We start from the raw sequence: 144,179 nt of genomic DNA, 5'->3' as shown, positions 1-144,179 counted from the left end.
TCTGGGATAAAAAACCAAAGTCTGATCTCTATACCTTCTCTCCCCCAGTTCTGATTCTTCTCTAATCTTAATCTCAGCACCTTTGTAAATCAAGTAGCTCAAATTAGAATCTCAGGAGTCATTGTTGACACCAACCTCTCCTTTATCCTGTGTAAAGACTGCTATGTGTTTCTCAAACTCCACATACCATTTCTCCTAGACCCACAAATGGACTACATTTCCCAAAATTCCTGGCAATTAAAGACCATAAGACTGAATCTTGGCCAATAGAATGTGGGTGGAGGTGATGTGTCTCCCATGGTCCTACACACTCCCAATCTGTCTCCATATCAGTGGAGAGGGCTTGAGGAGCGAGGGCAAGGTCCCGAGGCTGGACTGTGCTGCAAGATGGCATGGTTCCCTAGATGACAGCCTAAGGCAAACCCACATTGCTAATGTACATTGGAAATACATTTCTATTTTATTTTTCTATTATTAAGCAGGAAATACATTTCTGTTACAAGAAGCTACTGAGATTTTAAGGTTCATATGTAGAGATGTTAGTCTATCATGATTAATATATCCACCCTGAAACCCACTATTAAAAATCTATCCTGAATATATCCATTCTTCTGATTTCCATGCCTCTATCCTAGTCTAAGTTACCACCCACCATTCCTTGTCAAGATTGTAGCAGTAACCATTCAAGGTGTTTCTTCTTTTCTTTGTATTGGTGATGGCGCCATCTTGGCTGACTGCAACCTCTGTCTCCCGGGTTCAAGCAATTCTCATGCTTCTGCCTCCACAGTAGCTGGGACTATACAGATGGGCGACACCACGATTGGCTAATTATTTGTATTTTAGTAGAGACAGGGTTTCACCATGTTTCCCAGGCTGGTCTCGGACTCCTGAGCTCAGATAAATTACCCACCTCGGCTTCCCAAAGTGCTGGGATTATAGGTGTGAGCCGCCACACCCGACCTTCAGGTGTTTCTTATCACCACCCTTACCCCAGCTACATTTTCCATATACTTTTCTTTTTTTTTTTTTTTTTTTTTGAGACGGAGTCTCGCTCTGTCGCCCAGGCTGGAGTGCAGTGGCGCGATCTCGGCTCACTGCAAGCTCCGCCTCCCGGGTTCCCGCCATTCTCCTGCCTCAGCCTCCCGAGTAGCTGGGACTACAGGCGCCCACAACCGCGCCCGGCTAATTTTTTGTATTTTTAGTAGAGACGGGGTTTCACCGTGGTCTCGATCTCCTGACCTTGTGATCCGCCCGCCTCGGCCTCCCAAAGTGCTGGGATTACAGGCGTGAGCCACCGCGCCCGGCTTCCATATACTTTTCAAAGGTAGACTTTTTTTTTTCCTTTTTAAGTAAAAATTGTATTCAGTGAAGGAATGATTCTCTATGATATTATAATGGCAGATACATGAAATTATGTATTTGCCAAAACCCATGGAACTGTACAACACAGAAATGAACCCTAACATAAACTAAAGACCTCAGTTGATAATATTGTAACAGTAGTGGTTTATCAGCTATAACAAACATACCACACTAAAGCAAGATGTTATAATAGGGGATGTACAGGTCAAAGGAAAAGAGGTATACGGAAATTCTCTGTACTTTTCTATGCAATTTTCCTGTAAACCAAAACTGCTCAAAAATAGAGTCTGTTAATTTTTAAAAATCTGGTCATAGCCCTCTTCTGCATAAAATCCTTTAATAGCTTCTCATTGTTCTTAAACAAAACATGGTCTATGTGTCCCTAATGGCCTGGCCCCTCCCTGTGACTCCAGCCTCATCTCCCACACTTCTACAAGCTCACTGTGTCTCTGACACATGAACCTTCCATCAATTCTTCAAAAGGGGCAAACGCTGTTTAACCAGGGCCCTGCATGTGCTGTTTCCTCTGATTGGGCATTTTGTCTCTCTTCTTTATCCCCTCAAACTTCAGTTTTCAGATCCAGCAACACGTCTTCCAGAGAGGTATTTTCTCACCATTCAATAAATCAAATTCCCTCACAGCCCCATTATTTTCTCTCACAACTCTCTATTCCACTATAGTATTTATGGTGGTTTACAAAATGAGATATATTGTTTGTTTTGTTCCCTGTGCAAAATTTAGTAGCCAGTGTGGGAACTGGAATACAGCAGATGCACCAGGAAACAAAACAAAACAACAAAACAAAATAAGAAAAGCAAAACTTATATTGGACTCATGATGTGCCAAGCAGGATTTTCATTATCTTATCTATGTTGACTCATTAAAGTTTCCTAGCAACCTCATGAAATAGATACCATTAGCACATCCATTTTACAGATGAGTAAACTGAAGCCAGAGATGTTAAGTCACTTGCTGAAGACTTCACGGCTTGTCAGTGGTGGAGCTGGGATTTGGTTCCAGTACATGTGGCTGTGGTGTCGGTCCTTTTAACTAGTGTGACTCTCTTATCACTGACTAATAAATGAACAAACCAATGAAGGTAGCCTGTGCTCTTAACTTCTTAAACTGCTTGCCCTGTTCCCTGAAATTCACAGGAATGTTCATGACCATTTTTACTTATGTTTTTTGCTCTTGCTCGTCAGTTTATTTTCCAAGTCCAAAGCTAAAAACTTCTCGTTATCATTATTTCAAATCTCCCCTTATGTTCCTTTTTTTTTTTTTTCCCAAAGGGCAACTTCTTTTTAAAGTCTTTTGGTTAAGTGATAATAAATATATTGCCTTTCTCTCAGTAGAGTTTTGGGTGAATGGTGTTCTGACTTTAGAGATGATCAATTAACTTTAGGGAGTAAAGAAAGATAAATCATTGTGGTCCATATTCAGCTACATTCTTCAGTGGATTATTACTTAAAGATCAAAGCTGGATTAATGAGGGAAAAAAAAAACCTCCAGAAAACACTAGAGCATTATTGCATTTTGAGCCCATGGAAAGCATTTTTCATTTATTAGCTTTGGAACTTTCTGCTCATATTCTGTACCTGAACATGTAGGAACATAAAGACAAAGGCAAAAAGAAAGAGCAGAAATAATCAAGAAAAAAATGAGAATCTGTATAGTACAACTGAAAAGGCTGATCTTTAAATTTAGTTGTAGAAACATAGGCAATAGCGTTCAAAGAGGTATCAACTGACTTGGAATAATATGATCCATGGGCTTAACTAAGAACTTTGCCACAGGGAAACCATACATGTAAGCGGTTGCTGTATAGCTGGGATTTGAATTGTCAGTCCCCTCTGGGGGCCCAGAAGATTTTAAAGAGAAACTACAGTTGCTTTCCATCAGCTTACAGCATAGAAGCAATTGCTTCTTTAAAAGATATATCTAAATAAAATGTCAAGATGATACATGCTTTTAAAGGAATGTTTGTAGAATGTTCAACACAGCTACGATTCTTTCTGGCACAATTCAATAGCAGTTCTCAATTTTCTTTGAAGGGAAATATGCAGGATATAAAGAAACATGCACTCTGCAGAGATGATAAGTGCAGTTGCCAGATTGAAGTAATATTTTTAGTTATGGTTTTAGTATATTAAATTATATTTTTATGGCGAATTATTTTTCTGGTTAGTTCATTGAGCTTATATTAATGTTAGCATATGGACTTACTCTCTGAGCATTTATATAAATTATCAGAATGGAGGTCATTAGGGGAGGACAAAGAGAAAGTCACACAACATTAAGAGTTTTAAAAGAAAGTAGACATAGAACTAGGAATGTTGAGCTGTAGTTTTGGTACTAATCAACGAGCTGTTGGATCTTAGATAAAAATTAATAACTTAATTTTTCTGCCCTCATTTATATAACTTACAAAATAATTAAAAGTAACTCGGTTGTTGTAGGGTTTTGATGATATAGTGTACATATAGATGAACTAGCTGTGTAATCTTGAGGAAATGGCCTTTTTCTTCTATTTGATAAATATTTATGGGATGTTTACCATGTGCCAGGTCTATGCTTGGCCCCCACGGTATGGTAGTATGTGTAAACTATAGTACATGCTGATGTCTACAAAGAAATACATGGTAGGTCGTCCTACAGTGTTTATGATTTACTAAGTATGAAAAACTGTAAACGATTAATCCTGCTAATCAAGATGTAATTATATCCTGAGCTCAGGGCTTGTCAGGAAAGGGACATGGTCCTTTAAACCATGAACAAGCGAACTGACTGGTATTGCGAAGGCAGGGAAAGCTTCCCTGAGGAGTGTCCTTGAGCTGAGATCTAAAGGAGAAACAGGAGATAATAAATGGAAAGAGAGACTAGCAGTTCAGACTGATGAAACAGCATGTACAAAAGTCCTGGGGTCAGCAGAATGGTGACTTTGGTCAACTGAAAGAAGGCTGGGAGGCAGAGTGTAAACTACAGCAAGTTTTCAGAGGAAAGCAAAGATAGAATAAAAAAAGTCTTTCAGGCAGCATTTGAATTTTGTCATTCTTTCCTGTTACAACAGGAATCTCAATCTCCTCACTTAAAAGTGGGGGAAATGGACTTAAAGAGCTTATTATGCATGTGAATCACACAACACTAAGGCTTAAGTTGTATTAATCCATCTTGCATTACTGTAAAGGAACACCTGAGACTGGGTGATTTATAAAGAAGAGGTTTATTTTGGCTCATGGTTCTGCAGGCTGTACAGAAAGCATACTGCTGGTGTCTACTTCTGGTGAGGTCTCAGGAAGCTCACAGTCATGGCAGAAGGTGAAGAGGGAGCAGCACATCACATGTCCAGAGACAGAGAGAGAAAGAGAGAGATGGGGGATATCCCACTGTTTTTAACAACCAGATCTTGCATAAACTTATCACCACTCATTACCTTGGAGAGGGCTCCAAGTCATTCATGAGGCCAAATGCCTCCCACCAGTCCTTAGCTCCAACACATTTTAACACAAGATTTGGAGGGGACACACATCCAAACCATATCACCAATACACAGTAGGCACGTAATAAACAATTCTCTCACACCATGTTCTGAACTATAAAAGTCTTTCACTATTAGACCCACTCTTCACCAAGAGGTTCTTATTTTATGCATTTTTACAGTCTGATGCATTCTCATAAAACGTTTTTCTTCTCTACAGCTGCAAAAAATAGTAAATAGCAGGTTAATATTACCACCTTAATATCTAAAATTAGTAGTCTGTGGACTATGTGCCCCCCCAAAACTTTTCTCTATGTCTCCAAGAAAATATTTATAATTGAAATGTAATACATATAGAGATGTGCACAAATCATAAGTGGGCAGCTTGATGAATCTTCACAAAGTGAATACATACATGCAACCATCACCCGGATCAAAGAATAGTATATAAGCAGCACCCTGGGACCCTCCTCATGCCCCCTTCCAGTCACAACCCTCCTTCCTTCCCAGTGGTAACCATTGTGCTGTTTCCTGCTATCATTGATTCATTTTACCTTGTTTGGAACTTTAAAAGAGTAGACTCATACAGTATGTATTATTTTTGATAAAACTTTTTTTTTACTCATAACATTTGCAAGATTTTTCTATATTATTGCATGTAGCAGTAATTTATTCATTTTCATTATTTCATAGTATTCTGCCATGAATATATATAATTTATTTATCAGTTCTAGTGAGGATAACCACCTAGAAACATTTAATAAATATTTTTGAATGAGAAAATGAATACATTTCTCAAAGACTTACTCTCCTTAACTGTAAAACAAGCTCAATAATAAAATCAAAACTTACTCTGTAAGATTGTTGTGAGGATTAAATGGAACAAAGCATACAAAATGCCCATTCGGTGACACAGAGTAAGTATTCATAAGTAGTATCTACTTATAATTATTTCAGGAATTCTTTTATAAAAGACTTAGAAAACGGGGAAATGACCACAAGTGAAAAATGCTACCTTAACTCGAAGTGGTTAGAATAAGGTTCTAGAATTGTGAAGAAATCAAACTAAAATAAATAAGCAAAATGCTGTCTGTCACACTTTGTACTTTTTAAGCTAATTTGGCCCATCCAAGCACTATGTACGTGATAAACGATGAAGTCAAGCTGTAGAGGCTTAAGCACTTTAATTGCCTTGGGCTGATCCTGTCCTCCTGATTTTGCACTTGTTCTATCCTGTTTGACCAGGCTCTCGACCTTCGCATTGTCTCTTGGTTTCTGTACCACCCTTGCTATTTGGTACCAAACCATCTTGAATTTAAAAAATTTATACTTGCTGCTTCTTTATGTCTAGGACTGTAATTTATTCTGCAAATTCCTCCTACTTCTGGTCCCCATATCCAGAAGTCTGAAGAGGGTTCAGATAGTTGTGCTGAACATATATGGGGCATTCGATATATAGACATTGATTGGCATACTGCCTGCAGATTTGAATCATGGTAAACCAGAATTAGTGGAAGCCTAATTACAGATTAATGCCACAAAGTCACTGAAATGACCCTTCGGACACTGTTTGCTTAGCGTATCATTGATTGTGGAGATAAATTATAACAGCCCCAGGATTGCTGTGAAGGGCTAATTCACACAATGCTATCACATTTCCCTGACTCGTCTGTTCATGGGCCATATCCAGTCAAAATTGTTACTGCAGAGTATGCTGGTGCCAACAAAATCTCCAAGTCTGGCACAGAACTCTCCTGTGAATATAGTGAATCCAACTACCTGGTAGCAATCTTTACTTAAATAATCTGTAGATAGTTGAAACTTAACATGTCCAAAGTACAACTTATTATCATGTCTTTTGCCATTTCTAACCATTTCTCTCATATTCACAAACTTCAGGGCACCGTCATGCATTTTGTGTCTTCAGTCAGAAACCTGGGCATTGTCTTTGACATCTCTTGCGACTTACCCATCACTTCCAATCAATCATCAAGACCTGTCCATTCTGTCAACTAAATAAACTTAAAAATCTGTCTACTCCTATCCATTCATACTCAGTTTTCTTTGAATGCATAATTTCCAGTCCAGAAAAACACAAACAACTTCAATTAATTTTCCTGGTCTTTTTCACTTGGTCTCTCCACTCCTACTCAGGAAAACCCCTGTAGTCAAAGGAGTCTTTCTAAATGTCATACTTGATCATGTGAATCCCCAGCCTAAAATTCTTTCATAACTCCTTCTTGCCATTTAGATGAATCAAGCCAACAATTTAGCATGGACTACAGATTCCTTTGTAACATTGTGCCTGGGGGTTCACCACTTGTAAAGTTCTCCATTCCAGCCATTCTAAGATATTTGGAACATGCCATTTTAACATTCGTCTCTGGACATTTGCACATATTCTGACCTCCACATGGAATATTTTTCCCCCTGATTCACCATTTCCATACTAGTCCTAGTTATCCTCAGGTTTGTACTTCTGTATTAGCTCCTCCTGCAGTACCTTATACTTACTCCTTCAAACCAATTGTTGACTTCTTTGAAATTGCTTGTTTACTCGTTTGAATCCTCTATAGACTATAAACTGATTGAGCATAGTAGTCTATCTTGTTTTCATTTTATGACCAGCACTGAGTGCAACACATGGCATAGAGTACTAGCTCAAACATTTGTTGAATATATAAGCAAATTCATTAAAAGTTAATGAAAGATGTGCTTATAGGAAAGCGTTCAGCAGTGAACTAGATGTCAAACCAAGAGTATCTCAGTATAGTTTTAAAACATACACTTATTCGAAGTTTTCCGGAAAGAGACAGATAACCTGGTAAATGCTAAATGCTAATGGAGTACATGAAAGTAAATATCACACTCCAGGCAAGTCATGCTTTTCTTTATATACAGAGATGGATGTAATTAACCCTATATCATCCATTCATTCTTTCCATAGACATTTACTATTCTCAGCAAAAATCCAAAGACCATAAAATTTGAGTTCTTTTACTGATTTTTTGGATGTGACACTAACTTATACATGTAGATATTCTCGTTCTGTCAGTGTTTGGTGGCTTATAGCTATCTAGGTTAGAAGAGAAGGCAGCTATGAACTAGGGTAAAAAGTAATACCTGTATTTTGCCACTTGCTTAGCTGAAGGACTTCAGATATGGTTTGGCTCTGTGTCTCCACCCACATCTCATGTGAAATTGTAATTCTTAATGTTGGGGGAGGGATCTGGTGGGAGGCAATTGGATCATGGGGATGGATATCCCCCTTGCTGTTCTCATGAGATCTGGTTGTTTAAAAGTGTATAGTACTTCACCCTTCTCTCTCTCTCCTACTCTGCCATGTGAAGAAGGTACTTGCTTGCCTTTTGCCCTTCTGCAATGATTGTAAGTTTCCTAAGGCCTCCCCAACCATGCTTCCTGTACAACCTGCAGAATTATGAGTCAATTAAACCTCCTGTCTTCATAAATTGCCCAATCTCAGGTAGCTATTTATAGCAGCGTGAAAACAGGCAAATACAACTTTCTATCAATTCTAGCAACAGAAGCATCTTTTGCTTCCATCTACTTCAAATGCCATCTACTTGTTTCTACTTCCTATTACCAGCAAAGCCTAGGCCACTATTATTTGTCACTTAGCTTTTCCATTGACCTTGCTGCTTCTAGGCTTGTCATAATCCAATTTATTCTCCATCCTTCAAATAGCTAGGGTGATCTTTTCAGAGGGTAAATTTGATTTTGACACTGCTCTGTTGAAAATCCTTGCATAGCATCCCATTGACCTCAAGATAAAATTCAAGTTCTTATTGTCACCTAGGAAAGTTTGCCAGATTTGGTTCCTGCTACCTTTTCCCCTTCAGATGAGGAATTCCACATTTCCATTCTTTCTTTTGTTGAATCCAGCTGCATTGGCTTTTTCTTGGGTCTTAGGTGAGCAATGCTCCAAATCTCGAAGTAGCTGCTGTTGCTGGTGAATAGTGCAAGTTCCTCATTATATAGCCCACTGTCTTTCACCGGGGAGGTCACGGAGCTCCCACGGCATTCCAACAGGGACCTCCACACTCTAGGAAGATAGCAAATCATAGAGGGAACAGCTCAAAGGCAGACAGGCCTGGGTTTAAATGCCCACATAAATGAAAAACAATAATATAAATAAGGAGAATAAAACATATTCACTATTATTTATTATTTGTATAGGGTCTATACTAATTGGTTTTCATTTATTGTCTCTTTTTGGCCTGAAAACAGCTGTATCTTATATTTATTCCCATTTGATACACAGAAAATGAATATGTAAAGAGGATGAGTATCTTGGCCATCCTGTGAAATAGGCAAAGGGAGGATTTAAATCCTTCAAGTAGCCAAGGTCTGTGACAGATTCTAGTGACAAGATTCTAGTGACAGAACTTAACTTCTGCCATATATAGAAGATTTCCAGGATATAACAAAGTATTTAGTGTGCTGCTTAGCGAACACAATTTTTACTATAAATAATTGTTCTTTCTGGGAGGAGCCAACGCTGTTTCTTCTCTGCCCGACCACATTCTTTTCACGCTTCAGTGTTTACACAGCTTTTCTCAATCCCTGGTGTCACACCAGTCATCCTCTGACTGACTCTACCATTAATTTGGCCTTTTGTTTTGTTTTGTTTTTCATTCACCATGTAGGATCACAAACTCCTGGAGAGCGCTGGCTGCTTTTTTTATGTTTTTCTGGCATTTCTCTCTGGACCTTGCATGGTGCAAAGTAATTGCACACCACTCAATTCAATGCCGGTTGAATGAATGTGTTAAGCCTCATAAGGATCAATCTTCTGACCTTGAACTCATTAGTACTATACTCTAAACAGCTGAGCTAATGAGTTAGACTAAACATAGTTTTATTTTTTTTAAATAAAGAAGTGCTTTGTGAGCCCCATTTATTGAATAGCCCCATGGTTCTTAACTAGGGAATATTTTTCCCCCAGGAGACATTTAGTCATGTCTGGAGAAATTTTCGGTTGTCACAAAGGGGGTGGAGTTGGTACTAGCAATTTGTGTGTATAGGACAGGGATGCTGCTAAACATCCTACAATGCACAGGACAGCCCCACTAACGTAAAAGATTATCCAGACCATCATGTCAATAGCACCAAGATTGAGAAGCCCTGGGTTAGACTAGATTGTATCAATAGATTGTAAAGCTTACATAGATTTTATCAGTTTATAAATATGTAGTATGAATCTATGTTGTAGCTTACTTGGATTGCATATAAACGTATGAACAATAGCATAAAACCTCTATCTGCTAAATATTTTTTGAATCGAAATTTCAAAACTACTAGAAAATCTCATGTGTAAACTTCATTAATTCAGAACTTGAGGGAAAGCTACTTCTTTTTTTTATCTTTATTTTTTGAGACAGAGTCTCGCTCTGTCCCCCAGGCTGGAGTGCAGTGGCGCAATCTCGGCTCACTGCAAGCTCCGCCTCCCGGGTTCACGCCATTCTCCTGCCTCAGCCTCCCAAGTAGCTGGAACTACAGGTGCCTGCCACTGCGCCTGGCTAATTTTTTGTATTTTTAGTAGAGACGGGGTTTCACCATGGTCTCGATCTCCTGACCTTGTGATCCGCCCGCCTTGGCCTGGGAAAGCTACTTCTTACAGTGTGATTTGTATTACATAGGCACCCAGTTTTATGGTTTGGCATAATATAACAATAATTCAGTGTGTCAACTTACAGAATAATGCTCATAAGGAGATTTTGAAAATAGCTTTCATAAATTAATAAGAATCATCTGTTACATGTTTTTAGTGTCAAAGGATTGATGATAAAGTTTTTTAAAAATATTTTGAAACTTATAATTTTAACACCTCACTCTCTTTTACGTTTATAATTTCAACTAAGAATTGCAACTCATGTATCAAAGAGCATAAATTCCAAGTTAGTGGCATCTAAATTAATATATTGTTTCATGATAACATTATGATCACATAATTCTTTTATTGAAGTATAATGCTTCAATAAAGCATTGTAAATGAAACACACACACCCACACACAGAACAACTGATGTTTGGCTAGAGGCTAGAAACAGGGTCATGAAGATGGAACACTGGCTGTAAGAAAAGAATAGGATTACAAACAGGGATTCTTTTTTTGAGAGGTTGAACTTGTGTACCTGCAATGAAATAATTTTTATATGTTATTCTAATATCTAAATTTTAAAATAAAAGTCCAAACAAAGTTTATTAAAACCAGAAATATCATTTTTCATGTTAAAGAAAAGCATGTCTTTCCTGGGTCATTTGCACAAAGATTCCAAGAGGGAATTGGAAACTCTAAGTGAGACATCAGAAACATTTTCACATTCAGCCTTTCTCTTAAGCCATGTAGCTCCCAAGAGTTTGTAGGAAATTTGGCTAATTTCCATCCCGAAGGTTGGAGAAAGCTGTGGAACCTCTGCCAAAGATGAAAAGACTGCTATAAAAGAGACATCTGTAGAATGATGAGTTGTAACCAAGAATTGCTCCAATTCTGAATCCCTGAAGACCAGGGATACCTTGGTGAAATTAAAATGATAACACTTTAGGGCAAGCAAGACAAAAAGGGATTTTACATTCTTCTTAGAATTATACCTGTCTTAGAACCTACTATAGACAGATATAATTGTAGCAGTTTGGATCAAAAATGGAATTAAACACATACATGCATATTACCAGCAAAGTTAACTCGAATGAAGCCAATATTTCCATGGTTAAGTAGGTCATCCCTCTGATTATGGCACGAAGGCTGTGATTAAAAAAGAACAACTGATTTGTCAGGCTTGATCACTGATGACTAATTGCTAAAAGAATTCAACCACTTCAATTACCATGAGATTTCTTTATAACATTACCTGAAATAACTGTGCCTTTTGAAAGTGAGACTAATTCTAATGGTATCAATAGCACTTTTGCAATGTAAAAAAAAAAAATAACAGATTATTATAAGAGGCATGGTTGTGCAGTGTGATAAGTACTGGAGTAAGAGTAGGGCTCAGACAACCTGTGTGCAGTTCAGCTCTGCCACTCACAAACTGTGTGGCCTTGGATGAGTCACATGACTTTTGTGAACATCAGTTTTCACGTTAGGGTGGGAATGATGATGCTTACTCCACTTTGAGTTTTGTTGGCAGAGAAAATATTCAAATTCTAGGATCAGGAAAATAAAGAACAATGTTGATATGGTTTGGATCTGTGTCCCTGCCCAAATCTTATGTTGAATTGTAATCGCCATTGTTGGAGGTGTGGCCTAGTGGGCGGTGTGGATCATGGGGCCAGTTTCTCGTGGTTTAATACCATCCCCCTTGGTGGTGTTGTGGCAACAGTGAGTGAGTTTTCTCAAGATCTCATTGTGTAAACCCTGCCCCCAACCTTCCTCCTGCTCAGACCATGAGAGGTACTGCTCCTCCTTTCCCTTCTGCCATGATTGAAGGTTTCCTGAGGCCTCCCCATGCTTCCGGTACAGCCTGTGGAACATGAGCCAATTAAACCTCTTTTCTTTATAAATTACCCAGTCTCAGGTGGTTCTTTATAGTAGTGCAAGAATGGACTAATACAGTTGGTGATGAGGCATTGACAAGAAGACTAAGACAAGCTTGATTCTGAAAATGACATGTATTTTCTTTGGAGGAGAGTGAATCCAAGCCGAGTCTCACATCTGTGTTCAACACAATTTCGAAACTTGATTAGATACACTGACATTATTGAGGATATGGGGGCAAGATGTCCACCCTGTGGAAGAGAATGCATGCTAGATTTCAGTAGAGTACCTGATGGAGGAACTAAACTGTGAACCACACGGGTAGTATATACCTACACTCTAGCTGCAGGCAGATCTTGAGTACAAGTTGCTACTAGTCACACATGTATGTTACATGGTTGGGTGGAGGAGAGAAATGGAATGGGATCTTTACTTTGGAAGACCTTATCTTTTAATTATTTAATGACTATCCACCATTTACAATGATGTCCCATTATAGATCCCCTCCCATCAAAAAAATAATATTACCAATTATTATTGCCATTACATGTTGGTCACTATCCGTATATAAACTTCCTTTAATATTCACAACAATTTTGAGGTATGTAGTATTACTTGTGTTTTATACATGAGCAAACCTTTGTTAGAAAGATAAACTGATTTGACCAGGTCCCCACAGCTGCTAAGTAAAGGAAGCAGACATCAGCCCTAGGTTTGCCTGAATCCAAATCTGAATTTTCCTGGCATTCTTTTCATTCCTTGTATAAAACAGGAGAAGCACTCCATGCCTGGGATGGACTCCAAGGTTGGCATTGTTTCTGAAGATGAATGATGGACAGGGTTGCCTTGTAACCCAGCTTCTCAGAACACTAGCATGGTGACCACCTGGCTGGAGTGATGTATTGAAATGTATCAGTTCTTGTTTCGATGCACTTAAGTGCGTCGCCAGTGTACCTTGGGGTAAATAGAATGTGGATGAAGAACTGCCATGGCAACCACCCATGGAGTTATTTATGTCTTGAAGCTGCAGTGCATGGCCCCCAGAGGGCTCTTCATCCTGTTAAGGTTTGCTGTGGGTGGTAAAGCCTGAGAAGGGAGGTGGAGGGATGAGCACTTACCTATCACCATGGAGACAGGGATGCTGATAAAGAGCAGGCATCCTGAGGAAGGAGCATCTGGAATAGCAGTATTGCATTTCCCAGAGGGCCCTGGTAAAGCCGACCTTTTTCAAAGGTTCCATAAATAATTTACAATCCATCTCCAAAATTAGTCCCCATGCTTTTTTCTTAGAAGGTGCAATTCTTTTGGCAGTAACCAAATTCCAGCTCAAAACCTATTCTAATTCTTAAAACATTTTCACCTTAATAAGCCCTTCGGTTGAAATCAGATAATGATGTGGCTCATCTACCTTTAATAGCAGGAGTGGACATTTGGTGGATTTATGTTTGCATTTGAATTTCCTTTGAATAGCAGTTTATGGTTCTTCGAATGAAAGCTTCTCCCAAAGAGCCTCTATTTTCAGCTGTATTTAATTAAACTTTTAAGAATAAACCTTCCCATCCACGTTGAAACCCAACGAAATTTTTCAGATAAGAAGTGAAGGAGAAAGTTAACTAGCATTAGTTGAAAAACTTCTTTTAAAAATAGATTTTATTTGTATGTTCTAACAAAAGATAATACTTACCTTATAGGGCCTTTTCAAGAATTAAGTTGTGATGCAGCTGTGGCAAATTCAAAAGTCTATAGGGGACAAGAAGATAGTATCATTGGTGACATGAGCTATGTGCCATATAACAGGGCAGAATGGGACCTGGAGGATACTGCAGAGCATGTGTGTCACCTAACATAGGCATTTGTTACTCAGCTTTGCCGTTTAAAAAAGAGGAAGCAATCAGAAAGGCAGAAATGACAAAAATACATGGTAAAATTTCCCCATTTTTAATTGATGACAACTAATTTTAAAATAATGGAACAGTTAGTGGTTAAAAAACATGCCAACATCCCAAAAAAAACAAAAAAAAACATGTCATGCGCTTTCAGTTTGAAACCTCAGTTGATGTACATACCTTAAAACCTTAGCACAGTGCTGGCACGTAGTAAGCTGTCAATAAAAATTAGCTATTCATATATCTATATGAATATATATAAAATATATAATAAAGTAAAAAAATATAAAGTAAAAATGTATATAATAAAAAGCAATAAAAATTATATATAATTATATATTAGACTCATATATATTAATATATGTATAAGTATTCATATATATTTTTGTACTTGAGGAGATACTGAGAGTTTTGTACTTTTTTCCTCATTTATGGAGGGGAAACTAAGGCTCAAAGAGCTAAGATGGTATGTGACCTACATGTTTCTGATCTTGAGTCTCAGCTACCCAGCAGTGACTGATAAGAGTGTCATTAACAGCTTATGCTTTTTAATGCTAAGCTGAATTCCATAATTTTTTTAAACAAAATATTACTTCGGCTGCTTTTACCATTCTTGTATTGCATATCTATCTTAAATTCAGAGAATTAATAGGCAGAAGCTAATAAGACACAGAAGTCTTATTTATTATTAAAGGAAAAAGGCTCATATATGGAAATCTCAATTTAAAAAAAAGAAAGATTCAGAGGGGTATTCTGGATTTACTGTTTTTAGGCTGAACTGCTTGCACTATGACAGTTGCAGGATCTGAATTCACAGTTGTAACACTTTTTTCTTATCTTCAGAGAAAATAATTCTCAAAAGACTCTTTGTGGCCTCCGTCTAAATGCCGGGTTCCCTAATGCTTTGTTACTTTCAGGATAAAAAGATTTCAAACAGACAAAAGCTTCCTCCATTCTTGGTATTGCTTACAAAGCAACAACCATGAAGGTAATATTTCATGTTTTTCCATCTTTATTTTTGAGGTCCAAATATGTCCATATTCTAGTAAGGAGAACCAAGGAGCAAAATCAAGGTCAGTGAGGAGATGTGAGTTAATGACCCAGGAAGCAGAACAAGGTCAGTGAATGCAGATAAGCTCTTGATCTAGGAAGCTGAAGTGGGTCAGTAAAATAAAGTTAGAACTATGACCCAGGAAGTAGAAGGTGGTCAGTGAGTGAAACATGAGCTTGTGACCTAGAAAATAGAATCGGCTCAACAAAAGCAAGACAGCGTATTAGTTAGAAAGTAGCCATTGGAAGTCAAGAATAATGTTTTCTTTATTTCTGTGTCTTTATGGCAAACAAAGGCTGATAACATCAGGAGATTATTTGAAGAAAAATGATTAGTTTCTTTTCTTAAGGCAGGGTCTCACTCTACTGTTTAGGCTGGAGTATAGTGATGAGTGATATGATCATTGCTCACTGCAACCTCGAACTCCTGGGCTCAAGGGATCCTTCTGCCTCAGCCTCCTGAGTAGCTGGAACTTCAGGTGCTTGTCACCACACCCAGCTAATTTATTTTATTTTTTGTAGAGATGGGGTCTAACTATGTTACCTGCTACCAAGGCTGGTCTTGAGGGTCTCGAATGACCCTCCTGCCTTGGCTTCCCCAAATTTTGGGATTACAGGTATGAGCCACCATGCCCAGCCATATGATTCCTTTTAAATTAAACTTTGTAGGTTATCTTCCTCTTTGCAGTTGTCAAGCTTTGGGGATTTCCTTAACCTCTTTCTGCCTCAGTTTCTTCATTTGTACAATCAAAATAATAATATGGCGTACCTCACAGGTTGTTGTGAGAATTAAATGATGTATGCGAATGCTTAGGATGGTACCCAATAAGTATTCAATAAGTACTTATTTTTATTATCATTATTAGTATAATCATTATTACCATTATTATTGCCTTTTAAATATTTCAGATTGCCTTTCTCTTTCTTAATGAGCATATTCTGTCACCTACTGGTGTGTTTCTCAATTATCTACTGGCTTCTTTATTGCACAGAACCATCCACTAGTTATTAATTAATAGACAGCAAGGGGGTTCTTCGTGAGGCACGCTCTCTCCTGCTATGAAATACTATCAAAATCACATCTGCTAACTCAGTAGCACCGAGCCCCAAAGTCCCAGGCATTCTCCCAGAGTAAATCTATGATAAATAAATTGATAACAAATGAGTTGTTTATTTCCTGGTAAAAGGAACATGGGAGAGTAAGAGATACTGGTTTTGTTTTATAAAACAGATTGTCGTACAAAGGATAGCTTTAAATCAGAGATTGTGGGTTTGATACACATAATGCCTGAGGGAAAGAGAAATCTCAGCCTGCTTTCCTTAGCTTCACTTGACAGTTGAGTGGAAATTTCCTCTCTATTGTATGGACAAAAGTATGATGAAAATCATGTCTACTTGGCTTGAGGTTGTTATAAAGATGAGTTTGGGTAGGAGCTATGTATTAATAAAAAGCACACTGGATTTGTTCCCTCCATCTCCATAGAGGTCTGCTTTTGTGACCAATATCTTTTTTTGCTGTTTCCTTCTTGCTTTTTATTGCTCATTGACTTGTATTTTAACAAAATCTGTATTGCTTTATTACAAGGTGAGTCTAGAAGTCCCTGTCAAAGCAAAAATCTATGTAATATAATGTATATGTCTAGCTTTGATAGCCTGGTTTCCACTGATTTGCTGACTGCTTAAACCACTATACTGTTATCAAAGCAGGGCTACTACACACAGTGCATCCCCAGCCCCTGCCCCAAATTTCTACTTTCATAAAAAATGATTTGGGGAATGCCATTTCAGCAGAATAATAACCATTCTTTCTGTGTGTATGGTGCTCTACAGTTTCAAAAGCTCTTTCCCACATAGTTTGTCATTTGATTTTCATAATAAACCTATGAGTCCAGCAGAGCATTATCATTTCTATTTCATATATAAGGCAAATAAACCTGAAAGAATATAGTCAATTCATAGAAGGTCACAAAGTGACAGTGTGGGGATTTGAACTCAAGAATACATGACTCCAGGGTCCTTGCTTTATCCTCTATTCTCAGGCAGAGAGAAGTGATTTCTCAAAAACCAGTCAATTCATTAGAGTGCCTCTTTTTCTAAAAGGTTCTGTATACCAAAAGCATGCTTAGAGGCACAATCCGAGCCATGAAATGCAGTATTTTTTATCCAGAGTGCCTCTGATCTTGTTCTGGTCCTTTACCTTTTTAAAACTGTTATGGGGAAAACCGCAAAAAAGTGTGGATTCTTTCTGGGTTCAAGTTTGTTAGGACAGAAACTCATCATCCAGAGGTCACTGCTGTTGCTGGTCACTGGTGAGGTGGCATAAAGAGGAGAGGGGTTAGACGGGTTTGGGTACTGGAACCACCAGTTTTTAGTTGTAGTATCATAAGAAATCTCTGTAAGCCTCAAAGTGTTTATCTGGTAAATGGGAACAATAACAATATGTGCCTTATATAGATGGCATGAATGTTAAAAACTTATTTTCTATAAACTGCTTAGTAAAGAACATTGTTTCACAACCACTTAAATAAATTATAGTTACGGTTACTATTATGCCAATTTTGTCATTGCTATTTGAATGGTATAATACAGGGAAATAATCCTACCGGAAGTGCCTCAAGCATATTTTGCCTTTGGGGGTCTTACAAATCTTTAGTTCTTCAGGCATAAAAAAGATGAGTAAAGAGAAGGATGCATATTAAGTGTTTGCTTTCATGCCCTCTATGCCCCATCTGTCCTTGTGCAAAAACCGATCATAACAGTTACCACATTCCTTTCAATAAATTCAGTTTATTTCAACACATGTTATCTGAGGGCCAACTGTGTGTCAGTCACTGAGGGGAGAGATGGAGAGGAAATGGGTTTCAGTGTCAAGAAGTTAATGGTTGAAGGGGGGTGATGAAAAACAGATGTCTTAAAACTGTGCTTCATGTACAATGATGTCTGTATGCCCCAAATAATGTGAAAATTATTTAGGATCACTATGACAAACTGGAGGCTTAGAAGACAGTGAGGGGATTCTTTAAAGCCCTTTGATATTAACAGAGTATAAACAAAAAGTCAACAAGAGGTGAAAGATAACTCTGAAGCGGATTTCTGGAGGTAGGTTGCCTTAGTCAGTTCCTGCTGCTATAACAAAATTCCTGAGACTGGGTGATTTATTAGAACAGAAGCATATTCCTTACAGTTCTAGAGGTTGGACACTCAAAGTACCAGCAGAACTGACGTCTGGTGAGGGCTGCTCCCTGCTTCCAAGATAGTGCCATGTTACTGTATCCTCACATGGCAGAAGGGCACAAAGGCCTAGGTAGTTTCCTCTAGCCCTTTTATAAGGACACTCATCCTATCCACAAGAGCTTTGCCCTCATGAATTTATCACCACCTAAAGGCTCCACCTCTTAATACTATCACATTGGAGTTTAAGTTTTAACATGAATTTTGAAGGACAAATGCATTTAAACCATAGCACAGGTCATGGGCTGCTATTGATAAGATGTGGGCTTTATCTTATAGGTTAGAGGTCATACAGGCACAGAACATGGGCCACATACAGCTCATACAGATTTTGATTGATCTCCAAAATATTTTAGAAAATGCATTCACATAAATATGAAAGCCTATTTCGCTTAAAAATCTCAATGACCATCATCTGGAGAAATCACTCAACCCACATTTCAACACAATATCAATTAACTGGAACTAAAGTACAGCTACCTGCAAAATACCGGGCACGCTAAGATTTGCCACAGTTTCTATCAGTTCTTTTAATTACACTTGGCCTACTGCACTCATTTTTACTATGTATTTGATACCCACAGGTATATGAGGCTGCCTAGTACTTCCTCCATTGTCCAGTGCTTAACACACATATAAAGCTACACCTATCAGAAAATTTATGTTGATCTCTTTACTGCAATGAATACTGGTTTACAAAGAGCCAACAAACTGTTCCACTCCCCAAACACCAACATTCTCATCAAATCATCTCTATCTGAATTCAGCAGATTGGAATAAGGCTGATAGGCAGGTTGCAGCAAATTAATAGCAGTAACGTTGGTACTACTTCTTACTGCTGCTGCTAACATTTATTTAAGTCGATGCTATGCTAATGAATTTACATTGATTATCTCAATTAATTGTCCTACAAAAGCAGTTATATTATTATCCCCATTTTACTGATAAGAAATATGGGGCTTTGAAGTTAATAAAATTGTCGGCAAGGTGCAGGGGCTCATGCCTGTAATCTAGCACTTTGGGAGGCCAAGGCAGGCAGATAAACTGAGGTCAGGAACTCGAGTCCAGCCTGGTCAACATGGTGAAACCCTGTCTTTTTGAAAAAATATTTAAACAATTAGCTGGGCTTGGTGGCATGTGCCTGTAATCCCAGCTACTCAGGAGGCTGAGGAAGGAGGATCTCTTGAACCTGGGCGGTGGAGGTTGCAGTGAGCCGAGATGGCACCGCTGCAGTCCAGCCTGGGCGACAGAGCAAGATTCTGTCTCAAAACAACAACAACAACAACAAAAATTGTCAAGTTTGGAGTATCTTAAACATACACACAAACACTCTGTAGTGCTGCATACTAGAGGGAAAATCCTCTAGGTGGTATTATGAGTAGGAGGGGAAAGGCAGAAACAGGAAGAACTGTGATAGAGTACATATACTGGGGCTTACGATGTTTGCTGTTTTATACCTTCAAAGAAAATATAATTTTATCCAATTCAAACGTATTCAGTGACAGCTGCTTGATAATTGGTCTAAGAGTTGTATAAATAAACCTGCCACTCAGCTATAGACCTGTCTATAGCTGACCACTGTAGCTGACAGAGAGCAATTAATAGTGATCTATAAACTCTGTCAATGAGTCTGAAAGAACTTCTAAAACAACAACAACAACAACAAAACCAGAAAGACCAATTTGAATAAATTGGGGGACAAATTTTTAGATAAAAGGAAGGGAACATTGTCCTGAAAACTCAGAAGAATAAAAACCTTATGGATATTTGAGAAAACAGCCTGGTATTTTCAGCAGGATGTGAGAAAACCTTGCCTCTCTGAAACAAAGGCAGAGTCCCTTAAGGAAGAACTGGCTAGGAGAAAAGATACTAGGATGAGATGAAAATATGCAGATTAGTGAAGTAAAAGATGGCTAAGAAACTGAAAACACTGCAATAGCACAATTAAAATAATTGCCCAAAATAGAAAAAATAGGAGGAAAAGTCAGAAATTCTGCTTCCTGAATGGCAGACTATGAAATTCAGACTAACCTTGTGTTGAAAAAAATCTTTCAAAGAATGGGCAAAATGTTTAAAACCAAAAGTATTTGCACATTTATTTGAATGAATTTTAGGGCCAGTAAGGAGATAAAGAATTAAAAGGCCAACATTAAAGAATATAACAAAATCTTGAGAGATAGGTTTGGCCTTTAGAGCCATTTTTCTTTCTGAAATCCTCCCAGTTTGTCAAAAGGTAGATTAGGGGTAGGGAAGCCGAGATGAGATTTCAACAGCCTCATGGTTTGTACAGGAAACAAAAAAAAAATATGACTTCAATACTTGTTAATGATGTGTAGTACTCCATTCAGGTCTCAGAATATGACTATAAGGGCTACATCCTACGAATAAAGGTCAATAGATCAACCTGCATAGGAATTGAAGCTGAGTTTTGAGTTTTTAAATAACTGATACTAGATTACATTGTTTCTGAGTTGATCCTCCAGGTTTCCATCTTCTTTAGAAGAAAGTAAATCACCTAAGGCTTAATTTTTGAATATACTTTTACTTAGACCATTCAGTGCTCAATAGAAAAGAAACAGGATTTTATGAAGTAAAATAACATGATACAAAATCAAGAGAAACAATGAACAACAAAAATGGATGCAGAGGTGATAAATATAATAAAGCTGTCAGACACAGTTAAAACAAATAAACAACTCTGTTAAATATGTTTAAGAACATAAATATAGGATTGATAATTTTGACAGGGATTTGAAAACTATAAAAAGAAACCAAATTAAAATTGTAGACATGAAAAATACATAGTAACTATAAATAACTTAACTTATTATGTGTTAAAGAGTTAAAGAGCAGATTAGACTAAGCCAAAAGTAGAATTAGTTAACTAGTGGATAAACCCCCAAGTTTTATTATATTTTATTATATCCAAAATAAAGCATGTAAAGACAAAAGAATGAAAAATCCAGAAAAATGTGTAGCATACATAGAGAATCTAGCAAAAAAGCCTTATGCACATGTAATTGGAGACCCAGAAGGAAAGGAGAAGAAGGGGAAGGGCCAAAAAACAAGAAGAATTGTCTTGAAATGACAAAATAAATTAAAGTACAGATTCAGGAAATGTCTAAATCTCATGCAAGATTAATATAAAGCAAACCACACCTAGGACCATGATAACATGACTGCTGAAAACTAAGGGCAAAAATTAAAATATTAAAAACAAAGTGAAGTGAGGGAAGACATAATTAGCTTCAGATAACCAGCAATAAAACAGCCTATTTATCAGTAGAAACAAATAAAGCAGAATATGAAGGAATAATATCTTCAAAGTACTGAAAGAAAAGGATAGCCAATCTGAAATACCATACGTAGTACTGGGGTTGGTGACTCACACCTGTAATCCTAGCACTTTGGGAGGCCAAGGAGGGCAGATCACCTTAAGTCAGCGGTTCAAGACCAGCCTGGCCAACATAGTGAAACCCCGTCTCTACTAAAAATACAAAAATTATATGGGCATGGTGGTGTATGCCTGTAATCCCAGCTACTCAGGAGACTGAGGCAGGAGAATTGCTTGAACCCAGGAGGCGGAGGTTGTAGTGAGATGAGCTGAGATTGCACCACTGCACTCCAGCCTGGGTAAGAGTGAGACTCCATCTCAAAAAAAAAAAAAAAGAAAAAAATATACTTAGGAAAAAAGTCCCTCCAAGAATTAAGGTAAATTTAAGATCTTTTCAAAGAAGCAAAAATGAAGGAAATATATCACCAGCAGAATTTGCACCAATACAAACACTAAGAACAGTTCCTCAGTGCAGAAAGAAGATATGTTATATGGCAGTTCTGAAATGCAAGAATGAATAATAACATCAAAAAGAATAAATGTACAGGTAAATGTAATTGTAACATATAACCATAATCTATAAAACACTCTATCAAATAATGAGAACACAGAGCTTTAGGAATATGGACAAAATTTTTTTAACTAGTCCCATGTGAAAGAAAACTTCTGCAGCCAATAAACACGTAAAAGTGTTAATCCTCATCAATAATCAAGTAATGGAAATTGAAACCAAAATGACATGTCACTAAACACTCATTAGAATATTAAAATTAAAAGGGTGACAGTAGCCAATTGTTGGTGAGATTGTGGAACAACAGGATGTCTCATACACAGATTTGGAAGTTAAAGCATAGAATGATTTTGGAAAACAGTATTGACAGAGCAGAAGCACTGTCATCTTGGACAAACACTGCCACTTTACATTCCAGCTCCCTTTCCAGTTTCATGCATTTTAAGAAAATCCTTTCTCTTCTAACTACAAGCAGCCAGAAAGAGCAGACATTAAAACTCAGATAAAACAGCTCGGGCACAGAGGGAGTTTGGGAGAAAGTCTACTGGGTAACTGCCAAACTTCACCCTCATACAATGCACCCCAGTAAAACAGTGGACCTTAGTAAGCACATTCCTTTTTCTTTAGGTGAGCTAAGATAGGGAAGCTAAAAGCAGATTCAGGTGTACTCCTGCAACTGCAGAAAAATGTATGGGAACAAACACACAACTCTCCCTGCTAGATAAGCACAACAAAAAGACACAGAAGCAATCCAAGCCTCTGATAAACTCTCCCACCCTGAATCCTTAAAAACTCTTAAGTGTATAAGAGAGTGGGCCTCTGATCTAATTCAGCCAGAAGCTCCTCTCAAGTTTGCTTTCTCTAAAATAAAACTGTCTTGACTAGCGAGCCACCCTTCATGTTTCTTTCCTCTTTCTTTAGTTTTTACGAGTATAACATTATCAAAACTGAAGAGTGTCATGCTTTATGACCCCAGCAATTCCATTTCTTTACAAACACCTAATAGATATGTGAGCAAATGCACAACAGAAGACATATTCAAGAAGGTTCTTAGAAGCAATATTTGTAATACCCTAAACTGAAACAACCCAAATGCCCATCAACAATGAAATGATGTGGGTGCAATGGCTCATGCCTGTAATCCCAGAGCTTTGGGAGGCTGAGGTAGGAGGATGGCTTGAGGCCAGAAGTTTGAGACCAGCCTGTGCAACATAGAGAGACCCTATCTAAGAAAATGAAAGGAAAGAAGAGGAGAGGGGAGAGGAGGGGAGGGGAGAGGAGGGGAGGGGGAGAGGAAGAGGAAGGCAGCCGGAGGGGAAGGCATGAGTAGGGGGACGGGAAGGGGAGGGAAGGGGGTGGGAGGGAAGGGAAGGGGGTGGGAGGGGAGGGGAGGGGGGAGAGGATGGAAGGGGATGGGAGGAGATGGGAGGGGACGGGAGGGGAAGGGAAGAAGCCAGGTGTGGTGGTGCTCACCTGTAGTCCTAGCTACTAAGAAGGCTGAGGCCGGAGGATGACTTGAGCCCAGGAGTTGGAGGTTACAGTGAGCTATGATTGCACCACTACATTCCAGCCTAGGTGACAGAGCGAGACCTGAGACCCTGTCTCTAAAAACAAACAAACAAAGATATGACAACAAACCATGACCTAGTTGCACAACAGAACAGTATAGATCAGGGATCAAGAGATTACAGCCTGTGGGTCAAATGTGGCCTACTATTTTTGTATACACATTTTGTTGAAATAGAGCCATGCTTATTCTTTTACATATTGCCTATGGCTAATGGCCCTCAGGTCTGCAAAATCCAAAAATTTTTAGTGTCTTCTTTACAGGAAAAGTTTTCTGAACTTTTTGGAAAACTTTCCCTGCCACAGATCAGTGAAAATAAACAAACTATGGCTACATTTGTTAACAAGTATGAATGTCACAAATAAATGCTTGAGCAAAAGAAGCCAGACCAAAAAAATTACATAAATATTATGCTTTAAACGGTATTTCTGGTCTCCTTTCCCTACTTCTCCCAGAGTTTTTACCATGTTAAAATGTAACCCTGTTCTTCCAGTTTCCCACTACAGACATGTATGTTTCCACATCCAATTCATCAGAAATCTCATTGTGAACAACAGTAAATATCCAGCCCCATGGCTCTACCATTCTGGTTGAAGTCATCATCATCTCTCATGAGGATGATGGAATAGCCTTCTCACTGATGTGTCTCTTTTTGCCCTTGGCCCTATGCACAGAAGGCAGAGTAATTCTATAAAAAATCAAATTCACTCATGTTATTCATCTACTCAAAACTCTTCACTGCCTTTCATTCTTATTCAGCACAAAAGCCAAAAGTTTCACTCTTACTAATGTGGCCTTTCCTTATCTGGCTTTTGATTCCTTGCTGGCCTCATTTCCTACTGCTCTCTCTCGCTCACTCTGGCCAGGGTCTTCCTGGAACACACAAGTATTCTCCTGTCTCAGGACCATTGCACTTGCTGCTTATTCTGTCTGGGATACTCTTTGACGTATCCGTTTGCCTCACTCTCTCAGCTACCTGAGGTTTTTACTCAAATATTTCCTTCTTAGTAAGATCTTCTTTTTTCACCCTATATAAAAGTTCAGTTTCCCTCTTCTGACCCTCACTTTCACTCTATTTATCTACAAAGTATTTGGCACTTTCTAAAATATTATCCATAGCTCTATTTTCTTTTGTAAGCTCCACAAAGACAGATATTTTTGTTTGTTTGTTTCTCTTGTTCTCTGTTGTATCCCCAACACTTAGAACAATCAATGGCATAGAGTAACACTCAATAAATATTCATTAAATACATAGAGAATTAACTGAGAAGGTATTCTGGAATGCTAAAGAAAAAACAAGTGAGAAAACCACAACAGAAATAAATATGAAGGACAAGGAGGGGAAGTCTGCTCTAAAGGTGCAAAAGTTCACAAAGGAAAAAAAAAAAAAAACTGAAGCAACTGCAACATGGGCAAAGGAGACATAATTTTAAAAGATCCTCATAGGAAATTAGATTAGAAAGTAATGACAGAAGTGCTCTTGCTTCTTTGATGAAATCAGTGAAAAAAGACGTATTCCAGCAGTATTGATGTACCAGGATAAAGGAAATTTTGACAAGCACTCTCAGTTAAGGAAAAAAGGAGAGAAACAAACAAAACAGGCTACTAACAAAAAGCACAAATAAGTCTGACGCAGACTTCTTCACTATCAAAAGCCAGAATGAAGAGGAGTGACAGCTCATGAGTTTGAAGAGAAGAAGGTTGTGACCCAAAAATCTTTACACATATCCCAGTTATTTTTCATGCATGTGACAATAGAAATATATTCACAGCTCTCCAACAGCTTAGAGACGTGCTGCCCATGGATCCTTGTTGGAAAAAATAATTATATGAAGAGATGACTATAAAGTAAATTCGAATTTTAAAATATGAAGACTCGACACATAACAACATAAACCTACCAATATCTTTTGTCTTTATCATCAAGGTAACAATGCCGAAGAATGAATACAGTCAAGCAGAAAGAGCAAAAGATAGAACATCTGGGTGCGAATCCCAGCTCATTCACTAATTAATGTTGTGACTTTGGACCAACCACTCAAGCTCTCTGAGTCTTAATTTTTTAATTTATTAAGTTAAGAAAGCAATCCTTAACTCTCACAAGTTGAACAGATAAAATTAGATAATGCATATAAGAGGGATTTGTAAATTACAGTAAAAATGTCAGTACTTACTATTATTCCCTAATGGCTTATGCATTTTTCAATTAAATCCTCACAGTGGCTTCCACTTTTCAAGAGATGGGCATGTCTATGAACAGGAGAATTGTCGTGGAGCAGTGAAGATAACTCAGTGTATGCAGAAAACATACATCTTTTTATTGTAGGTCTCAATGACCACATTCCAGATCTCTCTGCAACACAATGACTAGCATCACTTATTTCTACAGAGTGCTTAAGAATTGGATCTTACCCTTAAGCCTTTGTGAACTCCTGCATTAACCAGTCAGGTTCGTCTTTACTGGAATCTATACCTCCTACCTGGAGCATGCTTATTTATTGTTTAGGTTATATGTGCTCGCTCTCATCCTGGCTAGGGCTGCCTTGATCTTGTGTTCTAGTCTTTCCACCCTTTGCTCAAATCCCTTCTCTGCACAATGTCTTTCCTCTTATCTCCAGACATCCATCATTTTTGGTCAGCCCTTTTAAAACCTTTAGTGTGAACCAGACAAGCACACTATTTGCAGCTTAATCATATTCTTTATTATCTTGCATTACCAATTTAGGATTGTGTTGGTTATATTTTCCACAAACATTTATACCGGAATTGCAAGTAAATTATCACTGATGTCCATAAAAATATGTACACTGATCAGAACAATGTTCATGATATAACATTAAGAAGAAAAAGGAAGTAAAATTATTTGTACCATATGATCTACACAAAGTAAAGATGCTGGCAAAAAGATTAGAAAGAACTGTACTTCAGGTCGAGAGCAGTTATGTCATGGATGTAGGATTAGGACTTTATTTCAGAAAATTAGTTTTATGGTGCTGTAGTTCTTGAGATATTCCAAGTGATCAAATGTTTAAGAAATTCTACAAGTGAAATCCTCCTCTTAAAAATTCATATCACAAGTAAAATTATTAAGTAATGTAGCATCATTTAGCTAAGATAATTATTTAAATGTATCCTCAAATACAATGATCTGGAACACATTTTGGAAACTAAACATTCCAAAATTTCCCTAAAGGAGATAAACTGTTTGAATAAATATTTTCGTTTGAAGTTTTTTATATTACCAAAGTAACATATCCTCTTCTAAACCAATAGAACAATGCAAAGTTGTATTTAGAAAGAACTCATCTCTTCCCATTCCTTTTTTATTTCCATTCCTAAGGTAAGAAATATTAGCAAGTTGATGTGCATTAATTCATTTCTTTCCCCACAACAAAACAAGTATATATGTACTAATGCACAAATGCTTAGAACTTGAGTTATTTATTTTACAAATAAATTATGTACAAAAGCAAGATCATATTTACACGTTTTGCAATTTTTTATTCTCATCTAACAAAATTAAATAACTATCTCTCAAAGTCTAACTCATCCTTTCGATTAGCTGGATACTTTTGCAGAGTAATATGCCACCATTGATTTATTTACTTTTCTATTGATGGGTATTTCATTTGCTTCCATTTTGTTTTTAACACAATTAATGATGCATCTTGCACAAACACATTTACTTAGAAGCAATTTTATTTTTATGGGATCAATTCCAGTACATAAAATTCCTGAGTTCAAGCACGTATATTTATTTTGACTTGAGTAGATAGCATCACTAAAATCATTACTTTTTATTTTAGTATATATCATCATGAAAATCATTACTTTTCAATATTGTGGCAACCACATACTCTCTTGGTAAATGTGCCCATTTCTCTACATCTTTACTAGCACTTGATGCTATTATCATTTTTATTTTAGTAGTGTAATAAGTAAAAATTAAATTCTTGTGTTTTCTTAATAATATTGCCACATACATACATCCATAAATTAATAATTCTTTGTTTTCCTTGGTTTTGAACTTGGAAAAACTGTATCCCATTATAGGTGTTCTTTTACAACTTGATTTTTTTCATATTGTTTTTAAAATCCATGTTGAAAATCATAGCTATGATTCTCGTTTTCACAGCTAAACAGTATTTCACCGTGTGGATATATTTAATTAATTTATCCATCTTCTTTCAATGGACATTTATGCTGCTTCTATTTTTCTTTCTCTTTATTTCTACTAGCATCAAGACTACCATAAAGATTCCTCCGAATATCAATTGATATACATGCTCCATGTCTCTACAACTCCATAATTAGGGGTAAGGTTACTGGTTTATAGGATATACACAATTTTCACTTCATAATTTTATTTAGCAAATTCTTTTCTACTGAATGTTTTCATCCGTTTATATATTAGAGGCTTTTTAAAAAAATTTGTTTTGTTTTTTTGAGGTGGAGTCTCACTCTGTCACCCAGGTTAGGGCCCAGTGGCACAATCTCAGCTCACTGCAACCTCCGTGTCCTGGGTTCAAGCGGTTCTTCTGCCTCAGTCTCTCGAGTAGCTGGGACTACAGGCACCTGCCACCACGCCCAGCTAATTTTTTGTATTTTTTAGTAGAGACAGGGTTTCAACATATTGGCCAGACTGGTCTCGAACTCCTGACCTTGTGATCCACCTGCCTCAGCCTCCCAAAGTGCTGGGATTACAGGCGTGAGCCACCGCACCCGGCCTGTATTAGAGTTTTTTTATACAAGTGTTTATTTCCCCAAATTCTTTCCTATACTTGGTGCCCTCAGGTTCTAAACATTTCTGGAAAAACATGTTGGTTTCTAATGGTCTATCACTACAGTATCTCACTTTTAATTTTCATTTTCCAGATTTTTAAAAAAGAGAGACTGGAAAGAACATCCTTTTATGATTCTTCGCCTTTCATGTACCCTCTTCTTGGAAGTGTCCGTTTAAGGCTTCTGTGAATTTATCAATAAGATATTTGCCATCTTTTACCTACTAATATTCTAGAGAATTATTTGTCTTTTACGCCTGTGGAAAATACTGGTTAACAGTTGGGGGTTGTCTTCACTTTGTTTAATGACTTTTGATAGAGTTACTCACTGTTCCAGTTTGTTCGAGACTGAGGGGTTTCTTGGAACACAGGATTATAAACTGCTAAAACGTGGAAAGCCCCAGGCAAACCAGGGCAAGTTGTTTACTTTGTTTTCAATGACTATGCATTTTTAATTTTGACAAAACTGAATGTACTAATCTTTGCATTTATGGCTAGTGCTTTTTGTGTTCCAAAAATAATGCTTCATTTCCCGGATCAGAAAAGAACATATTATATCTTACTGTCAAAGTGTATCTTTCATATTAAAGTCTACAAACATCTAAAATAGAATTTTTTGTATATTGTGATATAAGAATGCAATTTAACACATTTTAAAAGTATATTTTATTAAGGTATTATCTACATAAAGTCCATCCATCTTAAGAGAACAGTTTTGTCAATTTGGGGAATTATATACAGCACTGTAACCTCCACCGTAATCAAGATACAGAATAATTCTCTCACCTTAAAGAAGTTTCATTGCGAGACTTCACTCCCAGCCCTGTGGCAAACACTGATCTGATTTTCATTCCTTTAGTTTTGCCTTTTTAAGGATTTAATTCTAATGGAAGATAGAGTATATAGTCTTAGATTTGACTTTGTTCGCTTAGCACTGTTTTGAGATTGATCATGGTATTTCATTACTTTTTATTAGTAAGTGGTATTTCATAATATAATATATCAAATTTGTTCATCTTTACCATTTGATTAGTTGGTACCATTTGGATTTGCTGTTTTCAGTCTGGGGCTATTATGAATAATGCTGCTATGAATATTCACATAAAAGAGTTTGTGTGTGCATACATTTCCATTTCTCTTAGGTAAATACCTAGGATATATGGTAAGTGCAGGGCTGACCTTTTAACATACTGCTGTACTGTTTACAAAATGGCTGTGCCACTTTTTTTCATACCAGCAATGTCTATACACTCTTTGTGTTCGTCCAAGAAATATTTTCTTAAGCTAGTGTTAAAATGACTTCTTCCATGTTTTCCTCTCTAAGTGTTATAGTTTTAGCTTATACGTTTAGGTCCCTGATTCATTTAAAATTTGTGTGTATAGTGTGAAGGAATTGTATGATTTTTCTTTTTATTTTGGGACATATACACAGCAGTTTCATCACCGTTTTTGGAAACGCGCACTTTCCACTCTTTAAATAACTTGGCACTTACGTTGAAAATCAATTTTCCATATAAGTGCAGGTCTATTTCTGAACTTTCCATTGATTTATGGATCTATCTTTACTTCAGTATCTCTCTGTCCTGATTAATGTAGCTTTATATTGCCTTGAAATCAGGTTGTATGAGTTTTAAATTTTTTTCCAAAATTATTTTGGTAAGTGCTGTGGTCTGAATGTTTGTATCCTCCTAAAATTCCTGTGTTGAAAGCCTAATCACGAATGTGATGGTATGGAGAGGTGGAGCCTTGGGGAGGTGATCTCATTTTGAAAGGGAACCTTCATGAATGGAATTGACACCCTTATAGAAGAGACCCCACAGAGCTGATTATCCCATCCACCACAGGAGGACACAGGGAGAAGGCGCCATTTCTATGAACCAGAAGGCAGCCCTCACCAGACACTGAATTTGCCTATTGTCTCCAGAAGTGTGAGAAATAAATTTGTTGTTTACAAGCTTCCAGGTTGACAGCATTTTGTTATGGCAGCCCAAACAGACAAAGACAGCTAGTCTAGATCTCTTCCTTTTCATGTAAATTTTTAAATAAGCTTACCAGTTAAAAACAATCTTGTTAGAATTTTGGTTGGAATTACCTTGAATCTCTAAATCAGTATGTAAAGGACTGCCATCTAGACACGGCTGACTATTACAATGGTTATCTCTGCATCTGTTTAGGTCCTTATTACTTCTGATTTGCAATGTTTTGAAGCTTTTTTTGTTTTGTTTTGTTTTGTTTTGTTTTGTTTTTGAGACGGAGTCTCGCTCTGTCGCCCAGGCTGGAGTGCAGTGGCCGGATCTCAGCTCACTGCAAGCTCTGCCTCCCAGGTTCACACCATTCTCCTGCCTCAGCCTCCCAAGTAGCTGGGACTACAGGCGCCCGCCACCTCGCCCGGCTAGTTTTTTGTATTTTTTAGTAGAGACGGGGTTTCACCGTGTTAGCCAGGATGGTCTTGATCTCCTGACCTCGTGATCCACCCGCCTCGGCCTCCCAAAGTGCTGGGATTACAGGCTTGAACCACCGCGCCCGGCCTTGAAGCTTTTTTTGTATAAGTGTTAGGCATTTTTATTAAATTTTCCACTAAGGATTTTTAATACTATTATAAATGAAGTTTAAAATATTTATTTTCTAATCACACATTAATAGAATATAGAGATGTAGTTGATTTTTGTATATTGGTATTGAATCCTGCAATCCTGCTAACATTTATTATTCTAGTGTATGTAGATTTTCAAGGCTTTTTTGCATACATAGTTATAGAGCTGGAAAATGAGGACTGTTTTGCTTCTATTCTTCTAATCTATGTGGGTTTTCTCTCTTTGTGTTGGTGGTGGCATTGGACTTCCAATATAATTTTAAACAGAAGTGATGAGAGTGGATTGTCTTGCCTTGTTTTGTGATCAAACATTGGGCTTAACGTATGATGTTAAATATTATGGTAGTTCTAGGTTTTAAACAGATGTTCTTAAATTGAGTAAGTTTCCTTCTATTTTTAGTTTGCTGAGTGTTTCTGTCATAAAATGGTGTTGAATATTTTTAAATGCATTTTCCACACCATTGATATAATGATGTGGTTGTTTACCTTTATTCTATTATTATGATGAAGTACGTTGATTTGTTTTCAGATTTTTAACAAATTTTGAATTTCTTGTCAAAAAAATCTTGATCATAGTATATTATCTCTTTTTCTATGTGGTTGGATTTGATTTATTACCTTTTAAAAAGGATTTTTATATTATGTTCTTGAGGAATATTGGTCTACATTTCTCTTTTAATGGCCTTGGGTTTTGAATTCAGAATGATATGGGCCTCAGAAAATGAGCTGGGAAATGTTTCCTTTTTCATTATCTGGAAGAGTTTGTCTAAGATTGGTGTTATTCTCTGAATCTTTGACAGAATTCATCAGTGAAGCCATTTAGTCCTAGAGGTTTTTATGTAGAAGATTTTCAATTTCAGACTCATTTCATTGAGGTTTCTTCATATTTTGATTTCTTTGTCATTTATTCTTAGTAAAGATTTTTTCGTGGCAACTTAGTTTGTGTTTTTCTCAATGTCTTTATTTTATCCTTATCTTTCAAGTAGAGTTTACATGGGTAAATAGTTTTAAGATATTGTCTTCTCTTCTGATTTCTATTGTTTTTATTGAAAATATGCTCATAGTCAAATTTTTATTTCTCTTCATTTATGATTTGTCAAGCTTTTCAAATCCTAGTTTTTATTGTTATAGCCAAGTATGAAAAACTTACGATTAGATTCATATTCTGCGTCTTTGGCAGGAATATCACAGGAGAAATGCCCTATTCTTTCTTTTCTTGACTTCTGTTAAATAATGTCCAATTTCTATTTGTTATTTTACTCTTGATTCACATTTTGCTTATTTCATTAATATGGTATTATCTTCCTCTCCAGAGTAAAGTTTCCTTTATAATTAATATGTATTTTGTGGGGAGTAATTTAGAACTACATAAATATCTCATTCCTCACCAAACTTTCCATATGTTCACTTGCTTATTAATATCTATGTGGATTCATAGCTTCCTATTTTATTCAATGTATAACAATGCACTACTACCATTATTTATTTTAATGCTCCAGTTGTCTTTAATTTAGCCAGTGGGCATCCCTTCAAGTTGGCTTCTCTGTCTTTTTGGTACATCCTTCTTTGTGTCTTTCCTTGCTTTCTGGCATCAAAAGATGTTTCAGGCCCATCGTATTTTTTCATGCTTTAGCTCTAATTTCATTTAGAATGAAATTAGAATTCATTCTAAATTAATTCATTTAGAAATGAATCAGCCATTTCTCCAATGAACCCTCATTCTTTTTAAAAAAAATTTTATTTTTAAGTTCTGGGGTACATGTGCAGGATGTGCAGGTATGTTACGTATGGAGACGTGTGCCATGGTGATTTGCTGCACCTATCAACCCATCACCTAGGTATTAAGCCCAGCTTGCATTAGCTATTTTTCCTAATGCTCTCCCTCCCCTGCCCCTTCCCTGACAGGCCCCAGTGTGTGTTGTTCCCCTCCCTGTGTCCATGTGTTCTCATTCTTTACAGTGAAGAATGTTATTTAGAAGTCATGCTCTGGGCCCTTTCATGTGTTCTCATTACTACTGGAGTGTCATTAGCCCCAGGATTTCCCAGTAGACAGAACAAGGGAATAATATGTGTGTATTCACATGCACACATATATGTACAAATACACACATTTAAATATATATTTACTTTTCTATCTATACATAGTGAAAATCATAAATATATATCTGTGGTAGGCAGAATAATGGCTCTCCAAAGATGCCCATATTCTAATTCCTAAAACCTGTAAACATGTTAGTTACCTTATGTGGCAAAAGAGACTTAAGGTAGTAGATGGAATTAAGCTTGCTAATCAGCTGCTCTTAAAAAGAGGAAGTTTTTCCAGAATTATGCAGGTACATTTAATAGAATTACAAGGGGCCTTAAAAGTGAAAAAGGAAGGTAGTGATGCAATGTGAGCATGCCTCACCTGTCATTGCTGGCTTTGAAGATGGAGGAAGAGGGCACAATCTAAGGCACCCACGCAGCCTCTAGAAGCTGAAAAGGCCATGGAAAAAAATGACATCTTGGCGTTTTCATAAAGAAATGCACCCCTGCCGACACCTTGATTTTAGCTCAGTAAGACCTATGTTAGATTTCTAACTTTCAGAAGTGTAAAATAATAAATTTGTGTTGTTGTAAATCATAAAGTATGTGATAATTTGTTAAGGCAGCAAAAGAAAAATAACACACCATTGATGTTTTAATTCCAATTCCATAGCCCATGTTCTACTCCAATTTTCTCCCGTTTTGTATTTATAACTACCGCTTCCAACAGTAAGATTCTTTTTCTTATTGTTTTTAATAAACTTATTTCATCAATCTCTGGGTATGTAAACAATCTCCCATCCCCACCTCCACCTACCCGTAAGCGTAAATTCTAACATTGAGTCACATTTATGCAAAGATAGCTGAATCCTGCTCAGGCTCTGACACCACATGCTGAACTGCCCCTTAATGGGCATATCTTCCTCACTCTGCCTGGGCTTTCCTTATCAATATCGAGTTCCCTTTCCCCCTGCATGAATGCCTTCTCACCCTGCTTAGTTCTAACATTATGTGCAATTTCTCACTCCCGCAATCTACTGTCTACCTTGGTTTGTCCCAACTGATGGCTTTTCAGCTACATTATTCAGAAAAGGTAAGTTAAGGAAAAGGAAAGCAGGAGGGAAAGAAAAAGGAAAGCATAAGGGAGAGAAAGAGAGGCTCTTTTCTATATTTTCTAGACAGCAGATGTTTTACTTATTTTATATTTTCTTCACTCTATGCTGCATTTTCTATAATTTCTTTGACTTTATGTTCCAGTTTTCTAACACTTTCTTTAACCATGTCTCTCATTTTTTAAATTCTTTTTTGTTTTGTTTTCTTTTAGTTTGCATTTCCCCAACAACCAGTGGAGTTGAGGATAGTTTATTATTTTTTAACACTTATTGGAATTTTCTCTTTTTTAATTGCTTAGTGAATATTTGCTGCTCAAATTTCTATTGCATATAAAACATTCTAACAATGGTTATCTCTGAATGATTGCACTGTGGTTGGTTTTATTCTCTTATTTATAACAATCCGTATTTTCTAAACATTATTTTATACTTGCATTCACCATCAGAAAATTACAAAATTTCAAAATAAAATAATTAAAAGTAGTTCTGTGACTTATTTCATACTTTCTTTTATGACAAAAACACAATGACAAATGTTGAAAAATGAGAAAGGATGGGATTTATTCTCTATCTCCTAAATAACTGGATCACCCCTATAGGCTTCCATTTTTCTTCTTCAAAGCCAGTAATATATTTTTATTACTGACTTTTGAATAATAATTAAAGCTGTTAAAATGTTCTATATCCAGAGATGCATGATGTTTTTTTGTTTTTTTTTTCTTTTTTAATTAATTTATTATTATTATACTTTAACATGTAGGGTACATGTGCATAACGTGCAGGTTTGTTACATATGTATACTTGTGCCATGTTGGTGTGCTGCACACATCAACTCGTCATTTACATCAGGTATAACTCCCAATGCAATCCCTCCCCCCGCCCCCCTCCCCATGATAGGCCCTGGTATGTGATGTTCCCCTTCCTGAGTCCAAGTGATCTCATTGTTCAGTTCCCACCTATGAGTGAGAACATGCGGTGTTTCGTTTTCTGTTCTTGTGATAGTTTGCTAAGAATGATGGTTTCCAGCTGCATCCATGTCCCTACAAAGGACACAAACTCATCCTTTTTTATGGCTGCATAGTATTCCATGGTGTATATGTGCCACATTTTCTTAATCCAGTCTGTCACTGATGGACATTTGGGTTGATTCCAAGTCTTTGCTATTGTGAATAGTGCTGCAATAAACATACGTGTGCATGTGTCTTTATAGCAGCATAATTTATAATCCTTTGGGTATATACCCAGTAATGGGATGGCTGGGTCATATGGTACATCTAGTTCTAGATCCTTGAGGAATCGCCATACTGTTTTCCATAATGGTTGAACTAGTTTACAATCCCACCAACAGTGTAAAAGTGTTCCTATTTCTCCACATCCTCTCCAGCACCTATTGTTTCCTGACTTTTTAATGATCGCCATTCTAACTGGTGTGAGATGGTATCTCATTGTGGTTTTGATTTGCATTTCTCTGATGGCCAGTGATGATGAGCATTTTTTCATGTGCCTGTTGGCTGTATGAATGTCTTCTTTTGAGAAATGTCTGTTCATATCCTTTGCCCACTTTTTGATGGGATTGTTTGTTTTTTTCTTGTAAATTTGTTTGAGTTCTTTGTAGGTTCTGGATATTAGCCCTTTGTCAGATGAGTAGATTGCAAAAATTTTCTCCCATTCTGTAGGTTGCCTGTTCACTCTGATGGTAGTTTCTTTTGCTGTGCAGAAGCTCTTTAGTTTAATGAGATCCCATTTGTCAATTTTGGCTTTTGCTGCCGTTGCTTTTGGTGTTTTAGACATGAAGTCTTTGCCCATGCCTATGTCCTGAATGGTACTACCTAGGTTTTCCTCTAGGATTTTTATGGTATTAGGTCTAACATTTAAGTCTCTAATCCATCTTGAATTAATTTTCGTATAAGGAGTAAGGAAAGGATCCAGTTTCAGCTTTCTACTTATGGCTAGCCAATTTTCCCAGCACCATTTATTAAATAGGGAATCCTTTCCCCATTTCTTGTTTCTCTCAGGTTTGTCAAAAATCAGATGGCTGTAGATGTGTGGTATTATTTCTGAGGACTCTGTTCTGCTCCATTAGTCTATATCTCTGTTTTGGTACCAGTACCATGCTGTTTTGGTTACTGTAGCCTTGTAGTATAGTTTGAAGTCAGGTAGTGTGATGCCTCCAACTTTGTTCTTTTGACTTAGTATTGTCTTGGAGATGCGGGCTCTTTTTTGGTTCCATATGAACTTTAAAGCAGTGTTTTCCAATTCTGTGAAGAAACTCATTGGTAGCTTGATGGGGATGGCATTGAATCTATAAATTACCTTGGGCAGTATGGCCATTTTCACGATATTGATTCTTCCTATCCATGAGCATGGTATGTTCTTCCATTTGTTTGTGTCCTCTTTTATTTCGCTGAGCAGTGGTTTGTAGTTCTCCTTGAAGAGGTCCTTTACATCCCTTGTCAGTTGGATTCCTAGGTATTTTATTGTCTTTGAAGCAATTGTGAATGGAAGTTCATTCCTGATTTGGCTCTCTGTTTGTCTGTTACTGGTGTATAAGAATGCTTGTGATTTTTGCACATTAATTTTGTATCCTGAGACTTTGCTGAAGTTGCTTATCAGCTTAAGGAGATTTTGGGCTGAGACAATGGGGTTTTCTAAATATACAATCATGTCATCTGCAAACAGGGACAATTTGACTTCTTCTTTTCCTAACTGAATACCCTTGATTTCTTTCTCTTGCCTAATTGCCCTAGCCAGAACTTCCAACACTATGTTGAATAGGAGTGGTGAGAGAGGGCATCCCTGTCTTGTGCCAGTTTTCAAAGGGAATTTTTCCAGTTTTTGCCCATTCAGTATGATATTGGCTGTGGGTTTGTCATAAATAGCTCTTATTATTTTGAGTACGTTCCATCAATACCGAATTTATTGAGCGTTTTTAGCATGAAGGGCTGTTGAATTTTGTCAAAAGCCTTTTCTGCATCTATTGAGATAATCATGTGGTTCTTGTCTTTGGTTCCGTTTATATGCTGGATTATGTTTATTGATTTGCGAATGTTGAACCAGCCTTGCATCCCAGGGATGAAGCCCACTTGATCATGGTGGATAAGCTTTTTGATGTGTTGCTGAATCCGGTTTGCCAGTATTTTATTGAGGATTTTTGCATCGATGTTCATCAGGGATATTGGTCTAAAATTCTCTTTTTTTGTTGTGTCTCTGCCAGGCTTTGGTATCAGGATGATGTTGGCCTCATAAAATGAGTTAGGGAGGATTCCCTCTTTTTCTATTGATTGGAATAGTTTCAGAAGGAATGGTACCAACTCCTCCTTGTACCTCTGGTAGAATTCAGCTGTGAATCCATCTGGTCCTGGACTTTTTTTGGTTGGCAGGCTATTAATTATTGCCTCAATTTCAGAGCCTGCTATTGGTCTATTCAGGGATTCCACTTCTTCCTGGTTTAGTCTTGGAAGAGTGTAAGTGTCCAGGAAATTATCCATTTCTTCTAGATTTTCCAGTTTATTTGCGTAGAGGTGTTTATAGTATTCTCTGATGGTAGTTTGTATTTCTGTGGGGTCGGTGGTGATATCCCCTTTATCATTTTTAATTGCGTCGATTTGATTCTTCTCTCTTTTCTTCTTTATTAGTCTTGCTAGTGGTCTGTCAATTTTGTTGATCTTTTCAAAAAACCAACTCCTGGATTCATTGATTTTTTGGAGGGTTTTTTGTGTCTCTATCTCCTTCAGTTCTGCTCTGATCTTAGTTATTTCTTGCCTTCTGCTAGCTTTTGAATGTGTTTGCTCTTGCTTCTCTAGTTCTTTTAATTGCGATGTTAGAGTGTCAATTTTAGATCTTTCCTGCTTTCTCTTGTGGGCATTTAGTGCTATAAATTTCCCTCTACACACTGCTTTAAATGTGTCCCAGAGATTCTGGTATGTTGTATCTTTGTTCTCATTGGTTTCAAAGAACATCTTTATTTCTGCCTTCATTTCGTGATGTACCCAGTAGTCATTCAGGAGCAGGTTGTTCAGTTTCCATGTAGTTGAGCGGTTTTGATTGAGTTTCTTAGTCCTGAGTTCTAGTTTGATTGCACTGTGGTCTGAGAGACAGTTTGTTATAATTTCTGTTCTTGTACATTTGCTGAGGAGTGCTTTACTTCCAATTATCTGGTCAATTTTGGAGTAAGTACGATGTGGTGCTGAGAAGAATGTATATTCTGTTGATTTGGGGTGGAGAGTTCTATAGATGTCTATTAGGTCTGCTTGCTGCAGAGATGAGTTCAATTCCTGGATATCCTTGTTAACTTTCTGTCTCGTTGATCTGTCTAATGTTGACAGTGGAGTGTTAAAGTCTCCCATTATTATTGTATGGGAGTCTAAGTCTCTTTGTAAGTCTCTAAGGACTTGCTTTATGAATCTGGGTGCTCCTGTATTGAGTGCATATATATTTAGGATAGTTAGCTCTTCCTGTTGAATTGATCCTTTTACCATTATGTAATGGCCTTCTTTGTCTCTTTTGATCTTTGATGGTTTAAAGTCGGTTTTATCAGAGACTAGTATTGCAACCCCCGCTTTTTTTGTTCTCCATTTGCTTGGTAAATCTTCCTCCATCCCTTTATTTTGAGCCTATGTATGTCTCTGCATGTGAGATGGTTCTCCTGAATACAACAGACTGATGGGTCTTGACTCTTTATCCAGTTTGCCAGTCTGTGTCTTTTAATTGGAGCATTTAGTCCATTTACATTTAAGGTTAAGATTGTTATGTGTGAACTTGATCCTGCCATTATGATATTAACTGGTTATTTTGCTCGTTAGTTGATGCAGTTTCTTCCTAGCCTCGATGGTCTTTACATTTTGGCATGTTTTTGCAATGGCTGGTACCAGTTGTTCCTTTCCATGTTGAGTGCTTCCTTCAGGGTCTCTTGTAAGGCAGGCCTAGTGGTGACAAAATCTCTAAGCATTTGCTTATCTGTAAAGGATTTTATTTCTCCTTCACTTATGAAACTTAGTTTGGCTGGATATGAAATTCTGGGTTTAAAATTCTTATCTTTAAGAATGTTGAATATTGGCCCCCACTCTCTTCTGGCTTGTAGAGTTTCTGCCGAGAGATCTGCTGTTAGTCTGATGGGCTTCCCTTTGTGGGTAACCCGACCTTTCTCTCTGGCTGCCCTTAAGATTTTTTCCTTCATTTCAACTTTGGTGAATCTGGCAATTATGTGTCTTGGAGTTGCTCTTCTCGAGGAGTATCTTTGTGACGTTCTCTGTATTTCCTGGATTTGAATGTTGGCCTGCCCTACTAGGTTGGGGAAGTTCTTCTGGATGATATCCTGAAGAGTGTTTTCCAACTTAGTTCCATTTTCTCCCTCACTTTCAGGCACCCCAATCAGACGTAGATTTGGTCTTTTTACATAATCCCATACTTCTTGCAGGCTTTGTTCATTTCTTTTTCTTCTTTTTTCTTTTGGTTTCTCTTCTCGCTTCATTTCATCCATTTGATCCTCAATCGCTGATACTCTTTCTTCCAGTTGATCGAGTTGGTTACTGAAGCTTGTGCATTTGTCACGTATTTCTCGTGTCATGGTTTTCATCTCTTTCATTTCGTTTATGACCTTCTCTGCATTAATTACTCTAGCCATCAATTCTTCCACTTTTTTTTCAAGATTTTTAGTTTCTTTGCACTGGGTACGTAATTCCTCCTTTAGCTCTGAGAAATTTGATGGACTGAAGCCTTCTTCTCTCATCTCATCAAAGTCATTCTCCGTCCAGCTTTGATCCGTTGCTGGCGATGAGCTGCGCTCCTTTGCCGGGGGAGATGCGCTCTTATTTTTTGAATTTCCAGCTTTTCTGCCCTGCTTTTTCCCCATCTTTGTGGTTTTATCTGCCTCTGGTCTTTGATGATGGTGATGTACTGATGGGGTTTTGGTGTAGTGTCCTTCCTGTTTGATAGTTTTCCTTCTAACAGTCAGGACCCTCAGCTGTAGGTCTGTTGGAGATTGCTTGAGGTCCACTCCAGACCCTGTTTGCCTGGGTATCAGCAGCAGAGACTGCAGAAGATAGAATATTTCTGAACAGCGAGTGTACCTGTCTGATTCTTGCTTTGGAAGCTCCCACTCAGGGGTGTACTCCACCCTGTGAGGTGTGGAGTGTCAGACTGCCCCTAGTGGGGGATGTCTCCCAGTTAGGCTACTCAGGGGTCAGGGACCCACTTGAGCAGGCAGTCTGTCCCTTCTCAGATCTCAACCTCCATGTTGGGAGATCCACTGCTCTCTTCAAAGCTGTCAGACAGAGTCGCTTGTGTCTGCAGAGGTTTCTGTTGCATTTGTTATTGTTTACTGTGCCCTGTCCCCAGAGGTGGAGTCTACAGAGACAGGCAGGTTTCCTTGAGCTGCTGTGAGCTCCACCCAGTTCGAGCTTCCCAGTGGCTTTGTTTACCTACTTAAGCCTCAGCAATGGCGGGCGCCCCTCCCCCAGCCTGGCTGCTGCCTTGCTGCCAGATCACAGACTGCTGTGCTAGCAATGAGGGAGGCTCCGTGGGTGTGGGACCCTCCCGGCCAGGTGTGGGATATGATCTCCTGGTGTGCCTGTTTGCTTACAGCGCAGTATTGGGGTGGGAGTTACCCGATTTTCCAGGTGTTGTGTGTCTTAGTTCCCCTGGCTAGGAAAAGGGATTCCCTTCCCCCTTGCGCTTCCCAGGTGAGGCAATGCCTCGCCCTGCTTCAGCTCTCGCTGGTCGGGCTGCAGCAGCTGACCAGCACCGATGGTCCGGCACTCCCCAGTGAGATGAACCCAGTATCTCAGTTGAAAATGCAGAAATCACCGGTCTTCTGTGTCGCTCGCGCTGGGAGTTGGAGACTGGAGCTGTTCCTATTCGGCCATCTTGCTCCGCCCCCGATGTTTGATTTTCATGAGGTCTTATGAGAATGTTACTGCCAGATTGCCAATAAAATGTTGGTCTTTTCATGAAATGTATCACATTATTTAATGGATTCAACCTGTTGTCCCTGGCATTCAATAGATTAATTTTGTTTTTATTGGTTTCTGACCAACACCATCCCCAATACTTGAAGCTACACACTGCCCATAAAGGATTATTTTTACGCAAGAATATCACCAAGATTAAAAAACGGAGTGGGTGGGGAAATTTAAAGGAGGTAAGATATAGTTAGAGCTCCAGCTGGAGTGATCAATAGTAATCTACATTTCACTTGTTTTTATTCTCACTTCTCTCACTATCCTGTCATCTCTACATATCTCTTTTTGCAGATTATAGCATTGTTTTGGTTTACAGGTGACTCAAATTTTGAAGGTGATTTTAGCTAAAAAAAAAAAAAAAAAAAAAAAAAGAAAAAAAGAAAAAAAAAGCCACACGGGGACCATGTACTATGCACTATGCTGTTGAGAAGTCAAGGACAGATTCTAGAAAACAAGAGGGAGAATGGGGAAAGGGGGGAGCTAGGGCTTGGCATTAGGCACACCTGAATCCCAGCTCCACTGCATCCTGCCTCCATTTCCTTGGGGCACTTATTTAATCTTTGATCACAGTTTCCTCATCTATAAAATGGTGACTAAAATTAACTGATTAATTTCTTCATTAATTCAGTAAGTATTGCTTGATCACCTACTATGTGTCAGTAACATGAGCTATTCAAAATATTAAATCAGAAGAAAATGGCACATTATAGGAAGTCCATAAATGCTAATTTCCTTCCTTTATATAAGAAAATAGGTACAGAGGACATTTGAATTATAATTTTCAGTTCCCTCATGATAACTTTAAACTGAAGTTATTCCATTATTGATCCATTAAGTTGGGTCTTTATGGTGAAAAGCAATATCTTATTATGTGGCAATTGACTTGGAAGTTTAATAAGTAATAACATTCACAGCCTCGAAAATCCCAGGAGAGAAATGATGCAGAATGCAATTGAGATGTTCTCTGTCAATTTATTTAGTGGCCATTGAGAGGTAGGCATGAAGTTTTAAATAAAGTGTTCTGCACAATACCTTGCATATACCAAACAACCCAATATTTGAAATTATCATCCTCATCTTACTCATTTAAATAGGGTCCTTTAATCTGAAACCTGGAAATGATAAAAGAATCATATAATCAGTGTTTCTTCACTCTAAGTCTATTACATATTGTGATAAACAATAAAAATCACTCCTATGCACCACACACACACACACACACACACACACACACACACGTTCATCTCAAAATTAGGATATATTTTCTTTGGGATTGCGAGGCAGTAGTACCTGAAATAAGCCTCATTCATAATCACTGTATTTGCCATCTGCTTCCACCAATTAAGATACAGTTTGTGATAAAGGTAGTGACTTTTTCCAAAACATAAAATTGTATCTGAATATTAATCCAATGTTTTTTCTGAACGTGTAGGCTGAAGAATCACTGATATGGCTAATTTCCAGATATTGGGAATCTGGAAGTCAAAGCCCAAAGAGGAGACAGGACCTGCCCAAGTATACACAGCTTGTTGTTGACAGAACCAGAACAAGACATAGTTCTCTTTTCTTCCAGAAAAGCGCTGCTGGCTCCATTTCTCACTCCTGTCTTCCTTTGGATAGAGGAAAATGATAATGAAACCTAGCATAATGCCTATCTCAACTTCAGAAATTTTCCTCAAATAATTGAATCAGTAGGTTTGAAGTTGCTTGGGAATCATTATGTTAGACCTGAGACAGAAATAGCCAATCCCTTGGTTGAAACGTGTTACATTTAAATTGATACTGCTTTTCCCCAGTGTGCAATTAGGAAAGACAAAGACCTACTTCTGTAAATGTTGTTAAGGGAAAATGGAGCAGGTGTCTCCTTTCTTTCGTTTCTCTGGGTCAGTTGTACCCCTGAAGTCTCTCTCTGTTTAAATGTCTATTGTTGTTCTCGGTTGCCAGGGATGATTCTCCCAGTGGTTGCTGAGGATTGCTTTAGGTGAAAAGATAAATTCACAAGGCCAGGGAAAGGGGCAACCTCAAATGTGCCAGACACTTCCCATACACTGGCTCCTTCAGGCTTCACAACTACCCTGCAGGCCACACATTATGTTTCCTGTATGTATTCCTTCATCCATTTATCTAATACAATATTATTTAATGCCCATTAAATTCCAGCATTTTGGAAGCAGTAATGAGACTGAATAAAAGAGACGCTGTCCCTGTCTCTGTGGATCTTCCTTTCTGGCAGAAGAACTGGACAGTAAATGAATAATTAAATACAATTTTCACTGTCAACCCCATTTTACAGATTAGGAGACTGAGGCTTAGTTGATTAAAGTACCTTGCGTGAGCCGTTCACCAATTAATCAGGAGAATGTAAGGTCCACAGCTTGCCCATGTTCCACTGCACTGACCCTTAGCATTATGTTTCCAGAGAGAATGAACAGATAGGAATCTCAAAGGGTCACTTCCTTTCAGAACACAAAGAGGGCTGAGCCATCACCAACAAACACAGGCAAATGCAGAGCACCAACAGCCTGAGGTAAAAACCACCACAGGATACTCGCAGTTTCCTTTTTTTTTTTTTTTTAACAGAACTCTCCAGTAGCCTTTTAATTTTATTTTATTTTTAATAGACTTTATTTTTTAGAGCAGTCTTAGGTTCATAGCAAATTTAGGCAGAAAGTACCAAGAACCACACGTGATGGCTTCCCCTACCATCAACATTCTGCACCACAGAGGTACATTTGTTACAACTGATGAACCTACGTTGACACATCGTTATTACCCAAAGTCTATAGTTCACACAAGGGTTCACTGTTAGGTGAGTGAACCTTAACATGAACTGAGTGAACCCTAATGTGAATTATCTCTTAAACTAGGGTTGCATATTCTATGGTGATATGGTTTGGCTTTATGTCCCCACCCAAATCTCATCTCGAATTGTAATCCCCACATGTCAAGGAAGGGAGGTGATCGGATCATGGGGGCAATTTCCCCCACACTGATCTCACGATAGTGAGTGAGTTCTCATGAGATCTGATAGTTTTATAAGCATCTGGCATTTACCCTGCTTGCACTTCTCTCTCATGCCACCATGTGAAGAAGATCCTTGCTTCCCCTTCTCCTTCCACCATAGTTGTAAGTATCCTGAGGCCTCCCCAGCCATATTAAACTGTGAGTCAAATAAACCTCCTTTGTTTATAAATTACCCAGTATCGGTTAGTATCTTTATAGCAGTGTGATAATGGACTAATACATATGGATTTGGGCAAATGTATAATCACATGTATGGACCATTATAATATGAAACAGAGTAGTTTCACTGCCCTGAAAATCCTCTTTACTCCATCTATTCATTTCTTCCTCCTCCTTGATGCTGGAAATCCACTGATCTTTTACTATGTCATAGTTTTGTCTTTTTCCAGAATATTGTAAAGTTGGAGTCTACAATATGTAGCCTTTTCAGATTGGTTTCTTTCACTTAGTAATTTGCAGGTTTCCTCCATGTATTTTCATGACTTCGTAGCTCATTTCTTTATAGTGCTGAATAGTACTATATTGTGTAGATGTGTAGCTCTGCACAATTTTAATTCTGTTTGCCCCAACAATTACCTTTGCAATTAAGAGCACCAGCTCAACTAAGGTGAGTTTAAACAGAAGACACACACACAATAAAATCTAAAAAGGAATGAAATAAAAAGGGAAGCAATCTGAAAAGGGAGAGTGCTGGGAGCCCAAAACACACATTTTACACATTACATAATTTCTGAGAGCCTCATATTTCTCACCTGTGAAATGCCTGTGGTAATAGTAACAGTCACTTCACACTGTTTCTATGGTGAGTAAATGAGCTGAAATATGAAGTCCTCTAGGAGGATGTTAGGCACCAATAGGTGTGTATGAGTCAGAGTTCTCCAAGAAACAGAACCAATAGATATATATGGAAAGGAGATCTCTTGGGGGTATTGGCTCACACAACCACAGAGGCAAAGTCATAGAGATGATAGGCTGTCTGCAAGATGGAGAACCAGAGAGGCCAGTAGTGTGGCTCCCAGGAAAGCCTGTAGCATGGCTCAGGGCAAGTCCAAAACCTCAGAACTGGGTAAGTTGACAGTGGAGTCCCAGTGTGAGGTTAAGGGCTTGAGAGCCCCAGGAGACCATGGATTCAAATACCGGAGTCAAGAAGCCAAATACCCTGGAGTCTGATATCAAGGGAAGGAGAAGAAAAAGAGTATCTCTCTTCTGCCTGCTTTCTTTTAGAGGGGCCCCCAGCCAACTGGATACTGCCTGTTCACATTGAGGGCAGGTTTTTCTCATTTCACTGACTCCCATGTCAATCACCTCTGGAAACACCTTCACAGACACACCCAGAATAACACTTCATCAGCCATCTAGGCATCCCTTGATCCAGTCAAGTTGACATCTGATATTAACAATTACAAGGTGTTTCTTTCTTTGCTCTTGAACATAGAAAACAGTCAATAGTGCTTTCTACACTAGGGTTCGTTCCTGTAGCCTTTACTGTTATGCACATGATGTTTTGCTTGTGTTAAAAAAGATCTGCTATTCCCTAGACTAGACCCTTTTGGCGTTTTTCAGACTAATGCTCTGGGGTGCATGTTTGTGGGATATAGCAAACATATGGCATATTTTCTCAAATTTAGATAAAGTTGTTTTGCTTCAGTGTACTTATTGCAAGCTTTTATTCAGAAACTTTTACACATTCATTTCCCCTGATAGGCTGAGTTTCTAGAAAGCCCATACTATATCTATATCTTATTCCTCTTTATGTTCCTGGTAAACAGCCTGCTACATATTGGATGCTGATTAAATATCTGCTAAACAGAGAGTAAAATTAGATTATTAAAGTTCAATGCAGACTTAATATAAACATCCTAAAAATATCTTTTTTTTTTCACCCCATACTCTAATACAGGGTTTCTCAACCTCACCACTATTGACATTTTGGATGGGATAATTCTTTGTCACAAGGCGCTGCCCTGTACACTGTGAGATGTTTAGCAGCATCCCGGCCTTTATCCACTAGAGACCAGTGGCAATCCCTCCCCTGTGTTGTGACACCCAAAAATGTCTCCAGACATTGCCCAAAGTCCTCTGGGGGCCAAAATCACCCCTGGTTGAGAATTGCTATTGTAAGATAACTTGTTAATCATCTCACCCACCATACATTTCCAATTAAACTTTTACCCACTCCACAAAATATCCTGACTTCCTTTTCTTATTTAGTGGTATGGACTCCCTGGAATCCCAATGACTCAAGCTTAAAACCCCAAAGACTTCTGTAACTTCTTTTTGCCTTTGTTTTCTCACATCAAATCAGTGGTTGAAAGTCTTGAAAGCTCTACACTCAGGCAGCTAGATAAAATAGTTACATTTGAATTCCAGAGAAGCAACAAATAACAATTTTGTGGAAGTATGTTTCAAACGTTGCAGGGGAGATATTCAAATTTAACTGTGTGCCCTGTGTTTTTATCTGCTAAGTCTGACAGTCCTATTCTATGCCTAAATTGCCTCTCAAATTCGTTCAACTTTTTCTTCTCCTGAGGTCAACATCTTAGCTCAAACCTTAATTATCATTTGCCTGGATAGTTCTGATGGTCTCTTTATTCATCAACAAGCTTTTGGCTTTAAGTACTATGAAACCTTGATGCTCCTGGCTAAAATGATAAGAAAATTTATTTTCTCTAAAATTTAAACACATCCATAGTGGTTCTAGGCATAACGGTAAGATTGCAGCTCAGCTTCTCTGCAATCTCTTGGTTCTTTATATCTCATGGGTCAGTCTTGCCCACTGACTGGTCCTCTCTTCTATGTGTTTCTTATTTTATTTTATTATTATTATTAGCAAAACTCCCATGTGTCTCCACAGGCCAAAACTCTAACACGTGTTCATGCTTAATCCATGCTTAAACCAATTCTTGGAAGGACCTCTGGAATTGTTTTGGCTAAGCAGGATCCAGTTCCTGAGGCTTGGGCTAACCTCTTCAGTACCTGGCTACATAGAAGAGTGAAGAAGCCAGAATGAAACTGAGGATTGATTTGAGAGGAATGGGGTGGGGAGATGGGATTTGGATATGTAACTGATAGTGCATTACAGCCTCCTAATTGGATTCTCTACTTAATGTTTCTATTTTTTCAAAGCATATTTTACTTTGCTGCCATTTATCTAATGAACATTTGTTGAGTATCTGCTTCATGCCAGATACTGATAGATACATTTTCCTAAGACACAAATCCCTGCATACTCTCCCACTCCGAAAGCTTCAGTGACTCTCGGGGCTCATCTAATTAAATATCCACTTGTCACCTTGTCACTCAAGGTTTGAATCCTGTGTTCTTTTTGACTCACACTGTGCTCAGCCAAGAGGCGCTCAGTGTTTTCTAAAGATGCTGTATGTTTTTCTGACTGCTTTTCCTTATCCTAATTCATCCTTTAAAGAGTATAATGCGGTCGGGCATGGTGGTTCACGCCTGTAATCCCAACACTCTGGGAGGCCGAGGCAGGCAGATCATGAGGTCATGAGATCAAGACCATCCTAGCTAACACAGTGAAACCCCATCTTTATGTACTAAAAGTACAAAAAGTTAGCCGAGCATGGTGGCGGGCTCCTGTAGTCCCAGCCACTCGGGAGGCTGAGGCAGGAGAATGATGTGAACCCGGGAGGCAGATCTTGCAGTGAGCCGAGATCGTGCCACTGCAATGTCACATAGCAATCAACCAGATTTTCACAGCAAATATTAACTGTGGGATTTTATAGATGTCCTATATTAGATCGCAGAAGTTCCCTTCTATTCCTATTTTTTGTGTGTTTTTATCACAACCAGATGTTGGATTTTGTCAAATACTGTTTCTACATCTATTGAAATGATCATGTGGTTTTTGTTTTTTATTCTATTGATATGATATGTTACATTAATTGATTAATTTACATATTAAGCCAATGCTGCATTTCTGGTATAAGTCTCACTTGGTTGTCATACACACTATTTAAAATATGTTGCTGGCTTCCATTTGCTACTATTTTGCTGAGGAATTCTGCATACCTATTCATAGATATATTGATTTACAGTTTTCTTTTCTTGTAATATTTTTGTCTGATTCTGATATTAGGGAAGTTTTGGCCTCATAGAATGAGTTGGGAAGTGTTCCCTCTTCTGTTATTTTTGGAAGAGTTCATGAAGTATTTATATTAATATTTCTATAAATGTTTGGTGGAATTTAACATTAAAAGCATGTGAGCCTAAGCTATTTTTGTGATAGTTTTGTTGTCATTGCTGTTGTATTTGTTTTGTTTTTTAATTAGTAATTCATTCTCTTTATTTGTTATGGGCCTATTCAGATTAACTTTTTCATTCTGAGTCAATTTCAGAAATTTCTCTCTTTCATCTAATTTGTCTAATCTATTGGCATACAGTTGTTCATGGTATCATTCTATAAATTTTTTTATTTCTGTAAGGTTGGTAGTAATGTCCCTTCATTTCTCATTTTAGTAATTTGAGCCTTCTCTTTTCTTCTTGGTCAATCTTGCTGAAGGTTTCTCAATTTTGCTTATCTTTTCAAAGAACCAACTTTTGGTTCTGTTGATTTTTTTTCCTACTGTTTCATATTTTTTATTTCATAAATGTATGCTCTATTTTTTACTTGTATAAATTTATGGGTTACAAGTGAAATTTTGTTACATGCATAGATTACATGCTGGTGAAGTCAGGGTTTTATGGTATGCATCACTCAAATAATACACATTGTACCCATTAAGTAATGCTGTAATCTTTATTAGTTTCTTCCTTCCACTTGGTTTAGGTTTAATTTGATCTTATTTTTCCAGTATCTTAAGGTGGAAAGTTAGGTTATTGATTTGAGATCTTATTATTTTAATACAGGCAATTATGGCTCTAAACTTCTGTCTAAGCACTGCTTTAGCTGCATTCTATATATTCTGGTTACGTTGTATCTTCATATTCATTAATTTCAAACTATTTCCTAATTCCCCATGTAATTTTTCTTTGATCAATTGGTTACATAGGAATGTGTTGTTAAATTTCCACATAATTTCCAGTTTTTCATGTTCCTTTTTGTTATTGGTTTCCAATTTCATCCTGTAGTTCTCAGAATCAAATTTAAATTTAATTCCTTTAAGATTTATTGAGGCTTATTTGGGGGGAGGTGGCTAGAATATGGTCATTCCTGGAGAATGTTTATGTGCACATGAGAAGGATATATAATTTGATGTTGATGATTGCATGTTCTATAGATGTTTGTTAGGACCAGTTGAAGATGAAGATTTGTATTCTTCATCTTCCATTTATTTTTTGGTCTGCTGCCTTGTTGTTCTATCCATTACTGAAAGCAGATTGTTATAGTTTCCAAGTGTTATTATTAAATTGTTTATTTCTTTCTTCATTTCTACCTGCTTCTGTTTCATGTATTTTGGTGCTCTGTGATGAGGTACAACCAATACTTTAAAAAAATCATTTAAAATTTTTTTATGGATACACAATATTTATACATATTTATGGTACATGTAATATTTTAATGCAAGCATACAATGTGTAATGAACAAATCAGAGCAATTGGAATATTCGTCACCTCAAAAATTTATCATTTCTGTCTGGGCATGGTGGCTCACGCCTGTAATCCCAGCACTTTGTGAGGCCCAGGAGGGCAGATCACGAGGTCAGGAGTTTGAGACAAGCCTGACCGATATGGTGAAACCCCATCTCTACTAAAAATACAAAATTTATCTGGGTGTGGTGGTGCATGCTTGTAATCCCAGCTACTCAGGAGGCTGAGGCAGGAGAATCACTTGAACCCGGGAGGTGGAGGTTGCAGTGAGCTGAGATTGCACCATTGCACTACAGCCTGGGTGACAGAGCGAGACTCCATCTCAAAAACAAAAACAAAAACAAAAAAACAAAAAAAAATTGATCATTTCTTTATATTGGGAACATTCCAAATCTACTCCTCTAGTTATTTTTGAAATATGCAATAAATTACTATTAATTTATAGTTAAACTTATAGTTTAAATGTATAATTAACTTATAGTTAACTGATGTTATATTATAGTTGCCCTATTGTACTTCCAAACACTAAATCTTATTCCTTTTAACAATATTTTTACACCCAGGACAGGAACTCATTCTCAATGAAATCCAGGACAGGATTTCATTTACCTTCATGGCTGAATAATATTCCGTCATGTATATATACCACATTTTTTTATCCATTTGTCCATTGAGAGAGACAGGTTGATTTCATATCTTGGCTATCGTGGATAGTGTTGCAATAAACATAGGAATGCAGCTATCTCTTCAATATACTGATTTCTTTCTTTTGCATATATACCCAGCAGTGAGATTGCTAGATCATATGGTAGTTCTATTTTTAAGCTTTTTGAGGAACCTCCATAGAGTTTTCCATAGTGGCTGCACCAATTCACATTGTCACCAACAGTGTACAGACATTTCCCTCTCTCCACATCCTCAGCAGCATCTGTTATTATTTGTGGTTTTGATAGTGGCCATTTAATGGGCTGAAATAATATCTTCTTGTGATTTTGTTTGCATTTCTTTGATGATTAGTGATGTTGAGCATTTTTTCATATACCTGTTGGTCATTTGTATGTCTTCTTTAGAGAAACGTCTATTCAAATCTTTTGACCATTTTGTAAATAGATTATTTGTTTATTGTTGTTTTGGGTTTTTGTTTGTTTGTTTGTTTGCTTTTTGCTATTGAGCTATTTGAGTTCCTTATATACTCTGGTTATTAATCCCTTGTCAGTTGAATAAACTGCAAGTATTTTCTTCCATTTTGTAGGTTGTTTCTTGGCTTTGTTTCCTTAGCTATGTCTCCTTTACTATCTTTCCTTTGCTGTTTCCTTTTCTATACAGAAGCTTTGTAGTTTGATGTGATCCCATTTATCCATTTTTGCTTTTTTTGACTGTACTTTTGAAGTCTTACTCAAGAAATTTTTGCCAAGACAAATGTCCTGAAGCCAATACTTTTTAATAAAAGAGAATAGAAAACCTTAGAAAGTATTTGTTGCAGTCCACTTAAGCACTATTTAAGTATTGTTTTAGTTTTGTGTGGGGGTGTCTGTGTACATATTATGATGTAAAATATAATTTTTACTGTAAATTTTCATCAAAAGTATTTGAAAGCCATGACTGCCAAACCCTAGTCTTTGCCTTTGGGCTGTCGTAGCCTGTACAGAAATCTCATCCCACTTCCCTCCTTTACCTAACCGCTCTTTTCATCGGCATCAGTTGAGATGATACTTCCTTGAAGAGGCCTTTCTTAATTCTACCTGACAAGACAAGTTAATTCTGCTGCATGCTTCCATAGCTCCCTGGACTTCCTCTATTGCAGAGCTTACTAGAATGATTTATCTCCCTCTCCTTTGCTCTACTGTAAGGCACGTGTGGGTGTGGATCATGTAAATCTTCTTCACTGCTCCATTTCTGGCAGCAAGCAGATGCTTGGCAAGTCATTCGTGTTCAAGGGATATTTACTGAGTGCATAACTGAAGCACAGAATGGTGAAAAATGATACTTGCTATATTATCAAAGATTGGTAAGTAAATATATTTACGAGAATTTACTGTGTGTTGAGCACTGTGCTAATTGCTTTACATGTCTTATTTTATTCAAACATAGTCATTTCATGAATGATATATTATGGCTGTTTCCATTAGATAGAGGGAAAACTGAGCCTCAAGTAGGTAAAGCAACTTTTCCAATGTTACACTGTACCATTTAGTAAAGAGCAAAGCAAAAATATTAGGAATTTAGGGGAAAAAATAGGAATTTGGGAAAAAGAGATGATAGTGGACTGGAAAGGTCAGTGAAAGCTTATTATAGAAGAGAAAACTGGGGCCTTGAAGAATGCTGAAATGTGGGGCAAGGGTTATGAGGCAGGTGAGCAGCTCATGCTTAGGGGTGGGGAGTGGGGAATTAGAATTCCTCTTATGGTTTGATTTTCAAATATGCAAACTCTCAGCACAGCATCAACACAGAAAAATAAAAAATTAAATTTCAAAACTCCCTTTCAAGCTACGCAAAGCAAAGCTGTATTCGACTCAGTTCCTTCTCACAAGATCATTGACAAGTAAGGCAGGCAAGTGGAATGACAAATTAGGATAGCTATCTGGTAAAGTGTTCCTTGTAATGGACTAAATTCACCTCTGGGTTTTACTGTTGAGGAAATATGAAGGCATTGCACCATCTAGTGGTTATATTGGACACACGGCTATTCTTTGCCTTCTCTGTTGGTCGTTACTGGCGTTCCCTGAGACAATGGAAATTCTTGTTTGCTGAAGGATCAGGACAAATCTTTGCCCTTCAAGAATCTCAAAGACAGAGGTGTGTTGATTAAACAAAAAAATGAATCAAGCCTTTCAAGCACTACGGTGGATGCAGATGTCTTGAAAGATCTGCTTTACTGCTCCAAGTGCATAGAAAATCTTAGGTAGATTTTACAAGAAAATTATTGGAAATGGTGCTGATCTTAAATTCAAGAGAGAGAAAATACCTAATAAACAACAGAAATAGACCTCAATGCCAGAGCTGTGAGCCACAGCTCGGGTCAGGATGGCTCAGGTTATGGGAATAAGTTGTTTCATTTGTTCCATTTCTTGGTTTTGATTAATTTTTATCTTCATTGTGGTTTGTATTTTGCTGCTTTTTGAATGCCTGGCAATTTTTACTGGATATCAAACATTGTGAATTTTACCTGATAGAGTACTGCTACGGTCTTAATATGTTTAACTACCACCCTCACCCCACCATCCTATTCATGGATTGAAACCTAATCCCCAATGTGAAGGTTTTAGAAGGTGAGGACTTTGGGAAGCAACTAGATTGTGAAAGCAGAGCCTCATGAATGGGATTAGCATCCTTATAAAAGAGCCACCGGAGAACTGCCTTGCCCTTCCCCATGTGAGAACATGGCGAGAAGTTGCCATTTCTATGAATCAGGAAGTGTGACTTCACTAGACACCAAGTCTGCCGCACCTTGATCTTGGACTTCTTAGTCTATAGAACTGTGAGAAATAAATGTCTATTGTTTATAAGCCATCCAGTTTATGATATTTTTTTAAATAGCAACCAAACAAATTAAGACAAGGACTGATATATTTGTATTTCTATAAATATTATTCAACTTTGTTCTAAGACCCAGTTAATAGCTTTGACATAACTTGATTCTTTTGGGTTTTGCTTTTAAGTTTAGTTAGGTAGGACCAAAGCAGTGTTTAGTTTAGGTCAGGTACTATTTTTTGTACTATCTACAAGCCAAGAATAGCTTTTACATTTTTAAATTATTATAAAAGAAAAAAGAATATGCAACAGAGACTCTATGTAGTCTTCAAAGCCTGAAATGTCTACTACCTATCCCTTTATAGAGGAAGTCTGCTAGAATTCATTGTCCTCAGTCCTAAGACAAGACCCTTCTTAGTATTCTAATAAATTTCCTGTGTATTATGAGGGTTTTCCTTCTGGTTCTTGATGACTCTTACAAAGTCCGCTTGGCTGTGGTATATGTCAAATCCACTGGCCTGCCATTAGCCAAAGAAACAACTAATCCCATCAAAAGTTGGCCAATGGGCCGGGCGCGGTGGCTCAAGCCTGTAATCCCAGCACTTTGGGAGGCCGAGACGGGCGGATCATGAGGTCAGGAGATCGAGACCATCCTGGCTAACCCGGTGAAACTCCGTCTCTACTAAAAAATACAAAAAACTAGCCGGGCGAGGTGGCGGGCGCCTGTAGTCCCAGCTACTCGGGAGGCTGAGGCAGGAGAATGGCGTGAACCCGGGAGGCAGAGCTTGCAGTGAGCTGAGATCCGGCCACTGCACTCCAGCCTGGGCGACAGAGCGAGACTCCGTCTCAAAAAAAAAAAAAAAAAAAAAAAAAAAAGTTGGCCAATGACACTCATAGATATTTCTCACAAGAAGATACAAACATGTCCAACAAACATGAAACATCACTAATCATCAGGGAAATGCAAATTGAAACCACAATGAGATACCACTTTACTCCTGCCAAGAATGACCATTATTAAAAACTCAAAAAACAGCAGATGTTGGCATGGATGTGGTAAAAAGGGAATACTTATTCACTGCTGGTGAGAATGTAAACTAGTACAGTCTCTACAGAAAACAGTACAGAGATTTCTTAAAGAACTAAAAGTAGATCCACCGTTCAATCCAGCAATCCCATACTGGGATTCTACTCAAAGGAAAAGAAGTCATTGTAACAAAAAGACTCCTGCACATATGTTTATTGCAGTACAATTCACGGTTGCAAAGATATGAACCAACCTAAGTGCCCATCAACCAATGAGTGGATAATGAAAATGTTACATAATTGAAAATCAAATTCAGCATATACACCTAGATTAAACAGGAGAGTCATTTAGTGCAATGCTAACTTTGAACCTTTAGTATACGACTGCGGTTTCTTGTATTGATGTCCATGAGTGACCAAGAATTTTTGTTTTAATTTGTTTATGTTTCAGTAATAATTATAATAATTTTACATAAGCTTACTCATAATGTTAGTGGAAATCTTGAATTGTACTATTATTAGGAGAGTTCACAGTGCACATTTATATGCATGTTTCCACAATTTCAATAGTAAGAGATAGAGGCAGAAAACAACAAGGTATTTGGGCACCCGTGTTCTTCCAAGCACTGTGTAGAACTCTTATATTTGTTCCTTCTTTTCATCCTCACAGCAACTCTTCATGGTAGATATTATTAACTGTTTGATGGATAAGAAACCTGAGTTTTATAAAAGTTAAGTTGATCATAATTCAAATTTTTGGGAAATGGGGAAGCAGGACTCAGAACTCATGTCTGTCTGACCTGAGCCCTTGATCTCACCTGCCATGACATGATACCCCCACAGCAATCAGAGAGGGAAGCGGAGTCAGCAGCTACATACAGCAATATACACCCACAACAGTCCCTCCTTACTCATTCATACATGTTAGCCATTAAGAAAATGAGATCACTTTGGATGAGAAAAAGTTAAGACTCTCGGCTCACGGCAACTCATGATTCTCCTCTGAATAAGAATCCAAATTCGATATTCACACTTTCTGATTTACTAACACTAAAAGTAGTGGTCTAGTCAAAGCAATAATTTGGAATTAGTTCCTTGATTAATGACAAAAATATTATGAAAAAATTAAATGTTCTATATTAGAAGAGCATTTAATGGAAGATTCTCAAAAGAAATAATTGCTCACAATCATTTTAACTTAATCTAGTTGCATCCATTGTCCTTACTATTAAAAACAAATTAAGCATAAAGCCTAATAATCCTTTGTGTAGCTTGTCCATAGTACGGTTTGTCCTAAGTGTCCTTATGGACATTTAGGTTGTTTCCAGTTACTTGCTGTTATAAATAATGCTCCCTCTGTATCAGTTTTTGCTACAAAAGTGCAAAGTAAGCAAACAACTAACTACAACTCAGTGAATATTTAAAAGGTCACTAATTGTTTATAGTCCTTAAGGCCCAGCTTTGGAACTTACACACTGTCACTTCCAATCGCATGCTAATATGCAAACATGCCTCCTAGTCAAGCCCATGGTGAAGCTTGCTGTCAAAGGTGCAAAGGTGGAGAACTGCTCCACTCATGAAGGAGTCATGTGGACACAGGGAAGGCTGAAGTGTTACAGTGAGTTACCTAGCCTTGAGTAACATTTTGTCAAAGTGTGTTTGAAACATATTTCTAGAAGTGGGATAGCTGGGGCAAAAATTAAGTGCACATGTAATTTTCTTAGATATTACCAAATTCTCCTTCATAGTAATTGAAATATTTTTAATTTCTACAGGCAATGGATGAGATTGTTTTTTCACAGCCTCTCTTGCCAGCCAGTGTAGTTTTAACTTTTATTTCTTTTCATATGAGTAAAATTAAGAATCCTTTTATGTATTTAAAGGCCATTTACTTTCCTTTTTTGTGCGAACACTTTGTATCTCTGGCTGTACTTAAAAAAAAAAACATAAGGTTTTGATCTTTTACTTATTTATCTTAAAAGTTTTTTATATAATAAAGAAAAGGAACAGTTTCTTCATAACATACATGGCAAATATGCTTTCCAGGTTTTCTACTTGGTTTACTGTATTTTGTCATACACAGGTTTTAAATTTTTATTTAATCCAATTGATTAGTTATTTTCCTTATTACTGCTGGACACTGAGGTATAGTTGGGAAATTTTCCCCCATTAGTGAATGGGGAAAAACTTCACCCACATTTTCTTCTCATACTTATAGAAGTTTAATTCTTTTTTTAGAGTTTAATTCTTATCCTTAAAATTTTTATAAATTTATAATTATCCTGTTTTTAATAATACAATTTTAGCTTTTAAAAATGTTTATCCAGTTATCATACTTGAGATGCTGCTTTTTGAAAATATTATTAAAAGTCATATGCAATCGGATCTATTTCTAAATTTTCTACTGTGTTCCATTGGTATGTCTGCCTATTCAAGTGCCAGAACAACCTTTTCATTATAGAGGCTTTGTATTTAAATGTCTGGTGAGCTAGTTCATCCAATACTTACAATATTTATTTATTTCTGTTCAGAGTTCATTGTTTATTTGCATTCATTATCCATTATGGTTATATAAAAATTATCACAAACCACTTTGAGAGGCCGAGGCGGGTGGATCATGAGGTCAGGAAATCGAGACCATCCTAGCTAACATGGTGAAACCTCATCTCTACCAAAAATACAAAAATTAGCTGGGGACAGTGGTAGGCACCTGTAGTCTCAGCTACTCTGGAGGCTGAGGCAGGAGAATGGCGGGAACCCAGGAGGCAGAGCTTGCAGTGAGCTGGGATTGTGCCATTGCACTCCAGCCTGGGTGATGGAGCAAGACTCTATCTCTAAAGATACACAGACACACACACACACACACACACACACACATAAAATAAAGAACAAAAAAATGAAATTACCACAAACTTGCTGGCTTAAAACAACACGTATTTATTTTCTACAGCCTCTGTGGTTAGAAATCTTGGCATGGCTTAGCTCAGTCCTCTGCATGTGGTCTTACAAGGCTACAGTTAAGGTATTGCCTGAGCTTCATTCTCATCTGGAATCTTGACTGGGGAGGAATCTGCTTCCACGCTCACTCCAGTTTTGACAGCATTCATTTCTTTGTTTGTAGGACTGGAGGACCCTGACTTTTACAGACTATTTCCTGGAGACTGCTTTCAGCAACTAGGGGCCACCCACAGTCTCTAGAAGCATCTAGGAATATTTCCATGTGGCCTTTCCTAACATAACAATTTACTCTATCAACTTATCAAGGATACTCTTTAGAATATGTCTGCTAGACAGTCTTACATAATGAAACGTAGTCATTTAGTGACATCCCATCATCCGTGCTTCACCATTTTGTTCAGAAGCAAATCACAATTCTCACCCGCACTCAAGGGGGAAGATCATACAAAGGCATGAACATAAGGAGGCATGGATAATAGGGTACTTACTTCCAGAAAAAGGTAGCATTTTTATCAGACTTGTTTTAAATTTATAAATTAACTCGAAAGAACCAATTTTTTAAAAAGTATTACATCTTTCTGTCAAAATACAGAGTATATTTTCTTCAAGTCATATTTTTTAAACTTTCAATAGCATTTTATTTTTTTTATGTAATTTGAAACATTTCTTCCTAATTTGTCTATATTTTATTTTATTTATTTTTAATTTTATTTACTATCTACAATGGGCATTTCTTTCCATTATAATTTCTAATTTTTCTTTTTATGTATATGCAGGACATATATTGATTTTGTTGGTTAATTCTAGTTTATGTTTCTCTTCTAAAAGTTGGCTATACGTTTTGGTAGTTTTCCTATTACTTCTTTTAGATTTTCCCAAATACACAATCATAGGTTCTACAAAAAGAGACAGTTTTACTTTTTCAATTCTAACTTTTATGCCTCTAATTGCATTCTTTTTTCTAATTTCATTGGCTAGTACTTCAACAATAGTGTTAAAAGTAATAGAGATTATAGCCATCTTTTTTGGTCATGACTTTAATGGGACTGAATTTAATGTTTCCTCCATTAAGTAAGATGATTGTATCTTAATTTTGTCATTAAATATTCCTGGATTCTTGTCTCATTGAATATTTTAAATATAAATGTGTTCAATTTTTTCAAAATACTATTCTATACCTAATAATGTTTTTCTTCATAGCTCTATTAATATGATGGATTATATTAATGAGTTTCTTAATGTTAAACCATCTTTAATTACTGGAATAAATCACCCTTGGTCATGATGCACTATTTGTTAATGTGCTAATAAGTTATATTTGCAAATATTTTATTTAACATTTTGTATCAACATTTAGAATTTAGACTCTTCTCTGGATTCCTTTTATTGTATAATATTTATCAAATTTGTGGATCATATTGTTTTTCTTCAAAACTAATTTTAAATTTTTTATTTCTCTTTTTAATAGCATTGGGTTGATCTGAGCTTTAAAGATTTAGAAAAATTATCCTGTAAAACTATCTGGAGCTGGTGCTTTTCATGAGAAATCCTAATTATATTATCTACTGCTCATGAATATTAAGGTTTTTAGACTATGCCTTTACTGAGGTCAATTTCAGTTAATTATATTTTCTAAAAATTATGTATTCCATTTGGATTTTGCAAAGTAATTACAATGATTTTAAAAATTTTTCTATTTTGATGGCTTTTATTTCTAATTTTGTATATTTATATTTACTCTTTTTCTCATTTGGATTGGTTGGTTGTTTATCTATTTTTTGTTATTTTTGTTGCTTTACAAAAGAGCCAGCATTTAGGTTTATTTCTTTATGAGTTTTACCATAATTTTTTCTAACTCATTATAATCTGATTTAATCTTTATTATTTCCTTCTGCATGTTTGGTGGTTTTCTTTTGAACTTTCTGAGTTGAGTATGTTATTTTTAAATTTTTTGCTTTTTATTGTTATAAATGTGTTATACTATACAATCTCCGATAACTGCTTTATCTCATAGACATAACATCATGCAATCATTATAATCATTTTTCAGAAATTTTGAAATTTTATCTTCGTCTTTGAACTAAAAATTGTTTATAGCATATTTTTTATAAATTCTAGATAGAAGAGGATTTTAGCTATTTTACTAGTTTTTAGTTTTATTGTATTGTTATCAGAGAATGCTCTTATTGTTATTTCAATTTTTTAGGATTTATAGAGGTTTTACTTGGGAATTAAGATGTCTTTAATTTTTGCAAATGCTCCATGTGTACTTTTTTAAAAAGCATATGCCTTGTTGGTAGACTATATATGTTATACACACAGGCACACACACACATGCACATGCTTGCACACATACACACACACACACAGAGATTACTTTATTGGTTATACATTTATCTTTATTTAGATCCTCCTAGAGCCAACTCCAAGATAAGGTTTTGTGTGTATGTAACCTATGTACAAGATCATCCCTGGAAACAAGAGTAAAGGACTAGAAGGAGTGGATGAAGGAGAAATAATCAATGTAAGAATGTGTTATTGAGAGTGCCACTTGGGGAAAATGGGGTTCAGTGCTCACCAGGCTTCTGTGAGTATTTACAATGCGTATTGCTGGGTAAGTGCTAATTAGCTGCAATGTTGAGGGTTACCCTTAGAAGCAGTGCTTTTTAGCTGTGCAGATGTGCTTGCACTGGGCTCTTACTAGTGTCTGGATGTAGAATCCCTGGGGCAGAAAGTGAAATACATTGCAGATACACGCTTGAGGCAAGATAGTACCAGCAGGAGTTCAGTCAAAGCCCATCAGGAACTGTGTACCACCCATGTGACTGAAATTAGAGGAGAGATGGAGAGCTTTGAGTTGGGACACAAGCAGCATGAGAAACAGTTGATTAAGTCTTAGAGATACTTGCGAATTTTTAGTCTGCTTCATCTGTCTTTGCTTAAGATATGTGTGTTAAAGTCTTCAGCTATTAGTCTATGTCTGTGTGTTTTTTATCTCATTTAGACAGTGATTTATGAAATATATTACTCTGTTATCAGGTAAGCAAATTCTAACAGCTGCAATTGCTTTATAGTAAACTGTTGCCTTTAGCACTATAAAGTGACTTTTAATGCTTTTGGGTGTAAATTCTATCTTGTTAATGATCAAGATCATGACCCTTTCTTTCTTTCTTTATTTTTATTTTTGCATTAGCCTAGTTTTGCTTTTTACTATTTTTGTATTTATGTTTATCTTAATTTTTAATAGGCTTCATTTTTAGCGCAGTTTTAGGTTCACGGCAAAATTGAGCGAAAGGTACAGATTTCTCATATATCCCCTGACACTCCCCACCCCACCCCACCCCAGCCATACAGCCTCCGCCATTATCGACATCCCTACTACTACATTAACGCATCATTATCACCCAGAGACCCCCAGGGATCACTCTTAATGTTGTACAATCTATGCATGTGACAAATGAATAATGATATGTCTCTACAATTACAGTGTCATATAGAATTGTTTTGTTTGTTTTTTGAAACGGAGTTTGGCTTTTGTTGCCCAGGCTTGCATGCAATGGCGTGGTCTCGGCTCACCACAACCTCCACCTCCCGGGTTCAAGTGATTCCCCTGTCTCAGCCTCCCGAGTAGCTGGGATTACAGGCATGCACCACCACACACAGTTGGTTTTGTATTTTTAGTAGAGATGGGGTTTCTCCATGTTGGCCAGGCTTGTCTTGAACTCCCAGTCTCTGGTGATCCACCCGCCTCAGCCTCTCAAAGTGCCGGAATTACAGGCGTTAGCCACCGCGCCCGGCCACAGAGTCGTTTTATTGCCTGAAATACTCTTTGTGTTCTGCTGTTTTAGCCTTCCCTACCCACAACCCCTGACAACCACTGATCATTTTACTGTCTCCGTAGTTTTGCCTTTTCCAGAATGTCATCTAGTTGGACTCATAGAGTGTACAGCCTTTTCAGGTTGGCTTCTTTCATTTAATAGTATGCATTTAAGTTTCTTCCATGTCTTTTCATTTCTTTGTAGCACCGAATAATATTCCATTGTCTGGATGTACCATTCTTTAATTTTTAACCTTTTTGAATCTCTGTGCTTTAAGTATGCTTCTTATATATAACACATATTGTATTTTGCTTTCTTAACTATTCTTAAAATATTTTCTTTTTAATAGGTAAACACATTAAATTTATTGACCTAATAATATGATGATATGTTTGGTCTCAGTTCAGATATTACATTATATTATATATATATGTGCATATAGGAATATTTAAATATGTAATAAATATAATATATTTGTATGTGTCACATCTAAAATATATTTATTATAAATTATACATATTGTGCTTATTTGAATATGTGTAATATATAATTATCTTTATATATTAAAGTCTGAATATCTTATTTATTTTATTTGCTCTCTTTTAATAAGTCTTTTATTATTTAGAAAAGTTTATTTATTTGTGGTCATAATGATCTTTCACTCATATTTTTACATCATACCTTAGTGTCTTCCTTTTCTTCATTATTATATATTATTTTCCTCTATGACACCGTTTAAGTTAGCTAGTACCCTCTTCTTTTTCTCAGCATCTAAACTGAAGTAACACTCTTTTATGCCAAATATTGCATAAGGTCACTAGCAAGTTTATTCTACTTTTCATATGCTTTCCCCATTTCCCCCCATTTTCTGATAATTGCACTGTATCTAAATTGTCAGAACACATAGCCATTACCTGCTATACTCTCTCAGTGTAGCCATTATCTAGTCTAATACACACATGCACACACACACACCTATATGTACAGACACATCAACACCTACACATCAACACAGACACACACACTCCTATACCCATCTCTCAAATACGAGCATGTAGGGGATGGATCTCTGTCCTCCTGGGCATCCTCCTTAACTCCATGGTAGTGTACTGATATTTAATTGGGTGGGCAAAACTATGAACATTTTCCTGATTTCAGAAATGTCTTCTCTGTATCAGGTTGCCCAGAGGATAATGTTTCATTCTTGTCAACTAAGTTTAAGAGAATTCCTTCTAACCAACTGGAGTAAGAGCCCCTTTTTTTGTTCTCCTTCCTTAACTTAGAAGCTAAAATTCTCTATCACCTTGTGAAAAACCAGAGAAAGTCCTTTGATGCCTCACACTTGCTGTTCAAAGTATTCTGTTTCTTGCCTTTTTGTCTATAAAGTTAGATAACCTTTGGCTTACACTGGAACATCAGCTTCTTGCACGATTACTGTTTAAATTCAGTCATGGCCATCATAATTGCTAACTGCTAAACAAATCGTGATTGTGACATCTGGATGCAATAAAGATTATGAAAGAAAGTAATGTGGAAGAGAGCTGGCAGACAAAAAAAGCAGTAGAATGTTCTACAGGAAGTGATAATTGATTTGGAAATGAATGAAAATGAAAAACGTATATTTGCTGTTTCGTTAGAGAGAAACTGGAGCTGGGCGGTTTAACATCTATTCTGGTGTAGAACTTTACTCCTTAGGGGAACAAGTCCAACTATGGAAAGAATATTTAACGTGCCCTCATCAGACAGATGTGAATGCCAAGTCTTACTACTGTTCATGACATAATCTCACTGCCCTATCATGGGAACATCCAACTTAAACAATTTGCATATTTATTTTTTAAGCAAGAGACCATTACTATGAAAAGCAAATTTTTTTTGGTGCTGAGTGATACGAAAATGTAAGAAAATGTTGCTATATTCAAGCCATCATCTGTCCCATAGAGCACTTGTCAAACTACGGAACATAAAGAAAGTTCAGAAATAAAATCAGTTACCGTGTGTTTTATAGCTCATTGCATCAAATGGCTGTACTATTGAAACAGGAAGAGTCCCCTTGTCGCCCTGGCAGGGCGCATGATGTGGGTGTGGCTGGCTTCTTTGGTGCCCCACTGTTCAGACCTCTAAGGGAGCATGCAGACAGGCAGGCTGTGGGGCTCTGACCCCACAGCAGTCTAGGGGTGAATGTTTACAGCTGAAGCCCTGTGGGCGTGTGTTACCGGGTGCTCTTTTAGTTTCGCCATCCGTAGGCAGCTTGTGTTAGTCCTCTCCATTAGACCCCTGCCTTACCCCAAGGACAGAGGGATTTCTGTATCCCGAGGTTCTTGCCTTGGTGTACCGGAAGAATCGGATCGCATGTGGGCTTGGAGAATTAGTGCAAGGTTTTAGTGAGTGGAAGTAGCTCTCAGCAGATGGGGGAGGCACAAGGGAGATGGTTTTCCCTGGAGTCGGGCTGCTGGGCGACCTGGGCTCTCCTTTGACTGCCCCGGCCAAACTCTTGAGTTGTTCTGCAGGTTGGTGGCCTGCTGGCTTGCTGGCGCCTGTTGGTACGTTCCTCTGGACGTCCAGCTGCCTGTATGTCTGCCTTTTAGGGTCTCGGGTTTCTATAGGCACAGGATGGGGGCGTGGCAGGCCAGGGGAGGTCTTGGGAAATGCAACATTTGGGCAGCAAAACAAAAACTCCTGTCCTTACATAGGTCAGAGGGCACAGGCCAAGGGGACCCGGTCCTCCTCCACTCAGCACTTCCCCGCCCACTTCCGTATCATTTAAAGGGACCAGCTTCTTCCCTTCCCAGCACTTCCCTTCCCCGCTTCCATATCACTATGAATTGTTTTCTTTACCACGGTTGAGGAATGCATACATATTTTTTAACCAGTAATGTGGTTTTTAACCAGTAATGTGATTTACGTGAGAACCCCATTTCCCATCGTGATAAAGGGGGACACAATGAGCTTTATTTGCAATAAGGGGGCTTTCCCTTTCACTTCTAGGACAAAAGCCTCTGTCTAAACCCAGATGAGGCAGATCACACTCAAGTGTGGAAACACGTTGCAGAATATGCTGGCTTCACTTCCTACTGCATAACACCTGGCACAGTCCGGGGGACAGTTTGTTCTCCCCCTTATTGCTGTAGAAGCTAAACATTCCCATTTTGTTCTCACCGAATCCAGAGTGTCTGGAAACTTGGGTTTGTAGCTAACGTAAGGTCTTTAGACATCGTTCCATTCACTAGGCAATGGACACATCTTCCAAGGTCTCTATGCAGCGGCCTTTTCTAACTGATATAGAACTTACTATTCTCTCTCACCTACTTTGGCATGCACTACAAAATGCTTTCGTCATTACTCTTTCATGAGTAATGCCTTGATTTGCTAGAAAGCTCATTGGGAGTAAAGAGTGTGGATTCTGTACGTTTCAAAACAGGCTTTGGGTTTATGATTTCAGTCATAATTTGGTCCCAGCAGTATTGCTTACTGGTTCTGTGTACTTGATCAAAGAGCCAGTGCTGTATTCAAGTTCACCAAATATCAAGCAATAGATGAGTTTCCATGTTACCTTTAGATATCAATGCTGCCATTAGCACCTAAAGGTAGCATGAAACTCATGGATGTTCCCATTACATACATAAAATTATCCACCTTCATTTTCTTGATGCTATGCTAAATGCTTTACATGTGTCAATCCATCTATTTGTTTTTTCCTTTTTGAGACGGAGTCTCACTCTGTCACCAGGCTGGAGTGCAGTGGTGCGATCTCGGCTCACTACCACCTCCACCTCCCGGTTTCAAGCGATTACCCTGCTTCAGCCTCCCGAGTAGCTGGGACTACAGACATGCACCACCACACCTGGCTGACTTTTTTTTAGATTTCACCATGTTGGCCAGGATGGTCTCAATCTCCTGACCTCATGATCCACCTGCTTCGGCCTCCCAAAATGCTGGGATTATAGGCGTGAGCCACCAGCCACCACACCCAGCCCTGTCAACCCATCTTATCATCACAATTACTTCATGATGAAGCTACCACTATTATCTTCCTTTCAGTGATGACACAGTGGCAACAAAGAGATTAAAGTGAGCTGGGATTGAACCCAGAGAGACTAAAGTGAGTTGGGATTGAACCCTTTTTGCTCTTGGCCACGATGCTAAACCACCGTGGGAAAGCACCATGCAGAGTGCCTGGCACACAGAAGGTCTCCAATAAGCATCTGTGTATCTCTCACAATAATAGTTTATAAGGTATGACTGAATTGATAGACAAAAAACCTGCAGGCTGAAGCAAGGTATTTTTAAAAGTGTTGTCTGTGGGCTACACATACATCAGAATCTTGGATCTGACTTCAAACCTACTGAATCAGAAACTGCAGGGACTGAGGCACGGGAAGACTCATGTTTTGACTATCTCCTCTGGCCAATGCTTTAAACACTAAAGCTTAAAGCCTTTCAGTGTGGTTAAAAGATGATGAGCTGGGCATCAAAACATCTGGGACATTTAATAGCTTATATTTCTAGAGCTCTGTACAATTTGCAACTTGCTTTTGTGTGTGTATGAAAAATAATGTCGGCCGGGCGCGGTGGCTCAAGCCTGTAATCCCAGCACTTTGGGAGGCCGAGACGGGCGGATCACGAGGTCAGGAGATCGAGACCATCCTGGCTAACACAATGAAACCCCGTCTCCACTAAAAATACAAAAAAATTAGCCGGGCGTGGTGGCGGCGCCTGTAGTCCCAGCTACTCGGGAGGCTGAGGCAGGAGAATGGTGGGAACCCGGGAGGCGGAGCTTGCAGTGAGCCGAGATCGCGCCACTGCACTCCAGCCTGGGCGACAGAGCGAGACTCCGCCTCAAAAAAAAAAAAAAAGAAAAGAAAAATAATGTCAAAAACATGTGCATATTTTAAAAGTCATTTTATAGTAAAATCCCAGAGAAACATCTTAGAGTCAACTTCTAAGTACAGCCATTGCAATTAGTAAAATGGTTTGTGGTGGCAAAGAGGAAGTAAGCAATACTTGATCAATAACCTTTATTTTTTCTGCTGGATATAAGCTTTATGGAGTCAGTAACCAGTCTCTCTTACTCCCTGTGTCTTCTAGTCCACATATAACTGACATTTAACGAATAACTGTATAATTGAGGAAAAGGATTCCGTACAATGGGAAAGAGTTTTCCAAGCAATATCCAACCTAACCATTGTACTTTTCCTGCCTAAAGTCAGAGAAGTCTATAAAATGCTTCTTATCAGGGCCAAACATTTTTATAATGGCTTCCACAGGCAGAAGGAATTTATCAGAGCAAGTTTACACTAAAAGACCTTTCAGAATGTCTGAATTCATCCAGATTTTGATAGTGCCAAAATACCACAAATTAAAGGTAAATAGGCACATTTACATAAAGAAATTCCACAAACTTCTGGTAATTAGCTTATTAGCTCTGAGATGAAAAGTGGCAGATCCGGTGTAAACCTGAAATGTGATGGTGCTGAATTAGGCAGAGAAAGAGAAAGAGGAGGGACCATTCAGTCGAACGGAAGAAGGTAGTGTCCTAGTAAATTTGTAAGAAGGGCTGGTAATTAACACCCTGATATGGTTTGGCTGTGTCCCCACCCAAATCTCAGCTTGAACTGTAGCTCCCGTAATTCTTACGTTGTTGTGGGAGGGACCCGGTGGGAGGTAATTGAATTAAGGGGGTCGGTTTCCCCCATGCTGTTCTCCTGGTAGTGAATAAGTCTCACCAGATCTGATGTTTTATAAGGGGAAACCCCTTTCACCACTTGGTTCTCATTTTCTCCTGCTGCCGCCATGATTGGGAGGTCTCCCTACCCACGTGGAAATGTGAGTCCATTAAACCTCTTTTTCGTTATAAACTACCCCAGTCTTGGGTATATCTTTACCAGCAGCATGAAAATGGACTAATACACACCACATCTACATTTTAGTTAGTCCTAAAGTTATATGGATTATAATTTGCAGTAAATATGAGCACAGACCAGATGTATGCAGGAGCAGCTATTTATGTAACTTTAACCAACAAACTGCCATCTGCAACCCATCTTCTCATTAACCAAACCCATGGAACTGTGGAAAAGAAGGGGAGCTCACCAGCCTAGATAACTCAATTATCCAAGCAACGCTAGTGATCCACAGGATGATGATGGTGCCCAACATAGATGTGTCAAGTAAATATCTTTTGAAGAAGGGTATTTTTTTGAAGAAAGGTCGATAACTTCTTCAAGAACACAGCTAGTAAGGAAACAATATTTAAAAGAGGGAGTTCCTCACATGAAAGTGTGTCCTTTGGATCACAGTACAGTTTCTATTAACAAGCAACATGATGTTACTGAGTGACGCTCTTTCAATCCCAGCGTCCTGGTCTTTAAAGTGAGTGAAGTGGAAGAGGTCAACTTCAACGTTCAGTGAGGACGAATTCTATCCTATAGTGCTGGTCTCAGCACCAATTATCAGCAGAGGGCGCCAGAGCCCTTTGAAAGTGGTTTTTTTTTTTTTTTTTTTTTCTTTTTTCCCCCCAGTCAGTCTTGGCATCAAATTTCTCAGCCTGCATGAATCAAATTATTGCTTGGGGGTGGGTGGAGGGAAGTGTCACGGAGTTATCTGACTCCCTCTTTCACTTTCTTAAGGAGGGAGAAAAACCTCTTTTCATTAAATTGTAAGAGATATGCCGTTACAGCGTTACTTGTTAATCAAAACAAGTTTCCTAAATTCAAATGCGATTAAAGCCGAGTTTTTAGACCTTTATCTCCTTCCTCCTGGGTGTGTATCCCCCTGTGGGAACTCCTGCTGGGAACACTGCTTTGGAAACACTAATACGTGTTGCAGGCCCGTGAATATGGCACCAGAGAAGGGGGTGGAGGGAAGCTGGCCTGTCAATTAAGCGAAAGGAATCTGAAACAGGAGAACAGACACAGTGGCGTTCTGCAGGGACGGACACCTCTGCCAGGGAGACTTGCCCCGCACACTAATAGCAGATTCAGTCTTTCTTGTGGTCTCAGTCTAAAGAATCGCTAATCAAGAACCACCAGTCAAATTCATGGAAAGTGTGTGTGTGTGTGTGTGTGTGTGTGTGTGTGTGTTGGGAGGGAGCTATTATAAAGCAGTGCTGACGTCGTGTGAAGTGCATGTCACAGGGTCTTAGAAAACATCCCCAGCTGCATTTGTTAAGGCTTATGCCTAAATCCAGAGAGGTAAATAACTCCTTTGCAATTATTCTTGTAGTATTTTTGACCATGCTGTTAGATATTCCTGACTCAAATGAGTATTTCTGAGAAGAATTGTTTGTTTGCGGAAATAAAAATGTCAGCCTCTTCAGTCTTTGCTTATTTGAAAACCTTTCTTACGTGAAACTGAATTGAGAGAGAAAGACATCAAAATTAGGGCATTTGCTCTGCTCAGGACCAAGGTAGAGATAAGTTGCCCTCGCATTACTGTCACTTCTCTTCCAAAGGTTGGTTTTCAAGGGTAGAATGGGAGCAGGAAAAAAAAAATGTCATCTGCCCCAGTTTTGGGAACACGTAGGGGGCCCAGGGCAGTGGCATCTAATGTGAGACATGAAGGATGAGTCAGACCTGGCCAGGCACAGAGGGTTTTGGGACGCTTGTTCTGGACAAAAGGAAGCAACACCAGCAAGGCTGAGAAGGGAGATTGTGCTCTCAGTATGTGGCCCACTTTTCTGGGAGGGTGATGCCACGGAGAATGAGCACTTGTCTATGAGTTAAATCAATTTAGCAATGTTTCCAATGTGAGGTAAGAAAGAATTTGGTCAGGTAGAGAATAGTGTACTCCAAATGAAGAACTGGATGTTGAATCAGGTCTGAAAAGAATTTGCTGCTGCAGTGAAATCTAGTGGGGGACAGGAGACTCACAACTATCTGAAAACCCAAAGGACAATAAATATTCAACCCACATTTCTGTGCAATCTGATCTAAAGAGTGGGAAGGAGAGAAAAGGAAGAACACGATCCTCCATTCAGTAGGTTTAATGGGGGCAATTTTGCCCACTTACCCATAATGACAGCCTATTTTCTACTTAACGTGTTTAACTTGAGATCTCTTGTTTTAGGTGTCGATGACCCTTTGCCAAGCCTGGGGACTTGGGCCATGTTTTCTTGTAGCCTTAAGCACCCGAACAACTCACTAGAAAATAAAAAGTCCAAATTTGAAATTCTTCCATTTCTTTCTATCTAAATTACCTGACTTCAGGGCATTGTGAATGCAGATGAAAGGGCACCATCCCTAAAGGAATGCGACATAAGAAAGATCCAAAGAAAAGTCTCAGGAAATGGAGCCATGTGCATCCTGTGGTTGCTACTTTTGTATGTAGAGTCTGAGAAATCGGGCTGTCTCCTAGGGGTTTCTGGAGGGAAGAGGTTCTGCTAACATAAATTCCCTGGCTGTAGAGTTGAATATTTGAGCTTCAATGGAATTATGGGTGTCCACAACTCCAATCCCACCTGTGGTAAAAGAATAAATGAAAGCCCAGAGAGACTGAGAGGATAAAAGATTTTCCAGAACCTCTTTTTATGTCTCAACCTTCATTGTCACAATGAATCCCAAATGTTTCATTCCTTGTATCTTTCCTTGAATTCTGCCTGCGCTCACAGCATAAAGGCCTTGTAGACACAACGCTGTTTAATACACAGTCTCTTTAAGGAGACACAGCACAGAAAATTCATGAGAAAAGTATTCATGAGAGAAGTAGGCTAGAAACCATTCGATAGAAGGGATTTTGTCTTATTCATCCCATTTGAAGTTGCCACAGTAATGAACTAGGTAATGTGGAAGGACACAAGGAGGCGGTATTTGTGTTGGAGACTTAAGAGATGGCATCAGAAATGACTTCACAGAGGCCGTTCTAGCAGAGCTGCAATGAGACGTGAAAGATGTGTAAGAACATGAGAAAAGGGCTGCAGGGAAGGACATTCCGGGAAGAATTCACATGTACATATTGTCTAGAGGACTGCCAAGCAGCTTCACAGATGGGGGAAAGTATAGGAGGAGTTTCAGGAGATACTGGAAGAACCACGGACACAGACTGGGTCAGGAAGGATTTGGGGTGAAGTCTTTGGATTGTATCCTGTAGAGCTGTGCTTCTCGCACTGTCTGTGGTACAGGACCAGTTGTCGTTGTTGTTCTTACCCCAACTGTGCACCAATTAAGAGTACAGAGTTGGCCCCACAGGTGACTCTCCATGTGAGCTCCACAACACCCTAGGTAGACTCTATTTAATGACACCGGTCTATTCACCACACATGACACATTTGGATAACATGGCGATGTCAAATGTCCATATACACTTCCAAATGCGCTCTCTACTTTTGCACTTACCTCTCAGGGACAGGAACAAAGTTCACAGGCTGGTGCCCATCCACAGACCATGCTTGGAGCGGCGTGACTGAGGATAAGGAACCACCAGGAATATCTAGGCAGGGAAATAACTCCATCGAATTTGTGCCCTAGGAAGGTTACACTGGCAGCAAGATGGAGAAAGGTTTTCGGGCAGAGACTGAGTCAAGGAGACAATTCAAGGCACAGGAGCATCAGTGCAGACAAGAGACGGTGAGAATCTGACCTGAGGCCCTGAGTATCCTTAGGGAGAGTAGATCATGCATCTAAGAACCATTTCAGAGACAAACATGCTGTGCTTGTTGAGTGTTGAATATGTGAGAAGCGGGAAAGGGAAGATTCAAGATTTCTGGATAACTGTGGGCATTAAGATCCCATTAACTAAGGTTTGAGCTTGGGGCCTTAAAAGGGGATCCTGAAGGCCAACCTAGGGTAGGGGAAAGCCCGTATGACTAAAGGAGCTTTTCTCAGGACAGAACAAAGATAACACGAACTTTGAGTCAGAACCAGCTCCAAACAGCCAAATCGGTGTAATCGTGTGTATGTATATATTTGTGTGTGTTTTCAACTTGGTTGTAGCGGTGCCGTTTTGCAGCAGAACATTCCTCTGCCCTAAAGTCATGGGCAAAATCACAGATCTGTCAGTGTAACCTTATCCCAGCTTCCTGTTTGAGCACTTCCTATCTTTTCACAGACTCAAAAACAAGCCCCAGCTGGTCTGATAAAATTGAAATTACTCGTAAGTGCAAAGTGCCACTGGACCCGCTCTGCCACACAGAATGCAGTTCTGCTGCTGGGACTCAAGGGAGAATTTGGAAGGGAGGATTTGGGGGTGTAGGGGAGCTTGTAGCCTGGAAAAATGGTTTGTGTCTCCCACTCACTTACCCAATAGAGGGAGAAATGACTCCAAGGGTCTTTTTGAGTCTGCTGACACATGCCCACCCCCCGACACAGACACCTCTGCACATCACACGGCACAGGTGTTCCAACCACCTGTCATTTTCCAAACGTGTCTCTTTCCTGTAATGATTGCTGGGCCCCCCAAGCCTCACGGAGACAAACTTCCCCAACCACCACCACACCCATAGACAAGGCCCGTTTTTTACTGTCAGATTGAATAGGGACTCCAAAGTGAACACTGAGCTAGGGGACTGCATCTCAAATCCCTGTAACCAGGATAGTGCTTGGCACATGGCAGGAGCTAAATGAATGGCTGAGGATCTATGAGTGAATGGGCTTGAATCTGGAACCTGCTCCCTAATCAGGCATTCCTCTCTTCTCCTTCCTTCCCATCTTTCCTACTTCTCTCTCCCTCTTCCTTCCTTTATTCTTTCATTTTCATTTAATATATGTTTACTGAGCACCTACCATGTGCTAGAATCTGTTCTAGATTCCAAATAATCCTTGATAAATAAACCAGACCGGGTTCTGCTTTCTTCCTGGATCATATAGATTTCTGTAGTTTCAAAGTCGGAAGCATTCTTTAATGCCTTTCAGTCCAGACCCACTTTCTGCCCACTTTATGGTTGCATCTATCTATACCAGCCCCTATCCACTAGCCACCTGGTCTTTGCTTACATACCTCTAGTGACAGAGAACTCACTACCTTTGAAAGCAATTACCCTTCACTGGACCATTTTGACATTGAGAATGTTCCTCTTTCTGAAAAATCTAAATGCTAACAGTTATTGCCTTCGTGTAGTGGAGTGATGAAAGATTTGGGTTCCATCTTTTCTGTATTTTGGTGTTTTCTAATTTTTCTCCAAAAGAATGTTTTGTTTTATTAGATAAACTGTAATTTTGTTAGATAATTATTGAAAAAACCTTTTGTAAGAAATAATTTTGTAAATTCTTCCTTGAGAATTTCTCAGACTATGAGCTGAGAACTCTCTCTTTGCAGCTTCTACAGACTGACCCCAGTTTTGTCCAGAGGAAACAAGAATAAGCTTATACTATTTTGTCTTCCTTTAGCATTTAATGACCTCTGTCCTTTTAGCATATAATTGCTTATTTTGTTGCCAGTACTTCCAAAGTGTTTGGCTTACTCAGCATTACTCAAAGTTTATTCTAGCAAATGAGGCTTGCATATATTTCCATATTTTTAAGATGTGGCTCATTCAGTCTCTCCTTCACTGAAGATATTTTATTTATATTTGTTGACTTTACATGCTATTTCCTGCTTTGGTAATCATGACTATACCAGAATGGGATGTTCTGAGAATTTGGGGAGGCAGGGTACCATATTGGTTAAGAGTATACATTTTGGAGTCAGAGATATGGGTGCAAATCCAGGCTCTATTAGCTTTGTTGTTTTCAAACAGTTATTTAATGTCTCTGGGTTTTGGCTCCTTCATGTATATTATGAGGATAATGATGTTCGACTAACACAACTGGTATGAGGATTCAACTTGCTAAGATACAAAATTGCTTAAAATAAAACAGATAGGAAGGGAACAGTAGATACTGGGGCCTACCTGAGGATGGAGGATCAGAGGAGGGTGAGGATCAAAAAACCACCTGTCAGGTACTATGCTTACTACCTGGGTGACAACATAATATGTATACCAAACTCCTGTAACACACAGTTTATCTATAGGACCAGCCTGCATATGTATAGCCGAAACTAAAATAAAAACTAAAGAGAAAATAGAACATGTACCATAACTGGGTCTTACTTAGATATTCGACAGAATTCCATTTATTTACATATTTATTTCTAATTAAGTGAATAAACATTGATTTCACAAATAGATTTTGAACTCTTTTACTAACCAAGATCTCTGCTTGTCTCCCATCCTCCCAGGCATTGAAGACTATGCTCTAGGTATCTCCTAACTGGTTGGTTTGGTTCTACCTGAGAGCAGACATCCCACTAAGTATGAGTTTCTTGGTGTAGACATCAGAAAACTTACAACTGGCTTTGTCATGGTCCTCATTTGACATCTCTCAATTTGGACAGGAAGACAGGAATCATCCGAGAATCCAGGAATTCAGGCAGGAAACGGGAAAATTTCTGGACAGACATGAGAACAGCCCAAAGGAACTTTCACTAGTTCAGAAAAGGCCCCTGTAATTTTCGGAAGGGAGATCTTCTACATCTTCTGTCAGATTTTCACCATAGTATTTCACTTTCTTTGGTGTAATTGCCAATGGTATTGTGCTTTCAACTTGTTTCCAAATGTTTGTTGTTAGTGTATAGAAATGCAAATGATTTTCTGTCTTGATCTTGTGCTCTGTGTGGTTCTAGGAGAATTTTTATTTTTGGTAGATTCCTTGGGATATTTTATTTCTTCCTTTCTAATCTGTATGCCTTTTATTTATGTATGTTTCTTTCTTTATTGTGCTTGCTTGAACTTTCATCCCTTTCATCGCTGTGTTGAATAAGAACAGAGAGGGTGGATGTCTTGGCCTTGTTCCTGATATTAGGGGGAACATGCTGAGTCTTTCACCTTTAAGCATGTAGGCGTGTTGCAGATTTCTTTCTCAAGTTGAGGTCATTTTCCTGTATGTCCTTGCTGGTTTTCTATCCAGTCATTTTGTCATTTGCCATGAGTTGGATGTCAGAGTCCCTAAGTATAATTTTGGAATTGTTTGTTTCTTCTTTCAACTCTACCAGTTTTTGCTTCATTTATTTTGAAGCTCTGTTGTTTGGCGCATATATATATATATTTAGGATTGCTACTTTTACCCTGGCAAATTGAGCCTTTTTTCATCATGTATTGTCTCAGTTGTCTTTTTTCATTTTCTTTTTTTACTATATAACCCATTTTTTTCCACTTCGATAAACCTATTTTCATTTAAGATGTTATTAACATCAGTGTGATATATGTCTATTCAATTCTATTTGAAAAAATGTTTTTTCTTACAAGCTCCACAAACTTAATGGAAATCAACTTAACAAAAGGCAGAGTTAAAAGATTTACATATCTGGGAAGTTCAAGAAAGTGGCTCTAGTTTTGAACATAGCTGGATTCAAAGACAAAAAATTCATTTCGTCTCTTTCTTTCTCTCTCCCTCTTTCCTCCTGCTTTTCTGTGTTAGCTGATTCTCACTTAAATCTTCTCCATCTGCTGTCCAAGATTACAACCCAGTTCTTCACATGCTGTTAGCAGATTCAGATAAACCAGACGGTCATTTTTGTCAATGGCTTCAGGATTTTGTCTGGCCTGTGTCATGTCCTCATGTCTAAACCAATCCCTATGGCCAGGAAAATGGTACACTGTGATTGACCAGTTTGAGTCATGTTCCCAACCCTGTGTCATCACAGGTTGGACCATATAAGTGACCAACTCAAAAAGAACATGGTGGTGGTTGGTGGGGTGGTGACAAATTTCTAAAAGGGAAATATTTTGAGAGATAAAAGTACCCCAAATCTTCTAAAACATCCTGAAATCAAAAAGTACTACTACCCAATATGTAGCTCTTTATTGTATGCCTCAAGTAAAAATGATTTGAGTATTCAATGAGGCAATAGTAATGAAAAACCAGTTTGTTTCAAAGCCCTGGTTATGTCACTTTCCTGGAAATATTTGCAAAGAAATAGGAACCCTCTTCTATATTAACTTCCTCAGCTACCTAATATTTTCTCTTGTTCATTGTCAAGCAAAAATAAATAAAAGCAAAAACCTTTGCCACATGAGTTCAGGAGGGAGGTTTTAGAGATAGGAAGTTGTATTTGTCCATTCTCATATTGCTATGAATAAATACCCAAGACTGGGTAATTTAGAAAGGAAAGAGGTTTAATGGACTCACCATTCGTCATGACTGGGGAGGCCTCACAATCATGGCGGAAGGTGAAGAGCAAGCAAAGGCACATCTTATATGATGGCAGCCAAGAAGAGTGTGTGTAGGGGAACTCCCCTTTATAAAAACATCAGATCTCATGAGACTTATTCACTATCACGAGAACAACACAGGCAAACCCTGCCCCTATGATTCAGTTATTTCCTACCGGGTCCCTTCCACAACACGTGGGGATTATAGGAGCTACAATTCAAGGTGAAATTTGGGTGGGGACACAGCCAAACCATATCAAGAGGCAAAGTAGAAGATTGGAATGATTGGTGGACTGAGACACTTAAAATCTTGGGAGGGCGTTTCACACATCAGGAGTGACACCAGCACTGACATTCACAGGCAGGAAGCATATGGCAAGAATGAGTAAAATCGGAATGGAAGGTTGTTGAGAAGAAAAATGAAAGAAGGTTGAAAAATTTCAGGAAAGGAGAAAAGTACCAATTAGTATATGTTTAAGGAGCAGTGAAGGACCACACAAGTTTATATGCAAAAAACACAGCAAGGAGACTGCTCTGCACCTCATTAGCTTTATCCTCCCTTTCCTTATTGCTGCCCTCTGCCCTCCTGCTCTCAGCCTTCCAGGTCCAGCCCAGCCTGATCCTTCCCATCTTCAGTGGGCGTGCCATCGCAGCGCATGCTCCATTGTATTGTAATTACCTGTTTATGTGGCTTTCTCTACTGTATTACTGGTGCATTTTTCAAGGTCAGGAACTAGATATTATTTATCTTTGTGACTGTTATATAAAAAAGCTTTTTGGACTAATGAGTAAATTATGATAGGAAATTTTCAATACCATTACTTGTAGTAGCAGAGGTGGTCATTTCTCCTGGTGCACTATTCCTTCTGATTAAGCAGATGTTCCAATTTCAGGGAAAACTAAACTTTACTTTTGAAGGATGGTTTCTTTTAATAACTGATGTGCAAAAATCTGATCATGAAATCTTGGCTAAACATGTAGCTCTCTAAGTGCAGCAGGAAATTTGTATCTGGGACCTCTTGATCCTCTTCTCTCTTTTGCTTTTTTCAGTCAGGGGCGCGGTGGGGGAAGAGGCCCTGTTGTATGCTACAGTAGCTTGCCGTGCCAGCAGTCAGGGTGAGAAGTGCTGGCCTCCTTGGAATGGCATTCTCTCCCCCACCCTACCTCTGAATCCCTAATTGACATGCTCAACAGCTGTACCACACTGCTGCCCACATCCTTCAAGACTTTAATGACTGTTTTCAGGATTCTCTGGCCTGCTAATTGTGCCTCTCCTGTTACTCATCTCTCATGGGTGATACTGACATTGTTTATGAGTCCAGGCATTACAGATCAGAAAGATCCTCAATCCCAGACCGCCCTAGGCTGATTTCCTGGGGGTTGGAAGCCTTCTGGTATCTCATTCCACAAAGGAAATGATATTCTCCCAGGAGCGCTAGTCCCGGCCACCCTGCTGTTGATAACAACCCTCACTTTCATCCACAGGCTTCAGGCCCCTCCTGCCTCCTTTCCTAGCTTTTAGTAACAGCAGCAGCTGCCTAAAGCCATACAATTTCTCCTTGTTGTTCTTGTCCTCTAGCTTCAGTTTTGTTGTTGTTGTTTTAAAGGAGCCTACCTTCCTCAAACTGCTTTCCCAATGTGAGGCCAAAAGATTAAATCGCCTCCGGGTAATTCGGACACACCAGCTGTTACTGCTGGCTTCCCATGATCGTCAGTGACTTCATTGAAAACGTATGTGTGATCTTTCAACATATGCACAAGTGGAGGGGAAGAGAAAAACTTGCTCCTGGAAGAAAGTTCCCTGATGTGTCACTAAGTGCATGCACATGATGAAACAGAATCTCAGGACAGTCATTGCAAATGACTCCCTGGCCCCTCTGCTTCCTTTCCCCTGATTTTAGAGCCAAATTCCAAAGCTTTGCCACACAGAGAGTAGAGTATTTGGGCTGTGCAAGCGTAGAGCTCTGGAGGAAGCAGGAAGCATGAGCAAGGCCAGGCCACCCACTCAAGACCCGTGTCACTGTTTTATCAGTGCAATTGCTGAATTTCTAGTAAGTTCATTTCTCAGAGCAGTCTCAGCAATCTGTTTATGTATTCTTTCAGCAGATAGACACCGGGAGATGCCCTGCAGATGGAGTGGCTTCTTTCAGGGGGCCTCCAGTCTAGTGGGGGCATAAGGATTTGATAAGGTAAATAGAGCTGTGAAATGCAAAAGTGTTGCTGTTATGAGGAATAAAACAGAATGACTTACCTAGTTTGGAGTGAAAAAGAGCCAGAAACACCTATTTGAAGAGCAGCTGATTCTGAAGTTATATCTGGTGCATTGAGCATTATTAAGCTTTTACAAAACCAGTTCTGGGCTGGGCGCGGTGGCTCATACCTGTAATCCCAGCACTTTGGGAGGCCGAGGCAGGCAGATCACCTGAGGTTGCAAGTTTGAGACCAGCCTGACCAACATGGAGAAACCCTGACTCTACTAAAAATAGAAAAGTAGCTGGGTGTAGTGGCACATGCCTGTAATCCCAGCTACTCAGGAGGCTGAGGCAGGAGAATCGCTTAAACCCAGGAGGCAGAGGTTGCAGTGAGCCAGGATCATGCCATTGCCCTCCAACCTGGGCAACAAGAGCGAAACTCCATCTCAAATAAATAAAAATAGTTCTATGCTATGTGTTGCAAATACAAATATAGAGAAGACATGGCATCTGTCTCCTCAGCCAATCTGTGGTAAAGAGAAATGTAACTATTCAATAAAAATATATTGTCGTCAATCCTGTGATAGAGATAAACCAGGGGCACACATAAGAAAGACCTTGAGAGATCTGAGCAGTTTGAAGGAAGTACCCCCATAGCTCTCAGTCTTGAAGGATGGGCCATACAATAGTAATTGCACCTGACAGGTATAGAGGCCCTGCGTGTGTCAGGCAGTAGCTTTCCATGCACAGTCTTGTTTAACCACGGCCACCCCTCTAGAAAGAGTTAGTACAGGTTGACCATCCCAAATCCCAAAATCTGAATTCCAAAATGCTCTAAAATGATCCTGGATGAAGAAATCATTTGACCGTAATCTCTCCAACTAGCATTATTGGGTTAATTGGCCAACATTCCTTTCAAAGTTAGTTACTTTCCTGATAGTCACTTTTATATGGGCAAACGACCTCTGCCCTAGAAAGAGAGAGATGGTTAGAACACTGGCCAGAAGATGAAGAAAGTTCAGGTCCCACCACTTAACTGTTTGACCACATGAATGTAGCTTAATCTCACCAAGTTTCCATTTCTGCCCTTGTAACTGAGGATAGTACTATCTACTGCCTATATTACCCCAGATTATACATGTAACCCTGCTTTGCAAACAGTTAATTGAAAACTGCAGTACACATGAAAAGGTGATTATCTAAAAATGCTCAGTGTTGCAACTTCAAGAAAAAATATCTTCCTGAGTTGAAAAGCAGAAGTGTTAAGGATTGGGTGGAAATTTTGCTTGGATGTATCAATTTGTAACAGGGTCAGGTCTGGGAAAGAGTAAACCCATGAGTCTTTTCTTCTGGCTTCATAAGCTTGATCAACTTGTCCTTATGAAACTCTTAAGCTTCCTGTAAGTTGATTTTTTAGCACATTTTTCTTCCTACTCTTCACCTAGTTAAGCCTCATTCAGTTTTCGTATTTCAGTTTAAATATGCATTCGTGCATGCATTCCTTTGATTCCCTCCTCCCACAACCAAGTAATGCCCTGCTAACCCATGGTATCATAACATACACACTTCTTTTTTATACAAATCATTTTATAATCATTTAGCAATTTTTTTATTATTATACTTTAAGTTCTGGGATACATGTGCAGAGTGTTCAGGTTTGTTACATGGGTATACACATGCCATGGTGGTTTGTTGCAACCATCAACCCGTCATCTACATTAAGTATTTTTCCTAATGCTATCCCTCCCTAGTCCCCCACCCCCCAGACAGGCCCCGGTGTGTGATGTTCCCCACCCTGTGTTCATGTGTTCTCATTGTTCAACTCCCACTTATGAATGAGAACATGCGGTGTTTGGTTTTCTGTTCCTGTGTTAGTTTGTTGAGAATGATGGTTTCCAGCTTCATCCATGTCCCTGTATAGGACATGAACTCATCCTTTTTTATGGCTGCGTAGTATTCCATGGTGTGTATGTGTCACCTTTTCTTTATCCAGTCTATCATTGATGGACATTTGGGTTGGTTCCAAGTCTTTGCTATTGTGAATAGTGCTGCAATAAACATACATATGCATGTGTCTTCATAGTAGAATGATTTATAATCCTTTGGGTATATACCCAGTAATGGGATTGCTGGGTCAAATGGTATTTCTGGTTCTAGATCCTTGAGGAATTGCCACACTGTCTTCCACAATGGTTGAACTAATCTATACTCCCACCAACAGTGTAAAAGCGTTCTTAGTTCTTCATATCCTCTCCAGCACCTGTTGTTTCCTGACTTTTTAATGATTGCCATTCTAACTGGTGTGAGATGGTATCTCATTGTGGTTTTGATTTGCATTTCTCTAATGACCAGTGATGATGAGCTTTTTTTCATATGTTTGTTGGCTGCATAAATGTCTTCTTTTGAGAAGTGTCTGTTCATATCCTTCACCCACTTTTTGATGGGGTTGTTTGCTTTTTTCTTGTAAATTGTTTAAGTTCTTTGTAGATTCTGGGTATTAGCCCGTTGTCAGATGAACAGATTGCAAAAATTTTCTTCCATTCTGTAGGTTTCCTGTTCACTCTGATAATTTCTTTTGCTGTGCAGAAGCTCTTTAGTTTGATTAGATCTCATTTGTCAAGTTTGGCTTTCATTGCCATTGCATTTAGCAATATTTTTAATGCCTTTCCTCTTAACTAGATAGTATCCTTCACAGGGGCAGGAGCTGTATCTGTTTAGTTCACCTCCGTATTTCTAGTACCTACTGCAGTACCTGACATGAGTTAGGTGCACAACAAATATTTATTGACTGCATTTAACACTAGATTTTTTCCCCCAATCCTTAAGCTTGATATGATGTTTCATACAGTAGCTCCTGCTACATTCTTATAAGAATTATTAAGGATGGTAACATCGGAGAGGAAGTCCTAATTTAATGCCTGTATTCTACTGAATGGAAAACTGAATCATAAGAAAGGAAATGACTTGTTGAATATCAACAAGCTAAATAGTGCTAAAAGCTCAGAACTCAGTTTGCTGACTCCTAACCCAGTGTTCATGTTGTTGGATCATGTTGTGTGAATGGCATTTCCAGAGTTTCTGAGTGTTACTCTATAAGTCAGGGTTAGCTTCAACTATGTGCCAGGCAAAACCCCAAAATACAGTTTAGTTTGTTTTTAAGATGGAGGTTTATTCCTCTCTTAGGCAACATCTGAAGGAGTCATATTCAGGACTAAAGTCTTCCTAGCTTTTACTCTTTCACACGTAGCTTCCATTCCCAAGTTCATCTCATTAACCAGGCTGGCCCTTCCAGCCAGCACCCAAGGAGAAAGGGGAAGGCAAGAACAGCTCCCTCCCATTAAGGACATTCCAGGAAGCCACCCTCAGCACATTGCTCACACCCCACTGGGCAGAACATGTCATGTGGCCACATCTAGTTTCAACAGAGGTAGGAAAATGTTCATGTTTAATTTAGGCAGATACATGCCCAACTGAGAAAAGAGACTACTGTTACTTAGGAAGTTCTTTTTTTTTTTTTTTTTTTTGATATGAAGTTTTACTCTGTCACCCAGGCTGGAGTGCAGTGGCTCACCGCATCCTCCACCTCCTGGGTTCAAGTGATTCTCCTGCCTCGGCCTCCCAAGTAGCAGGGATTAAAGACACCCCCACCACACCCAGCTAATTTTTGTATTTTTAGTAGAGACGGGGTTTCATCATGTTGGCCACTCTAGTCACCAACTCCTGACCTCAAGTGATCTGCCTGCCTTGGCCTCCCAGAGTGCTGGGATTACAGGCGTGAGCCACTATGCCCAACTGGAAGTTCTTCTTTTTAATCTCTGAATAGGATTTGCCAGGGCTGAAATAAGAGTTAAAAAAAAAAAAAAAAAGAAGAAGAAGAAAAGAAAATCAAAATACTTGGAAGTACTCCCATGACAAAAATTTCACATATTTTATTCCGATGACATTTCAACATGTGTTATCTCAGGAGAGATACGTGAATCCGTGAATTTTGCCTCTGGATTGACTCCCTTGTGGATTGAGTAAGTGTGAAACTGAAAATTCACAGCACTGGTCTCATAAAATATTTTTTCTCCATTTATACATTAACTTACTAATTCATCCATTCATTGACTGAACATTTATTGAGGGCCTGCTAGGTGCCAGGCCCGCATTCAGTTTCTAAGTGTTAAAGCTGGATGAACACATCCTGACTCTTCCACTCTGTAGGCACCATTAACCAGGTGCTGACTGAGCCATGCAGCAACCATCTGAAATGTTCTATCATCTCAGCGATCTTAAACTTTAAAAGCTAAGGCTGGATTTCCTAAGAGAGAATTACATTGTTTTTTTAGATGCTGCCTCTATAAAATGCTATCTTGCTTCCTTACGGTGTGCCATATTGCAGGACAAAGGACTTCAGTTATGTGTGCTTAACCTGGGGTCTGGCACAAGGCAGGCTCACATACAAAACTACTATGTTGTTCTATTTGTTTGAGCACGTGCTGGGCACTTTAGTTTATGGAATCACATTGAATTGTCTCAGTTGCTCTGTGAATAATCACGGTTCCATCGGGGGTAAGTTGAGGAGCCTTGAGTCCCACGACCTCACACAGCCTACCTCAGTGGCCTCATTAAAGCTACCTCAAATATCAAGCAACATAAGTAATTTCACTGTGCTTGTACTTGCTACCTTCACAATTACAGACTCAAGGAAGATCCACCAGGCTGTCTTCAAATCAGATCAATACTTTCGTCTTATGAAAATTCTACACTTGCCATTGTTGTGAACGGCTGTACCACTATGCCCGACTTACAGAGGAAGTAACAGAGATCAGAGAGGTGAATGGCTTCCTTAAAGCCACACAGCACATAAGTGACAGAACCAGGCTGCAAGCCCCCTGCCATAGGTCCAGTTCTATTTTTCCCCAGGAATACTGTCTGAATGAGTCAGTGAACTCTCAGGCAAGAAGGTGAATGCTCAGACCTCCTGGGAGCCCCCTTGAGCTCTGTCCTCTTTCTACAGAGCTAACTGTGTTTGGGCAGGATGCAGATTGCTAACCTCTGTTTACAGCCAATTGTCTCTCAAACTGGGGTAATTAACCACTTGGAACTTTAGAACAGAACCTTCTTTTAAGGTTTTCGGAGGCCCGCTCCTTCGTGTTACAGTTGAAGAAATGGTGCAGCAATGTCCCCAACGGTCAGGAGCGAGACAGTAGCCCAGCTCTCCTACCCACTGCTCCAAAGCACTGTTTATACCTCACCATGTGGAGAATGAATAGAGAAGGGAGGGGATTCATAAGGTAATCATATGAGGATGTGGATCACACAAGCATGTGTAATCATGGAGTACAAGGATCTTTTGTTCAAGTGTATTTAGAGGTTAATGCGTGAGGGCTGTGGAAACGTTCAATTAAGGCTTACTGTTAAGTGATGGAAGGACAGATACTTAAGTCATTTCTCACTCTCTCTGGAAATAGATATGAATAAGCCACTCCATTTTCACCAGAACTGATTCGTACCCTAGTTGTTATCAGTTACACCTTAACTACCCTAGCCAGTAATCATTTAATAAGGATTAGTTGATAATCTATTGAATGGAGGCAGGTGATATCAGAAGGAGGATCATGGGGCCTCCTGACAGCCCACTTCATAATATTTCCTTGATGCTGGTCAGGCTTCTCAAAAAGTGTTCTTTGTGCCAACATCATATGGCAGAAAGGTCACCTAGATTGGAATCCTGTTTCCATCATGTGCTACACTCACCCCAGGATTTGAGGTACAAGTTAAACCCAGCTTCAGCTACAGGAAGCCAATGCTCACTAGAAGATGCGTGACAACAGGGACCCTGTCTCTCTGTTCATCAGTGTCCTCAACGTTGAGTGCATACTGGACAGAAGAAGCCTTTTATACGCTCTTGTGAATAAACTGAGAGTTGTAAAAAACACTCAGGATAAAAGGGGTACTGGCGGTGAGAGTGAGACTCATTAAAAGCTACTTTCACAATAAAAAGAGTAAAGGAGAAAGAGACTCGTTGCTCAGGGCAGAAGACATAATGCTGACAGATGACAACGAGAAAACAGAGCTGTATTCATCTGGTAAAATGTGTCATCCCTGTCAAGGAGAATGATCTTCCATCTGGAAAGGGAAGAACATGGAGACAAGGATACGTGAGGAAATGCGGTGGAAGCACAGAGTTCAAGATGCGGAAGCTCCACGTGAGGTCAAGATGCAGAAATAAAAAGAGCTGATTCCCAAGGGGCAAGGACACAGGCACTGCATCAGGTACTTTAGGGATGCTACTGAATTCCTTTCTCACAACAACCCTAGAAGACAAATATTGTTATATCCATTTTACAGCTGAGGCGACTGTGGTACAAAGAAAGTAAATTATTTGCCCATGGTCACCCCCTTGAATACATTATTCAGTAAGAGACAAGATTGAAAGTCACGTCTAAATCTCCTGCTTTTCCTGCTAAGAATTAAAAAAAAACCACTAACTGTGAGTAATCTCAGAGGAACTGCAGAGGTGAACTGCAGGGGACCGAAGATGCACAAATTCAATGTTAAGGAAGAAAAGATGAATGCTACGGTGGACATCTAAGTCTGATATTTGCCCCCAAGAAAACTCTACAATTAATAATTATGTATCTATATATCGATATCTATCTATCTATCTATCTATCTATCTATCTATCTATCTAATTTCATCACTTAAAGAAGGAAGCAGTGATCACCAAGAAGTGGTATGGATTACATAAATATAAGAAGAGCTGATGTCAAATTCACCTCCTTTTCTGATAGGGTGCCAGGCTAGCAAAGCATCAGGTGCAACTGATGCCATGTGAGTCAATTTCAGCCAAGGATGTGGAAGTTTACTTCAGATGCTTTTGGAGGAAAAACTTGAGAAATGAAGGCTAGAAGATAGTAAATTTCAATACATATACATTGGAATGGGGCAGTCTTTAGCTACTGACCATATCTGTCTGTTCTTGGTGTTATATATAAAGTTTTGGCGTTGCAAAAGAAATAGCATTTGAAATATAAATTTAATTTTTATATATTTTTTAATTTTTAGCAAGGCAAGTTATTTTTATATAGAAGGGTGCACCCTTATGGGTGCAGCAATGGTGAGCGCACACTTGGACAAGGGAGGGGAAGGGGTTTTTATCCCTGACGCATGTGGCCCCTGCTGCTGTGTCATTTTCCTATTGGCTAGCATTAGACTGCACAGGCTAAACTAAACAGGCTAGACTGCACTATTGGCTAATTTGAAGAGAATGACAGGGTGAGTGCTTTGGTGGAAGTCAGGGCAGAGCAGGTACCTGGTAATTGGAATGAGTTAGGGTGGAGCAGGTGAGTTAGGGTGGAGTAGGTGATTGAAAAAAATTGCTTTACGAGGAAGTTAAGTTTAAATCTTAGAAGGCAAAGAATTGAACATACTGACATATTAATTTTTTGAAAAGAAATTTAGAACTCATATCTAACATTGGCCTCTTTGATAAGCATTTAATTGCTTGATTGAGATGAAATCTGGGTTTGTTAAAATGCCTGGTGTCATGGGGTCAGGAGGATCATCAACTAGGAGCCTGGGATCAAGGCTTCAGTCCAAGAACAAGTGTGATAGGAGTGGACTTAATCATTAAGAAGAGTGGTTTAAGACAGGGACACAGTCTAGAAATGGCAACGAGACTCGGTGTTGTACCAAGCTATAAGTTAGAGAGTGGGGTCCAGGAGTTATGAAATGAAGCAATTGCAACAGTGGTGGATCAGGGCTGAAGCAGTCAGCAAGGTTAACTTGAAAAGGAGTCTCCTGAGGAAATCACACTTTACCTAAGGACAGTATCCATCAGAGTTTTCAAGGATTGCTGAGCCTGCCAGTTGGCAGCGCGTGCGCATGTGTGAAGACACATGTGGGTCCGGGGAGAGAGTCATGTGACTTGGGATATGGGCACCGAAGACAAGCAAGACTGATATTTAAGCCAGATAAAAAGAAATCACCTAGAGGGATTTATTAGGCAATAATTTATTAGATCATCAGTGGGCTCTTAGGTGGAGAAAAATCCGTTTGTTTCTTCATTTCTTCATTTTACTTATATACATGTTTGCTTTTCATGTCTTTCTTCCAAAAATGTTTTGAAGTCCCTAAAAAGTATTTGAAATTGACTCTGCATAGGTTCAGAAGTCAGAACTAGGACAAACAGTGAATATTATTAGGAATCCATCCTGCCAGACACTGTAGCTCATGCCTGTAATCACAACACATTGGGAGACTGAAGCATGCCAGGAGTTCTAAGACTAGCTTGGCCAACATGGCAAAACCCCATCTCTACTGAAAATACAAAAATTAGCCGGGTGTGGTGGTGCACAGCTACTCAAGAAGCTGAGGCAGGAAAATCGCTTGAACCCAGGAGATGGAGGCTGCAGTGAGCTGAGATCTCATCACTGCACTACAGCGTGGGCTCCAGAGCCAGACTCTCTCAAAACAACAGCTATACAACAACAACAACAAAAAAGGAATCCATCCTAACCATCAGAGCTTCAAAACAGTGGATTAGCTTGCTGGGCAAGCAGTGACCTCCCAACCCTGGAAGTATGCAGATGCAAGGTGGCCAGAAGTGATGTGTGCACACACCCGTGAACCCATACACTCTCACACTCTCCAGGTGATTTGAGGAGTTGATTCATTTGGCCTACTAAAATGCCTTCGGTGCAGTTTCTGCAAATATTTAAATTTGATCATTCTTTTATACATTTTGTTTTCAAAGTTTTTTTTTTACATAGCAAGTACAATATAATTCTAACACATTTAAGACTTCTGGTTCCAGTCATTAATGTCCTGTGCTGCTAAACCCAAGCCTGTGAGGGTAAAACTATCTTTTGGGACTTTAGCTTTAGTCAGACCTATGTTTCTGAAACATGTAGTGTTTTGTGAAATCATGAGTGTGTTCATGAGTGTATTATGAAATAATCTCCAGTTGCTTTGGAAAGAAGGCTAGAGACTCTGGCAGAACTGGGAACAAAATATACAATAAGACTCTCCAATGCCCCAGCCCCTTGCTCCCTGGTCTCCACTATTCCGCTTATACAAACCTTTTATATTCCCTGGTCCCTGCTTCCATCCATGCAAACTTGACTGCCCTTAACTACTCTCTAGCTTCTGGGGAAGAGGGGACACTATAAAAAGATGTGACTGGTAGAGACATTTTACATTACATTGAGGGAATTTACGTTCAATAAAAAAAAGGAAAAAAGAGATAAAACATGGCTCCCGGCTCCCTGTCCAACCAAGGACAAATCAAACAGGTAGGAAATTACAACCATCAAACTCTTCCTTGGTCTTTAAAGTCACGGTCAAAACTTGGACTCTGCTATTTCTCCCAGAGTCAGGTTTGTAAGTACAAGAAAATAGATGACAGTTCCTGGAGGAAACCCTGCCCGGAGTCCTTTGAAAGTTATTTTTTTCCTTCCTCTAAGCTTTGTACAAGCACCTTCTGAGTTGTCATTCATTTCCATGCTTGTCTCTCTTTGAGAAACAAAGGAAAAAAATCCTTGGAGCAGGCACCTGGAGCAAGGTCCGAATCCTAGCTCTGCCGTTAACTGACTCTGTGGCCTTGGGCCATTCATTTCTTGGCACAGTGGGAATGGTAACCGTGTCTAACTCACGGGGTTGTCCTGAGAACCTTCATGAGATCGTGAAGCATGCAAAGCACTCAGTAAAAGTTAGCTACTGTGATGATGGAGGCTAATGACATGGGCTCTGGAATCTGACCTGCTTGGGTTCAAGTTCTTTAGGTTTGTTACAGTGCTCCATAGTTAACCTTCCTTAGTCCCAGTCTTCCCTGGATATTAAATGGGAATAATCACAATCTCTATCTCAAAGGGGTTGCTGTAAATATGATGTGAGGCAAGTGCCTGGCTTATAACACTCGGGAAAATTTGCAAGCTGGGCTCTGAGGTTTTCCATGGTAGTGACTTGTTCTAACTTATCTCTGTACTTTCATCACCTAGCCTGGGGCTGGCACATAGTAGGACCTATTGAATTTATGAACCTTGACTCTCTTGGCTGACAATCCCCCTCCACAACCCTCCCTAAACATATACATACATGTATAAACACCATACACACCACACATTCCCACATATACATACAACATACACCCAAGACAGACACAAACACCGTGTATACCATACACAAAGCACACATACACCACACAATCACCAGGCACACTCACATACATAACAAACACATATAACATACACACATGACAAACACCATGCACACATATATCCACAATATACGCATGCCACAAACACAAAAGCACTATGTATACCACACACAACACAAATACATATATATGTATCTGTATACGCATACACAAACACCATATTGGATACACCAAACGCCAGACATACACATATATACACACCACGTGAACACACTACACACACACACATCACAAACCAAACACCATGTACATACACACATGTTCTCACCCCCACATACAAACATAATTCTCACCCCCACATATATACTATACACACATGCACACATGTGTATGCACCATTTACCTTTCAGCTGCTCTGCTGAGCTGAAGGAAGCTATGCCAGTTTCAGGGATAAAATTCAGCTACCAGTGCCTGTTGCAACAAGCATGAGGTCTTTCATCAGCTGTGGCCACCTCCCTGGAAAGGCATTCGGAATGAGTTTTAAATTTGCATTTTGGCCTGAGGAAACGGGAGTGAAATTATGACTTTTTCCCCTTCTGATTGTCAAATAACACATTAGCCCAAGCCAAGAAGCCATTTCTCCAAATAGAGATATAGATGAGCCTGGTTATTCTTTCCAAAATTCCACAAGGCTCCATTGAATTTCATGTGTATGCTATAGTTAACAGGCATTTCTTCCTGAGAACAACAGAAGATGATATACTTTAACCAGATTTCAGAGAAGCCAGAACGTTGGACTGGAAGGTGTGCTAGAATAGTATCTTTCTTGTCCAGTGGGTCTGAAACTTTACTGGATTTTAAAATCCCCAGAGCTCATGCTGTTCATACATATTACCAGGCCCCAAACCTCAGAGATTATAATTCAATAGAGGTCTCGGGTGGAGCCCAGAAATCTGCCTTTTGGATAAGTAACCTAAATGATTCTGATTCAGATGACACTTGGAGAAACACCAGAATCCCTTATTTCATAGCTGGGGAAAACTTGATCACAGTCCTAAAAGAACTGACTCATACAGATAGTAAGTAGCAAGGCTGGGACTGGACCTCAGCTCTCCTTGCTTTGAGTTCAGTGCTTCTTAAGTAATTGACTTAACTTCATCTTCCTGCCTTTAGATCTCCAAGTATTATAGTGTTGGTTGGCTGAAAAAAGCACTGAATTTGAGAGCAGACAAGGCTTTTCTGTGGTCAGTCTTGTTCCTCTAGGAACAAGAGGTCTTCTCTTGACTGTCATCGGTTGTCACATAAGGCCACCGGTTGTCACATACTTAATTCTTAACCATGCTGGACAGATTACAATTGCAGATTATTTAAAAAGTGTTTTCACCCTGCTCAGAAGCCAGACCTATTGCTTACAGCTACATGCCCCAAATCTTCACAGACTTCCTGACTGCTTAGACCAGCTGTCAGAAAACTCCAGCCTGTTGGCCAAATCTGGTCACTATCTGTTTTTGTAAATAAAGTTTTATAGGAAAACAGACATAGACATTAATTTGTGTATTGCCTATGGCTGCCTTTGTACAAAGTTGCAACAGATCATATGGCCTGAAAAGCCAAAAATATTTACCATCTGGTCTTTTACATAAAAAATTTTAAATCCTTGGCCTAGATTGTTACTTGGGGCCCTCCCAGGGGCCATGGAGCAAACATACACGACAAATAACTTCCATGAGGCTCTGTGATATAGTCTACAAGGTCCTTCTCTACCCATAGCCTAGCCTTTATTGATGAAATCTCAGCAACCTAATGACTATCTTTCTGAACCGTCTTGATCATTTCGGAGGCTAATAATATTTTCATTAGATGAAGTGAATTTTACTTCAAGGATTTTGTTGAAGGTCTATTATATGAAAGTGTATCCTAAGTCAACCTCCATGAGACATGACAGCTTCTTTATTAAGCACTGGGTATCTCTTCTCCCCTTGCCCTTCTGCATTCTCACCTACTGTTAAATATGGTTAGTTTTGCCCTAAGTTTGCATGGGTTCATCACTTTCTTCCTGGATCCCTGAAAGCAGGCCTAGAACAGCTGGGCCAAGGGCTGAGGGCTGCTTCCAGAAGCAGATTCTTCTCCCTTCCATTTCTGTTGTTGTTGCCCAGCAACAATTTGAGAGACTTTGGAGAGTTTCCAAAGGCCTGAGGACTTGGCACAAAATGGTTTGTGAGCCATTATTGTGAATGATCCCTGAATTATATTTTTCATTGCACCTTTCAATTTCACATATGCTTGTATACTCACATACTCCTGGGAAATTCAAATAATTTGCACAAGAAGAAGAGACTTGGTGTATATACTCTTTGCCAAAGAGTTTTTACTGGGAGGTAAGAACAAAGTATGGCAAAAGACTGTCATCATAGTATGTGTTTCTCCAGGGGGCATAATTTCATAACTGCTTTTATAGGAAGACTGGTCTGATGCTTAAGCCCATGAGGTTTGGAGTTAAAGCACCTGACCGTGAAATAATACTACTGTCTACTTTATAGGTTGTTGTGTCAATGAAATCACCTTTATTTTGTAGTTTAACTGTAGTGGTCAGTGCTCTAGGAAGGCTGTCATTGTTCATGATGATGATAGTATTATCTCCAGAAGGATTAAATTAGGTCATTACACGTGTGTTTTTATGAGGTACACAAAGTCAGAAGGAGGGTTTGGAAAGTGATAAATTAATTGCATCGATAGCCCCACTTATTGGCTTCTTGTTATTCTTGACCTTATCCTGTAATTTGTAGTCTCTGCCCTCTGCCTTTGGACAGAATTGTGCTTTTCCTTGATCACTAGGATGTTAGCAAATGTTCCTCAAGTAGACCCTTACAAAGTTCTTGAGGGTCTCTGCATCTCCTCTTCAGTGAGCTTGCTTGGATTTGGAAACTTGCCAACTACATGGACCCAAGCCTGGACTAGTGTGCTGGAGGATGAGAAGGCATTGCTGAATTGGCACAGCCAAGGTCATCCAGCACCAGGCCACCCTCAAACACACGAGCTAGAAGGTCAGCCACAGTGAGCATAGCTGCCTACCTAACACTCAACTGACCACAAATGCATGAGTGAGTCCAGTCAAGATCAACCAAGCCTAGTCCAGAATAGCAGAACTTCTCACATGATCTATAAGTTCATGAGATATAACACATGGTTGTTATTAAAGCCAGAACATTACAAAGTGGTTTATTGAACAGCAATGAGTAACTAATAAGAAAGCATATACAGTGTCTATTTAGTACTAGTAAATGATTAATGCAAGAAGTTAATTTAAGTTTAAAATCTTGTGGGATTGTTAGATGCTTTTTTTCCCTGTACAAATGGCCATGGTCCAGAAGTCTAGAAATGAAAACCAAGTCCAACTTAGCAATTGCTTCCTTTGTTATAAATACCAACTCAGTCCATAGAGATGGTTAATTAATAAATAAAGCTATGGCTAGTCCGTTAAAACTGAGGACCTATTCTGGGTATTTCCCTCTGCTTACAGTAATGAAGTCTGGAAAGGAGCACACCTAATTCAGGCTAAAAATAGTACAACTAAATATCTGGAAAAGAGGACATGTGTTTGAAGGAAAATATTCAACCAAAAAAAAAAAAAAAGTGGTTTTCTTCTTTTATAGACAACACCGGTTTCCTGAATGCCTGTGTCAGCTTTTTGGTGACAAGAAAGGATGAATAAGACACGAGTATGGTTTAAAGTGCAGCGAGAGACAGAATAGTAAATTTACAAAGGCAGAAATGAAAAGCAGAAAGCGAAGACGATATAGGTGATGAGATGTTCTCATCAGCTTTGATGCTATGATGCTTTGTGGATGATTCGGCTCTGGGTGATAGGGTTGAACAGTTCTGTACCTCCCTGGCAAAATTCCAGTGTTCTGAGCCTTGGCAAATAAAAGCAGTGGAGAAAGAGCTGCGAGTGTTCTCCCACATTAGACCTACAGCAAAATTGTGAGGTGCAGATTGTTCGAGTTGGTAGACAACATGTGAAAGGAATCAGAATATGCTGTAGGCAGTATACGAGCATATGTCATTCATCCATTTATTCATGCATTGCTATTATAAGATATAGTATGAGCCATAAGGGTGGCATAAAGTTTTCATCTATCCGTCAATTTAGTTAAGATATTTATTGAACTAGATACTGTGCTAGACACGAGAGATACAAAAATGAAAAGGAACATGGTCTCTGTCTTACAGGAATTTACCAGCTAGACAGAAGAGACAGGGAAAGAAACTGGCATTGAACATACTGAATGTCATCACGAAGGAGGTTTGAGATACTGCTTTTTCCTCCCTGTGAAGTCCTGAGTCCGTGGAAAGGCCGAGGGGAGAACCATCGGCAGCAACATGGCAGCTCTATTAGTGATGGAAACTGGATTGGGAAATGCAATATCACATCTGTCACCTAGAGGTTTTACCAACAATATTTCGGCCTAGAATTCAGCCTAGCACATTCAATGTACTTGGCCTACCCCACTCTGGCAGAGTGGGACAGTTGAAGCTTCCCGGAAAGGAAGAAGCTATGGTTGCCCAGTGGAAAGCAGATCACAATGGATACTTCCTGCAGTCAGTCAAGCTTCTGGAGGTAGAGGATCAGGGAGGAGCTAAGAAAAGCAGCAGTCAAGATGAACTAAGCCCCTTATCCCCAGCCCACAAGTAAAATGCTCAGTCTTTCTTCCATGGGAATGAAGTCAGGGATACAGAAAGAAACCATATATGTTTCTCTCAGTGGTGTCTGTAGAAAAAGAAAGTCAAAGAGAGATGAGGGTTCTCCCCTAAAATCTGAGATAACACAGTGGGAGGCCCTAACCTAACCTGGATTTTGGGATTAAAGAAAGTTTCACCAAGGTAAAGACACATTCTTCTGTCTCAGGGGGAGTTGTAGAGGCGAGAAAACCGTGGGTTACTGGGCTTCAGACAAGACAGTGATCAAGAATCGGTTCACAAAAAAGGCATTATCTAAAAACAGTCTTGGTTGGTAGATATATTGCAAAAAGTGAAATGGCTTGGCAAACTCATTCAGTGCAGAAAATAAGTTACCTGTCATATAATAGGAAAGCCCATGTCCAAGGAGAATGAGTGCCAAATTCAGCAAGTCTGTGGAGAATGTGTAAGAGTGTAGGGGATAAGATAACAACTCCGTTTGGAGCCAGGTATTGGAGCATCTAGGATGCCAGGATACTAAGATGGAATGTGAACCTATTTTCTTTTCTTCTTCTTCCTTTTTTTCTTTTTTTCTTTTTTTTTTTTTTTTTTTTTTTTTTTTTTTTTTTTTTTGAGATGGAGTCTTGCTCTGTCACCCAGGCTGGAATGCAGTGGCATGATCTTGGCTCACTGCAACCTCTGCCTACCTGGTTCAAGCAATTATCCTGCCTCAGCCTCCCGAGTAGCTGGGATTACAGGCATGTGCCACCATGCTCAGCTAATTTTTTAATTTTTTTATTTTTAATTTTTTTATTTTAGAGATGGGGTTTCACCATATTAGTCAGGCTGGTCTCGAACTCGTGACCTCAGGTGACACCCACCTCGGCCTCCCAAAGTGCTGGGATTACAGGTGTGAGCCACCATGCCCAGCCTGAACCTATTTTCTTTATACTCTATCTCACCTACCTGACCCCACTGCAGGATTCCAATGAGAAGTGGTGAGGTACTGGTATGAAGCAAGGGAGCTGGGGAGATGGAGAGAGGAATACATGTGAATAAAACTGGAAGGCCAAGAAGGCAGAATCTATGGGAACGAGCATGATGAGGATTGCTGAATGAAGGCCAATGGCGAGACAGTAAGATGTTTGAGGAAAGGATGATTTAAACAGAAACTAGAACATCAATACCATGGAGACTAGTCTTCAGTTCTTTGAATGCCCAGTTTAAGGAACCAGCATTCCTTTAAAATAGAACTATTCAGAAGACAGAAAAGTGGGCAAGGTATAAAGATGTGTTGAATCTATACTTAAAGATTATGGCTAAGTTCTGAGAGTGGGTGAAAAGTGGGTGAATTCTCTCTCTCTCTCTCTCTCTGTCTCTCTCTGTCTCTCTCTCTCTCTCTCACGTACACACACACACACACAGACACACAGAGTAGTAGAGAAAAAAGTAAAAAGAAGGTTGCCAAGGAAAGGAACTTGGAGAAACACCCCTTCTTAAGGGGCAGGGACAAGCAGAGCCTCCCTCAAAGGAAAAATAGAAGATACAGTTAGATTGAGAGATTTCCAAAGTATAGTGTCACTGAAGTGATGGACGCTAGATAGATATTTACCTGCAGTGTTGATATATTGGCATGGATATGCCCTCAATTTTATTTTTCTCCATTTTGGCTTTTCTTCTTATCTACAAAATGGAAAGCAAAATTTCTGCTTGGTGACTGAGAACCTGGATATTTAAGGATAAAAAGAATAATATTTTTAAGTACCTATCAATTGATTTTACTTTATCATTTCTGCCTCCCTGCATCTGTTTGCTAGTTTAACACGGGGAAGGGGCAGTGGAGGGCTGGGTGCTCTTTAGGGGAAGGAGAATCTCACATAGGGAAAGGCTCCTTCTCTCTGAGCCCAGAGGACTGAGAAGGATGTCAGAGATGGAGGAGAAAGGCAGCCAGGGCTGTAACCTGTAACATCTCCTGCTCTCAAGGCGGTGATGTGCTGACTACATTGGGGGACTATTTAGAGCAAAGAGCTCTAGACCACCTCCCTACTAAGCACTCACAAAGTACACCAGAAGGCAGAGAAGCCAACACATGGGATCCCAGCATGGTTTAAGAGGATGGACTGGCACAGAGAGATGATTTTATTAGCAGGCCTGAGATTCCTTAGATGACATACAGCAGAAGGAAACTAGGTTTCCAGCCCTTGGGACTGCAACTGGGCCCACTAAAGTGGGATTGAGGAGATCCTTCAAGAGACACTGAGAGATGGCCTCTGGGGTCAATGTTGCTGTGAGGGTGTGGCATGACTCAGAGAGGTCTGGATTCTATGGTATCATACTACCTAGAAATAATTACTATCTGTGATTTATGAAAAGATCAAGTCCTTGCACTTAGAGCAAGGGCTTGCACAAGGTACGAAGGTTCTTCAATTTGACTTCATAGCATTGTACATTTCCTGATATACAATGGCTGTCTTTGTTTCCCCTTCTTCATCAGATCCCTTGCTGTAAGACATGGGTTCAGCTTGATCCTGGCTTCTAACTTCCCATCCTCTTTTCTGGCCTTAGTAGAGAGGATAGCGCTTACTTCATAATGCCATTGAGGGACTCACATGCAATCTAGAGCAGGAAGCACTGCACAGAGCTAACAGCGGAGACCAAGGACTCAGACGTCCTGTACTGGACGCCTTGTTTCACGTTTCCTTACTTTGTGACCTTAGGGACTTTTCCTTGTCTATAAAATGGGGTAATATGAGTAGATAGTTCCACTCAAAGAGTGGTACAAGGAAGGAGATAACTAGTCATGAAGTTCTTAGCATTATAGTGACTTGCTGTAATTATAGTAGAGATTCTATAGATGTTAGCTCTGTTATGTTTTACAAAAGATCGTACTACCCTGTTGGCACACTCAAACCTAGGACTAGAGTAAGTTTTGGACTTGGACAGAATGAGAACTGAGGAGGATCTTGGTGGAGGGATTAAAGGGGTGGTGGAGCCATTGGACTCCAGTGGGCTGAGAAGAGTTTATTATTCAGGGACGTCAGCATCAATGGCACTGAAGAGCCAGGGTGAAGCAAAACCAAGCAGACTTGATGAGATGCCTCCCAACACACACCCAAAGATTAGGCATGGGAAGCTGCCCTCCATATGGTACCATGGGGTCATGCCAGCTGTATTCCTGCACAGCTAGGGAAGTGCCGGTGAGAAGGAGACCAAGAAAAATAGCAGTGATTTCAAAGAGATGGCCCTAAGTAGAGATAAATTATTTAACTATTGATAATATTCATTTTGCAGTTAGCAGGGACTAATTTCAGCATTTTTCTTTAAATATTTAGCAAGTTGGAGTGAGGGAGCGTAAAATAATAGAGAAATAAAGAGCCACACATGCTTTCCACATTGAAATGTAATATAATTCTGTGTAACTTTGAGCTCTCTGATTTACCAAAATTCCTTTAATGTTTCCCTAGCCCATTGTAATCTCATGATTAGGATGCTAAGCCCTGTGGACGATGGGTACATTTTGTATTGTTTACTGCTTAATTTGATGTCTGGTGAATAGTAGGTATTTGATAAATAATATGAGAAATGAATGTTTCCTTCCACTGTTTAGCATATCTACTTTTAACCAAGGGCCCTAACAAAGTGTGGAAATGTTGACATTCGGTTTGGGGTCATCTCCTTACTCCCTCTCCAACTCTATCCCTCAGAATTTGTGTCTCTGTCTTTCTACAATCAACTTTAAATTGGAAGAAAGGATCAGTCTCATTTACACTAACACAAAAAACAAATAATGTAATATGTCATGTCTCCAACAGACGTTTGTTCATTAACTGGTTCCAATCCTTGGCCTTGGGGTGGTGTTTCTGCCATTGGGTGGGATCTATGGGAACAGCAGGAAGGGAGATCTTCGGTAAGGTGAGAAACACTCAAATTATGCCTCAATGGCACTGGGTGATTCTGCGTAGGTGAATGTGCTTGCTCCAATAGTAAGCTTTGCCTGTAATAACTAACTAGTAATACAGATTTTCATGGGAGACACAGACCACTCTCTCTCTTAATCCCCAAGAAGGGGAAAGAAGCTAATCTTGGAGTTTTAAATTTCCACTCAAAATGAGCTTTGTGGTTTTTTTTTTTTTTTTTTTTTTAAGTCCAGTTTCATTGCTTCCTCCTTGTGAATGAAAGATCACACAGGCATGGGTTTCTGAAGGTTATCTATAGCTTTGCCTAAAATGGTTATAATTGGAGCAATGAAATAGTGATAACTGCAAAGCCTGAATAACATTATAGCATTATGCAAAATGAAGGCACTTTAGAAGAATAAAGGAACGATGACAATGCAAATCAGAGCCTGTGAAGGTCACACGTTTTGCATAAAGTGCCTTGCAGTCTAATTCATGTGAACTTCGCCTGAGGAGAGGAAAGTGACTTATTAGAGCACAATGCTTTTTCAAAGAGCATTACTGCAGAGCCCTGGATCTGCTTACACGTCCCACAGGCGGCTGCAGGAACTTGGAGAGGAGCTGGGTGTAGGCATAGCTGAGCTGAAATTATAGAACCTTTGTTCAGAAATAAAATATCCCAACTTCATGATTGTACTCAAGCTGTCTTTCTTAACCCTTTGATGGCTGAACTGAATGAGAGTTGCTTAGGGAGCAGGGACAGGCAGTTATTTACGGGCTGCCATGTTTATTATCTCCTTTTATTCTCAAAGTAATTTGAAACAGAAGAGTTTATTTTTATCCTTTTTACAATTTAGGATATTGAGGCTCAGAAGTAAAATAATTAGCCTTTGGCACATGTATAGGTGTTGTAGCTGACATTCAAGCTCTGTTAGATCCTGAGGTCCAAGGTTATTTCACTGTATCATGCCATCTAGAAAGAATTACTATTGGTGCTTTATGAAAGGTCGAGTCTCTGCACTTAGAGCAAGGGATTACACATGGTAGGAAGATTGTTCTATTTGACTTCATAGCATTGCAAGTCCCCTGAGCTCCAAAGTCTGTCTTTGTTTCTCCTCCATCAGATCCCTTGCTGTAAGACATAGGTCCAGTCTGATCCTGGCCTCTAACTTCCCATCCTCTTTTCTGGCTCAGTAGAGAAGATAATGCTTACTTCATGATGCTGTTGAGGAACCCAAATGCAATCTAGAGCAGGGAGCACTGTAGAGAGCTAACAGTAGGGACCAAGGAGTCAGACTTCCTGGACTGGACCCCTTGTTCCACGTTTCCTTACTCTGTGACCATAGGAAATTATTTTGTCTATAAAGTATGGTAATACAAATAGATCGCTCCCCTCAGAGGGGTGTGAGGAAGAACATAATTTGCCATTTAAAGTTCTTAGTATCAAGACTTGCGTTGTAATAAAGATTCTATAGATGTTAGTTCTGTTATGTTTTACAAAACTCCACTACCCTGCTGGTACACTCAAGCCTAAGTCTAGAGTAATTTTTCATCATGATCAGAGCCAAGAAAGAGTTTCTGCTATTACTGCAAAAAGGTTTTCTATGTGGCCAGCGTTGCACAGACTAGCCGAATCATTAGACTCACCTGAACTGCTAGGTCAACAGGCAGAGGCTGAGTCCTACCTTGGAAATCCAATCTTTGCTGCACATGAAAACTTGGAAGGGATGTAAAAAAATATATTGATATCTGGTCTCCACCACGGTGCCACCCTAGACACCTGGATTGAGAACGACTGCACCATAGTTTTAACAAGCAGACTTTATTTTTTGATAAGGCAAGGATATCAAGTTCAAGTCTTCACTGAGGAGCTTTCCCTTTAGGTACTGGGTGTAAAAGCTTATAAATAGAGCTCATTTGGTTAGTTTGGCATGGTTGCAGATAAATGGCTGGGGCAACTGGAAGACCTTCCTGCCCCTAGGAAGGGAAACTCTTTTTGTATAATTTACACACATAAATACTTCACAGAATAATACAGGACAGGACAGAGGTATTGGTAATACTCTAAGTTCCATAAGAGTTCAGTAGAGAAAAAGAGCAGGTGTGTTAGGATAGAGAGTAGATTTTGTACTCCAGATGGTGTGGAGTTCAAACCAATTTTCCACTGCAAACCAATTCCGAGACTCTGAAAAAGTTATATACTTTGGAGGATATTAACTGTTTGGCAGGATTGTTGTGAGAATTATCAATACTGATTCAAATATAGCAAAATGTCTGGTTTATAGTAAGCATTTAATCAATGGTAGCTATAATTTTTGTGGGCTGAAGTCTTCCAATATGGTTTCCTGGATGAGCTCACTCAAAAAAACTTAAGCCTTAAGGAATGAGAAGTTTTAATGTTCTGTTTGCCATAAAAGCAGAGGAGAGGGAAGAAGAGGCTGAGACCAAGGTGCTGAAGGTGGAGAATGGTGATCTGACGGGATGGAGGTGTGAGTTACCTGCTTCACACCCACTTCTACCTTCTTTGGAAACAACAATATTTGCAATGTGTTTGATCCCAAGTGACAAATCATGATTGGTTAGTTGAATTAAGTCATGAACACCTTTTCTACCTTTATTTTATTTTATTTCTTTTTTTTTTTTTTTTTTTTTTGAGACGGAGTCTTGCTGTGTCGCCCAGGCTGGAATACAGTGGCCGGATCTCAGCTCACCGCAAGCCCCACCTCCCGGGTTTACGCCATTCTCCTGCCTCAGCCTCCCGAGTAGCTGGGACTACAGGCGCCCGCCACCTCGCCCGGCTAGTTTTTTTTTTGTATTTTTTAGTAGAGACGGGGTTTCACCGTGTTAGCCAGGATGGTCTCGATCTCCTGACCTCGTGATCCGCCCGTCTCAGCCTCCCAAAGTGCTGGGATTACAGGCTTGAGCCACCGCGCCTGGCCCTTATTTCTATTTTTTATTATTTTTATTTTTTGCCTTTCTTATAGGTAAGGGAGATGATAGAACCCAGTTCAGGCCAATGAGAGTTAAGGGGAAGTTGGCTGGTGGACTGAGAAGTTTTCTTTCTAGATAAAAAGGACAGATACCTCATTCCCTTTTTCTTCCTGCCTTTATTTAAAGTTGTGGTTCTTGGAGCTATGGGACCCACTCTAGGACCCATTCTATAACCTAAGGGGATAGCAAAGAGGATAAAATACCAATTTACTAAAAATAGTGAAGTTGAAAGATGGAAGGAAGGTGTTTCTGATAGGTATCCTTGAGCTGCCACATACTTAGGACAATCTATTTACACAATTCTTATATAAGGGAGAAAAATTCAATATGGTCATGTGTTGCATCAGGATGAGTTGGTTGACTACAGACAGCATAGATGACAGAGGTCCCATAAGATTATAATGCTGTACTTTTACTGTATCTTTTCTATGTTTGGATACACTAACAATTACGCTTGTGTTACCATTGCCTATAGTATTCGGTGTAGTGACATGCTGCACAGGCCTCGGAGAAACAGGATATGCCATAGAGTCTAGGCGTGTAGAGGCTGTACCATCTAGATTTGTGTAAGCACACTCTATGATGTTTGCACAATGACGAAATCACCTGATGACGCATTTTGCAGAATGTATTCCCATCCTTAAGTGGTACATAACTCTATATAAGCCACTGTTAGACCAATATTATTTTATTTACAACCCAAAGCATTCCCAAATTGCATATACACATGGCTAAAGCATTGATAATATCGCTTCCCTTCTCCTCTCTAAAGATTAACCTAGTTCATCCTCTTCCTATAGTTAACCTCATAGGTCTAAGATAAGAAAGGCCTAGAAAAAGCCTTTTTTGATGGAGAGTTGGGTAAGATACAGAGGAGAACTTGTTCACCTAGGATATTTTTTTCCCCAGGAAGCACCTCTCAAATGTGTCTATCTGTAATACACATTTCTTCTATGGATTTTAGAAAAGGCCACCGGAAATCTACCAAGAATTTAGAATGAACACTACCTACTTGAGACAAATGATTCATCCTATTTCTGGAAATCAACCATGTCACCCAAAGGAAAAGAGCCAGTCTATTGTTTTAATACAATGTGAAGCATTCCCAACGTTTGCTCAGTGCCCTTCTCCAAACCCTAAGAGTTAAATTCCTCCGATGGAAACCCAAGTGAGCTTGTGCACTCTGAGGGGATTGGGGTCACATTTTCTAGAGGTAGATTACTCCTTTGGCATTTCAGGTATAAGCCATTGTACGTGAGCGCCACTGTGCATAGCTGTTAGTGCAAAATCTGCTTCTGTCAAGTTTCAGGGAATATAAGGGTATGAATCATACCGAAATTGTATATTCTCGTGAAACCACCATGTCTAATCTAGTGTTTGGTGTAACACACTAACACACTGCCCATTGTTGCAGCTCAAACATCAGAGGTTTTTTTTTCCCCCCCTTCCTGATCCAGGATTAGCCAGAACCATGTGTGCTGATAGATGGAAGATGTGGGTATCCCACAATATGTGACTTACAAAGATTGAAGTACTCCAATTTTTCTCCCATTCTGATGTCATAGTGCTTGAAATTTCAGCATTCCTTAGCTTTTAGTTCTTCTCTAAACACATATGTTGCTAGTATAGGTGGTATATTGATGAGTTTACAGTAAGAAACTAAGGTGTAAATGATTAATTTCATTCTATTCTCTTGTCTGGTAAACCGAGATGAGTGGAGGCAGGAAGTTTCAGTCATACTACACTGTACATTCTTCTTTGTGCTACAAACATGGCCTATACATTTTTTTTTTTCATCTTGATTCCTTTGATCACTATGTTCTTGCGTGGAGTGTCCTTCCTCTCCCACCTTTATCTTCCCACACGTCTCTACCAGTCAATGTTTAGCTCCATAACTCATGTCTTGGTTAATTCATTCACTCAGTCACTTGTTCAATTCTCACCATCCCAGCGCTTGTGGAGCCTAGAAAGGGAAATAGAGGTTAATCAAAGATTCACATATTCAATATAGCATTACCATCCCTGGAAAGCATTCTAATGAAGAGGCATTTGGTGCTATGAGAGGGTATTGTAGGCGGATTTTCCCTGGTCAGGGCAGTAAGGAAGGGCTTCCCTAAGGAAGTGAGGATTGATCTGTAACTGCAAGGGAAACAAGGGGTTAACCAGGCAGCCACCGTTGGCTCCAGGCACTCATAGGATTGTGGATGGTTAGGAAGATTAAATGAGGCTGTGAAAGTCCTTAGTAGGGTTCCCAGCACATAGTGTATGCTCATTAAATAGTGACTGTTATGATTACTGGTATAGTTTGATTGTGAAATGCAGCCATATTCAATAGTATAACCTTTTAACCTTTGTCAACGTAGGCTAAAGTCTTCTAGTTATAAGGTCTGAACTCATTCATGACTTCAGAACTCATGAACTCATTTTTTGAACTCATGAACTCATTTTGGGGGGAACTCAATTTTTATATCACGGTATGGGAGGCTGAAAAGCCAACTGGACTGATGCCTCAGGCAAGATATTAGTCTTGTTTCCTTTCCCTGCCTCCTAAGACATGGATTTTTGGCTTCTGACCTCTATTGTAAATTGAAAAGCAAAAATCTTACTTCAGTGTTTATCAAAATTTTAAATGCGTATTATCATTTGACTCAGCAAGAATCTAAACTTACACAAATACATATAAGCCTAAAAAAAACAAGGGCAAGGCTGTTCATTTCAATATTTATAACAGCAAAATATTAGAAATAATTTAAATAACCATCAATTTGGAAATGGTTCTGTACATCTCTATGTCCTTTCTATGAAAGACTATACAGGAGTTAAAAGCCATGAAGTAGATCTTATCCAATAAGTCCAAGGAATATTTCAAGTAAAACTGAAATGTCACATATAGTATGATCCTATGTATGAAAAATAAATCTAAAAAGAAAGCAATATGTGTGAATAGTGTGATGGTCAACAGAGTGTACTCCATTGTTAGACTACCTGGGTTCAAATCTCAGTTCCCCCAGTCCTAACTGGGTGAGTTTGGGCAACCTGTTTAACCTCTCTGGCATCAGTTTCTTTACAAATATGAATAAAAATAGTACATACCTCACAGGGATGTTGTGAGGTGGGGTTTCACCATGTTGGCCAGACTGGTCTCAAACTCCCGACCCCAAGTGATCTGCCTATCTTGGCCTCCCAAAGTGCTGAGATTACAGACATAAGCCACTGCACCCGGCCTGCTTAGTATTTTACAGTAGTTTATATTTTAAAGCAAATTACAGATATCACATTTTAACCTCAAATACTTCAGAATCCTTATCTAAAAAGTAAGGCTATTATCTTCCATAATAACACAATTATCATATTCATAAAAATTAACAGTAATTTCTTAGTGGCATGGAAGGCCCAATCCAAATTCAAATGTCCTTAATAGGTCCAGAAGTTTCCTTCATAGCTGATATATTCAGACCACACACTGCATTGGGGAGTCTTTCGTGGTTTTCTGAAAGGCCTCTGGAGGGCATCAGAATTATGAGGGCTGCCTTGGTCCTCAGCTGGAAAGCGGCAGTTGGAGAATGGCTGTACTTTCCTGGGTGATGGTTTCCCATGGCAGAGGCTAAGGCACACGGCATTCTTGCTTAATGACCAAGAACCAGAACAGGAACAAGCCTATGATTACCCATTGACCTGAGGTGGGGATTGTGTGACCAATATGCAAATCACATGCAAATCTGAGAAAACTCCACCGACTTCCCTTAAAAGGGTCAATGAAAACTGAAGCGTGTGAGGATTATTGCATCTATTATGAGAGAGAATATGTTCTTAAATTTGTGGAATTGAGGCTTTGTTGGTTTATAGCACTTTCAACTTCACTTTCCTTCTCCAGACAAGTGAATTTGGCAGGTTATCAATAGTCCTCTGCTTAAACTTTGAAACTTAAGTTACTTGTCCTGAGCAGAAAATCTCCTTAGCTGATCAGTGCTATTGCTACACATGTACTGCCCTGATTGCCTTAGGACTCCCAAATTCAAGCCCTAATTCTGCTGATAATCCCGTATGAGCTTCATTCCAGCTTTAAAAATCACTCACATCCTCTGGAAAATGAAGGGGTTGACCTAATGATCTTCGAGTTGATTTCTGGTTCTAATGCTCTAGGTATCCCTGAAAAGATCTGGCTTTTTTTTTCTCCAAAAGTATCTCCTGGAATTTGATGGAAATTGAGGTCATAGATATTCCTTCAGTGTTCACTGGAAAAAAAAAAAAAAAAAAAAAAACAGCAATCCTCATTCATTTTACTAGCTGTTTCCTCATATTTTTTTCCCAGTTTTATTTTTTTTTTGTTTTCGTTGATGAGAAAGATCATTAATAGGACACTTGGATGTATTCATCCAAATTGAAGTTTTGATCAATCCCTCTGAATGATCTTAAACACATGATTTTGAGAAGAAAGTCTTGTGAGTGTTCCATGACCGAACCTGATAACTCAATACTGGTTAAGATACTGGAACAAAACCAAACACCCTCAAAGATGCAAGATTAGAGAGAGGACCTGGGTGTTTAGAGGCTGTGTCTCAGCTTCCTGCATGATGTGCCAGTTTCTAACTTTGAACGCTGACAGGTGAAGGGAGAGGACATTCCTTGAATCCTTGCCAAGAGCCAGGCCATACATGCATGGCTTTATTTAATCCTCACCACAACTATAAAAAGTAAGTATTCTTAATCCCATTTTCCAGATAAAGAAACTAAGGTTTAGAAGATAGTTTTAATTACCCATCCAAGGTCACACAGAAACGAGCATCAGTGGATCCAGGCCCAGATGTGGTGCCAAAGCCCTCCCTCCTTTGCCTTCTCATTATCTGCTCTCCTGTGGTCTAATTTTACTCTAAAAATGATAGACGTTGATGCTGGTCAAGACTAAGAGAATGTGGATACAACAGAAGTGGTGTCTGAGATATTTTCTTTCCAAGTGTATTTGTTGGATGCTTGATTTTTGAGCTGCAGTCTTTAGCAGCCAAGTATAATTCTGTTACTTAATATTAAAGACCTAAGCTGTCAGTTCCCTGTTAATTCCAGGTCTTCACCCCCATACTTGTTCTACAGCAATAACTTTCCCCTTCTTTATCTGGGTACTGCTTTCTCAGTGCCCCCTTTGAGAGCTGCCTCTGACTCCTCAGGCTAGGCCAGGGCTCCCTGGTGTGCACGCTCCTAGTTCTTGGGCCTTCTCCTTTTGAAGCATGTGTTTATATACATGTAGTTGCTGTTTAGTATGAAGCAGGTTGGTACAGAGCTTCAGTAAGTGTCTGAGTTGAGATCCCAGACTCTCCAGTAAGTAAGGGACCCTGGGATCTGAACTCAGACACTTACTGAAGCTTAATACCAACTTCCCTCATGCTAAGCTGCTTCTATACAACTGTGGACCAGGTTACTTAACCCTCGTGCGCCTCAGTTTCCTCATCTGTGAAAGAGGGTTAATGATGGTACCTAGTATCCATAGGATGTTGGTGAGGATTATATCAGTGAATTCATGTAAAGTCCTTAGAACAGTGCCTGGCATGTAGCAAGCACTCAATCATTGTTAGCTATCATTATTTTGTCTTGCTTTCCAGTGAACAATCGTTCTACTTGGGTGGATACTATTAATATATCTGTCTCATTTACTGTTGTATACCTGGTGTCTATAGGCATTGCAGATACTCAAAAAGTATTCAGTTTATGCTCTAATTACAACCTTTCTGTATCATGCCCACTGAGTATCTGCCACATGCTAGGAGCTTTCATATACATGATTTCTCGCAACTCTCATAAATTACTTATTACTGGCATAGCTAATATAACATATTTCCATACTGTTGAGGAAATAAAAGTTCAGAGAAGCACACTGATCTACTTTGGGTCACACAGCAGTCCAAAAGCTGGGGTAGTATTGAACCCCATATCTGGATGACTCCGGGCCCAGTGCTCTTTTCTTTCATCTAAGCTGCCTCTTTGTGCCACAAAAGGACAATGGACCTTATGTAAACCCTATGTAAATAGAAGGTTCTGGTTTCATGAAATCAAAGCCAAAGCAAAGTAAGCAGAAGTTAACAAAAGAGCTATAGTCATCTGATATTTTATTTTTTTTCTTTTAAAAAAGATACCTCTTCCTTCTTTCCTAGACACCAAAAGCAATGTTGATTCCTGAGCAGAGAACAAAAATCATGAAGGCCTCTGCCATGGAGTTCACAGATTTCTGTGTAGAGGACGAAGCACCACTTTCTAATGCTTATTTATTGGTAATTATGATGGACCTGTTGGGCACTCTGAACTGTGAGAATTCGCAGCTTTGGACCATTAAGCTAGAAGACCGCTGGAGAACTGTTGCTATCTGTACCAAATTAAGAACAGTTTATTTCAGTGCTTCTCAAAGTGTAACGTACACACGAATCACCTGGAAGCCTTATCACAAAGGCTGATTCTAATTGAGAGAGTTTGGAGAGGGACCTGAGATTTGACATTTTATTTATTTTTATTTTATTTTTATTGTTATGTATTTATTTATTTTTTGAGACAGAGTCTTGCTCTGTTGCTCAGGCTGAAATACAGTGGCCTGATCTCAGCTCACTGCAACCTCTGCCTCCCAGGTTCAAGTGATTCTCCTGCCTCAGCATCCCAAGTAGCTGAGATCACTGGCATGCATCACCACACACAGCTATTTCTTTTTTTTTTTTTTTTTTTTGTATTTTTAGTAGAGACAGGGTTTCACCATGTTGGCCAGTCTGGCCTCAAACCCTTGACTTAAGGTGATCTGCCCACCTCAGCCTCCCAATCCCCTGCTGGGATTACAGGTGTGAGCCACTGCGCCCAGCCAGATTTAGCATTTTAAACAAGTTCCCAGCTGATGCTGATGCTGCTGGATCAAGGACCGCCCTCTGAGAAGCAAGGGTTTATGGGGCTTCCTTGGACTGCACTCTGGCCAAAGGCAGTGATTCCAGTAAGGCGTGCCCTTTGCAACCAAAGGAAGAGCAGCGGTCTGCTGTGGAGCCGCCTGCATCCAAGTCCAGATCTGCTGCTTGATAGGTACGGGCCCTTGGGACAGATTCTTCTCTTGGAATCTGAGTGTCTTCAGGTATAGATGGGTGTTCTGGGTGTTGGGAAGAAGCAACAATTGGATGCAAATTATCTCTGAGGGCCTTTTCAGTTCTAAGATTGCATGACTGCCTGACTTGTTCTAATGCCTGCATTGAAGTTGAGGTGTGTGTGTTTAGGAGGGAATGGAGAGGAACTTGGAATCTTATGAAAGAGACGTCTAAGCAGTTGCTTTGGAAACCATGTTTGTGATAAAACTCCTTTGCTTTTTTTCCTTTTTTTTCTTCTGCTCCTTTGTTGTCTAGTCCCATTCCACCAGGTGGCCAAGCGCATTTTGTATAAAATACTCCCTCCATCTCTCATGCTCCCCATCTCCCTGGGTTCCATCTTTTCTGTTGAATTTGCATTCTCTGGCATATTTAGGGCTTTTAGAAGTTTTTCGTGTTACTATGAACATTGAAGAGACGAAGGAAAGCAAGAGGAAAGGAAGGGAGGAAAGGAGGAAGGAAAACTTACTGTTCCTCTGTGCTTTATTAACACAAAACTTGATGGAAACGTGTTCTATCACAGTGTTACTGGCACTGGATTTATTAGGTTGGTGCAAAAGATATCGCTGTTTTTGCCTTTAAAAGTAATGGCAAAAACTGCAATTATTTTTGCAGCAACCTAATATTTCTATTAAGTGGGATTTTAGGAATATTATGAAAAAAAGATATACCTTCACAAGTAGATAGAGCCTACCTCTCACAGGTGAGATCATCATACTGACCATAGTCACTGACTTTTTTGGACAGTCTGTCAACGTATGAATACATTCAGGGCTGATTTGGCATCAGGTGCCATGGAAGGTGTCATAGGAGGTACAGAGGTGCATTGTACGTGGAACCATGGCTCTCAGCATGGTTGGGTCCCCTCCTGTGAAAAAGCCAGCAGAACTATAAAATAGGTGGCATATCCTTGCCCTCTTATGAGATAGTCAAGCGTTTCTCCCTCCCATCATTGAGTGCCAGGCCTAACCTCACCCCTCTTGCTCCCTACGTCATATCCAGCCTTGCCCTTGATCTTCCATAGGTCCTGGCCTTGTTCTCATCACTTCATCCTGATATTCTGTCTTGGCGCTCAGGATGAAGGTTTAGACTCTGCTTGTTTTTCTCCCTCCTCGACTTCAGTCGGATCATGTTCTCTTTTGGGCTATACTATTCTAGACCGCCTGAAAAATCTCCATAAGTCAACACTGCCCTGGGGGCTCCTGCATCCTATAAGCTCATGGGTCAGTGTATTAGTTTCCTATTGCTGCTGTAATATTATCACAAAGGCATTGGCTTAAGGAACAAACTTATTGTCTTATGGTTTGGAGGTCAAAAGTCCGAAATGGTTCTCAGTGGGCTATAATCATGACGTCAGCAGAACTGTTTTTTTTTTGTTTTTTTTTTTTTTTTCCTGAGATGGAGTCTTGCTCTGTCGCTAGAGTGCAGTGGCATGATCTCGGCTCACTGCAATCTCTGCCTCCTGGGTTCAAGGAATTCTGCCTCAGCCTCCTGAGTAGCTGGGATTACAGGTGCCTGCCACCGTGCCTGGCTAATTTTTGTATTTTTAGTTGAAACGGGGTTTCACTGTCTTGGCCAGGCTGGTCTCGAACTCCTGACCTCGTGATCCACCCGAAAGTGATCCTCCCAAAGTGCTGGGATTACAGGCGTGAGCCACCGCACCCAGCCAGAACTGGGTTCTTTTCAGAGGTTCTAGGGCAGATTGTTTCCTGGCCCTTTGCAGTTTCTAAAGGCTGCCTGCATTCCTAGGCTGATAGTCCCCTTTCTCAATTTTCAAAGCCAGCAAGGGCCCAATGAGGGTTTCTCATGGTGTCATCTCCCTGGTTGTAAACTTTATGCCTCCTCCTTCATTTAAGGAATTACACTGGGTCCACTGCATATTCTAGTATAATCTCCCTACCACGGATGCAGCTGATTTGCAACCTTGATTAGCCCTGGGAGAAGATTCCACTCAGACTTGGGCAGGAGGTAGCTTGAGAGGCAACTGGCCAGGGAAGGTAAAAGACGGCTCAGAAACATTCTTGTCTTTATACTATACATTTGCTCTCACCTACTTCACAACTTTGCCAAGGAGAAGTATATCTTGTTGAAAAACATATTCTTCTGAGATTACAACAGAAAATTCACTATGTAGCAATTGCTATCAAAAGAACAAAACAAACATGTATTAAATATTTAAACTACAGCATAAGAAACATCTATTATTAAATGCAACATAGGTTATCAATGCCATAAATAACAATAATGAATAGTCTTCAGTGTTTTGTAGGAATGAGCTTTATGTCAGCAATGAGCTGAGTATTTTACATACAGTTTATCTTTTAATTTTTAAAGCAACTCTATGATGAGGTAGGTGCTATCTATATTTACTTTTTTTTTTTTTTTTTTTGAGATGAAGTCTCGCTCTGTCACCCAGGCTGGAGTACAGTGGTGCGATCTTGGCTCACTGCAACCTCTGCCTTCCAGGTTCAAGTGATTCTCCTGCCTCAGCCTCCCAAGTAGCTGGGACTACAGGCATGAGCCACCACACCCAGCTAATTTTTTGTATTTTTAGTAGAGACAGCATCTCACGTGTTAGCCAAGATGGCCTCTATCTCCTGACTCCACGATCTGCCTGCCTTGGCCTCCCAAAGTGTTGGGATTACAGGCATGAGCCACCGTGACTGGCCTGATATTTACATTTCTAAACAAGAAAATACGGACTTAAAGAGGCTTGGTATGTTGCAAAAGGTCTCAAAGCTGTATATGGAGAGGAGGGATTTGAACCTGGGTTTGATTCCGTCTCCCGAACCCAACCGCTAGGCTCCACTGCCACTTTAGGAGTTCAGCGGAGAGAACAATCAGTGAGACCTGAGTGGCTAAGAAAGGCTTTCTGAAGGTGGTGATATGTGAACACCCATTTAAAAGGTTGCTCCGCTGGAATTGTCTTAAAATCTCTCAGACTATAGAAAGAACCAGAACTTATTTACCCTAGAGCTACCAAAACCATTTCACCCCCAGGGCTTGCCTGTGCATTAGGGCAATGTGTATTGATGAAACGTGCTGGTTTTATTTCAACTTCCCACTTTCACCTGGGTGAGGCAATTAAAAAAGAAATCACCTTTGTTTGCTTTAGGCCTGTAGATTGGCCTCTTTTTTTCAGCCCTTCAAGAAACATTTCCAAGCATGGCCTGAAGAGGGTGTGCTTGGGTGTAGGGGAAGGATGGGTGGGATGTGCTCAGTGTGGGGTATGTTCTCAGCATGCTTTAGGGGCTGTTTTAAGGAACACAATAAGGTGAATTTGTATCCCATTAGAGACTCTGCAGATCACGCAAGTCATTCATTCCTTATTAATCATTCGCTTAGTAGGCACTATGAATATGGAAATGAGCAAGACGTAGCCCTTTTAAAGATCTAGGAGTCAAGAAGAAAATAAATAGAAATCAACTTCTATGAACAAACTCAGGCACAGTTATAGGAAACATGTATTAAGCACAGACAAAGCGTCAGGTGCATTAAACATCATCTGGTGCTGATATTAATCTTACATTGTAGATAACATTATTCCTTTTCCATGAAGGAAGATCTAAGGTTGGTGTTGCCTAAAGCCCCACAACTAGCAAGCAGATTAGTTAGGATTCAAATGCAGTCCTGCCTGACTCCACAACGTATTCACTTTGTGCTAAACCACGTGATACCCCCTCATAGCCTTCTGGAGCAGGGATCAGCAAAGTTTTGCTTAAGGAGCCAAACAGTACATATTTTAGTCTTTGCCAGTGAAGAGACAAATGAAAGATGTTATGTAGATACATATATATTCATTTAAAATGAAACCAGCCAATCATGTAAAAATTATTTTCAGCTCACGAACCATAGCAAGGCAGCAAGCAGGGTTTCCTATAGACCATAGTTTGTTGACCACAGTTCCAGGGCAATTTCTCTCTTCTATATTAATACTTCCATATTATATGTAGTTTATATATATATACATACACACACATACACACACACTGCATATGTTTATCTACAGAGAGACGTTTATATATAAACATGCAGTATGTATATTATACTACCGATCTACATATATAGTATGTGTGTATCTCCACATATACCTTATCCGACATTCTAATGCATGTGTTTACATATTGTTACTTCTACTAGGATGTGATATCTTTGAAGAAAAAGATCATCTAAGCCACCCTTGTTTCTCTAGAGAGCACTACAAAATTCTTGCCCATAGTAATGCCTAATAATGATAGTGTTGGAACACATATAATCCATTATTATTTACCAAAAAGACTCCGTGGAGAAGGCCATGTGTGTTTGTTTTATATTGCACCAAGTCACTAATTCTGTGTCAGGACACGAAGTGGTTTGGCTGCTTGAAGTGGTTTTGGGAAAGGCTCTAGAATTTCAGAAGTTGATTGGTTTCCAGGCATCGTGACTCCTGGGCTGAGAAGCACAACAGCCTAATGCTTAAGTTCCTGAGTTTCAGAGATTCACAGATCTGACTCCCAATTTTTTTCCTGCTACTTTTCCTTTTTGAGAGGGCATGGTTCATAGGTTGCAAGTATCTGTGACAATAATGATAAAAGTTCATATTCCCTGTGTTCTTACTGTGGTCAGGAACTGGTATGGTAGCTTACATGTGTGAAATCATTTAATTCTTATATCAACTGGCAAAGGCAGGTCACATCATTGTCCCCATTTGTTAGAAAAACAGAGGCACAGACAGGTTAAGTAATTTGCTTAAGGTTACACAGCTAGGAAGCGTCAGAATGCGATTCAAACCAGATAAGCTGGCTACAGAACCTGTAGTTTATTATTATTAAAACTCCTATGATATTTTTTCTCCAGGGAAATTTATATGAAAAAAACTGCAATTTCAATAGAACTGGAATGGAGGTTTCCCAAATCTTGGATTTGGGACCTACGGTGGCTCTATCTTTGATCTTTTTCTCTCTAAAATGATGGGCACTATAAAAGAGCCACATCATCTGCTTAGAAAATGTTATTTTTTAAAAACTTCATTGAGCAAGTGGTAGATGCTGTTGGAGTGTGGAAGTCCACATACCTTTCTGTTCTTTCTGTTTTTCTATTAGCTGTTAGTTAAGTCTCCCCTCATGGAGACTTCATACTTATAGTGGTATAAGAAGTGAGGAGAAACCACTGGGTGTTCAAAGGAGAGCCATTGTGTCAAGAAAGCTAGAGATAGTTATGGGCAGGTGATCAGTCTAAAGAAAAGACTCAGGGCCCATGGCAGTGACCCCCAAACACCTGGCAGATGTGTGCTTCACTGAGGCAGCCAAGCATCATCGTTAAGACCTTGATTGTCCCAGACCCAACTCCATACTCTGAGCTGTGTGCATCAGGGGGAACTACTTACAAAGCCTCACTTTGTTTATTAGCAAAATGGAGATACTAATACAAATTCCAAACCACTAATTTGCATATCTAAAATCCCCAGATACCTGAGAAGAGAAAACATTTTCATAAGCCCATTGCAAACTCATCTTTGACCTGAACTGGCATGAGATTGGAGACTGGAGACTTATGATCTTTCTTTATCCTATTCTTTGTGAATATGCATGTATTTTGTTGCAAAATATTAATGTGTTTGATTACAGCATACTATCCCAGACCCTGCTGGTGGGGTTAAACAAGATATAACACATGTACTATATTTTCTTTCTTAAATAATAAAAATAGTTATGAATTTCAAAATTTGGCCTCAAAAGTTTTGGATAAGGGATACTAGCCCTGTGCTAACCACCTCATTAGGTCTTGGTGTGGATTAAGTAGAATGAAATACGGAAAGGGCTTAGCAGAGTTTAGTGGCACATCATAAGTCAACAACAAATATTTCGTTTCCTAAATAGCTGTTACATTCTATGAATTAGGTATATTAGTTGAGCAGTTTTGCTCTATTGCCCCATCGATTTTACCCTTAACAAGAATACTGCAATACAATTTTGTTTAAAGTCCTCTACTATTATTTCCCAAGATTTTTTTTCAAGATGCCTTCTGAACATTTTGAATCTGGTGCTTTCATGATTTTCAAAAAATCTCCATAAAAAAAAATTTTTAAGACATAGAAGGCTTATCTTCCTTATTCCAAAGACACTTGAATAATTTGACTGAAATATTGAGAGAATTATCACACTACCTGAAACAGCCCATCTCACACCTGCATAAGCAACAACGTCACGTCTGCTGCCCAGCCAAGCACAATCAGAATTGTCTTCAGTTGTTATGAGTGTTCACAGATACAATGTAAACACATATGCATCTTAGAATAGATGATTTGCAGTACTGCCCCACAAAAAGTTGTATTTAGATGGAATTCAAAGAGGCCACCTACGGCATGCTGTAAAACAAACAACAATAAAATAACACGTTCTCACAAGTAGATTTGTTCCAAAATGGATTGGGCTACCTTTGGTACTATTAAATTTCAATTTTCCAGCAATGGGGACTCTTGAGTCTAGACAAATGCTTACTGGGCATATTGTAGCTGGACTTCAAATTTCACAAAGCATTGTGCATGAGATGACCTTTGAGAACCTTCCAGCTCTCAGATTCTATGAGACTTGAGGAAAGAAGAGGCAATCCAAGAGAAGGGGGAAACGCAGATGAATTGTCCTTGACCTCCCATATTTTGCTTGATTCTTGGAATATTCTCTTCGGACGGGTTGGTTTTGAAGGTCAAGTGGAGTTCACTTCAGTCATATATTTGGCCCTGCTTCTGTCCAAAACCCAAAGTATAGGAAAAAAGTATTGAGTTGTGAAACATAACTATGATAAAGAAAAAACTTTACATTTCACATAAAATTGTTAGATCAACTTGGCAACATATGCAGAAGCAGTGCGGAAGCGACTCAGCCTTTAAATTAGCTACTGCTGATGCGTACTGGTATTCTACGATGAAAAGGGTTCAAGAGTGAACACGACACACCCCTTCACCTCTTTCCCTTCCAGAGCTCTGAATCAACCAAGAGATGCAAGGGGGCTGATAGTTGGAGGACAGAATGCCAGCTTTATTACTGACAAAGCAAACACTGGAGATAAAGACTACAGTGGGCTTTCCAAGAGTCCCCAGAATTAGTCTGGCTTTTCTGCCCAGTCACTGAAAGGGCTGGAAAAATCAAAACAAGACAAAACCACCATAAATATCTTTCTCCTTGAGATAGGACCTTTACCTCCTTGGTAGGGAATACAGGTGCTCTCTGCAAGCCATTACATCCTATAAAGGGGAACAAAGGGGAGCACTGTAGAATGTCCATCTTTGTCCCAAACTTTGCAGTTAGATGACCTCGAAGGCCCTCTAGGAGAGGAGTAAGCAGGTGGACTGCGGTATTTAGGGAAAATCAGTCTTCGTGGAGAAGTTCCCTATCTAATTAGCCTTCCCTTGTTTGAAGCCTTTTTTGGTGGGACCTGGGGGTGGAAGAGCCCATCTCATTTATAGTTTGTCCTTTGGAAGCATTCCACTCTCCTAAATGGAATTTTATATTGCACACTTTCACACACAAATTGTACATAACCTTGACCCTTAATTTGGAAGAAGAGAAATAATGTATTCTATTAAAAGGAGGCCCCCCCATTTAATTGCACAATGATGTGACGGTGAAGCACCCCTAGAGAAGTGTTCTTTAGATACATCTGTGCAGAAGGAACTAGCTGCGGGAACTGGGCCAGTCATGTCACTGCTCTTGGCCTCATTTCCCTTGGGGATTAAGCCCAGTGGGGCACTGGAGGCTGCCTTGGTCCCTTCCAGCCCTCACATTCTCTCACACTCGGTTCTTCTGTTTCCAAGAACAATAATGACTGCAGAAAATATCATTTTGCCTTAGATTGTGATCTTCATGACTTCATCTGTGTGAACAGACAAACATTAAAAAACAGCTGAAGCATAACACAGGATCTAAGGCCATGTCCAGGGGCCCTTCCTTAAAGCCTCCAATTGAGATAAACTTTGAAACAAACAGCATTTGTGTGTCAGGAGAGAGGTGGGAGAAGGTAGTACCATATGAAGTGGAGTCTTTATTCAGGGTCTAAGCTCTCGTTTCCTGGGACAGTGAGAACTTTGTATTTTTGGAAAGCTTGCCTGAAGTGTTTGCCTGTTTCATAGCTTGAGGTCAGGGAAGAAGAACAAGATATATCTGAGCCACTTCCTTCCTGAGCCCTTCAACCCCTCCCTGCAACCTAAGTCTGCAGCTTCTGAACTCTTTGGCTAGATTTCCTGCTCAGGAGAATCAGGTCAACTCACACACACGTGCACATACACACATACAAACATGTATGCAGACATACAAACACGTATACACACAACAGCATAATCACACTCCTTTCTACCACTGAGATGAGCCTGATTCCCCTGTGGAGGAAGGGATGGTTTGCTACCTGGCCTCACACTGCCCCCACTCCTTGATGACATCCTTGCCTCACCTGGCTTCACTGCCCCCTCTGGAGGCTGCTACAATACTGTGTACATTTCCAGACTACTTTCTTTGCCTGGAAGGGTGCTAATTTTGTTTTCACTATATGCATAGCACTTCTAGTTCATAGCTCTCTGAATGCAAATCTGATTTACCTTTGATTCCCTGGTCCGAAGCCTTAGTATATAAAGAGCCATCAGCTCATGATTTTTGAATAAATTTCAGATTAAGGAACATAGGAAACACCTTTTGGGATCTCTGCTCATCTCACAACCAACCCCACTTAACTGCTCACTAATAGGGGTGGACGTCTGGCAGCCGTGTTTCAACTCTCTAAGATTGTCTGTATGGGCCAATCAGAGTCCCTCTAGCAGGTTGAGAGAGAGCGCTTAGCCTTTCCCACAGCAGGAGCAGGGATGTGAGGTGGCTCTCCTTCACCAGGTCTCCAGAGAAACAATGTAAGCTCTGCAGAAGATACAGAACTGGGCCGGGTGCGGTGGCTCACGCCTGTAATCCCAGCACTTTGGGAGGCCAAGGCAGGCGGATCATGAGGTCAGGAGATGGAGACCACGGTGAAACCCCGTCTCTACTAAAAATACAAAAACATCCGGGCGTGGTGGCAGGCGCTTGAAGTCCCAGCTACTCGGGAGGCTGAGGCAGGAGAATGGCATGAACCCAGGAGGTGGAGCTTGCAGTGAGCCGAGACTGCGCCACTGCACTCCAGCCTGGGCACAGAGAGAGACTCCGTCTCAAAAAAAAAAAAAAAAAAAAAAAAAAAAAAAAAAAAAAAAAAAGATATAGAACTGAAGACCTTTTATTAACAAAAATAACGCAAGGTTGTTATAAGAAATCAGATCATGCATACTCATATGATGGAGGAGCCAATGTTCAAGACTGGCTAAGAATATTTTATAAAAGAAAAATAGGAAGAGGGTAGGGGCTTATCCTACCAGATTAAAACAGTATGGTAGTGAAGTATGAATACGGTATGTTGGCAGGACAGACAGGATCCAGCTGCATATAGGTGCTTACTCAATAATAAATGTGCCACTTCAGTGGGGAAAGGACAGATTACTATTTTCTTAATGGTATAGAGACAATTGATTCCACATTTGGATGAAAATGAAGCTAGCTTAAATGGAGTACAAAAAAACCTACATGAACTAAACATAACATCATTATTAAAAATAGTATTAAAGACTATTTTTATACTTTGAGGTGGAGGCAGTGTTTCTAAGCAAGATAGAAAACACAGAAGCTATAAAAGAAAAAATATTAGCAGCTTCAGGTACATTAAATTAATAATTTTTAAAATTGGAAAGAGATCCCATAAAGAAATAAGCCAAATAATTATTAGAAAGTATTTGCAACTCATATGATGCACAAGACGATATTATCCCCAGGATGCAAGGAGTTTCTACAAATTAAGAACTAAAAGATAGGCAACCTAACAGAACGACGACTGGGGGCATAGTTTTAAGTCTCCCTCCCTTTCTCTTTATAAAACACTAATTTTTATTCAAAGCAATAAGCAAAAGTTTAATTTGTTCTTTGTCCTCTATACGTAAAGTCCACAAAGTTCTGTGGGAATCATCTCTTTTTAAATATGAGCTGCTCAATTTTGACATTGAATTCAGCTAACTTATATTAACCAAGAGAAAGCAAGAGTGCGTTGAATTCCCACTCAAATTCATTTGACCACTATTTGTGCTACCACGCAGGGGTTTTATAAAGCCCCAGGAACGGGGTATGCAAACAGTGGTACCTAACTCAATTATTTCTCTTCCACCTTTTTTTTTGTTTGTTTGTTTTTTTAATTCACTAGACTTCTTCAGCAGCTGTTTCAAAGGAAGGGAGGGAGGAAAATAGGAAGGATGGGATGGATGCAGGCAGGCTGGCCGAATTGGTCCCTACGGACTTTGGGAGTCTGTTCCTGGTGCAGTTCCACCTCTAGCCACATGATGGCGGCATGAGCATTGCCGCACTTCTGCGCTCTCAAGTCTAGCACTTTAAATCCCCAGTTTTAAAACCAGGGGCGCCTGGGTGTGTTTGTGTTTGTGCCTGCAAGTCAAGGCAATGTCCAGATTTAGCACTCTCAGCTGCTCTGTAATGCAAGTCGACAGGAAAATCTACAAGGGCTTCACGGTCTTTCTTTCTAGAAAAATCCCAACAGGGATTTGATAGTAAAAAGTACTTCGTAGTCATTTTCAGATGGGGGGAGAATTTCCTGAAATATGCAGCATCTGCTCTGCCGGGTTTGCAATCTGTGCACAGGTATTGCAGTTAATGAGCCACCGGCTTGCTGCTTCCAGGGCCAGGCTGGAGCAGTCAGCTGGTGGAATGATGGGAACTGCAGTCGGCAGCTCTGCACCAACGTGCCCCAGGATGGAAAATGTGATTTGTGACAGAGAAGCTTGGGAATAATAATGAAAACATAATTGCTCCCGGCTGATTGCTCTCTTTCAATTGCAAAGCTGTTTCACCTCTTGTGAGAGGAACTGTAGTTCTAAGCTTTCATTTCTCTAGAACAACTAGAGGCACACCCAGCAACTGTCCTTCTGCCCCCAGTGAAACTTGGATGTTTTTTTTTTGAACTCCAGAGAACAGCTGTCCCCCAAATTCAAGAAGAATCCTACTTCATCTCCAGGATGCCTGGGGCACCTTGTCTGTTCAAGCAGAATCACCCAAGTCATGAATGTGGCTTTGAACCCTATTATTCCCATCCTCTGATCCCTGGGACCAGGCTCTCATTGGGTTGGGTGGTGGTGGTTGTTTGTTTTTGCCTCCTGAAAATAAAAAAACATTAAACCCCTGTGTATGAATGAATTTTCATCGATTTTTCATCTGGTCATCCTGCAGAGGAGGCAGAGGCTGTTGACACAGTCTTACAGACTAGGACTCCAAGAATCAGCCAGATGAACGCTATGTCCCGAGTCTTCACTTCCCAGCTCAGTGGTGGACAGCAGAGGACTGTAAGGTGAGCTGCCCTGATTGGAGTCCCCCTTCAGCCACTTTAAGTTAACAGATGTCTCTGAGCTCCAGATTCCTCATCTGTAAAATGAAAAGAAAGATGTCAATTGCTTGGGTTTTGAGAAAGACTGAAAGAGATCATGGATGTGAAATACTTGGCATGGGGCCCAGAACCTCTCCTGTGGCTGGGAGTGAGTGGTCATGCTGCACATTGAGAATCTCTTTACACAAGTGCCTAGCCTCCTAGCCCCACAGTCTGTGCAAACATTTCCATGCCAATCTCCACAGTATTTGTGCAAGTAATTCTTCCTGCCATGGGGCTTCTCTGGCTGACTGCAGAACGTTGCTCAGCTTTAAAGGATGAACTGAGAGGTTAACGCTGGCGGAGCCACCCTAACCAAAGGGGGACAGGATCTGTTGGATAAATGCATCTGCTCTTCATTCCCCCAAGGGTGATGGTTCTGAGACATGTCTCAAAAGAGCGGGGACACTGAGCCACAGTTACTCCCAGGAATGGCCCAACACACAGCATATTGCTACATTCATGTTTCTTTTTCCTGTCACTCAGCAGTGCTTCACTCTTGTTCCTTAGAACCACCTCGCAAATAAACTACCTTGACATGCCCTGACCCAAGCTCTTTATTTGGAAACCCAGGCTAAGACAGGAATGAAGAGAAGCCAGACCTTGTGACTCGAAGGTTAGGAGTCTTTTGATTTACAGACATACACACAGACACACACACTTTGTTTTGTGTCCATGGCAGGCAGGTGGAGGAAGGGGGAGTTTGGCCAGCTCTACGGTCTTTCTAGGTCATCCCATATGTTGCTGGGGACCTCAAGGGGCAGACAGTGTCTTCATCAGGCCCTTTAAGGACACAGGTTCCTGTGCATTGATGGCATTAGTGCTAAAGCCCAGTTGCCCCAGCAGCAGCAACCAGCTTTGATCTGGTGCTGGCATCAAGTGGTGCCAGCAGCTGTCTCCATGATGTGATTTAATGGCACCATTAGACTCTGCCATGCAAATATATTATATGGGTGGGGTGGCACTCTAACCTTAGGCCATTTGTCACACTGGGGTAAGTTGGAACTTGCAGCAGAGTAGTCAGTCCTGGGTGAGTGCCATGTGCCCACCCCCACTTTAAGCTACCATTTATCCATGATCAATTATGAGTCAGCACCACGCTAGCACTTCTATACCCATCAGTCCTTTCTCAGCCCCCGCTTTACAACAGAATCACCTGGAGCACCTTTAAAGATGCCAGTTGCAGTCCCCACTCCCCTCCAACCCCATCCATTCTGTTTTAATTGGTCTGAGGGTGTGGCTTGGGTATCCATAAAGTTCCTCAGCTAATTTTCATTTGCAGTCAAGTTTGAAAACCTCTGATACCCAGTTGTCTTTTTCATCCTTACCCCAACCTTCCTAGAGAAACATCTTTTTTTTTTTTTTTTTGAGACGGAGTCTTGCTCTGTCGCCCAGGCTAGAGTGCAGTGGTGAGATCTCTGCTCACTGCAAGCTCTGCCTCCAGGGTTCACACCTTTCTCCTGCCCCAGCCTCCCGAGTAGCTGGGACTACAGGCACCCGCCATCACCCCGGGCTAATTTTTTGTACTTTTAGTAGAGACGGGGTTTCACCGTGTTAGCCAGGACGGTCTTGATCTCCTGACCTCGTGATCCATCCGCCTTGGCCTCCCAAAGTGCTGGGATTACAGTCTCGAGCCACCGCGTCCAGCCTTCCTAGGGAAATACCTTTACCTCTCATTGTTGAGGATGGGAAGCAGCGAATATCTTGGAGCAGTTAAATCACACAGCCAGTTAGCTGTGGAGCAGGGATTCAAATGCAGGTCTATCTGACATGTCAGGCTCCAGTCAAAGTAATATTTGCCAAATTTTCTTCTAAAAATCCCAAAGCAGAATGTGTTCTTCCAAGAGAGGATGTTAGGGTGACCAGAAGCAGTCTGGAAATTTCTTGAAAGTCTCAAGCTTCATCTTAAAAACTCCTCATTTGTTTCAGTAAAAATGGTAAGATTTTACATTATTTTTGACAAAGTTGATATTCCCAGAAGACAGGCTGGGGTCGTTCATACCACACTGTGCTCACCGGGCATTGTATACAGTGATGTGAGCAGCTGAGCCTGTTGTATACACTGATGGACAGGAGAGGACTGGAGGACATGATGAGGGGATAGTCATGAAAGAAGGAGAAAGAAGAACATGGGGAGAAAGAGACGGGCATCTGGGTGCCCTCAGGACTGATTCTGCTAATATTTCTCACCATATATCTTGTAAAAAGTTCTTAGCTTCAGAAGATGCAAGCATTCAAGATTGGTATAAGGGCATAGCTCATGATGTAAATTTCACTTATCCCATATTTCAGAGGTTGACAATTTTTTTTTTTTTTTTTTTTTGAGATGGAATCCCGCTCTTTCTCCCAGACTGGAGTGTAGTGGTGCGATCTTGGCTCACTGCAACCTCCACCTCCTGGGTTCAAGAGATTCTCTTGCCTCAGCCTCCCGAGTAGCTGAGACTACAGGCACCCACCACCATGCCAAGCTAATTTTTCTATTTTTAGTAGAGACGGGGTTTCGCCATGTTGGCCAGGCTCGTCTCGAACTCCTGACCTCAGGTGATCTACCCTCCTCGGCCTCCCAAGACAAATATTTTTTATAAAGGTTTAGATAGTAAATATTTTGGGCTTGTGGCCTATGTGGTCTCTATCACAGCTATTCAACTCTTGCTATAGCACAAAAGTAGCCATAGACACTACAGAAATGAATGGGTGTGGCTGTGATCCAACAAAACTTCAGGTACAAAAACAAGCAGGCAGGTGGGATTTGGGCTGTGAGCAATAGTTTGCTGAACCCGGTTCTTATTTTGCTTACTTATAAGTGTGAGTTAGATAATTAGCTTAACTCTTGATCTTCTCACTTGACTTATCTATAAAATCTCAATGTAAAGGCTAGACTAGGTAACCATAACAGCTTCCAGTTTGCTCTGGGAGTGCACACATGCACTTGTGTTGCTAACCTTCCAAAATGGATTTGGTTTCCAGTTAAGGCACTGAGACTTGGCGAGATATAGTGGCTCATGCCTGTAATTCCAGCACTTTAGGAAGCCTAGGTGGGTGAATCTGTTGAGTCCAGGATTTCAAGACCAGCCTAGGCAACATAGCAAGACCCCCTCTCTAGCAAAAAAATACAAAAAATCAGCCAGGCATTGTGGCATGCACCTGTAATCCCAGCTACTTGGGAGGCTAAGGTGGGAGGAATGCTTGAGCCTGGAAAGTCTAGGCTTCAGTGAGCCATGATAGTACCACTGTACTCTAGCCTGGATGATGGAACAAAACCCTATCTTTAAAAATTAATAAAATAGACACTGAGACTTTGAACAGTTTTGTCTAATGCTTCACATCTAACATGTAGAAGGCCAGAGTTTGTACCCAAGCCTTTTGGTAACTAAAACCCTGATTCTTTTCCAGGCTATAACCATGTTTCTAAGCAATTGTTTGAAAATACTTCTAGTCTAGAGATCTATGAGGCTATGATTTCATTTACCTTCTCTAGCTCGCTCTTTGCCCAATATGTGACAGTGCTAAAATATACCAGGCAAACCACTTTTAAACAAATAATATACCTAGGATTGAATCTATTTATCTGAGTGCATTGACTTGGCATCCCATCCTGTAGGCAAATATCAGGAGACCAATCTCTTTTGGGACCCACCTCCTTCGTCAAAAAATATTTGGCAGTTCATCTGAAGCATCTCCTTATTTCTGCTCTTCCAGCTGTCTCCATTATTGAAGGCTGTGTAAGCACTCCCAGAGCGCAATCCCAACAACACCGGTCTGCTAAATGCAATAGATACACTCCCCCTGTGTCATTGGCTTTAAATGGCCACTGCGGAAATAGCCAGGAGGCCAACAATCACTGTGGTCCAGATGCCCACTCATCCTGTCACTCATTTCTCCTCTTCTTAAATTTCAGCCCAACATGTATTTATGTGTCCAATCATTCTAGGCATCCAAATGAAGAATACAGATGTGCCCTCTGCCTCATCCTCTGGAAGCTGGGGTGCCAGGACTGTGCTAGGTGCTTAAATATATTCTGTCCATTATGCTATTTAATTCTTCCAGCAGCCTTATAAGGTAGAGATTATGATCTTCATCCTACATTTATAGAAGATATGTGCTAAGGTAGCATCTCTTCTCCCGGAGAGCTGGGTACACTTGGCTCAAATCTCTACTCTCATGTGTGGGGACACTTAAGCTCTCCCTTGAGATTGTTGTAAGGTTATTGGTGGGTACACCCTTCACACTTCCTCTGTATACTAAAATGTATACTCATTGTTACTCAATGTATACTCATTGTTTAGATTTTGGAATGGATGACTTAAAGGATTCAGACAGTCATATACCAATGGCTCTTAAGTCTCTGGGGTCATAGATCCTTTCGAAAATCTGTTTAAGGTTTAGCAGATTAGAAAACACTTGTAGGCCAGGCACAGTGGCTCAAGCCTGTAATCCCAGCACTTTGGGAGGCCGAGCCGTGCAGATCACCTGAGGTCAGGAGTTCGAGACCAGCTTGGCCAACGTGGAGAAACCCCGTCTCTACTAAAAATACAAAAATTAGCCAGGCGTGGTGGAGGGCGCCTATAATCCCAGCTACTTGGGAGGCTGAGGCAGGAGAATCGCTTGAACCTGGGAGGTGGAGGTTACAGTGAGCTCAAATCGTGCCACTGCACTCCAGTCTGGACAACAGAGTGAGACTCCCTCTCAAACAAAACAAACAAAAACCACATGTAATTATCTATAACTTGTATACTGTTTCAGAGGGTTTATGGACAAAACTGAGTGTGTGCTAAATGTAGGTTACTATGCTAGACATGGAGCTACTGCTAGCACCTGGTAGACCCTTGGAGCAGATGCTTCTGGAGCCCACCTCCACTACCCTGTTCCTTATCCTCTTGCCCTTACCACAGTGCACACCAGCCCAATGTCCACCAACAGCTCCTGCATTTCTCTAAGGGCTTTCTCTTAGCACATGATTTGCTACCATTGTGACGACCTGAAGTGATAGGAAATGAGTGCCACCACCCATCCCCCCCAACCAGAAGAGCCCTCAGTGTATGCATACCCTAGCTACCGCTCCCTTTAGTGAGGTCAATCCCAGGCACGTGTGCCACACTGTCTCCCAGTTCACTCAATCAGATTAAGCTCCATTGCCCACACTGGTGGCTGGCTCAAGGGTTCATCTTTTACTGGCTACCTTCTTTTTCCCCACTTTCCTACCAGTGTACCCTTAATTGCCAAGTAAATTAGTTTATTTGCACTGAAATCCTTGTTTCAGAGACAGCTTCTGAGAAATCCAAACTAAAATAGCACTCAATAGTTTTATGCAGAATGTTTTATTCCTTGTCCTATATGAGATTTAATGGGTATTAATTTTACAGGTGGGGAAATATGACACATAGGCAGAGTTACAAGCTCAGAGGTCTAGGGCAAGGTGGATGCTAAGCTCAGCCAGGATCAAAGTCTTTTTACTCAAAGGCTTGCCCTCTTTTTCATTTATTGAGACAATGAAACTACTACATGTCGTTGGGTGAGACGTTGGGCATACACGGGACAGTGAGTGAGATCAGGTCTCTATATGCAGCTCACATTCTGAAGAGAAGAGAGAGACAATAAGCACATATGACATGAAATAATATTGTGATGAGGATTATCAAAGAAATATACAGGATGGTGTTAAAACAATTAACAATTAAAACGGGGGAATCAGCGGTATAGCCAAGGGAAAGTGGTACAACCTTGGACAGGGGTTGAGAGAAGTCCTCATGCTCCTGGGTTCTCCATCTCACTTCATTGTATTTTCATTTAACAAATGTTTACTGAACTCACACTATGTACCAGAAAAGAAAATGGACAAAATCTGTACTCTTAGGGAGTTTATAATTGGAGAAGAGCTAGGGAATAAACAAATGAGGGAAATACCAGCTAGTAATAGCTACTTTGAAAAGAAAAATAATAGGTGATGAGAGATAGCATATTTTGTCCTTTTCCACTGAGGTTCCCTGAGAAGATTAAGTCCAGCTACTCTGACACATACATAGGATATAATAAATTAGTTTTTATGCATCTAGAATGGTACTGCTTTATGTACAAACCCTTGAAAGAACTGAACAACAAAAATCAAGTTACTAAAATTATGTGTTGTGTTCTGTGATTCAGATGAGCAACACCAGTTGTGAAAGGCTATCTAAGGGAGGTATTAAGCAGAGCTCTGAATGTCAAGAAGCCGGGCTGGGTGCGGTGGCTCACGCCTGTAATTCCAACACTTTGGGAGGCCAAGGCGGGCAGATCATGAGATCGGGAGTTCGAGACCAGCCTGACCAACATGGTGAAACCCCATCTCTACTAAAAATACAAAAATTAACCAAGTGTGGTGGCCTGCGACTATAATCCCAGCTACTTAGGAGGCTGAGGCAGGAGAATCACTTGAATCCGGGAGGCAGAGGTTGCAGTGAGCTGAGATTGTGCCACTACACTCCAGTCTGGGGCACAGAGTGAGAATCTGTCTCAAAATAAAAAACAAAAACAAAAACAAAAAACCCCTTGAGGGTCAGGGAATGGCAGGTAGTGGGAAAGGTCAGTGCAAAGCCTTGAGGGCAGAGTCTGGCTTGGCTCCTCAAGGAACAGAAAGAAGCCACGTGAGGCTAGGCAGGCGGATGAGATGAGTGGGAAAAGAAAATGGTGCCAGAGAAGTGGGAGAAGGTAAATTATGGACAACCTTATTACTAAAGTTAGGAGCATATATTTTATTCAAAGTGTGGGCAATAGTTTAGACACAGCCAATAATCAAAGAAGGAAGACCAGTTAAGATGCTATTAGGACATGTAATTAGGCTTTATCCAATGTGGTAGTGGAATCAACAGGAATTACTGATGAATTAAATATGAAGGAAGAAAGAAAGAGAAAGCAAAGATAACACTTGGCTTTATGAGTGGCAGATGAATGGTAGAGCCATTTACTGGGATAGGAAAGACTAAGAAGAAACACATTTGCAAAAATAAACTGAAGAACCCTGTTTTGGTTATGTTACAATTGAGGTGACTACTTGAATCCAAGCAATAACATCAAATTGACTTCTGAGTATGTGAGTCTGGAATCTGTAGAGAAAGATCTAAGAGTCTTCACCATGGAGAGGATGTGGTCACCTAAAATGACATCGACAGTCCTGTAGGACTTATTGCCTGGCTCAGCATTTTCACACTCTCAAGACTGTCCTGTTTTGGCTGATAAATTACATCCTTGTTCTCTGTGTAGAAAATATACATAGCAAAGTAAAAAGAGCCTAGGGAAGACCCCAGGACATCACAACACATATAGGCTGAGGAAAAGAAGAGGAGCACGACAGATTGAGGAAAAAAATAGTCATTGAGGTAGAAGGAAAACCAGAAAAATGTGGTATCACAAAGACAAAGGAAACATGTTTCATGAAGACAAGATAAGCAAGTCAAATGTTGCTGGAAGTTCAAGCACGCAAAGGACATCCATGGGATCTGTATATTTCATCTGCTGGAACTCATGGTTCCAGGTGATGGGACCGTGGCTTTCTACAGGACACAGAACAAGCTGGGCCTGCAGAAATCTAGGCTATAGCATCACAGATGAATTAAAGATGGTGGGCAGTGACATGGGAAGGCCACGGAGTATTTTCTTTTAGCATGCACGGAACAACTGAGACAAATTGAAATTTCTTGAGATGAACAACGCCTTGTCTATGACATTGGCTGATTTTAAGCTTAGAAAACGTAGACATTTATTTCAGAAAATAGAGAGCCTCCAAGGGCTCTGGCTTCCCAATAATGTTCCTGCAACTGTTATTGCTACTCTCTATTACTACTTCCACTACTGCTTCTGCACATCATTTCTTCTAACTCCCAGGCCAGTGCTGTTTTCCAGCAGATCATGCTGTCTCAGCAAAGCTTCCTGGCTGGTTATATAAAAGGCAATGTGGGAAAGAGTTAATTGGCAAACAGAGTGACTACATTTGCAACCCAAGAAGGCCTGCTGTGACTTGTTATCTGCAGAGCTAAGCAGCTTGCTGTACAAGTGATATTCAAAGCTCATTGCTGTTAATGCCAGTGGGGCCACTTAACACCTCCCCGTAAATGGTCTCAAGATTAATATCTTGCCATTTATTTTATGTTATTTTTCCCCTTTGGAAAGCAGTCTTTCCTCATTTTTTGCCTTCAGGAGTCAGAATTGAGAGAAGGTCAAACCCGGGGTGTGATGTGAACCTGACAGTTCCTTTCAAACTTCTCCCTGTGCAGCATGAATCATAGAGTTGGAGAATTACTCAGAAGAAAGGAAAGTGCATGGGCCTTGGAATCACAGATCTGTGTTCAAATTCTTAGTAACTAAATGAAGGAACTATGTAATTCATCTCAGCATTATTTTCTTTTCACTTGTTAAAATGAAAAGACACAATGCAATCTGTATCTGGGGCCTTTTTTGAATACCTCACTCTAATGTGGCTTCTACTCTCTCCACTTGATAAAACTAATCTTGAAGTGCATGTTCATTACAATTGATGCACATTCTTCCCTGAAACATTTCTGTTACCTCATGCATTCCTAGTTGTCTTTCTCCCACCCTGGTTACACTTGTTCAGTCTTCTGTGCTAGCTTTCTCTCCTCTATCTGATCACAGAATGTGAAAATAAGCTTTTTTTCCCTCTTCTTAAACACTCTCTCTAGATAATAGTCATCATTTCATTAAACACCATGCAGGTGCTGACAACTCTCAGATTTATCTCCATAGCCTAGATGTATCTTTGGAGATATGGTCTAGTTTGTCCACCTGCTCACTCACTATCTCCACTTGGATGCCCTTTAAACATCCCACACTAACATGCCTATGAATCTTGAGCTTCTCCTTAAAAACCCATTCTACTTCAAGTCTACCACATCTCAGTAAATGACACCATTACCAACCTCATGACTCCAATTAAAAGCATGAAGTTCATAGTATATCCCTGTCTTCTGCTCTCCATATAAAATATATCTGCACCTCATGAGGATCCTATATCCAAGTGATATGGTTTGGGTTTGTGTCTCCACCCAAATCTCATGTCAAATTGTAATCCCCCTTGTTGGAGGAGGGGTCAGGTAGGAGGTGATTGGATCATGGGGGGTGGACTTCCCTCTTGCTGTTTTCCTGGTAGTGAGTGAGTTCTCATGGGTTCTGGTGGTTTACAAGTGTGTAGCACCTCCTCCTCCTCTCTCTTTCTCCTTCTCTGGCCATGTAAGACGTGCCTGCTTCCCTTTCACCTTCTACCATGATTGTAAGTTTCCTGAGGCCTCTCAGCCATGCTCCCTGTAGAGCCTACAGAACTGGGAGCCAATTACACCTCTTTTCTTTATATATTGTCTAATTAAACCTCTTTTCTTTATATGTTACCCAGTCTCAGGTAGTTCTTTGTAGCAATGTGAGAATGGACTAATACACCACGGATATCTTAAATTCATCAATTTCTCTTCATCTCCACTAGTACCTCCTAGGATGCATATTTTTAATTTTCCCCTCCAGATCCATTTTTCATTCTTCTCCAACCTGCATGATTCCTTAGCAGACTGAGCGGTATATGCTATTATCAATAAACTCCCCAGCCTTTGGAGCGGCTAATTGGATTTAGCTAGTGGAGAGTACTAGCTGGAAATTGGAGAGAAGGAGAAAACTGCGGTCAGAGTGTGTGTTCCATGGGCTCCTTTCTTTCAGGAGGGCCATAGACTTACAGGGATCCTCTATAAAAGGTGTCATTCCCATCAGGAGGCAGCCTTCTAGTTAGCCCTCCCTCCACTTGTGCCTCTGTGCCCTGTGTAGTAATGGCTCTCCACTGGTCCTTGTCCCCAAGGAACTGCACAGCTCTCTGTGTCTTCCTTACATCCTGCCTTGCATGCTGCCTGTATTTAACCCTCCCAAGCTATTCTTCTTTAAAAATGCTATCTATTTCCTGCTGGGAGCATGACAGTTTCTGTTTTAAGTATTCTGTATTTTTTATTTGAGTCACAAAAAAACAACAAAAAAACAAAAACCACTGTCCTAATTAGCCTCCTACACTTACTAAAGCCAGCCTAATACAGTCACTGCAGCAGAACTGAGTGGTCATTTCAAGACTTATCTCATTTCACTTCACTGCTGAAAATCTTTAAGAAGCTTCCTTTTGCATTACAATAACCTCCTTATTATGGGTTTAAGTCCCTTCATGATCTGGCCCCTGCTTACTTCTCAAGCATACTTTGTGCTCTTCTATGGCTTTGTTTTTTTGTGCTTCAGTCATGCAGATATAATTAAATTATTTAAAACACTCCAAGCTCTTTGTTCCCTTGTGGATTTCATGCATGTTCCTATTTATGCCTAGAATCCTTTCCTCACAGAGATATGTGCATGCATATTTGCCTCCTCTTCTTGCCAAGGTTTCAGTTTAGATGCCACCTTTTCAGAAGCACCATTTCTGACACCCATCCTAAAGTATTTCTTTCTTCATCATTCTCTGTCATGGCTTGTTATTTTCTTTCATAGCAATGACTTCATTAATTATTATTTATTAAATTATTTACTATATGTAACTCTTCGGTACACTGTAAGCATAAAGCCATTGCGGTGATGGTGGTGGCAGTTGTTTTTAACCTCACCCCATTATAAACATTGTCTGTCATATAGTAGGAGCCTGATAAGTATTTATAGATTTAAGGCATTGGTCAGGCATTGCAAATACCTGACTCATAGTACATTTATTGAGCATGTACCATTTACCAACTGCTTTATGATCCCTGATGCTTGTTAGTAATATTAATAAGATAATCAAGTCCACTCTTTCTTCAGGTACTTCTGGTTATCATGGATGGTTTTTGGAGACATAATTCATAATTCAAATATTTAGGGTAATTAATTGATTTTCATAATGGGGCGGCATGTAGGGACACCTATTCTCTAATTGTCCTTTTTTATAAATACCAATCAAGTTTGATGAGTCGGAATAAAGAGAATGAAGCAAATTTACCCTCTTACAAGCTTGGGAAATAGGACCTGTTGGTGGAGAAGAGTACTAATCTATTCTAATAGATACAAATTGTTATATTTTAAAAATAGTTATCATTCATATTAAAGTGGATTCCAGCATAAATAAATAAAGATTTTTGGATGGATTTACAATCTGAGACTTCTTTGCCTAGTGGTATTTATCAGAATTACAGAAATAGTACTAGGAAAAAACCAGTAAGCCTCTTGGACACTACTATTCATTGCACATTTGAACCAAGACAGATAATAAATGCAAATAGATATAATAGTTAAATAGCACCACAAATGTTTTTACCTATTTCGGTGATGAGAAAAATTATAAGTGCCTCCTAAAGGACTTAGATTAAAACAAGTGTTGGGATTTTTTCATATAATTATAAGTTTCAGATATAGGAGAAAGCCTTGAGTGGTTGTCTTTTGTGGACTCATGGCATGTGGGGTGGGGAAACAGAAGAGGCACAAATAACACCATTTGATAAATGAGGCAGCTGAGGGTTATGGGAATTGCATCTTGTCCAAGGTCAAAACAACCCTTCCGAGCTGGAGATGAGAACGCATACCTGAGTACCTGTCTCCTGGTACCATGATGGTCAGACTCAGAAGTTCCCTCCAGGCCCACATTTCAATTTTCTTAAATTTATATTTGGCAACACTTTACACCATGTGTGGTGATTTTAACAAGGTGAATAGTTACACCTAGGAGTCCTTTCATATCCCTATTCTTACCTAGGCCCCATAGCATCTTCATGAAGTTGGTATTTTGATTGAGGCTCAGAGAAGGAAGACCCTGCTTTTTGGGAATGTAAACTCATACAACAGCATGGCGGACAGTGTGGAGATTCCTTAAAGAACTGATCCAGTAATTCCATTACTGGGTATCTACCCAAAGGAAAGTAAGTCATTATGTGAAAAAGACCCATGCACATGCATGTTTATAGCAGCACAATTTGCAATTTCAAAAATACGTACTCAACATAAATGCTTATCAACAAATGAGTGAATAAAGAAAATGTGGGACAGATACGCCATGGAATGCTACTCAGCCATAAAACGAATAAAATTATGGTATTTGCAGAAACTTGGATGATCATTATTCTAAATGAAGTAACTCAGAAATGGAAATCCAAATATCTATGTTCTCATTTATAAGTGAGGAGGTCAGCTATAAGGATGCAAAGGCATATAATGGAATGATATCATGGACTTTGGGTACTCGGGAAGGGTGGAAGGTGGGTGAAGGTTAAAAGACTAAACATTGGGTACAGTGTACGCTGCCCAGGTGACAGTGCACCAAAATCTCAGAAATCAGCACTAAAGAAACAAAAACCACCTGTACCCTGAAAAAACTATTGAAATAAAATAAAAATTAAAAGAATGAAGGTGAAACAACCACACGCAAAAAAATATACCAGCTCTCCTGTAGTCACACAACCAGAAAGTGACAAAATAAGTCCTCCAATTGTGGGTGTGCTGATTCCAATTCTTACTGCCTTTTCACTTTCTGGTGTAAAGCCAGTGAAAACAGCACAGGTCTCTGTTCTCTTTCTTTTTGTTTTGAGGCAACAATTTTCTTTTAACGCCTGTAACAAAAGTGTGGTACCTTATTTCTCCCTAAAGACCAAAGGGTGGTGCCTTCCTCTGATGATTGCTACAGGCCATCATCTGTTATCACCTGCTTCAGCGTGGAGCCACTTACAGAATCATGGAAAGAGAATTTACCCTAAAGGGTCTTACTCAGTAAAGGTGCTGAGAAGAGGGAAGTGAGAGGGAATGGAGCTTTTCCCCACTGTCTTTACATAATTACTTCTTACAGGCAGTGTTATAGCAATGTATAATTACAGGCATATAATAATAACTCTTGTTCTCAGGCCCAGAATTCAGGCTATGAGGTTTTGCATAAATAGAATCTACCTTTCAGTGTTGTGTAGAGGAGAGGAATTGGGAAAGATTTTGAAGGACACAGACTTGGGTTCAAAGTACAGCTTCATCACCTGTTGGCTTTGTGGCCTTGGACACAAAGAACATCTTTGACTCTTGCTGCTTTATTATCTCAAAGGATACCTCAATAGGCTTTTGAAAGTTTAACTGATAAAATGTATGGAAAATATATAATAATAATATAGTAACTAAAATCAAATAGACACTCTAAAAACGTTTATTTCCTTCCCCTTCTCCATCCAATTGTGAGTAATATAGACTTTACTATAACATCTGCCAAGGACAATGCAAATGAATCCTCTTTTCACCTTGAGAGGCAGAAGGCATGCATGGAGGGGACTGCTAAAAGTTGTGATGCTGTAAACCTATCCAGAAAACCACTGGCCAGTAGGTTAATGCCCCCTGTCCTCAATTAAGCTACAATACACTGGATACAATGAGAACTTTCTGTATGGTTTGAAGCCAAGAAGTTTCAAGCTAAGATAATTTACATGAATTGGCTAAAGTACACCCAAAGTAGGATATGAGTCAGTTGAGATCCCAGACTTCTGGTCTAGACAAGATCTATTCAAATCCAACCCAATTGGTTGAGTTTATTTTATTTTTAAGACCTATCTTTCTAAAGATTTAAGAATCTTCTCTAAAATCATACCCTAGTCCTTCTTACTTTCTGATCCAGTTTCTCCCCCTTTTTTTTTTTTAGGAATCCCTTTAGGTCACAACTTTCACTCAGGTATAATAATAATGTTCCTCCTACAGCTAAAAATAATAATGGTCAGTATTAAAAATAATAACAATATGTAGTCATTTATATTATATAATCTATTCATCAATTTTCTATGCATATAATAGCATTCCCACTTTACAGAAAATAAACTGAAATTTATAGAGGTAGAATAAATTGTCCACGGTCATTAGAGTAAGTGGCAGGGCACTTCTAGGTCTGTCTCATTCTAAAACCCATGTTCTGAATATATTTTATATTCTAATACACTATTTTCATTCCAATTGTGTATACATTAAATGTCTAGCCTCTTTTTCATACATTTAGGAGTAAATAATATTGCTTTATAATGTATTGAGTTCAGTCCCTTAATAATAGCAACAGATTTATAGTTTCTATGAGTTTTCCAAAGATAAAACGGCTGCTGACTTATCTCCAGTTGATAAATCAAAATATCATACACTTAACACATCCATGGCATCGTGGCCTTCTCTACCAAACCTGTTTCTGCCCAAATCATTCACTGACATGTCACAAAATGGCACCATTGTTAACCTTGTGTCTTAGGTGAGAAATTTGGGATTCCTTCTTACCACCTCGATCTGTTTCACATGTCACATTCTACAAATCAGTAAGTCCTAATGTTTTTACCTCTAAAATCTTAATCCACTTTTCTCTATTTCCATTGCCACTGATGTTCTGAGCAGAGGTTGGAGCACTCCTGGATAGAGGTGTCAGAGAGGGTATTTGAGAATTAGATGTGGAGCTTATTCAATGGGCTCTAAATTCCCCTCAAATTATGAGACTTCATGAACTTATCTCCTCTATTGAATGTAACTCTCAAAAGGAGGTATTTAAGGGCTCAATATGGCAAATGTAAGAAAAGCATCATTGATAGGAACATGTAGATAAGCACTCAGGCAGCTGTGGGCTGGACTATTTTATGGAGGGGGTGTTTTGTCTGTTTATTTTTGGCTTTTTATATGTATATATATATACTTTAAGTTCTGGGATACATGTGCACAATGTACAGGTTTGTTACATAGGTATATATGTGCCCTGGTGGTTTGCTGCACCCATCAACTCGTCACCTACATTAGGTATTTCTCCTAATGCTATCCCTCCCCTAGCCCTCTACCCCGTGACAGGCCCTGGTGTGCAATGCTCCCCTCCCTGTGTCCATGTGTTCTCATTGTTCAGCTCCTACTTATGAGTGACAACATGCGGTATTTGATTTTCTGTTCCTGTGTTAGGTTGTTGAGAATAATGGTTTCCAACTTCATCCATGTCCCTGCAAAGGAAATTAACTCATCCTTTTTTATGGCTGCATAGTATTCCATGGTATATGTGTGCCACATTTTCTTTATCAAGTCTATCATTGATGGGCATTTGGGTTGGTAAGAAGTCTTTGCTATTGTGAACAATGCTGCAATAAACATATGTGTGCATGTGTCTTTATAGTAGAATGATTTATAATCCTTTGGGTATATATCCAGTAATGGGATTGCTGGGTCAAATGGTATTTCTGGTTCTAGATCCTCAATGAATTGCCACACTGTCTTCCACAATGGTTGAACTAATTTACACTCCCACCAACAGTGTAAAAACTTTCCTATTTCTTCACATCCTCTCCAGCATCTGTTGTTTCATGACTTTTCAATGATCACCATTCTAACTGGCATGAGATGGTATTGCTTTCTGGTTTGGATTTGCATTTCTCTAATGACCAGTGATGATGAGCTTTTCTCATATGTTTGTTGGCTGCATCAATGTCCTCTTTTGAGAAGTATCTGTTCATATCCTTCACCCACTTTTTGATGGGGTTGTTTGCTTTTTTCTTGTAAATTTGTTTAAGTTCTTTGTAGATTCTGGATATTAGCCCTTTATCAGATGAATAGTTTGCAAAAATTTTCTCCCATTCTGTAGGTTGCCTGATCACTCTGATGATAGTTTCTTTTGCCGTGCAGAAGCTATTTAGTTTAATTAGATCCCATTTGTCAATATTGGTTTTGTTGCCTGCCATTGCTTTTGATGTTTTAGTCATGAAGTCTATGTCCTGAAAGGTATTGCCTAGGTTTTCTTCTAGGGATTTTATGGTTTTAGGTCTTATATTTAAGTCTCTAATCCCTCTTCAGTTAATTTTTGTATACGGTGTAAGGAAGGGGTCCAGTTTCAGTTTTCTGCATATGGCTAGCTAGTTTTCCCAACACCATTTATTAAATACGGAATCCTTTCCCTGATGCTTGTTTTTGTCAGGTTTGTCAAAGATCAGATGGTTGTAGATGTGTGGCATTACTTCTGAGGGCTCTGTTCTGTTCCATTGATCTATACATCTGTTTTGGTACCAGTATCATGCTGTTTTGGTTATTGTAGCCTTGCTGACAGTTTGAAGTCAGCATGATGCCTTCAGCTTTGAAATTTTTGCTTATGATTGTCTTGGCTGTACAGTCTCTTCTTTGGTTCCATATGAAATTTAAAGTAGATTTTTTCTAATTCTGTGAAGAAAGTCAATGGTAGTTTGATGGGGATGGCATTGAATCTATAAATTACTTTGGGGAGTATGGACATTTTCACGATATTGATTCTTCCTATCCATGAGCATGGAATGTTTTTCTATTTGTTTTTGTCCTCTCTTATTTCCTTGAGTGTGGTTTGTAGTTCTCCTTGAAGAGGTCCTTCACATCCCTTGTAAGTTGTATTCCAAGGTATTTTATTCTCTTTGTAGCAATTATGAATGGGAGTTCACTCATGATTTGGCTGTTTGTCTATTGTTGGTGTATAGGAATGCTTGTGATTTTTGCACATTGATTTTGTATCCTGAGACTTTGCTGAAGTTACTTATCAACTTAAGGTGATTTTTGGCTGAGATGATGGGGTTTTCTGTTGTACACTTTGGCTACCATGCAGTCATTTGTAGATGATGTGCAGGTAATCTCTCCAAACCAAATTGTAACACAACGACAAGCATCCGGAGTCTGATCTGTGTGGGAATTCCAACTCAGAAGTGTGCATGTGTCACCTTGGGCTCCTTAGCCTCTCTCAGACATAATTTGCTCATCTGTCAAAAAGATGATTCCTACCTCACCTAGTGAGTGGACAAAATGAGATCATAATGCTGATAATAATAAAGATAATAACATGTATTTATTTCAAGAGCATTGCATGTCAGATAAGTGATGAGGTTGGAGAGCACAAGAGAGACACAGTTCCTATCATTGGGATTTTATTATTTACAGTGATAGACAGGTGTTAAACAATACTCATACAATGCTATGTAGATCATCATTCTAATAACAGGGAAGACTCATTGGCACCTTTGCTATGCTAGGTAGTCCAAGTGTTTTACATACGTTATTTCATTCAGTCCCACAGTAGACCTCCGAGGTATACACTGTCATCACCCCATTTAGTAGATAAAGGAGCTGAAAGACCAAGAAGTGAAGTAACTTATCCAAGATTTTCCAACTACTAGGTGACCAAGTCCAGATTTGAACCCAGGCTACCTGACTCTTTACAATCTCCTATTATGCTGACAGTGTCAAGAATGCAAACAGTAGGGCACTGTGAAATAACAACTAGGGAGGCTGATATAGATTGATTAGGGTATCCGGGAAGCCTATACAAGGAAGTAACATTTAAGATGAAATTTAAAGGATAAGTAAGAGCCACAGCAAGAAAGTTTGGAGCAAATACTTTGACATGGGTGTGGAACAGACATAGAACAGGTGGGAAGAACCTTGAGAATTAGAGGGGGACCAGGGCAGGGGAAGCTGCAGAGACCAGCAAAGGACCAGAACAGGTTTTGCCAGGGACTGCGAATTTTGTTTTAAGAGCAAAGAGATCATTGCAGATTTTAATCAGGGTAATGACATGATATAATTTTGTGAGATCTTGGTAGGTATTGGGTATTACGATATGCTGGGTACAATAGAGTAGATGGCATTCTATGAAGATTACATTTCTTAAGATCTCACAGGTAGTATGTGGCTAGTGCAGAATTTACTATGAGGCTATAAGGTTAACCACAGCCTTAACCTTAACTGTGGCATGTTCCTGTATAGGGCGTACCATATACTCTACGTGATAAATAGCTCTAATCTACCATCTGGTATAATTCCATCCAGTCCCATTGCTTTCAGTACCACCCACATGCCAATGACTCCCACATCGATGTGTCTAGTTCCAGTCTTGCCTGGGAATTCCAACTCAGCATTTGACTTGGTATCTCCATTTGTATGCTTATTGGCATCTCAAACTTAACATGCAAAAATATGAACAACTGATTTCCAGTTTTCAGTGGCGGCTTCATTATTCCATTGCTCAGGTTATATAGCTGATTGTCATCCTCCACTCCTCTCTTTAGTGCCCAGAGAGAAATCTGTTAGCAACTCACATTGGCTCTACTTTCAAAACATAGCCCCCTCACCTTTCCGAATGCCAATCACCAGCATCTCTCCCCTCATTCTTGTTAAAGCCTCCTCATAATTCACCTGGCTTTCAAAGTTATAAAACTCTTTTGCAGCATTTCCTCTTAGAGTGAAAGACAAAGTTTTCACCATGGTCTGTAAGACTGTATCTGGTTTTTTTTGTTTGTTTTGTTTTTTTTTTTTTTTTCCCCCATTTGTTTACATTTAGTCTATGACTACTTTCATGCTATAACAATACAGTTGAGTGGTTGCAACAGAGACCATATGGCCCATGAATGTTAAATATTATTTGGCTCTTTGCAGAAAGAATTTTCTGATTCATGCTCTACATAATCTTCACCTACTCCCCAAGATATGCACACACATACACATACTTCTCTGACCTCATATTCCAACAATCATACTTTTTCCTACTCTGTTTCAGCTACATTGGCTTCCATGCAATGTCAGAAACTTTCTCAGAATGTCCTTACCTCAGGGAAGTGTACTTGCCTTTCCCACTGCCCGGAGGACCCTTCTCTCATGATCAAATGAATTCATCCATTCATATGCAAAACTCCTGAGCTTCCTTTCAAGGTTTTTGCTCAAATGTCATCTGATTCAAACACTCTCTCCTGGTTAAACAAATAAACAAACAACACCCTCCCCCATTGGTCTCCTTCATTCTCATCTTGCTTATTTTTCTTTGTAACCCTTACTTCCACTGACAGTGTGTAACTTGTATATTCTCTGTTCCTCAACTAAAATGTAAACACCATGAAAGCAGAGACTTCATTTTATTCATTCCTTCATCATCCATGACTTGAAGAAAGCCAGGTATGTAAATGCTCAATTACCTTTTTGAATAAATGAATGCATGTGAAAATACCTGGACCGTAGTAGAAAATTTCAGCATAAGTTCTAGAAAATTCCTTGGGTGCCTGTCATGTTCTAGGCACTTACTGAACACTTTCACATACATTGACTTCATATTTAACCTCTCAGAAACCTTGGTAGGAAGGGGCCCTTGTTTCTCTTCTGTCCTTTCCATTAAAAAAAAAAAAAAAGATATCCCCAAAACAATGGGCTGTGAAAGCTGTTGTGTACTGAGGGGCAGGAAGAGGCCATGTCTCCGGAATACTCACAAGTGACAATTTCTGAGGTCTGAGCCACTTCTTCCCTCCAGGTGGCTGCTGAGAAAAGCACTATCTCTTTAAAATAGCTCACATCATTAAGATGCTAATAATAAATCATAGTTATGTGATTTTTCCTAAAAAGATTAAATCCAGGATCCTTCCCCAGAAATCCAGTTCCCGCCACAATGGGCATCCTGTTTACTATGCTCTCAATAATAGAGTCCTAACTGGAAGATGTCAGAATGAAATTAAAGGTCAAAGCACACATGGGTGTAGTATTTGTGAATTTTTCTTCTTTGTTGAATACCAAGTACAGATATGCATCTCAAAACACTGCCTAGAACCAACCTTCTTTTTTTATTGTGGCAAAATATACCTAACAGAGAATTTAACATTTTAACTATTTTGAAGTATATAGTTCAGTGGTATTATGTACATTCACATTGTTCTGAAACTGCCACTACCGTCCAACTCCAGAACTTCTTCATCTTGCAAAACCTTAACTCTGTACCTGTTAAACCATAAATCACCATCCCTCCTTTCCACAGTCTCTGGAAACAACCATTTTATGTTCTGTCTCCATGAATTTGATTACTCTAGGTACTTCATGTAAGTGGAAACATATAGCATTTAACCTTTTGTGACTGGCTTATTTCACTTAGCAGTATGAATTCAATGTTTATCCATGTTGTAGCATGTGTCAGAATTTCCTTCCTTTTTAAGGCTGTGTAATATTCTATTGTACACATATACCACATTTTGTTTATCCATTCATCTACTGATAAACACTTGCATAGCTTGTACCTTCGGACATGTTGTGAATAATGCTGCAATTAACGTGGTTGTGTGTATATCTCTTTAAGACCCTGCCTTTAATTCCTTTGGGTATATAACCCAGAAGTGGAATTGCTGGAACACATGGTAATTCAGTGTTTAATTTTTTGAGGAACTGCTATATTGTTTTCTAATCAATCTTTTGTTAAATTTGCCATAGGTAAAATTTTAAAATCTAGATTAAAAGACTGGCTTTGAGAAATGTTACAAAAATAACAAAAGTGCTGGTCTTTCACCCCGTTTCATGTCTCATGACTTAGTCACTGACTTCCCAGGTTGCCCTAAGGACCATTTTATTGTTACACTAAGGTGCAAGCATTCTGTCTTTTTTTCTTGTGTTTTGTTCCCCAAATGAGTCAACTGAGGAAGCCAAGAAGGCTGAGGGAACAACGCCAAGCTTTTTGTAATTCTTCCTTCCCTTTTCTCCTAAAATCATCAACTCAATATTATCCAACCCAAGCCCGAGAGCTATGTATCAAGGCTATTTCCTTGTAACCCATCTGTGACCCTGTAAACCTCTGAAGGGGCATTAACAGACCCTGACAGACCAAGGCTAAAGAGCTGGAATCATACAATGTTAAATTATGACCTGGATTGGAGTATTGAACCATGTGAATGTCTGCACTTTTTGGAGTCATAAGGAGAGCCCTGGAAATGGGGATTAGGCACAGCATCAGGCTCTATTATATGTTCTACTCCTAATGTATTTAATATGATCTTGGCCAAGATACTTAACCTTCTCTAAGAGTGGATAAATTATTCTCTTAATACTATTTTTAAATAAATAGTAGTGATATGGTTTGTCTCTTTATCCCGACCCAAATTTCATCTCGAATTATAATTCCCGTGTGTCAAGGGAGGGACCTGGTGGGAGGTACTTGGATCATGGAGCAGTTTCCCCCATGCTGTTCTCATGATAGTGAGTTCTCACAAGAGCTGATGATTTTAAAGTGTGGCACTTCCCCCCTTGATCTATCTCTCTCTCTCCTGCCACCATGTGAAGCAGGTCTTTGCTTCTCTTTCACATTCCACCATGATTGTTAAGTTTTCTGAGGCTTCCCCAGATATGCAGAACTGGGAGTCAATTAAACATTTTTTCTGTGTAAATTATCTAGTCTCAGGTAGTATCTTTATAGCAGTGTGAAAACAGACTAATGCAGAAAATTGGTACTGGGAGAGCAGGGCACTTCTATAAAGACACCTAAAAATGTGGAAGCAACTTTGGAACTGGGTAATGGGCAGAGGTTCGAGCAGTTTGGAGGGCTCAGAATAAGACAGGAAAATGTGGGAAAATTTGGAACTTCCTAGAGACTGGTTGAATGGTTTTGATCAAAATGCGATAGTGATATGGACAATGAAGTACAGGCTGATGTGATCTCAGATGGAGATGAGGTTCTTATTGGGGAACTAAAGGAAAGGTCACTCTTGCTGTACCTTAGCAGAGAGACTGGCAGTATTTTCGCCCTGCCACAGAGACCTGTGGAACTTTAAACTTGAGAGAGATGATTTAGAGTATCTGGCAGAAGACATTTCTAAGCAGCAAAGCATTCAAAAGGTGACCTGGCTTTTTCTGAAGCATATAGTTATGAGTTCACAAACAGATGATCTGAAATTGGAACTTATGTTTAAAAGGGAAGCAGAACATAAAAGTTTGGAAAATTTGCCGCATGACTATGCAGTAGAAGAGAAAAACCCATTTTCTTGGGAGAAACTCAAGCCTGCTGCAGAAATTTGCATAAGTAATGAGGAGCTGAGTGTTAATAGTCAAGGCAACAGGGAAAATATCTCCTGGGCATTTCAGAGATCTTCACAGAAACCCTCCCATCACAGGCCTGAAGGCCTAAGAGGGAAAAATGGTTTTGTGGGCTGGGCCCAGGGCTCTCTGCTTGATGCAACCTTGGAACATGGCACACTGAGTCCCAACAGCTCCAGATCCAGCCATAGCTAAAAGGGGCCAAAGTACAGCTCAGACCGTGGCTTCAGAGGGTACGAGCCCCAAACCTTGGTAGCTTTCATGTGGTATGGGCCTGTGGGTTTGCAGAACACAAAAGTTGAACTTTGGGAGCCTCCACCTAGATTTCAGAAGATGCATGGAAACATCTGGATGTCTAAGCCAAAGTTTATTGCGGGGATGGAGCCCTCATGGAGAACCTCTACTAGGGCAATGCAGAGGGGAAATGTGGGATTTAAACCCTCTCACAGAGTCCCCACTGGGGCACTGCCTAGTGGAGCTGTGAGAAGAGGGCCACCATCCTTCTGACACCAGAATGGTAGATTCACTGACAGCTTGCACTGTGTACTTGGAAAAGCCATGGGCACTCAATGCCAGCTAGCAAAAGCAGCTGTAGGTGCTGTATGCCGCAAAGCCATAGAGACAGAGCTGCCCAAGGCCTTGGGAGCCTACCCCTTGCATCAGCATACCCTGAATGTGAAACATGAAGTCAAAGGAGATTATATTGGAGCTTTAAATTTTAATGAGGTCCCTGCCATGTTTTGAACTTGCATGGGAACTTGGTCCCTTTGTTTTGTCCAATTTCTCCCATTTAGAACAGGAACATTTACCCAATGCCTGTACCCCCATTGTATCTTGGCAGTAACAAACCTGTTTTCAATTTTATAGGCTCATAGGTGGAAGGGACATGCCTTGTCTCAGATAAGACTTTGGACTTAAACTTGTGAGTTAATACTGGAATGAGTTAAGATGTTGGTAAGGCATGATTGGCTTTGAAATGAAAAGGGACAAAAGATTTGGGAGGGGCTAGTGGCAGAATGATATGATTAGGCTTTGTGTCCCTGTACAAATCTCATCTTGAATTGTAATCCCTACATGTCAAGGGAGGGTCCTAGTGGGAGGTGATTGGATCATGGGGTGGTTTCCCCTATGCTGTTCGCATGATAGTGTATAACTATAAGTTTCCTGAGGCCCTCCCAGCTATACAGAACTGTGAGTCAATTAAACATTTTATTTTTATAAATTACCCAGTCTCAGGTAGTATCTTTATAGCAGTGTGAAAACAAACTAACACAGTAGTTTCCTAGAAGCAAATAAAATATTACTCAGAATCTCAAAATATGATATATACAATAGTAAAAACTATTTGCTTTAAAAAATTATGGAGGCTGGGTACAGTGGCTTATGCCTCTGATCCCAGCACTTTGGGAGGCTGAAGCAGGTGGATTACTTGAGCCCAGTACTTTGAGACCAGCCTGGGCCACATGGCGAGACCCTGTTTCTACTAAAAATTAAAAAAAAAAAATAGCTGGGTGTAATCCCATTACTGGGTATATACCCAAAGGATTATAAATCATTCTACTGTAAAGACACATGCACATGTATGTTTATTAACAGCACTGTTCACAATAGCAAAGACTTGGAACCAACCCACATGCCCATCAATGATAGACTGGATAAAGAAAATGTGGCACATATATGCCATGGAATACTATGCAGCCATAAAGAAGGATGAGTTCATGTCCTTTGCAGGGACATGGATGAAGCTGGAAACCATCATTCTCAGCAAACTAACATAAGAATAGGAAACCAAACACCGCATGTCCTCAGTCATAAGTGTGAGTTGAACAATGAGAACACATGGACACAGGTAGGGGAACATCACACACCAGGGCCTGTCAGGGAGTCGGGGGTTAGGGGAGGGATAACATTAGGAGAAATACCTAATGTAGATTATGGATTGATGTGTGCAGCAAACCATCATGGCACGTGTATACCTATGTATCAAATCTGCACGTTCTGAACATGTATCCCAGAACTTAAAATATGTATAAAAAAACAAAAACAATAGCTGGACGTGATGGTGCATGCCTGTAGTCCCAGCCACTTGGAAGCTGAGATGGGAGGATCACTTAAGCCTGGGAGGTTGAGGCTGCAATGAACCATGATTGTGCCACTGAATTACCACCTGTGTGAGAGAGAGATACTCTGTCTCAATTTAAAAAAAAAGAGGGAGAGAGATTGAGGGTCAGAACCTCATGGACTCGTTGTCACTCACTTCATCTCTTCTTGGCCCAACCACTAAAGACTTCTGTAGCTCCCTGTGGCACTCTAGTGCTTAGTAGAACGTAGTTGGGAAACCAGTAAAATAGATATCTAGCTATTGATATCCAGCTGTAACATGCATTTATTGAAGTCCTTAGAGACCCTAATATGGAAATTTCTTTATGAACTGGCTTTCTAAATTCAGTTTATAAAAGAGTTGTTCATCAACAGTCTAAAGATGCAACAAAACATCAATGATGATTCCTGCCATCTGTTGGTTGTGGTCAAAGCTGATGGGGTTTTACTCTGACTCACCGCTTTGTTTACAACTATTTAAGTTTGTCAGTGTTTTACAGATGAGAAAACTGAGGCTTAGAGAAGCTGTGTGATTTGGCCAATGCCAGCTTGTATGTGGAGGAGCCAGCATTTGATTCTAGGAAAATTTGTCCTTACAGCCTATATTTTTAAAAATTCCACATGATCATCCCCTTTTAGAAGCCAGAAGTTGATAAGTAGAGAAGCTTTTGTATACAGCAGATGTGAGAGGCAGGAAGTACATCCACTGGACTGCCCACCACCATTGTCCCAATACCACTATGAGAGGTGCCCGTCCCTGGCCAAAATCACCAACTTTGTTCCCTGCAAAGACCCAAGTCTTCTGGGCCAGCCCTGTGCAGAGCTCTTCAGCAAGTTTCAGAGATTAAAGTGATTCAGTTAAAGGTTCAGAGCTACAAAACAATTTATTTGGTCTAAGATTGGATCTTTGGGATTGAATTTTCCATCAATTTCCACATCTCTCTTATTCCTTCTTTTCGCCTCATAAGGGACTTGTCCTTTTTAATTACACAGGTGCTTCCTCTTCTTTCTTATTTTCTTACTCAGAGCTCCCTGCAGAGACTTTGCCACAGTTGATTGATAAGAAGATATTGATTCCAAGGTCAGAGTTCAGAAATATTCCTATAAATGGATCATCTTGTTAATAAAGGGTCACCCAAAAAAGAGGCTCGAGGATAGAGATGTTGCTGAAATCAGAGCTCTCAGCAGTTGTAGCAAGAGAGATAAAACGGTCCAATGACCCATGCTCAAGAAAGTAAAGTAAAGGAAAGGAGAGATATAATCAAAATTACCATTTATCAAGCATCTATGATATATATGCAAGAGTCCTGGTTTTACAATACAAACCTTATGACCTTGGGCAAGCTTCTTAACATCTCCAAATCTCAGCTTTTTCAACTGTAAAGTGGTATCAGTAACATCTTCAAAGGGTGTTGTCAGGATTAAATGATGTATGTAAAGTGCTTTGCACAGCTGCTGCCACATAATAAACAATATAGAAATGGTCGTTGTTAACTAGCATTACTGGAATTATTTGTGCTTTTGTTTAACCATCACTAGTATCCTAAGTGATAGGCATCAACTAGAATTCTAGGTTTGAAAATCATAAAGCAAAGATATTACACAATTCTTGCTTGTTGCTGGTGCAACAGTGTTTCTCTTTATGACTTACATAGGAAAATCAGACCAAGTGATGGCTTTTGGAAAAGGGAGGGCTGCAGAAAAATAAAGCCAGCTGAGGGGCAGAAGTTATGCATTTTGCAACTGTCCTCAGTTTAGTGTTTGGCATTCAATCCTCATTAGTGACTGTGTATGGCTTCACAATAAATCAAGAGTGTGCTATACGAGAAAATGAAGATTTGTACAAAGCGAAATTGAACAAATGGTGAATAATTGATTTAGCTGACCTGACAACACCCACTTATAAATAACACAGAATGTTTTACTTTGGCAGTAATTTGGTTTTGTGGGCATCCTGACTTCTAGCAATTCTCTATAGAGGCCCAGTGCTTTCTGACTTTCCCATACAGGAGAAAAAAAAACTTAGAACATGAGCTCTGTCCTCCCAGTATCACCCTGGCATGATCTATAGCAAGTATGGTTCACATTAGACCTTCCCTGAAGAATGTACAGATCCTTTATTTAGTCCTCTGATTTAAGAATACAGTTTGGCCTCTACTTAGCAAAACCTGAGATATATTTAGTTAGGTTTAAGAATTACAGTGTTTACCAGTCTTATAATACAGTCTTAGGAAAAAAGTAAAGTAAAATAAATAACATAAATATAAAATAAACCATATTGTGTCATTGTATAAAATGCCCTTGCTGGCCTCTGGGCATAATACATTTCATCTTAGAACACATTAGTATAGGAAGCATTTGTTTCCAAGCTTATTATCCCAAGGGATGGTTTAGATGAATATACAAATCCTTGGGCATATCCACACCAAGGGCTGTATGAATTCACAGATGGCTTACTAAACAAGATAC

The 144,179-nt window shown here is 39.6% G+C and overlaps 1 long non-coding RNA gene across 1 annotated transcript; it reads left to right on the top strand.

The window, feature by feature from the left end:
• Positions 1-24,378: 24,378 nt before the first annotated feature.
• Positions 24,379-93,024, top strand: LOC126961717 (uncharacterized). The gene is made up of 4 exons (XR_007728397.1): positions 24,379-26,363; positions 28,153-28,230; positions 91,345-91,491; positions 91,922-93,024. It is a non-coding gene; the product is annotated as an uncharacterized LOC126961717 (long non-coding RNA).
• Positions 93,025-144,179: the final 51,155 nt, after the last annotated feature.

Source organism: Macaca thibetana, chromosome 8 (assembly GCF_024542745.1).
Source record: "Macaca thibetana thibetana isolate TM-01 chromosome 8, ASM2454274v1, whole genome shotgun sequence".
NCBI lineage: Eukaryota > Metazoa > Chordata > Mammalia > Primates > Cercopithecidae > Macaca > Macaca thibetana.
The sequence above is the reverse complement of the archived record's forward strand: the minus strand, read 5'-3'. Positions and strand labels throughout refer to the sequence as shown.